At 44.1% G+C, this 117454-nt stretch overlaps 4 protein-coding genes across 6 annotated transcripts in view; 3 read left to right on the top strand and 1 right to left on the bottom strand.

Annotated features, from left to right (window-relative positions):
• Nucleotides 1-846: 846 nt before the first annotated feature.
• LOC111151944 (KIAA1147 ortholog) lies at nt 847-42982 on the bottom strand. Its single transcript, XM_022510182.1, has 9 exons — nt 42715-42982; nt 27276-27375; nt 26142-26300; nt 14473-14626; nt 7919-8057; nt 6836-6967; nt 6466-6616; nt 5802-5870; nt 847-3915 (listed from the first exon to the last, which is right to left on the bottom strand). The coding sequence occupies exons 1-9, from the start codon at nt 42980-42982 to the stop codon at nt 3720-3722; spliced, it is 1368 nt and encodes a 455-aa protein (XP_022365890.1). The 3' UTR covers nt 847-3719.
• An 8811-nt stretch (nt 42983-51793) lies between these two features.
• Nucleotides 51794-84601, top strand: LOC111152120 (WEE1 homolog 2). The gene is made up of 11 exons (XM_022510427.1): nt 51794-52138; nt 64967-65163; nt 67111-67162; nt 69133-69305; nt 70927-71048; nt 76471-76617; nt 77291-77398; nt 77733-77818; nt 78758-78928; nt 80581-80723; nt 84445-84601. The coding sequence occupies exons 1-11, from the start codon at nt 51794-51796 to the stop codon at nt 84599-84601; spliced, it is 1701 nt and encodes a 566-aa protein (XP_022366135.1).
• A 7172-nt stretch (nt 84602-91773) lies between these two features.
• Nucleotides 91774-107736, top strand: LOC111152041 (single stranded DNA binding protein 1). Of its 3 annotated transcripts, none has more exons than XM_022510325.1 (8): nt 91774-91863; nt 92540-92606; nt 94294-94354; nt 94934-95074; nt 95298-95385; nt 96834-96922; nt 101285-101357; nt 107024-107735. In XM_022510325.1, the coding sequence occupies exons 2-7, from the start codon at nt 92583-92585 to the stop codon at nt 101326-101328; spliced, it is 447 nt and encodes a 148-aa protein (XP_022366033.1). In that variant the 5' UTR covers nt 91774-91863; nt 92540-92582; the 3' UTR covers nt 101329-101357; nt 107024-107735. The 3 variants fall into 3 exon arrangements, with proteins under 3 accessions (XP_022366033.1, XP_022366032.1, XP_022366034.1); XM_022510324.1 differs by having other exon boundaries at nt 91793-91897; nt 107024-107736; XM_022510326.1 differs by lacking the exon at nt 107024-107735 and having other exon boundaries at nt 91794-91861; nt 101285-101436.
• Nucleotides 107737-116948: 9212 nt separating this feature from the next.
• Nucleotides 116949-117454, top strand: part of LOC111152040 (taste 2 receptor member 3) — a 952-nt gene continuing 446 nt past the window's right edge. Inside the window, 1 exon segment of the mRNA XM_022510323.1 lies at nt 116949-117454. This exon segment is cut by the window's right edge and continues 202 nt beyond it. Within this exon segment, the coding sequence (XP_022366031.1) occupies nt 116949-117454 (506 nt within the window).

Here is a 117454-nt window from a genome sequence, read left to right as displayed (position 1 = left end):
ACTGCCCTTTACAGAAGGTTCCCTAAGAGCCCTGAATAATGTCATCTTTTTATTGTATCGGAAGGGCTTTCAGTGTATCAAGACAAATAGCAAGTTCATCCTCCTAGCCACCAGAATGAAAAACAACCCAGCTACGACTTATCTTTATCTTCTCACTAAAATACCAGGTAGTTACACTGACAAATGAGTCTGCACAGGTCTGTGCTCTGTGCTACTCTGAAAATTCCCATCTTGATGTTCATGGGGAACAAAACAAGGTAAGTTTGAGATGCAGATTCTGGGCTCAATGATTTCGATCACCATCCATGAATTCAGCACCAGGAGCCAAACGGAAGAACTGCCATGCTGGGTGGCAGCTGTGGGGGGCAGGTGCCTTCTAGTTCACGGCTGTCCCGACGGAGGACTGGACAGATCCACACCAGGCCCCAGCAGTGCTTCCCGCCGATTAGAGCCATCACTGATGCTAAACTAATTGGCACACACTTTAGTTTCTCGTAAGAGAGAAATCCTACCATTTCTGACTCCTGAGGAGACTCCTAAGCCAGAGCACAACTGGACATGTTCTCCAAGGCTGAATATTACCATCTGCCTGCCAAGCCTGCAGAATTGGGAAAAAACCCACTTTAAGAGGCCTCTGTCACATTTTGCTAGACATCAGTAAACCCTAAGCCCAGATTCCTGGCCCCATAAGGCATCTTGCCACCCGGCTTTTGTCGGACTCGACTCAGGAATGACAGCAGCCCAGATGTCTCAGGTCAGCCGTGTCTCCAGGTGAGCACGTGGCTCACAGCATGGCATCGGATCAGGTTTCAAGGTCTCGGAAGGACCAAGCCCGAGGGGGTAGGGGTGGGGGAGGGGGCTGGGGTTCAACCGTTGGCAGAGTAGAAGGCGATCACGAGTCAAGCTCCTCCTCCCTAGGCTTCCAGCCCTGTTTCAGGAATCCCTGCCCCTCCAGAGTTTACGGACCTACGAGGCAGGAAAGAAGACTGCTGACCATGTCTTCCCAACAAAAGCAGAAGGGTTTTAAGGAAACTGTTCAACAACATTAGAAAAGCAGAAAAGCGGGTCCGTGTGGCTTCTAGCTCCTGCTTTCCCCACAGGGGGTCCCGCCGGGCACCTCCCCCCCAGCTCCCCGCTTAGCAGAGCGGTGGGCGGCAAAGGACGCTGGGCGGGCTGCTAACCGCACAAGCGGGGAGAAGGCGGGGGGAAGGGAGCAGAGTCAGGAACAATGCCAAAAGGTGACCTCAGAAACAAGAGGCTCCTATCACAGTCCAGGCAGGAGACACTCGGGGGATGGGAACAGTGACCACCGGCGCGCTGCTCGGGCGCGCTGCTCGGCCAGCCGGGTGCGGCGCCGGACTTCCGGCCCGGAGCAAGCTGCAAGGGAAGGGCGGATCCTTGCGTTCCCTCCCAGAAGGGATACAGGGTGGGTGGGGAGTTCTGTTTCGGGGTCAGCTAGGCCCAGGCTTGCTTGTGCACTCCCCTCGGCGCCCACCCTGCCCCCTGCGTGAGTGTGAGGGGACCGCACAGAGAGGCCCCACAGCCACCTGGAAGGGTGTGGAGCTGCAAGGAGCCCAGAGCCCCACCCAGCATTCAAAGGAAAATACCAGAACCTCATTTTCACCTTATGACCTTTACATGAACACCGGTGAGCATCAAGTCACAAAGCCACAGAAACACAGGTGTCTGCCTGCAGGAGGGCATGGGCGCAGACATGCTCAAAGACGGCTTCCAACAAAGCCCTCAGGTCCCTAGAAAGAGGGCCCACGTCCACTGAGAGAACCCGACCTTTCCTGTCACCCCTAGCCCTGCTTCTGACACACCACCCCCTAACTTTGAAAACCTTGAGCATTCAGACACCACGAAAAGTAACCGTTACTCAACGCAGGTCAGAAAGTCCGCTGCTTCCCAGAGACAAGAGAAGGCTGCTCTTGAAGGAGAGAGGTGGCAAAGCTGCTTTTGTAAACATGTACGTTACTGAAATGATGGCTAAACCCACACTGCAGAGGAGAGAAGAGTGTTAGCTGCACAGTTCACACTTCAACGCCCAAACTTATTGATATATTTACATAAAAGATGCTACTTTGATTAACCAGTACATATTTGCATTTGTACACGTGAATTTCTTTAGTCTTGAGTCCCGTATCAAGGAGCTACAGTGAAAATGTCTCTGAATAAAGCAATGAGCCCTAAAAAGCTAGTCTTGAGATGAGACGTGTGATCCATCCATTTGGAAGTTCTTTCTCTGCTGTGTGTATTAGCCTGGCTTGAACCCGGTCACAGACGTGGACACGTGGATGGCTAGGCCGACGACACAGCCAGGCAAGAAGGGCGAAAGGGAAGAAACTGTCACCAACAACCCAGAAGCCCAAGTCAAAATCCTATGGCTAAAAAGACCTAAATTCTACCCATGAGAGCTGGCTTCAAACAACCACTGTCTCCTCGAAGCTGGTATCCCTGGGTAGAGAAGAGGCAGGGACTGAGGGGAGTCACTTCAGACCAAAACATGTCAGGGGAATGCAGGTGAACTCACCACGGACACTCAGGGGTTCCAACCACTTCCCCAGGTGAAGGCACTGTCAAATTCATTCTTGACACATGTGTAGTCTCTGGCCCCAAATACTTAGCTCAAGGAATGTCATCTCCACGGAAGAGAAATTTGTGAGGGGCTCCAAACTGGTACAAAGTCTTGCTCCAAAGTTGGAGTGACCAGCTCAGATCCTTGTTTGATTACAGAATCCAGTCAATCTCTGTTTTGATCTAGAGGCTCTGCTATGATGTGTCCAGAGAACTCTCAGATGGAGAAACGTCTTCTCTATCCTGTTTGAACCCCAACTGCTCTGCCTTTCCTGGCAACAAACAGTACCCTTGAAAAATACCTAAATTACCCCAAAAGGATAGTTAGCCCTTCAGAGAAACTACATTGTATAATGAATTTGCTTGTAAGCTCCAGGGCCATCCCTAGAGGGGAGTTTAGGGATGTCCCTAGAGGGGGACTCGGGGAAAGGAGGAGTACCGCATGGAGTGGCCACCACCAATTTACTCTGCGGAAAGCTTCAGGCTTCATTCTACAACTTTACTTTCCAGCTGGCTGGTAGAAAACCTCTTCCTGTCATTCTGTCCTTAGAGAAGCTCCTCCTTAATGACAGAAACATCCTTTTGTTCCTCTTTGAGATCTCTACTCACATGAACAGACAAGACTCAGATCTGCCCCAGTGAACAGGGAAAGGGATTTGATCCTAACACTGGACTCCCGGAATGGAGAAAAACTGTGAAGGGTCATGAGGTCTAGCTTCCACCTCCAGGAGATGCACGTCCACAGCTGTCCGGGGACAGCGCTCTCATTCTCCAGTACCTCAAGGGATGAAAACCACAGAGACTTTCTGAATAGTCCTCCCCCCAGTGTTTCCAGAGCTCGGCCCACTCCTGGTGACAGACGGCCTTCACCACATCCCCTCAAAGTCACTCAACAAGGAGATGAGAGACTCTGCTCTGGGAGAAAGTGGTGGATCCCGGCATCTTACCAAAGCAGGACATAAAACCAAGATGGTCTCGTCTTACCACTAGGGAGGAAGCGAAGAAAGGAGACTGCAAAAATCACATTTGTTGGAAAGTAGAAACCATAATCCTTTGTGTCAACTTAATAAAAAATGAGGTCTTCTGGGGCCCGTTGTGAAATCCCCACATGAGGGAGGCTCACCAGCCTTGGCTCACTCTTCCTATGGGCAACAGGGGTTGTCGATGACCAACATGACGTCAATGCCGTAGGCCTCCAGCAGGTCCATCAGAAAGCTCCGGTCTCCCTGGGGGTCTAGACCCATGCCGCGGGCATGCTCAGCGGTCAGAGTTTTATCTTGACTGGCGGACACCTCCAGCAAAGTCTGAAATATCCGGTTGTTTTGCTCTAAGAAAAACCTGCATTCGCCAGAGAAGACACAGGGAAGGGAGGGCAGAAAAGCCAAAACAAAACAAGTCACCCAATAATCCCCACATGAGGAACTGGGACTACATGGCTTTAAGATCCTTTTAAATGGTTTCAAACTCAGAAATAGTCCTGAAAATAAGGAAATAGGATCAAAGTTCCAGGGTTGACACAAGGTTTAGCAAAGAAACCATGGACACTAACCACAGTATGATTGGCAAAGTCTTTGAACCAGTGATGGCCCGACTGCCAAAACCCAACTTTCCTGTGGAAGGTTCCTACAGATGCTGTATTGCGTTCCCGTACTCTGTTTCCTTTGCCTCCTAGTCATAAGGGGAGGAGAAAGAAAAAACAAAATCCCAAACCCACTGATGATGCAGCTCTGTGGTCTAGACAGAACGTGAGAAACTAAAATTCATCTTCAAAGCCTCGGGGACAGGCCACTGGAGCCAGCAGCAGGGGTGAGCCGCGGTGGTAACAGAGCAGGGCCCTGAACCGGTCCAGCCCCCAGCCTGAGCCACTGGGGGCCTGAGACCCCACAGAGCATGCCGGGCAGAGCTGGGGCTCAGGAGCCGGGGCAGGCCCAGGGAGGTCTCACAGCCAGCAAAGCTGGGAGACAGGGGTGACAGGGACACAGAAGGCACCAGGGACATTGACGGGGACATTGATAGGCACCAATACCACCATGGCTCCCTGTATTTGTTTTCGTTTGATTCGTTTTTTGTTTTTTTTTTTCCTGCTGCTGCCAGTGGTGGTGGGATTATACACAGAACACGATTTGAATGTCATGGGTTTGTGGTACTACATAAATATACAAGTCATATGCAGAAAAGGCATTCACTGTCCTGACTTTTTAGCTGTGTTTCACAGGGGTCTCAGGCTCGGCAAAGGCTCCTCAGGCCCAAAGCGACTTTCAACTCTCAGGAATTTCAGATGTAGCAGAACGTGTCACACCTTGACAACACTGTGGGCTCTTTGCTCAATTCCATACACTGTTACATGTCAACATCATGGGAGGATTGGGAAGTACACTTTATCAGAATTTTTCAAGCCATGGGGCTCCTGGGTGGCTCAGCCAGTTGAATGTCTGCCTTCGGCTCAGATCATGATCTCAGGGTCCTGGGATCGAGCCCCACAACAGGCTCCCTGCTCGGTGGGCAGCCTGCTTCTCCCTCTGCCTGCTGCTCCCCCTGCTTGTGCACTCTCTCACTCTTTCTCTCAAATAAATAAATAAAATTAAAAGAAAAAAAAGGTCTCCAAGCCAGGCACCGTTCTAGCTGCAAGGGCCCCTTCTTGCCCCCACCCCAGCACACAGGGAAGGAAGACCAACAGGGACCAGGGAGAATGGCTTCTGTTGCAAGCGCTGTTCTGTCCTCCTCCCTGATCCCTGCTTCCCACAGCTGCTCAGACAGGAGACAAATGCCGTGAGGTGTACGGACCATGGGTCCTGCCCCAACCACCATCACATACAGGGGAAAGAGCTTTCATTGGGTTCAAAAGTCACAATTTCTGATTCTCCCATAATACTGAATGTGAGGAATGGCTTTATTCAAACAAGCGATGGAGGAGAAGCCCTGAGTCCTGAAGGACAGATGCGTCTATGCAGTGGACATCCGCAGGGAATGCTCACGGGAAAGACACACTGGGACTCCCATTTTCTCTGAACTTCCCTGCTTCTCTCCTTAACTTCTCTGGGGGGTCCCCCTGATGGCATCTCAGGGCTCGCGGCGGACTCCATACGGAGCCCAGCACCCAGCGCACCTGGCAGCAACAAAGGACGTGCCTGGGCTGCGCAGGGTGACAGGGGAAGGGTCGAGGCCCAAAGCGGTGGGTGCTGCGGAATCCTCAGGAAAACCCCACACGCGTAGGGCTGACTTACAGCACAAAGAGGTCCTCCTCACAAGGGTTATAGTCTTCCTCCACCTCCTGGGAGTACAGCAGCATCTGCCTGTGGGGAGGGAAGGAGGCCACCATCACACTCCGATGCTGTTGCAGGACCCATGACATCAGGCAGGTCCCCGGTCAGGCCCCTGCATGGGCCACCCCCCCCCCGCCCCCCCAGGAAGGGCAGCCCCAGCCCCGGGCCCCAAAGCTGTGGAAGACGGACAGGAAAGGAATCAACGGGGCTTGGAGTCCAACCCCTGGGGTGCGGGGCCAGTTGCGGCCCCATGTGATCTCAGGTAAGCCACCATGTTCCTTAAACGCCCCCGAACAGGGATGATGGGGACGATATTACAGATCTCGCCACTGACACCGCACGAGGCCACTCACGGCACAGAACCAAAGTCTGAGAATTAGGCGAGAGGACGCATAAGCACGTTGGCAACACCGGGCTCCCTGGGGGCTCATTCCAGGCTGGTGCTGTCCCTGGGGTCCCCCGGGGTCCGAGGCCCACCGGAAAGAAGTCACCCCACGGGTACGTGCCACCCCGACGCAGCACGGGGGACCGGCGGGCAGCACGGGCCTCACAGACAGACCCCGGGGCCCCCTCTGGCAGGGCACGGGCCGGCCCCCCCCCCCCCCCCCCCCCCCCGCCCCCTCACCTCTGCTCGTTGAGCCGCCGGTACTTCTCGCGGTCGGCGCTGTTGATCTTCAGCAAGGGCTGCAGGTGGTCGTGGTGCGTCTTCACGTTCTGGTTGTCCACGTAGACGTCGTACAGCTCCCGCTTCTCCTCGAAAATCTTCTCCGTGGTGCCTGCGACATCCGAGTTCGGGGTCTGGGAACCTGGAGACTGTCCCCGAAACGCACCCGCCCGGCCCCACTGAGGAAAGGAGGGGTCCGGGAGCCCCGCTTCTGCGAGGAGGAGGCCCCCCCCGGGGAGCCGGAGGGCCGGAGCCCGGCTTCCAGCGGGGCTGCCGGAGGGATTCGGGCGGAGGACGTGTGGGCAGGACGCGGGGAGGGCCCCGTACTCACAGGCCACATAGGACACCTCTACCTCCAGGCTCTCGATGTCAGCCACGTTCACATAGAAGAAAGGCTTGGACTCGGGAATGGTGCCCCCGATGCCAGGCAGGGAGACGTTGGCCAGACAGCAGCAGCAGTACACTGTGGGACGGGGAGGGGAGAGAGGTGGGACGGGGAGGGGAGAGAGGAAGAGTGTGTCCCTCCTCCCTCGCAGCCCGCTGGCCGCCCCCTCCGAGCAGTCAGCCTGTCCTAGAACCGGAGTCACCGTGGAGCTCTGGCATTCTGAGGGGTTTGGGCAGGGGCGCCAGCCTTTCCGGTCCCACAGCGGAATGTGATCTCAAGGGACACCAAGGAGGCCTCACACAGCCAACAGATGGTTTCCAGTCTTCCATCACGAGGTCTTGCTTACGGTCTGGTGCCGTTGACCCTCCCCTTCCTCGTAACTCCTGGCTGTGGTAACCCCATCTCCTGGTTCCCTCCCTGACTGAGCCCCAGCTCAGTCACCTTTGTCGTCCGCGTGTGTTGCTTCACCTCCTGTGCCTACATCACCTCCCCTCATCTGGCTCTCCCCGAGGGACACCATCCATCCTGTGGTCACACCGGCACTGTGTGCCACTGTCAAATCTCTTTCTCCAGCCTAACTTTCCCCCCAGGTCCTGACCCGACCGCACCGGTGCCTGGTGTCCTCCTCGTGTACAAGGCCAAGGCTACCACCCCACCCCCTCTCCTCCTCCTGGGCCCCCATCTGGTGGCCCCACCATCCTTGTCATCCTGGACCCTTCCTCCATTACCTCACACACATCAGAACCGTATGACCCACATCACGCACCAACATCTGCCAGGTTTACCTCCTCAACGTATCAGAGTCCACCTTCTCTCACATCTATTCTCTCCCACCGGACTATGGATGCATCGCCCAACCCAACTTCTGCTCTGCCACCAGAGCCCATTCTAGAACACAAGGCCAACCCTGATATTCCCATGCTGGAAAACTGGGACCCCCTGGGACACCCCAAACTTCTGAACTTGGTCAACAATGCGAAGACTCAGGCGGTTTCTGCTCTAGAAAACCGAACGCTGGCTTCTAGTTACCTCTGTAGCACACGACACCCACAGGAGGGGGAGAAAATATCAAAATGCGTTTTCGAAGTAAGGCGAATTTCCAAAGGATGAGGATCTGTTCTCCAAAGAACTTGATAAACTGAGACATGCAGCCAGCTGGGTGCGTGATCTGAAAAAAAAAAAAAAATAGAGGAAGAGACAAGCCATTCAAGATGTGAAAAATGACTCAGTACAGCTGTGCGCTAAACACCTACCTCCCGCCCCCCACAAATTCCAGAGAACAACCAACAGAGGCATCGAGGGATGGCTACTTCCACACAAAATGGTATTATTCACTTTAGAGCCTCACTTTCAGACGAGATTTCGATCCTCCAACGGCTCCCTTGATACAATGAAATGAGGTCTGAGTTTCGGCATCATGAAGTACTTTACTCAGGAGAGGGGTCGCACAAGAAAAAAGATGAACGTAATTTTTGAAAGGTCAGGAAGAAAAGTTTCTGAATCAATGGTACAGCCTCAAAGAGAACATTCAACTCAAAACCATTACTGAGCCCTGGAAGGGGTGAGGTGATGAGCTCCCCATGTATACGGGCGTGCTACTGTGGGAAGTGAGTGTGCAGGTTACAGGTAGAGGACCTCAAGGGCCTCCGTGCTCAATAACGCTGCACGTGGGGTCCAGCCTCTTCCTTCCTGCCAAGTGCAAGGAGCCTGTCGCCGCCGAGGGCTGCTTCTAGGAGCCCTGGGCCAGGAAGTCCCCAGGAGCTCTGACCCCAGAAAAGCTGAATTCCAATCCCAGCTCTGCCATTTACTGATGGGAGGCCTGGGGGAAGTTAGCCAACATTTCCTGCTCACTCTCCTGATCTGTGAAATCCCGTCCCTCCCATGGCTGTCAGGACCATCTGAGAAAAAAACCACATGAAATGCTCAGCACGGAGGCGCTGATGAAACAGGAAATCCTCGGGCTCTGTCCCTCAGCAGGGCTTTTGGAAGGTCACTTCCACGCTTGTGTCAGAAGCAATAGCGCCCACCACCCACTGGGGGCGCTGGCGAGAGGACGTCTGAGGACGTCTGAGGAGCTGCGCCCACGCAGAGACCAGAGCTGGGCTTGCTGGCTGGTAGCCCTGGGGACCCACCGCATGAGCCACCCTCTCCTGGGACAGCATCGTCCCCACACCTGCGCCTTTCATTTGCCCCCCACTGGCAGAAAGGCTGCCCTCCGCTGAGGGTCCCTGTCCCGCCCCTGTGCTACGCCTCTCCCAGATCTCCAGCAGGAGAGGCCCCGAACCACCAGGTCTGGTCAGATTGCTCCAACCCCAATCTTTCACAAAATTACGCAGGCAACGGGACAGGAACAGGAGCCCACGCCCCTCCAGGCCCCTCCCAGCCTCCCCTCAGGTGATCCTCAAGCCCCGGCATGCTCCTCCTCTGTATGAAGGCCCAGCAGTGTTTTGCCTGAACATGTCCTGGGCCCTAGGATCCCAGAATAAATGATCAGTCCTTAATTCTGGTCTCACTTACTCATCCATTCACGGATGCACACACAGATGCACTCGGACAAGAAATGTTTCTCACATGCTAACTTTGCGCTAACTGTGCGAAGTAGGCTCAGTCGGACAATGAACCTTGGAAAGGCCCAGCCCTGGCCCCCCATGTAGTGTAGGAACTACAGGCAGAAGCAGGTGCACCTGCGATCCAATCTGAGTCTGAGAGCAGATGGAAGCGGGCAGGGGCTGCGGGAGCTCACAGGAGGCACCCGACCCGATTCTCAGAGAGACAGGTGTGTCTCAGCTTGAACATGGAGGAGGAGCTGGACCAACAGTGTTCTCAGTAGAGGGGCTAGTGCGTGCAAAGGCCCGGAGACGACAGACAACACGTTACTTCCTGGGAACTTCTAATAGCTGAGGTGCGGGGCCGGGGCTGGGCCCAGGCAATGAGGGAAAGGGTTACGTCAAGGGACGTTTCTCCTGCTTTCGCCTAAATCTGTTTCCCTGGTCTGGGCCTCATTTTGCTGTTGCTTTTATAGGAAACTCGTCTCCTGCCTCACACAGCTCCCGCCTTCACATTTTCCCTCCGGCCTGCCAAGGCCTGTACTCCAGGCTCTCTCCACTCCCGGCTGTGGCCGGTGACCCCGTGGGCTGTCTCCATCCCTCGCCTCCCCTCCACCCCGTACCCGCCGCCCAGGGACTCCATCTGGTTCTGGGGCGCAGTCCCTACGCTCTCCCCCACTTCCCCACCTCCCAAGGCGGGACGTCTACCAGGCACTGCCGGACCCATCAGAGAGGCCTCGAGCCTTCCTTCCTCCCTTGCCAGTGATTTTTGTCTCTGCAACCGTCCCAGATCTGACTCCAACTTTAAACGCTTACTGTAAACCTTTCTTCATAGGGGTGTTCACACTGTAAAAATTCACTGAACTACATATTTATGTTTTTTAACTTGTCACTACAAAATATGTTTCAAGAGAAAGCTTCTAGAGACATTTCTTTATATGTACATACATGCGATATTCCATAAAGGACCACTGGTCATATATATGTCATTGTTTCAAGTGCTGTCATTTTTCTCCTGGTCCTTTCCTTTTTTATACTTATCCACACCGTCCCTCCATATCTTATCTCACCCCCGGGTAATATATGTATTAGTAACCTAGTGCATACTGAAGCCCTGTCCCACGCCGATGTGTGTGTGTAATATGGATGCCCATACCTGAAGCTGTGATTACTGTACAAAAGCACGTGATTGTATCACATATAGCTTTCTGCACTTTGCTGTTCTCACCCAAAAACACTTCCTGGTAGACCCTCCACATCAACGATGTATGCCCTAATTCATTATTTATGCAGGCTGTCTAATATATGGGGCATTCTCACTTTCCACCACTCTCTACACTGCTGACTTCAACACGCTTAGAGGGACATCACTGTATTCTGGTGGTTTATAAATACAGGAAAAATCCTAAGGAGCGGGACTGCCAAAGCGAAGGGTACAGGTATTTTTAATAAGTACTTACAAATTGTTTTGTAAAAAGATCACTCACATTTCCATCTGCGACCTACCCCAGTACCCTTGCCCCTGCAGGAAGCAGCGTTTGACATGTGTGCTCATGAGCTGCCCTCAATGGAGCCAAAGCAGAAGGCGATTTTCCTTTCTCTTCCTGCTATCCCTCCTTCATGGCCTATGGGGAGGAGGAATCCGGGGACACCCATGTCAGATGCTGGTCACCTCCCTGTGGGTTTGAGATAGCCCAGCGGCAATTTGAGAAGGAAAAAGTGGGTCAGAGTTAGAAGCGGCGAGGACCAGATCAGGGTTCAGTCAATACAGACCCAGAATTGCCTAATGACCCTTAAGGAACATTTCTTAATTATTGCCTCTCAGGGCACACTGTGGTGCAGGGAACTCTTTAAGCGACATTCCCTGGACTCCCGTGGCAGCCGTCTTCCTGTTATATTCCTCCCCTGGGATGAAATGACTGGCTGGAAGGGAGAAGGAGCTCTCTTCAGTGTCTCACTCCTGCTAGTATTCCGCCAGCAGCAGAAGTCATCTCTGATTCTGGCCTCCAGCTTCTCCCAGCAGCTGCAGCCAAGCCACATCCCCCCTCAGCTCCCCCCACCCTCGAGGGTCCTGCATCAGCAGGTGCAGAGAGCCTAAGACACCTGAGCACAGGCTGTGTAGGGCCCTTCCTCAAGCCCCTGTAGTTTTGATAATGTCATCCTGGCCTCTGCTATCCCAGCCTTGGGAGGGTACACACAGCAGGCAGCCTCTAAGAGGGCCCTCAGTGATCCCCACCTCTTGGTATTTACAGCCTTATGTAATCCTCTCTCCCGAGCAACTTGCTTTAACCAACAGAAGATGGCGACTTTGAGGGCTTGTCACTTCCAGTTAGGTTACAAAGGATTTTGATTTCCCCCTTGCTAGGAGACTTTTGTGCTTGCTGACTTTGATGAACCAAGCCACCACGTTGGAGAGACCTACCTGCTATGGACTAAGGACAACACAGAGGCAGCCGTACTGAAGGCCTCAGTCCACTAGCCCTCAAGGAAACCAATCCTCCAACAACCGCGTAAGCTCGGAAGTGGATACTTCCCAGTCAAGCCTTCGGACAAGACCCTACCCCTGGCTGAAACCTTGACTATGGTCTCATGGGAGACCACAAAGCAGAGGACCCAGCCAAAACATGCCTGAATTCCTGGCTCACAGAAACCGTGAGATAGTAAATATGTATTAATTCAAACCATTAACATTGGGGTAGTTAACAGAAGGTGGGAGCTATCTATAAATACAAATATCTAGATTCCCTTGCCCCCTTTTTGCTCTTTCAGCCTTCCAGTGCCTATATTATGGATTCTCTGTATTAAAATATCTTGGAGGGTGCCTGGGTGGCTCAGTGGGTTAAGCCTCTGCCTTTGGCTCGGGTCATGATCTCAGGGTCCTGGGATTGAGCCCAGCTTTGGGCTCTCTGCTCAGTGGGGAGCCTGCTTCCCCCTCTCTCTCTGTCTGCCTCTCTGCCTACTAGGGATCTCTGTCAAATAAATAAATAAAATCTTTAAAAATAAATAAATAAACAAAAATTTTTTGAAAAGATGCTGCATCAGGTGTAGACAAATACTGGCAGAATGCCAACGTTCTGAGAGCGCCACAGACCATGGCTCCCAGGAGCCTCCCCTCGGTCTGGAATCTGCATCCCTTCCTTCTCACCCAGCCAAGTACTTCAGGGACCAACTCCTCTTCGAAGATGCTGGAGTTTTCCCTCAAACCCCGGCACAGAATCCCCACCAGGGAGCTCTGTTTCCCCTGACTTAGCTTGTGACCACCTGCAGGGGAGGGAGAAGGAGCTTCACGTTCCTACTCATCTCTGCAGCCTCCCAACACCTCAGGCTGTGAACTGTGAAGGAACACATTCCGGCACCCAGGCAAAGGACTTTGGAACAAAATGTGATAAGGCAGCAGCAGGAAGACGGTAACCACAGAACAGGACATCTGTTCACCATGTTCTTCTTCTTTCATCTTTTCAGTTCAAGGGTCTGGTTTTAAATGATCTCAGCCAATACCAGGATCAAAGGCCCCTTCCCCTCTTCCACACCCCCCCCCCCACCCCCAACCCAACCCCCCCCCCCCCCCCCCCCCCCCCAGGACTCGGCCACGACTGGCCTAGCCTCCCACGTGGCTTTGCTCCATGGTGACAGCCGTGTCTAAAGCGTACTGTTGCCTTGTGTTTTAAAAGAACCCAAATGCTTAGGTCAGAAACCCATCAAAACCAGACTTTGGGCATAGGTCCCAGACATAAATTCCTTATGAATTTAAAAAATAACAACAACAACAACCATGGTAGCAGACACAAGTCCAGGACCGTGTGAGCGCACGGCTAGCCCTACCTTCATCTCGGGGTACATGTATCGGTGGATGGAAGGCAGCCAGTAGACTGGGGGCAGGCTGCCGCCTCTCCCCGGCCCGGCGTGGAGCACCCCTTTCTTGTCCTCGTAGAACGCAGCCAGATGGGAGTAATGACCCGGCGTCTCCAGCTGGTGTCTGCAAACACACGCACAGTGAGAACAGCTCCGGCCCCAGTGTTTGCCACTCACTCCCCTCGTCCCACCAGCTAGAACGCTTAAGGACAAAGCGATAAACCGTAAAGACCCCCATTCTGAGGTTGCCTCGGATGCCTACTTTGGTTACAGAAGATCCTTACAGAAAGCTCGAATGTGGGGTCTGATTCTCCCTGACGCCTTCGATCACATTCTCCTCCTTGAGGGAAACTCACAGAAGGAACACACTGTGACTACCGTCCATGGTTCTAGGGCAAGGTGTGCTCACGGACGTGTGGCTCTTCCCGGAGAACACGGAGACAGGGACAGCTGGTAAGACCCGAAATCCCCAGCTTAAAGCCGCTCGCTGTCGAGAAACCATGCTTGTTTGCTTTGTTATAGAAGACTCAGAAGAAGCTGACCCCTCAGTGTCTCCAGGGAAAACGATCATTACTGGATGTCACCAGGCCTCATATTTTCTGCATCAAGTAATTAAATAATAAAAAATGCAGAATCTCGTATTTTCCCACCCCAACTGCTCGGGCCTGCAGAGACTGGGCTGAGGGGAGCCCTGTCAACTGTCCCCCAAACCAAGAAAGCCACATTGAATCCCTGGGGCATCTGGACAATGGTGAATCCTGCCTTCAAGTGACGCATAGGAGCATTGTGGGTACTCTGTGGCGTCATGTTGAATGGGGGTGCTCAGGGTCAAGCACAGGAGCATTGTGGGTACTCTGTGGCGCCATGTTGAATGGGGGTGCTCAGGGTCAAGCACAGGAGCATTGTGGGTACTCTGTGGCCCCCCCCCCCCCCCCCCCCCCAGGACTCGGCCACGACTGGCCTAGCCTCCCACGTGGCTTTGCTCCATGGTGACAGCCGTGTCTAAAGCGTACTGTTGCCTTGTGTTTTAAAAGAACCCAAATGCTTAGGTCAGAAACCCATCAAAACCAGACTTTGGGCATAGGTCCCAGACATAAATTCCTTATGAATTTAAAAAATAACAACAACAACAACCATGGTAGCAGACACAAGTCCAGGACCGTGTGAGCGCACGGCTAGCCCTACCTTCATCTCGGGGTACATGTATCGGTGGATGGAAGGCAGCCAGTAGACTGGGGGCAGGCTGCCGCCTCTCCCCGGCCCGGCGTGGAGCACCCCTTTCTTGTCCTCGTAGAACGCAGCCAGATGGGAGTAATGACCCGGCGTCTCCAGCTGGTGTCTGCAAACACACGCACAGTGAGAACAGCTCCGGCCCCAGTGTTTGCCACTCACTCCCCTCGTCCCACCAGCTAGAACGCTTAAGGACAAAGCGATAAACCGTAAAGACCCCCATTCTGAGGTTGCCTCGGATGCCTACTTTGGTTACAGAAGATCCTTACAGAAAGCTCGAATGTGGGGTCTGATTCTCCCTGACGCCTTCGATCACATTCTCCTCCTTGAGGGAAACTCACAGAAGGAACACACTGTGACTACCGTCCATGGTTCTAGGGCAAGGTGTGCTCACGGACGTGTGGCTCTTCCCGGAGAACACGGAGACAGGGACAGCTGGTAAGACCCGAAATCCCCAGCTTAAAGCCGCTCGCTGTCGAGAAACCATGCTTGTTTGCTTTGTTATAGAAGACTCAGAAGAAGCTGACCCCTCAGTGTCTCCAGGGAAAACGATCATTACTGGATGTCACCAGGCCTCATATTTTCTGCATCAAGTAATTAAATAATAAAAAATGCAGAATCTCGTATTTTCCCACCCCAACTGCTCGGGCCTGCAGAGACTGGGCTGAGGGGAGCCCTGTCAACTGTCCCCCAAACCAAGAAAGCCACATTGAATCCCTGGGGCATCTGGACAATGGTGAATCCTGCCTTCAAGTGACGCATAGGAGCATTGTGGGTACTCTGTGGCGTCATGTTGAATGGGGGTGCTCAGGGTCAAGCACAGGAGCATTGTGGGTACTCTGTGGCGCCATGTTGAATGGGGGTGCTCAGGGTCAAGCACAGGAGCATTGTGGGTACTCTGTGGTTGCCATGTTGAAAGGGGGTGCTCAGGGGTGATTTGTCCCTATCCACTCTCCTCCAGAAAAAAGATCTGCTGGATCCCTAACTCTCAGTACCAAAGAGCACCGTCTTTGGAGACAGAGTCTTTACAGAAATAATCAAGTTAAAGTGAAGTCACCGGAGTGGATCCTAGTCCAAAGGACCAATGACCTTATCAAAAGGGGGCAATCTGGACACACTGAGATACACATGAGACCACCACATGAAGACAGAGGCAGAGGTCAGGAGTGAGGACCACCAGAGATCACCAGCAGACCACCCGAAGCCAGGAGAGAGACAAGGAGCAGATTCTCCCTCACGGCCACAGAAGGAGCCAACCCTACCGACGCCCTGATTTCAGGCTTCCTGCCTCCAGAACATGAGAGGATTCCTGCCGCTTTAAAGCCCGCACTTTGGGGTACCTTGTTAGCCCAGCCTTAGGAAACAAACACAGGGAGGAATACAAGGCATTACAACCCTTTTAGTCCTATTTTCCTGGTGCCCTACAGCTCCCATCATGTTGCAACAATCAAGAGTCAAAACAGTCAGTCACGGTGGGATTGGAACGGTGGGACGACAATGACCATGACACACTAGGCAAGCGCCCCAATTCGTCGCTGTCGGTCGACCCCAAACTTGGGCATAAACTGCTCAGGATCAAGATTCTCACAGTGCAGCTGGGAGCCAGCTGCCCTCGAACGGCCTCCTCTCCAGAGGAGCCCCCGGCTCCCGACGCCAAGGCGATGCCGCCACCCCATACGGTGAGATCTCAGGCAAGTTACCACACTGTTCAAAACCCGCTGTTTCCCCACTCACCTTCGGACAGAGATACCAGTACCTCTTCAAGAGCCTTGGAGGGGAAAATGAAGCGGAAAGAACACCTCACGCAGTTCATGCCCCACTTTGGTCACTCACGACGCGCGGCTCCTTCCTCCCCAGCTACCCCGCAACATGTGGCCGGGCACATGATGAGGGCCCGACACACAGGGTAAAGGGTAAAGGGTAAAGAGGGGAGAGTCAGGCCAAGCCCCTGGAGGAGGTCTTGGGACAAATTCACGTTTAAAAAAGAAAAAAAAAAAATCAACATCAACTACATTTTAGAAACTTCCCGCTCAGGTAAGTTCCTCTGGGGTGTGTTGGGGGAAAGGCTCTCTAATTTGGGGGTTCCTATACATTCCATTCTAAGCTTTGCACAAGAAGTCAATCCCGTGACCTAACAATGCCTGCCGATGGGAGGTGGGGGCTTATAACCCTTTCTTTCACTCTTACTCATGTGCTCCCTGGGAAACCCACGGTGCCTCAGCTCTGTTTCATTCTGAGACAATGGCAGATTCCAGATACCCTTTAAGGATGTGTGTCCAAGTGAAAAAAATTTGCTTAACACAAAAGAACGCAAAGATGATTAAGTTCAAAGGTGTTTTCACTAGGATGTAATTTCCCTAAAGGAACAGGGAGAATCAGTTCACTGTATTTTCAATACACTGTTTTCTGCACTAAAGGGGGGCTGTATCCAGGGTAATTTCAGTGACACTCTATTTCCTAGGTTGTGGATTGGATGCCCGATTGATGGTCTTTTCTGTTTGACTACCTTAAAATGCTATACTTGGGGATGCCTGGGTGGCTCAGTGGGTTAAGCCTCTGCCTTCGGCTCAGGTCATGATCCCAGGTCCTGGGATGGAGCCCCCCATTGGGCTCTCTGCTCAGCAGGAAGCCTGCTTCCCTTCCTCCTCTCTCTGCCTGCCTCCCTGCCTACTTGTGATCTCTGTCAAATAAATAAATAAAATCTTTAAAAATAAAAACAATGCTATACTTGAACCGGCTTTCTAAAGAAAAGCTCACTACATTAGAGAACCTTAGAAAGCTAGTTTCCGGAGCCTGTCCTCGGACAGTCTCAGAGATCTCTGACGGGTGGAGCGGAACAAGGCACTGGTATGGACGACCGCATATGAGCATGGGCATAAACAGAACTGGCAGTTCCAGGTCAACGTTATAACTGTTGTACGAAAGCTGCGAAATGTAAACCCACTGGAGATTTTGCAACAGACAACACTGATGAGTGAGCCGCCATACCAAGATAACCCGAAAGGTACTGAAGCAAGGTTGAGAGCTGGGAGGTGTGTTGAGCTTCAGAGATGGGCAAAAGGGGACCTTCCGGGTGATCTTGTCTCTACGGATGCCTAGACAAGGAAGTACCACGCCAAAATGCAGGCTGAGCCATCTATGCAGAGAGTCCAAGAGATGGGACCTCGTACACTAGAGAACAAGGCGCATGGTATATGCTAACTGATCTGAAGCCTCAGGCAGGCATCCCGGCCAGATGGAGAGCTCCCTGCAGGGCCATAGACATGGGGCTCTCCTTAAGCCCAAGCCTCTTCACGGACAGAACATAAGCTCCTGTGACCACGCGGACGCCCACTGCGGCTAACCCTGCCTTCTCCTACACGCCCCGGTGATGATGCATCCAATGTCAGAGCCAGAGATGCCTCTGTGGGACGGCTACCCTGCATCGCTCTGTGCATTCGCTCCCGGTCTGAGCCCGTCTGTCTTCTGGATTCGCAAGTACAGAAAGACAGGCATCCCTTTTACTGCTGGGGTAGGTACAAAAGGTACCACCTCCCTGGAGGGGCACTTGCAATCTGGATCACATTGTACACTGCATGTACTGTCTGACCCCGTGACTCCATCTCTAGGAGTGTGGCTCAAACGACTGTATCTGGATATGAACAATCATTTACCTACAGTGGTGCTCATGTTTCCAGGGGCAAAATATAAGAAATAACTGAAAAGGGGCAGCTGGGTGGCTCAGTCGGTGAAGCAGCTGCCTTCAGCTCAGATCATGATCCCAGGGTTCTGGGACCGAGCCCCATGTTGGGCTCCCTGCTCCGTGGGGAGTCTGCTTCTCCCTCTCCTTCCCGCCCATGCTCTGTCTCGCTATCTCTGCTATTTCTCTCTCCCTCTCAAATAAAATCTTTTTTTTTTTTTTTTTTTTAAGAAACAACCTAAAAGCCCAATGGCAGTGATATAGTTAAATAAATCATGAGACATCTATACACGGAAATGCTTGGAACCACCATGATGCTGAGAACTATTATGCATGATATTCATGGAAAGGTTACCATATCAGCTCAGGCATTTTAGATATTGAATGACCTTGTATTTTTTTATTGTATACGTATTTATTTACATATGGGAAAAAAGACTAGAAGGATATAAATGTTAATAGCAGATATGTCTGGCTGGTGGGATCATGTTCTTTTTATTTTCTTGAGCTTTTCTCTTTTTTTCAGTCTTCTACAATAAGTACATGGTAATTTTATATTTGGCATTTTAAACTTCTCATTACAGAAAATTTTAAACTTATACAAAGAGTAGAAAAAAGAATATGAAGCCCCATTACCCATCACTTAGCTTCAAGAATGATTAATATTTAATCAACACGGTTATACCTACACCCTATCCCCCTACTGCCATTCTTCTTAGAATACTTTAAAAGCAAATCCCTTATCCTAACATTTTACCCAGAAATACTTTGGTATACATCTCTAACTGATAAAGTCTATTTAAAAAAGAACATAAACACCATGCCATTATCTCGCCTAACAAAAGTAATAATGAAGCCTGAATATAAATTAATACCAAGCCCATATTCAAATGATACCAACTGTCCCCAAAAGGTTTTACAGCTGGCTGTTTGAATCATGATCTAAGCACAGTCCAGAGATCTGGTAACGTGTTCTAAGTCCCTTTTATTCTGTAACACTCCGCCTTCTTTTTCTACTTTTTAAAAATTATAAGGTACTTCTCCAATGTCTTCTGATTAATAAGAGCTAGTCACAGAAAGGACTAACTAGAGAGATATTGAGGCCAGGAGTTGTGGAGGAAGTCTAGTAAATAAATTTGGGGTGTGAAAAATAAGAATGGATAGAAAACACAGACTCAGTGTTTCCAGAAATCAAGTCTAGCTAATTTAGACACAAGTCACTGCTGTAGTCCAATACAGCCCCTGCCTGGGCCTGGGCTTACCTCAAATACTCCCCTCCCCCCTCACACCCTCACGTAAGTCCCTCCTCTCATGTCACCTCAAGTCCTCTGTAATCACCAAGCTGGAAAACCTTCCTAGCTGTGACTGGAAATCTAGGAGCCATGAAAAGATAAATGAATTCAATGAAGAAAAACATGATAAAAGGTAATATGGAAAGATGAATGACGGGGCACCTGGGTGGCTCAGCTAGTCAGTTGGGTGTCAGACTCTTGATTTCAGCTCAGGTCATAATCTCAGGGTGATGGGATCGAGCCCCACATTGGGCTCCATGCTCAGCATGGAGTCTGCTTAGGATTATCTCTCTCCCTCTCCTTCTGGCCCTCCCCCTGTTCACACACACACACTCTCTCTCTTTCTCTCTAAAATAAATAAAATCTGGGGGACCTGGGTGGCTCAGTCATTAAGCATCTGCCTTCGGCTCAGGTCATGACCTCAGGGCCCTGGGATGGAGCCTTACATTGGGTTCCCTGATCAGCGGGAAGCCTGCTTCTTCCTATCCCACTCCCCCTGCTTGTGTTCCCTCTCTGTGTCTCTCTCTGTCAAATTAATAATAATAATAATAATAATAATAATAAAACAAATAAAATTTTTTAAAAAGATGAGTGACAAAGTGGAAAAATATTTTCAATTTATTCCACAAAGAACAAATCTCCCTACTACACAAAGAACTCCTAGAAATTAATAAAGCCAATAATCAGAAAAAAGGAAAAAAAAAAGAAAACTGGACCAAAGGTTAGACACGGTTCATAGAAGAGGAAAAACAAGTAACTCAAACAAATATAAAGGTGCTCAATCTCACTCACAGGGAAAATGCACATTAAAACTATACTCATGTACCTTGTTTTACCCATCAGAATGCCAAAACTCTAAACATTTTGTTTGTGTGTTGGCAATGTTGGGAGGAAACAGCACTGTCCTCCATTACTGGGGATATGCAAAATGGCACCATCTTTATGGAAAGCAATTTGACAATATCTATTACAATTATAAATGCCTCTTCCTTTTGAACCGCCAATTTCATTTCTGGAAATTTAAGGTATACATATGCTGTTCATACGTGAAATGATACTTGTGCATAGGTATTCATTATCCATAATAGCAAAAGACCGGAAATGACCAAATGTCCATCAATAAAAAGACTTGATAAAGAAAGTGTGGATCTTCTCTGTAGGGCACGTACAAAACTGTGAGACATGATACTCTCTGTACTGATAGGAGAGTATGATCTCCTAGATATATTATTGATCATTGAGAATGGCAAGGTACAAAACGACACGGTTAACTTGATGCTCTTTCCATGAAAAGGGGGGGGGGGATACAGAATATCCATTTGTGTTTGCATTTTATAAAGACAGAGGAGAAATTAACAGTAATTACTGGGATTACTGGACGGATATGGGAACTGGGTGAAGGCTGGGTGAAGAAAGTTCCTTTCTTTTTTTTTAAGATTTTATTTATTTGAAAGAGACAGCATGAGCAGGGAGAGGGGGAGGGGCAGAGGGAGAGGGAAAAGCAGGCTAACCAGTGAGCAGGGAGTCCATCTCGGGGCTCGACCCCATGACCCTGGGATCATGACCTGAGCTGAAGGCAGATGCTTAACTGAGCCACCCAGGTGCCCCTAGACATTTCATTTGATGCCAGTGGTAGAGCCTGCCACTCTCTTCTTCCCTGTGTAACAGACCTTTCTGATTGTAGCTTGTCACACAGTCACCTCATTAAGGACCACAACTGCCCGACTTCTTGCTACCAGGCATGGCTGGCTAGGAACGAAGAACTGGGCAATGGCATGTAAGGAGAAGGGATGTGTTTAACTTGGGGTATTCCTGTGGTTTTTCCTCTTCCTGCACGCCAGAAGTACATGACCCGATAACGGTGGGTCCACTTCTACCACGCGGACAAGGACAATGCTCTAGGAGACAGGAGCAGACAGGATGGAAAGCCTTGGGTCTCAGGATGACCAAGCAGAACAGAGCCACCTACCCCCCTGGATGGCTTGTCCCCCTCCAAGACGGTTGTGCTAGAAAAGCCGTACATCGGTCTCCTTCGGGTCACTATATGTGGGGTTTCTCTGCTGTAGCAGCTTGCCTGTACTCTAGCGAAAGCAGAAGACGGCACCTGGAAATGAGTTACCCCATATCAGAAAAGACGCTGTGGGCTTTGGCTCAGCAGCTGGCAAGGGAAGGTGGTGAGAAGAGGTGTTGCAGGCCGGAAAGCTGGGAGCTCTTGTTCCACTGTCACAAAAACTTGCTAGAACTTCAGTAATTTAGAAGACAGGCCCTGTGTCACCGGAACTTGTAACTTCCGGGGAAGTGGTAGAAATGAAACGCTGATTGCTCCTGATGGAGAAGACGCAAACAGGTAAGCACCGGCTGCTTCGCAAGCTGAAATGGAAGGAGATGCAGCCTAAGGGCAGTGTGTCCTGAAGAACTCAGGAACTCAGGACTCCAAATATTTTGGGATCTCAGGACTGGAAAAGTCAACTGCTTTTGTACCCCAAAAGCAGAAGAATTTCTCTCAAAGGGACACCTGGGTAACTCCGTCAGTTAAACAGCTGCCTTCGGCTCAGGTCATGATCCCAGGGTCCTGGGACGGAGCCCTGCATCGGGCTCCCTGCTCAGCAGGAAGTCTGCTTCTCTCTCCCTCTCCCTCGGCCTGCCGCTCCCCCTGCTTGTATGCTCTCTCTGACAAATAAATAGAATCTTTTTAAAAAAAAATTTTTTTTTTTAATCTCAAAGCTTCTATGAAAGTCTCTAGTTAGGAGTAGAGTCACAGGAGTCACGTCCATCTGCAAAGATCAGATTTCGGGTGCAGCCTCAAGGCGGTTGCCATTAACATGAGGAAAGGATGGAGACGCCAAGAACAGACACCAGTAACTAGTATGTCATCCAGTGACTTAAAAACTAAGACCCCCAAAGAAATCTTTGGCAGTGGATACTTTTATCTGGAACGGACTCGAAGCGAACGGACCAGAAGACTATTCAGTTTTTGAGGGATCTGTATTGTCACATGCCTGGTCTATAAAAGCCCGTGACTTCTCGATCTTTAAAGAAACCACTACACTCTCAGACACACTTCAGTGGGTAATGTGTTCTCCAGCTATGCAGCCTCGAGAAGATCACGTTGGAGAGCATGCCTGCTTCAGAAGTGGTTACAATGGAAAATGGACAAAGAACCTCCTAGAAGGCAAAGCCAGGAGCCACGGAGGAAAATGGGCAAGGGGGCTGTCAATAACAGAACCAGGGTTTCAGCAAGGAACACACTGCTCTGCCAGGACAAGAAGCCGTTGCAATCCCTGCCCAGCAGAATTTCATTATCATTATGGACTAACAGCGGCTTGGAGTTCTCATCTTTCCTTTCTCCAAATAGGAATCGGTACTGTCCACCTTTTTATCCCCTGCAAAGATTTATTTCTATATCTGAGAGCGAGAGAGAGTGCACGAGTATGTGCAAGTGTGAGCCAGGGAAAGGAGCAGAGGAAGAGAGAGTCTTAAGCAGATTCCAGCTGAGCAGAGAGCCAGATGTGGGGCTCGACCTCACGACCCTGAGATCATGACTGGAGCAGAAACCAAGTTGGACGCTTAACCAACTGTGCCACCTAGGCACCCCCCACATTCCACTTTTTATATTGCATTTGGGAGGTGGGGAGTAAATGGACTTGTCTACTCTTTTGTAGGTTTTCAGGGTACGAGGAACCATGTGCTGATCTAATGATTGGCCTTATACCACACAGAAATCCCGGATTTTAGACTAGAAGCATTAAATGGATGAGCCTCTATGAGGTCTCACTTGGGGTGTGGGGAATGTCCTCTACCTGTGGGAAGAAGAGTGCCAATGGATACTTGACTAGTGAAAAGGGCAAACTGAGGCAGGGGCTGCTAATTTTGCCCCAAAGTCCATCTGTCCCTTTTTCCTGTCTGCAACAGTATCACCAGATTTTTAACTGGTCACAAGGTCACCAACCTAGAGACTACCTCTTCCAGTCTCCTTTCCTGTTAGGTGTGTCTTTTGATGGAGAAGTTGACAATGGTGAGTGAGAAAAGATGATGCAATTTCCAGGGGCTTTCCCTCCTCCCTCCGGTATAGATGCAAACAGTAGTGCTGAACAGCTTTGAATACAAACGTCTTAGAATACAAACATTACTCTTAGGATATGATAGAACAATCTGAGCAAAGAAGTATGGGTCCCTAAACAACTGTAGGGAACAGGCTTCCCACCTTGAGCACCTGCCTACCACAGACTATCACATCAGAAAGAGTCTTCTACCTTATTTGAACCACTGTATTTTGAGGCCCCTGGTACTGCCATTTAGCTAGGACCCTAACTAATAATAATGCCATCTTCTAATTTTTAACAGTTGAGCTATGAGAAAATATTGTCTACTTGGGGAAGTTAATTTTTTCAAAAGGAATAATAATTTTTTAAAAAGTGTCAGGATCCCAATAAAATTTTTTTTTAACTCCATAATCTTACTTCTGAGACACAAAACTGAGGAAATATTTCAAAAACAGAAAAAGAGATCTAAATGAAGGTGTTCTCCGCAGTTCCGGAGTGCAGAGGAGCAATTAAAAAAAAAATTAGAAACATGCTAAGTGCTCAACCCATAGGGAACAATCGAGAAAATTTATGGAACAACTAGCATTACAGAGTTATTAAAATAATCATCAAAATGATAAATACAGAGAGTGAGGCAGAGAAAACATATGTCTAACCGGTGCATAAAAGAAGGAAAAAAAATGCAATGGGAAAGTTGAATATTTTCTTACAGATGGAAAGTTCCCGAAATTAAAAATAAAAGGCATATCTCTAGATCAGAAGGGACAAACCATCCCTGGAAAGAAAGTTCAGACACTTCATGAGTTAAGAATCTATATGGATCTAGAAATCAGAGACTTTTCCAGACAACGAGTATCAGAAGATAGAACAGCAATATTTACAGCATCCTGAGAGGAAGAAGGAAAGATTCCAGAACCTTCTACCCATCCAGAGGAAAGGTGACAGACACATGTGATTAAGGGCTCGAGACCTCAAGGAAGGTAGCACCCAGGATCCTCTCATGGGGGACAGAATAAAGCACTGATGGACTTGATGACAAAACCCAACCAGCCAAGAACAAATCCAGTCAGGAGCTGGGGAACAGGGCAAGCCACAGCCAAGCCGTGGCCATGGTGGTACACATGGAACCGAGATCGAAGAACAGTGGGAAGCAGGACTGTCGAACTAAATATAGAGTAAGTCTCACCATATGTAAGAATTGAGATGTGAACTAGGGCAGAGGAGCTGAGAGGCGGTAGATAAGATGGCCGACTACGTCCACAATCGAGACACTGAAAACCACCAGTGATGCTTATGCTGAGAATATATATGTTATTTCTCAACAAAAAAAGGAATGACACACTATTTTTGTGGTTTTCATAATCTTTTTCCTTAACTTTGAAGCAATCCTTCAAGAAATAATGTAAATCATGGCAAAAAACAAAAAAAGGAAATAACCAAACATCCACTGGATGTTTGAGAATTCCTTCAGTTCCACTATTCTTTTCCTTTGAACTCGGTAAGGAAGATTAAATTCAATGGATTTCAAACCAGCCCGCTATGTGATAAAATTAAATCCTCGTAAAGCATTAATCCTATTTTTGTAAAACTATTTCTCTTTTAGACTGGCATTCACTGAATATTCATAATGGATATCTTGGTGTTAAAATTTAGGAGAATTTTTTTTAAAAAAATCATGTGTACTTTTATATATATTTTAAAAAATAAGCTTTTCCCCATAAACAACAAATTTCATGTTCTTTCAAAGATGACCAAGAAAGATTGTTATATAAGAAAATTAAGAAGATAAATTTTAAAAAAATATGAGGTATAAAAACATATGTAGAGTCTGGTGTCAAGTATATGATTTTTATAAGTATACATACATATATACCAGAAAAGAGACAAATGTGCCAAAATTTTAATAATGCTTCAGGGATTAGGGATAGATTTCTCTGTTAAAATCTGAAATGAGGAGCGCCTGGGTGGCTCAGTGGGTTAAAGCCTCTGCCTTCGGTTCAGTTCATGATCCCAGAGTCCTGGGATCCAGCCCGGCATCGGGCTCTCTGCTCAGCAGGGAGCCTGCTTCCTCCTCTCTCTCTGCCTGCCTCTTTGCCTACTTGTGATCTCTGTCTGTCCAATAAATAAATAAAATCTTTAAAAAAAAATCTGAAATGAAATTAGAGTAATAAAAAATGTATAAAATCATGAATGGTTTCACTGCTTCTGTTAAAAATTCCCTTCTGTTTACCACAAGTGGTAATAATAACCCCAGATAATAAAGGATTAAGCTTAAGAAGAGTTTATAGAGTCTGTCTGCCCACCAGGGACAAGCAGGTATTTCCTGTGGTTTAGGGTAAACAAAGATCAGGTAACTGTCAACAGATTATGTCATTAAACAAAACACAAGCTGAAGGCAAACCCATCCGGCTTTCCCTGCAGCGTGAAGAATCTTTAGGACAGAAAGACCCCCCTCTGAGGCATGAAATGTGGCCATGGATGTCCATGGAAGGCCATCTGCTGCGTGGGCACACAGGCTTCCCCTCGGAGAGCTCCTCACACACGCCCCCCCCACCCCCGGCAGGTGGCACGTCCCTGTGGCCTCCCCACACACGCACGTAAGCCACGTACCGAACCTGGTTCTCCAGGAAGTGCATGTACCGGTAAAGCAGGGTGTAGGACGGAGACAGGATGCCCACGGACTTCATCCGGGCGCCGCGCTCCAGCTCACTCTCCACAGGCATGTTGGCGAAGCAGGCCAGGCCGAAGAAGGGCCCCTTTCGGAAATAGCTAGAACGGACCCAGTGTGTAGCGTGGATCACCATCAGAGAAATTTTGTTCAGCTTCGTGTTCTAATTTGAGATGCAGTCCCAAGGAAAACAAGTAATGGTGTCCAGGGCTCTACCTGATGAAGCTCGGCCTGAAGATGATGTTTTTAGAACCACAGGGGAACACTGGTCCAAGCCACTCAACCCCAGAGATGCGACAACCGAGGCACAAGGAGATTATGGAATGCTCCGACGGTCATCCAGCGGGAGCCAGGACTTGACCTCTGGCAAGCCTGCTGCTCAACACCCCAACCATGGACAGATCCCTCCTCCTCTCGGGCAACACAGCTCATGCCATGAGAAGGAACCAAAACAATGATCCCTCTTCAGGACCATCTGGAACGGAACTGTTTTATGAGCATAAACCACATTGATTTTTTTTTTTTCTCACTTCCTGAATCCTGAAACTTTTAACGGGGCACAGGACTAGAGCTGTCCTTTACTCCTTCCCCTTTCTCACACTTCTATCCAGGTTGCAGCCCAATGAGAAGATTCAAGCTACCTCGTTCTTCATTACCCTGATGTTCTAGCTGTCTGCTCCTTCTCACACCGATCTACATTACACAGGACTATCACCCGGCCTCAATTAAAGATGGAATTTCAAGTTTGGGGACATAAATGTCTTAAGGTAACCCACACTGAACTGAAAGTCCACTCTTTCAATAAAGCCAAACCTCAAGAGAAGTCTAGTGTTTTCCTAAAAGGGAGAGAACGTCTGATGGTTCTTAACTTTCGGGGGTCATGAAACCCACTGAGACTCTAATGAAAGCTGGGGACCTTCTTGATAGAAAACAGATATAAACACAAACTACAGGTATACTTTCAGGGCCTTTCCCCATACCTTTGGAAGCCTCTCTGATGAGAGCCCTTACTCTGAAGGGAAATGATGTGAGGAGAGGAAATGGTACACGGAAGACTGACATTCTGAAATACTTACATGAAGTCAGACTGAATTTTATGGGACCCACTGGCCATAGACTTGAACTCAACACCTTCAAGGTCAATATCTTGAGGTAAGCACCATTCCACCATGTTTCCTGTGGGGGAAGGAAGGATCCAAGTTAAAAGAAAGTCATTTGAAGAAGAGGGCCTTGTGCAGGAGCTGAGGGCGTACAGCTGCCCAGTAAATGCACTGCTGACTCGGCCACCAAGATGCTCAAGTGGGTCATCTCATCTGCCACCCACATGCTGGCAGAGTCCCCCAGTTACTCCAAAGTGCCAGGAGACCGGCCTTGAAGAAGCCTTCCATCTCCGCCTTGGGATGGGCACAGACTCCCTTCTAGCACGGATACGGTCTTTGGTGATGTCATTCTGCTTCATCACTTCCGAACCTCCTTCCTTTCACGGCCTCACTTCCAAGGGCGTGTTTTTACCCTCTCTCCCCCTTTCCTTTCCTTAACCCCCCGAGATCTGGCTCCATCTTGTCCTTCTACAGCTACTGAATGACAGACCTCAAACTCTGTATTTTGAGTCACATTTTCATTGACCTCTTTGTAGCATTTGAGAGTTCCTCAAAAATTTCTTCCTCGGGTGCCTGCGTGGCTCAGTGGGTTAAGCCTCTGCCTTTGGCTCGGGTCGTGATCTTGGGGTCTTGGGATTGAGCCCTGCATCAGGATCTCTGCTCAGCAGGGAGCATGGACCTCTTTGCCTACTTGTGATCTCTGTCAAATAAATGAATAAAATCTTTAAAAAAAATTTTCTTCCTCTTTTCCCTTGATTCCCATGATAGACTACTACTTTGGTTCTTTCCCCGCCTCTCTGATCTAGGTAGCTGTTTCCTTCCTGAACTCTTTCTCCTCTCTCCCCAGGTGAGGCCCACATCCTAGATTCAGCCACCGGTTCTTTGCTTCCAGAACCTTGGGGCTCATTCACTCTTCATTAATTACTGAGTTTCTACTGAGCTAGATGTTGGAGCTAAAAAGTCAAGTAAGACATAGCCCCTGACCTCAAAGAGATTAGAGTCCAGAGAGAAACAAGGAGCCCAAATGATTACACTTCCGGGGGATAAACGCCATGATAGAGGAGAACATGGGATTTAGACGAAGTGGTCATGAGCATTCATCCGACTGGGGCAATCAGAGACATGCACAGTTAACACTGTTACCTAGAACACTACGGAATATTTACTACTATTTTCTCGCATATTCAGAAATTTTCAAAATAGAATACTAAGCTACGTGTGAGATTTCACTTTTATTTTTTCCTAACAGCCTTACTGAGATACAATTCACATACAGTACAGTGCACTCACTCAAAGCCCACAATTTAAGGGAGAGTTGTGTAATCATCACATTTTCAACTTTCTCCCATTTTTACGTATGAGGAAATGAGACATTAAGGAAACGTGCTTAGTCACCCCTAACTAGCTGAGCGGGCACCCTGAAGGGGCTGTCAGTAGTTAAGGGGCCTGGCCTGGACCCCCTGCACGGGGCTAGACCAGCCCCCTGGTGGCGGACGGTGGTGTAGCAGGTAAACACACACCTGGGCCAGGTGAGACTTGGCTTCAAGGCTTGGTTTTGCTATAAGCTATTGACCCTTGGTAAAACCTCTTGGAGCCTTGGTTTCCTCATTGCAACGGGAGGGCAATTCAGGAATCGAGGAGGCCGACTCACCTGTAAGATCGCTCCCAGCTACTTAATTCCCAACTTAAATGAAGGGAAAAAAATAAAAATAAATTCCCGGGCATCCAGTACAAGAGGGATACGATTTCCCTGAAGACAGAGGTTTCCCTCTTGCTCTGAGCACCTGGCACAGGTCTTGATGTTCCTCATGGACCAGCCTTGGCCAGGTGCAAGAGAAAGTGTGAAATGAGCCCTCCAAAGGCAGAGAAGGGTGGGAAGAGGTAGGGGGGCAGGGGCGGGGGCAGCGGAAGCAGCAGGCCTTGGGATGGTCTGCCCAGGAGTGGGTGGTGGGCCTGTGAGGGTAAATGGGGTGGCGGGGATTTTATTTCAGCACAAACTTTCGTAGGCATTAGAACTGCCATCAGGAATGCAGCCAGCAGGCCTTACAGATCACTGCTCGGAGCATCAGAGAGGCTGCACGTCCCATCTCCCGACAGACGATCCAGTCTCCAAACATGGCAGACATCACAGAGGGTTACCCAATCCCATAGTCACAGCCTCGGAGCTTTCAAATAGTTTACTTTCAAGAGAGGAATCATGAATCTAACAGTGAGCTAAAACAAAAAGCCTGGAAAGGGGAATTAGTATTTCATAAAACAGGCTAGAATGATGTTGTGCGTGTCCAGGTTAAAGACAAGAAAAAGCACAGTGCACTCTGAAAGAGGGGTGAACTTGGGGGAATAAAGGTATCCCCATCTTTCCCCCTTACCATCCAGGTCTCCAGTCTCTGGAGTTCAGGGGCTCTTTGCCTGTGGAGTGCCTCAGGACCCCCCAGGGAACTTAAAAAGGGCTGGGGCTGACCCCAGAAATACCAGATCATGGTCCCTACCCTCGTGCCATGGAGGTGAGTCTGTTGGTGAGCTCCGGCTTTGGCCTCTGTGCCCACGGCCTTAACCCTTCACGATGGCAGCACATGGCTGGCCTAGGAAGGGACAGCCTGGGACAGAGTTGCGATGCCCCTCAGGTAGACTCTGTCCTCTTCCCTCACAGAACCTGCTTCTTCCCATACCTGCTGCCTTCTCTCCCTACACTAACTTCATCTCTTGCCTCCAACTCGAGGAGGAAATGGTCCGTGACTGCTCAGCAACTTGTTAAAACTTTAATTTGACCTATAAACTTTTTTACTTCAAGTACAGGAGCGCACACAAAGCAAAACCAGCTCAGTGAATTTTCCCAACAGGCACAGAGCTGTGGAACCAGCACCCAATCAAGCAGAAGACCATCACCTGCGCATTAGAAGCCCCTCTCCACGGGAACTATTATCTTGCCCTCTAACACGGTAAATTAGCTGGGCTGTCTTAAAATGTACATGGACACAATCACAGTTTGTATTCTTTTGTGTCTTCTTTTGCACAATACTTTTTTGCAAGATTCATTCACGCTGATACACAAAGCAATGGTCTGTTCATTCCTCCCTCCATTCTGGCAGGTAATACAGTAGCTATTTAACTGCTGGTGCACACTGAGCTTATTTCCAATCTGAAGCCGTTACAAAGAGAGCGCTATAAAAATTCCTACGCTTGTCACCTGGTGAATACATGGGCGGTGGCTTTGTAATGCGTCAGCCCCCCTGGGCTTAACCAGGTTGCTCAGAATTCCCTTCCTCGTTATGTTTCCCGGGGAGACAGGGGACACAGAAGGGGAGCAGTAGGCATCTTGTATTCACGCAGACGGCTGGTACAGAAACATCGGGCACCTCACGTGCACTGTTACTCATCTGCAGGCCGCCTCATTGGGGGCAGGGTCGAGGCGCAGCCAAGCCTGTGAGTGCTGGACCCACCCTCCCCTGGGTCCTCTCTCACCTTCTCTGACTCCTAAGCCAGGTGCATGTTTGGTTCCATAATGAAGGGCATCGGCTTCATCGGGACACCCACAGCATTAAAGCTGGAGGCCGACTGAAGTGGGTCTCAAGAGTTCCAGCTTCTCTCCATCTTCCCAACCATACACTCTCCTCTTCCGTAACTGCCTGCCCAGTAGAGTTCAAGCTCTGTCATTAGGCAGAAAGACCGCAGCCTCACACAGACTGTCCACCCAGCTCCCACGACTGGGTAAGATCAAATTCTTGCAATAAACCCCTTCAGACATCTCCTAGTGGTTCTGTTTCTTTGATTAGACTTTGGCTGACATAATATGCGCACATGTCTGTTGACAACACCCCTAGGAGTAGAACTACTGCAAAAATGTCTACATCACTGCAGACTAAGAAACCTTTAATCATCCCTGAAGCAGCATTTTCCAAAGCTTATGCTAATAGGGCTTCTGTGAAAAATAAAACAAATTTTTAAAAAAGGGATTTTGGCCAAGTTATCTTAGGTTAAACAAGGATAGACATATTTCTTTACTGCAAAACTTCTCAGAGGCTTTAATAGGTTACTCTGCATTGTGAATTTCTGAGACCTTAACGTTTCCAATTTTTTTTTTCCCAATAAACCTATTTTTGAGAAACATCTTAAGGGACTAATTATATAGAAGGCATTTTTTTTTTTTTAAAGAAAATATGCTAGTATTCAAGGAGGTGCAAGTTGGCCTCAGTACCCACTCTTCCTTTCTTACAGGGAATAGAATACCCTCTATTTAGCCAGGTATGTGGCCTTGCAAATGACAACTGTTTCTCAGTACCTTCTTGCATCTAGGTAAGGCTACATAGGTCGGTTGTAGCCGGTGGGATCTGGACAGAAGTGAGGGGTCTAGTAGCCAAGATCCTCACAGGGTACTTTCTGTCTGCTCCCCTTCCTCCATCCTGTGCCTGGGATGCAGATGTGGTGACAAGCCATCACGAGTCTAGGTCCCCGGATGAGCCCACGGATCAGAGCCAGCCTGCCAGCCCCAGACCAGCTACCTCCTGTTGCATGACAGAGGAATCAGCTCCTATCTTGATGAAGCTGCTGTTAATTTGGGTCCCCGGGATTCACGGCCAATTCCACATGTTACTCAATACCACTGACCTGTAGAATAAAGCCCCCATCCCTCAGCCTGGTTCTCAAAGCCACTGTCCTTGCTCCACTGTGCCTGTCCAATCCTCACTGCACAGAAACTCAAGAGACTCAGACGGAGGGAAGGACATCCTGGGAGAGACATTCTTAACTTCTAGATGGATGCAAGTCCCTCAGGGGAAAGTTCCATCAGGGGTGGCTGGTGGATCATGGAATGGGCACCAGCTCCACAACATGGCTCTGGGCACAGTTCTCTCTACCTCGCAGGGAGGACGCCTCTGCAGACACACTCCTTGAATGAGAGGAAAGTAGATGAAGCTACTATGGTCCTTAACCCCATCTAGAGAATCACTGTCTAAGATGTCTCTCCATGGGAGACGGGACTGCTTCAAGACAGGAACTTTGCTTATTTATCTTCAGATCCTAACACAGCACACTGCTTAGTGCAGGACAGGATGGGTTTTAATAATAACAATAATAATAATAATAAAAGAAAGAAAAAGAGCTTTATTGTGGACAAGCATTTTTTTTTTTTTAAAGCTCTTTGTTGAGCTAATGTTAATCACCTTAGGGGTAATGATACTGTGGTTATGTAAGAAAATGTTCTTCTTCCTAGAGAGTTTATACTCGAATTTAGGAGTAAAGTATCATTGTGTCTGCATTTATTTCCAAATGGCTCAGGAAAAAAAAAAAAGTTATCTCTGTATACAGTCTGTTCTGATATGATGCTTGCTGAATTAGAAATGGAGAACAATGCTGAATTAGAAGTGGATAACAATCTGACCATAGGAAGCCTCACATTTCCTTATGCTATAGATCCAATGCAATTTCAACCAAAAATCCCAACAAGTTATTTGTGGATATTAAAAAAAAATTAATCCTAAAGTTTATATGGAAAGGCAAAGGCCCCAACAGAATACTGAAGAAAAAGTCGGGAAGACTGACACTACCCAATTCTAAGACTTAGTATAAAAAACTATAGTAATCAAGATGGTAATTAGACAAGATAAACGGATCAAGGGAACAGAATACAGAGCCCGGAAATAGACCCATGCAAATACAGTCAGCTGGTCTTTGCCAAGGCAGCAGAGGCAATACAATGGAGAAAGGATAATCTTTTAACAATGGATGTTCACAGGCCAAAAAAAAAAAAAAAAAATCTAGACACAGAGACACAGACCTTATAACTTTCATAAAAATTAATTGAGTACAATAGTACACCTAATTGCAAAATACAAAATTATAAAACTTCTGGAAGGTAACACAGGAGATAATCTAAATGACCCTGGGTTCAGCAAGTTTTTAGATACAACACCAGGAGCTCAATCCATAAAGAAAAAATTGATAAGCTGTACTTCATTAAAATTAAAAACTTCTGATCTGTGGAAGACACTATTAAGAGAATAAGAACAAGCCATATACTGAGAGAAAATATTTGTAAAATATTTTTACAAATTTTTACAAAACTTTAAAAATTTTTAAAATTATAAAGATTTTTACAAATATAAGATATTTGTAAAATATTTGTAAAATATAAAATATTTGTTAAAATATTTTACCAATATGTTTGAAAAATATTTTACAAATACTTTATATTTACAAGTATTTAAAGCCTGATAAAGGCTTAAATCCAAAATAGCCAAAGATTTCCTAAAACATGGGGTAGCTGGGTGGCTCAGTGGGTTAAAGCCTCTGCCTTCGGCTCAGGTCATGATCCCAAGGTCCTGGGATCGAGCCCCACATCTGGCTCTCTGCTTAGCAGGGAGACTGCTTCCCCTTATCTCTCTCTGCCTGCCTCTTTGCCTACTTGTGATCTCTGTCAAATAAATAAAATCTTAAAAAAAAAAATCTCCTAAAACACACTGAGAAAATATAAACACCCTATTTAAAAAATGGACAAAAAAAATCTTTAACAACATGTGTGTATGTATATATACATACACCTATATATACATATATGCGCCTTCTGTCTCAGGGTCATGAGATTGGAACAGTGATCTCACCAAACAAGATATACAGATGGCAAATGAGTATAAGAAAAACATGCTCAAAATTACATGTCTTCAGGGAATTCCAAATCAAAACAAGATTCTACTACACACCTATTAGAATGGTCAAAATCCAAAACATGGAAAACACCAAATGCTAACAAGGACATACAGCAATGGGAAATCTCATTCGTTACCGGCGGGAATGCAGAATGATACAACCACTTCGGAGGACAGTGTGGCAGTTTCTTACAAATCTAAACATATTCTTACCATATTCTTTTTTTTTCTTTTTTTTTTATTTTTTTAGATTTTATTTATTTGACAGACAGATCACAAGTAGGCAGAGAGGCAGGCAGAGAGAGAGGAAGGGAAGCAGGCTCCCTGCTGAGCAGAGAGCCCAATGCGGGGCTCGATCCCAGGACCCTGGGATCATGACCTGAGCCGAATGCAGAGGCTTTAACCCACTGAGCCACCCAGGCACCCCTATTCTTACCATATTCTTTTTTTTTTTTTTTTTAAAGATTTTGTTTATTTATTTGTCAGAGAGAGAGAGAGAGAGAGCAAGCACAGGCAGACAGAGTGGCAGGCAGAGGGAGAAGCAGGCTCCCCGCCGAGCAAGGAGCCCGATGCGGGACTCGATCCCAGGACGCCGGGATCATGACCTGAGCCGAAGGCAGCTGCTTAACCAACTGAGCCACCCAGGCGTCCCTCTTACCATATTCTTGATCAAGCAAGCAATCACATTCCTTCAGTTATCAGATGAGTGAAAGCTTATATCCACATGGAAGCCAGCACGTGAATGTTTACCGCAGCTTTATTTATAACTGCCCGAAGAAGCAACCAAGGTGTCCCTCAACAGGTGAACGGATAAACAAACTGTGGGACATCCAGACAATAAAACACTATTCAGCAATGATGAGCCATCAAGCCACAAAGACATGAAGGCCACTCAAGTGCATATTGCTAAGTGAAAGCAGTCAGTCTGAAAAGGCTACGTACTACAGAACGCCAGCTCTGCGACATTCTGGAGACAGTAAAAGAGATCAGCGAAGAAGGAAGGAGGAACAGGTGGGGCACTAAGGATCTTCAGGGCAGTGAAACTATTTCTCTATGATACTGTTACAGTGGATACGTAACATTGAGCCTTTTTCAAACCCATAGAATGTACTACACAAAGAGTAAATCCTAATGTAGACTACAGGCTTCAGTTAACAATGTATCAATAGTGGGTCAGCAACTGTAACAAACATCCCACACGAATGCTAGATGTTAGTAAGGTAGGGAAACTAGATGGAAAGGTAGCATAGGAGCTCTCCCTACCTTCTGCTCAGTTTTCCTGTAAACCTGAAACTGGTCTAAAAAAAAAAGTTAAATTCATTAACTAAAAAAATAAACTAAGGGATGAATTAACCTAGGTTAATGACCCTAGGGTTGGTAATGATATTGTGGTTATTTAGGAATATGGCCTTATTCTCAGGAGATTTATCCTAAAGTATTCAGAAATGACATGTTACGATGCCTGGAACGTACTGTCAAATAGTTCGGCAGAAAAAGAGAAGCACCCCTATCTACACAGAGTCAGTTCTGCTAAAATGCTGGCTGAATTTGTTCCAAAGCATTTGATACAGTAGGGGACAATCTGATCACAGAGGATTTCCTGTTTGCTGATCCATGAGTTTGATCACAAGGGTCACGATGTGAATGCATCCAGCTGAAATGAGCCACACAGAAATACACAGAACTCAGCCCCCTCCACACCTCAAGCCCTCAGGCCTTATCAGAGCCCACCATGTTAGGATATGCACCTGTCATTTCCAGAGTCACGACTGTCCATCAAATGGCACACAGCCCTGCTTCCACGGCGCCATAAATCACAAGCTCGACCCTTCAGACATTCACCTTCATACGCAAAGACAGGTCTTAAGGTCAAGTGCCATACTTTGAGTATTTATGTATTTCTTAACTAGTTACCAAATATAAAACTGTCCTACCATTTGTATTCGGTTCCCATTTTCTTTGAAACTTGTCACTGACAGTTTTGAGTGCTATGCCCTGACCCCATCTTCTCCATAGACCCTGTGACTTTTGCAGCAAGTCTTTCCTAACACAGTGATTTTTAGGAATGCATGTTTCACATCAGAGCTGAGCAGCGTAAGGATAAAGCAAATGTGGCAAAGTGTCCACAAATGGGGGCAGACTCTAGGTTTGCACTGCATTACTCCTCCAGCTTTTCTGAGCTTTAAAAAATTTTGAACATACAAATTGGGGAGCATAATGTAAACACTAGGGATGGGAAGAAACAGAAGGTAAGCAGAAAGGACTTTGCAAAAGCAAAATTTAATGGAGGCAACGTGTCATAAATAGGGTAATAAAGAGACACCTTGGCTAAAGGTCATGCTTAACAGAAATGTTACACTATTTGCAAAAGCTGGAAACCAGTTTACACATTCAACTTACAGACGCTTAAAGGTAAGTGATTCTGCAAAACTAAAATCGTTGTGGCGAGGCATTTAATGCCAGAACCCACCCCCACCCCAACCTCCCCAAATCCTAGCCACCCCAGACTCGGTCTTCCCACTGCAAGCCCTCTGGTTTCCCAAACACTCTCAATGTACTTTAGGGACCCTGCCAGGAAGCGGAGGACCCGAAGGAGGTGACAGAAAGGGCTCATCTGGGGGGCCATCCATCGAAAAGAGAGGAGTCAACAATGCCAAGTGCCTCCCCCCCCCTTACTTTTCTCTCCTTCCTCCCTCCTCTTGGCCACCCGCGGACCCACCTCGAGGCCCTGCCTCACCTCTAGCTGCAGAGACAGCTCACAGGGAAGGGCCACGCGGGGCCAAGTGCATTATGTACATCCAGCCAGCCGCTCAATAACTATTGGCAGAGGAGAGCTCGGCAGCAAGTGCCAGGGGCTGGGCTCATGCAAAGGCAAATATGTCCCTGTTGAAAGGCACCAGGACTGCCCAGCTTACTGGGCAGGCAGCTCAGTCACCCTGGGGAAGGAAGCTAGAGAGCAAGGCTGAGGCTGGCTGTGGATGGACAGATGGTTGGAACTTGCCACTCCCAAGTGAGGAAGGTCAGCCCGCAGCCGTGTGCACACCGGCGCCTCCCAGGGCTGATGCTCGAGGAGCTCCTGGGCTCGCTAAGACATACTCGCTCCTATCCCCAACAGGGAGGGCCGCCTCTGTCTTCTTTCTGCTTCCATGCAAGGGGGCTTTGGCAACCAGTGCTCCTCGGGGAGAGCAGACCTCTGCTGCTGCTGCAGCTGCCTGCTAGAAAGTTCGGCTCAAAATATTTCAAGTAGAACAAGATCTTACCCAAAATGATCTCTAAGGGGAAACACGTGACTTTCCTTCCTCCTCCTCCCTCCTGTTGGGTGGTTCCCAATCAAGCATTTCCTCTTGAACACAGGGGAAGGGAAGGGAAAAGAAAGAAGAAAAGAGAAAGAGAGACAAACCCTAAGAGACTCTTAACTCAGAGCAAACTGAGGTCGCTGGCGGGTCGGGGGGTGGGGGGATGGGGTCACTGTGTGACGGGCAGTAAGGAGGGCACATGGTGTAATGAGCACTGGGTGTTATATGCAACTGATGAATCACTGAACTCTACCTCCAAAACTAATAATATACTATATGGCAATTAAATTGAATTTAAAAAAAAAAAAAAAAGGATTTCCTCGTGAGGTCCTCACATTATAAGCAGTGGCTGTGTCAGCTCACACTCCTGTCACGGCTCCTTCTGACCTCAGGAACTCAGTTTTGCAGCCCTCTTTCCTCCTCAACATATGCTTTGGGTTTTTTTTTTTTTTTTTTTTTTTAACCTGGTCCATCAGCTCCTGCTCATCAGCGTACAGACATCTACTAATTCCAGGCAGGAAGTAAAAAGGAATCTTGTCTCCAGAAGAAAGGCAAGAATCCAGGGATACTTGTAGTCCCTACAGCACATTCCCCTCCTTTCCTTAGGGGGCGGCCAAATGCCAGAGAAGGAAGAAACCTCAAAAGACTCCAAACACCAGAAAAGGAAACAGCCTCTATCGACTTTTGGTCTTAAATGCTTTTAAATAGTTTTAAAACCACCTGGGATGAGAGTAAGCGCCAAGCAAAGAAGAGTCAGTTTAAAGAAACCTAAGGCAGGAAGAAGTCAATCCTGGTGATTTCAAGTCATCCCTAGGCCGATTCATGGCTAAATTCCAATGCATTAATTTCAGGTGGTAAAACCATTCCATTTCATGGGCCCTGTACCATGTTACCCTGACAGCAGTGTGTGGAGCGCGGGCAAGGTCCCGGAGACCCGGCTCGCCGCTGGGCTCTGCCCTCTCTGCTCTATGACTTGAGATGACTGAACGGCTCAGTGCATCTGCTTTTCTCACCATGGCAGTGACGAGCAGTGTTGGAAGGACCAGAGGTCAGGTCGCTGAAACCTCCAGGCCAGCTCCTGGCCACAGTGGGCACCCCATAACTGGTGGGCACGATGGCTCCCATTCCTGCTTTACTCTATCTTTTGAGCAAAGAAACAGAATTCAAAGCAGATGGCCACAAACAGACTTCTCCCCGAAAACCACAAGCAGGTGAATCACCATTAGCCGGGAAGATTCTGCCAATGTGGGGTTAATGAAATGAACCACAACTGTATTCCACTGACATCTGAGGGAACTACTGAGAAAGGATGTGGCATGGTTACTCGTTCCAAGGACCTGGTTGGTTGGCAGAACAGGCCTTCTCTTTGCCCTCTGAGCTGGCTATTCTCAGGACTGCTCTTTGCATCTCAAAATTATGTTCCAAATCTTCCTTTCTCCTTCTACTTGGTCACTTCCCCAGCCACGGCTGGAGCCATTTACTATCTGCGCAAGTCAGGTGACCTGGGCAGTGCTCCAATCTTGTGTCTAGGACACCTACCTGGCTCGAATCTGCTGTGTCCCCTCATCTCCACTGTTGAAAAAGAAAATGTTTTGCATCGTGTGGACTTCATGGAGAATGTATGGAGATTAAAATTAGTGGGAGTGATCTTAAACACACTCACTTGACATAAACAGGAGCATTGAGATGAAATTAAACAGGTGTTGAGGTGTAATTTAGGCAGTGGCTAGCAGGTGAGGGAAGAACAGGTAGTAATTCATCCTTCGTCAGGAAGAACAAAGGGAAAAGAAGGATCTTAACCTCAGCTACCCCCCAAGACTTCCCCAGAGTCCTCCCGGGAGCCCTCCCCAGCAACCCAAGGCAAACACACAAGGCACAAGATTTCCCCCCCCCAGCCTCCCCATGAAATAACTCAGTGTTGGGGGGCGATGTAGCCTTTTAAAGCAGATCTCTTATCAAGAAACACTCCAATGAGTCACTGGTGTCAGACTTTGTGTCCAAAGACTTATCTGCCGCAGGCCCACACACAAGTGGGCAGAAGTACGAAAATTTTACTAGAAACTCAAAGAACGAAATACAAATGAAAAATCCAGGCTTGAATCATGGGTTGAACACAATGAAAAAACAAGATTCTGGCTGCCAAACCTCTCCCACCTGGCTTGCATAGTTCGCATCTGGGCCTGGCGTCAATAGCATCTTTGTAGCCCAGATGGCCAGCACCGCCATCCTAAGGGCTCCCGGCTCCAGGGGGAGGCTGAATGAGGGAGAGGGAAGGAGGGAGAGGGGGAGAGAGCGAATGTGTGCACCTCTACTCCACTCGAACCCAAAGTCCTTAGTCCTTTATAGATTGACCAGCATAATTTTCAAGCCATGAATCCAGAGAAAATCACATTCTTTATGCCTCTATCTTCTTCTCTGATTCTTCCTACAGATGCCTAACCAAAAATCTGTATTCAGAAGTACAAAAGAACTACTGTCTCACTGCCATAGTCTGCAAATCGCGTGGTGTATTCCTGCCAGACGCGTGCGCGCCCGTGTGCACACCCACCCACACCCTAACAAGGCTCCACTCCTCCCTCACACCCTGTCTTCCAACCACTCCCGCAGCACAGACCACGCCCACCCCACAGATGCACCACAGCTGTGCTTTCTCTCCTCCTGCACCTTCTCTCTCGCCCTCTTGTGTACACAGGTGCCAACAGGGACATATGCCAGGTGGGAAGCTGAATGAAATCGCCCCGGGCGGGGCAGTAAATGACTAGGTAGGTCTGGGGAGAAGGGAGGAGCTTCTCCGGAAGGAAACAGGACACAGGTGGAAGAAACACGGGGTGGGGGGAGTGGAGAGGTAAGGAGGAAAGAGAAAGTCTAGACAATTTCTCCCACATGAGAAGTTCTGTGATATGTTCTGGATATTTGTAAAGAAGCCAGTATTCACTTTATTATTTTTGGTGTCACAGGCTAAGGAAGGACAAACGTCTCAGTGGGCCCAGGTTACTAGCACTATGCTCTAACCCACTGAGCCACCGGGCCACTCTTGGTGGACCAAGATTCAATAGTAACACATGGCAGATCTGCCTCAGCAGAGTCAGGGGAACACCGAACTAAAACCAGGAGATATAGCCTGGTCCCATGACTGTCCCCAGCTCATTGGGCAACGGAGGACCGGCATCTCAGCTCTCTAGACCATGACTTCCTCACCCACCACGCAAGGGACTGTGCAGCTCTGAGTCCTGGTGGACCCCTGGGGGACCCGGAAACTTCCACTTGGGGAGATGTGCCCTGTAATTTTCACTTTACAGAGGACTATCAGAGTACTTCTACAAGATGCCAAGTGCCATCCTGGACTGGGAAAGATGACAAAAGAGAGGTAAGTTAAATGGCAGGGAATAACAATGCTTTCCAAAAAACCAAAAAACCACCAACCAAGGGGAAACACTCATTCTCTTCCCTGGCCTCTCCCACTGCTCCTTCCCTTCCTCTCCACTCCCCAGACACGGTAATGATAAAAAGTTGGGGGACAGAGCGTCAGGCAATGCAGTACACCAGAAAGAACACTGGACTTAGAGTCAAGGGTGGACTGGTTAGTAGCTCCGAATTACTTACTCATCCTTTCTCTGCTTGCTCCTGGATGACCTGGGCATCAACGATGCTCACAATTACATGAAACGCCACTAAGAGTAAATGCCTGCACAGTGTCCAAGTATCAGTTACAATCCTTTCTTTCCACACTAATCTTAATCTGAAAACCTTGCCATAGACCCACCCTTGTATGTACCTACATCACACCATCACACTTACAAATATTCCATATACCCAAACCTGGCCAAACCACAGTCACAGCTGGGACCGACAAAGCAGCGGAAGGGTCCCAGCTCTGCTGTGCTCCTTGATGTCATCAACTCCATCTGTGGTTAGTGTAGGATTTTTTTCTCCTTCCCCTCCCAACACTCTGCTGCCAGAGCTACCACTGCTGAATCAGACCCTTCAGTGTTCCCTTGCTGTTTCTTCTAGTGATCCTTCTGCGTTTCCCAGAATGAGTCCCAAGCCTGCATCTATTCACCTGTAGGTGATGGGGTAGGGCTTAGGGAATATTATTAGTTAATACAACGTATCTGTTTTTGTCTAGCAATAAGGATCACTTTGGTCAAAAGAGTACCTTTTCAAATTACTGGTATCTGGGAGTCCTAATCATACCAGTCGAACAGGAGGTGTTAAAAAAAAAAAAAAAATACCACTATGTACTACAGGTAGAAGAGGTTAGTACTATCTCATGGAATATCAGTCAGTAAAGCGTGTATGAGTGCACTGTGATGTGAAATTAACTTCTAAGAGTGGGTCACCCTCAAAGAAGTTTCAAAGCCCCACGGCCAAGGAACAAAAACGAGTCAGAAAGGCCTAGTCCCTCCACCTGCTGGCACTCTTTCTTTCTGAGTCTTGCTGGTTTAGAATCCCTGGCCCTAGTTAGGTGACCCGGCCAGGTTAACTGCGTCTTTCGGCACCTGAAGATCCCAACCCTTTCCCCATGGCAGCCCATCCGGGGATTCAGAGCCCATCCCTCGAGCACCAGGAGGAAGCAGATCTTGTCCCTCACTAACAGGCACTCTGCATTCCAGGACTCCAATGGGGAGTTAGGGTCAGAAAAATGCCTGGGTTTCCTAAAACCCCATAACAAGGATTAGCAGCCCTGCTTCCTTCAGTACTGAGAGCAGATGCGCTGGGGCTTGACGCCCCTCACCGCCGCCTGAGAATTTCCGAGGAAGCATATTCACTCACTTTTGACCCCCCATGAAGTTTCTTACCGTTCACTTGGACACTCTGGGTGGCTAAGTCCAAGATTATTTTAGATAACCCTTTAATTCTCCAAATCAACCAGGAAGAGTCTACTTGAGGAGGCTTCTCCTTTAATCCGTCTCCAGCTTAATCCCTCAATACCATCCCTTAATGCTCCCTGCACGGATTCCTCAAAATGTGTTGTCAGAGCGAGTGAACTTGGCTGCTTGGAAAGTTACCGTGCGGGGAGCGATGGGGAGCGAGGGCGGGGCAGCAGAGAACCTGGGAGCTCGGTACAACCCGTTACAGGAGTTCACCTGGGGGGCGTTTCTGCTCTTGATGGGGAAAAAACCTTTCAGCAAAGCAACAAAACAAAAGCCAGCGCGCCCGTGGCCGCACATAGGATCGGCCAGCATTGGAGAAGTGCAAACAAGGCTGTGGGGAGGGGGGCGCGGACCGCGGCTCTGCAGGAAGGCCGCGGGACGGGAGGAGAGGGGTCCGGAGGACGCAGGGAACAAAGCCCCGCGTCCCGCGCCCAGACCTCGCGGGGGCACTCTGTTCGCTCGGACGGAGCCAGGCGGCGGGGTGGGGGGGTGCAGGTGTGTGGGTGCGGGTGCGCGCGCAGCGAGCCCCTCCCCCCGCCGCCCCCAAAGCCCGGGGGTGGACGACTGTCTCCCGCCCCCCGCCCCCCTCCGGAGCGGCCCTCACCCGAGCGGGGATCGAAGGTGACCACGAACACGGCCACCACCTGGTCCTCCTCCACGTCGCCGAGCTCCAGGCGCCCGGGCTGCAGCAGCACCTCGGAGGCGCCCAGCTCCTCGGGCTCCCGCCTCCTGGGCGGCTCCGCCGCGGGCCGGCCGCCCCCGCCGCTGCCCCAGCCCCGGCCTCCAGCCTGCAGCTCCGGGGCCTGCGGCGGGGACACGGCGGGGCCCTCGGCCCAGCGCAGCAGCGGCGCCGCGTCTCCCCGCTCCACCATGGCGAAGCGAGGAGGAGCCGCGGGCGGCGAGGGGCGGGCGCAGGGGCGGGCTGCGGGACCTCCCCTCGCCGGGCCGGGCCCGGCCGCCGCACCGCCCGAGGCCGCACCTGCCCCGCGCCGCCCCGCCCCGCCCGCGCGAGTCCCGCGTCCGCCCCACCCGCTTCGCCGAACTGCGTGCGGAGTTTGGATTCACGCATGCATGTGTGTGCCCGCGTACAGGAAACGTCCCGTGGCACGGACGCGCGTCCACCTGGCTCCGTCCACCTGCGCTGGGCTGACGTGCCCTCTCACCTAGGATCCCGTCGATAACTGTACCACCGTGCATGTCTACACGCCATCATTATTTTTGTCATTCCCCTGGTCATATGGACCGTGACAAAAATGTGTTACATAATCCTGGAAGTGCGGCTAAAGCTAGCGCTGTGCTGGGAAGTGAAGCAGAAGAGGCAGCCCCGGCCGTTCTGATGGTATTTGGACTTGGGCCTGGCTTCCCGGAGCTGTGGGCTTTGGTATTTGGCCGGAAGTAGTTGTATCTCTAACCCAGTCTGCTGTGCCCTTGACTGAGCTGGATAGTGCCCAGCCCTGGCCTTCACCGGACCCTGCCCGGGGCTCATCCGTTTGGGTGACCAGGTCTCCAGAGAGAGTGGTGGATGGTCACTTACCTGGACTTGGGGTTGGGAGGGGGGAGGTGGAGGTAAAAAGATAAACGATGAAAGCAGTCCCCTTTCTTTAAGCTAAATGTTGCATAAATAGATTATTGTTATGTCATAGATTTTGGCCTGGAAGCGGCAGCCCTGGGCAGTCACTGACCATCTCCTTGGGCAGAGGGGTGCAATTGTGTCATCATTGTATCTCTGGCACATAGGGCACATAGGATGGTGAGTCTTCATCAACACCCCCCAGGGGACAGCCCCTGCATAAATCCCCTGGGCCCTTCTGAGAGCAAGCCAACTGATGGGCCTTCCTGAACCTTGGATGAATCTGGTGTCTGAACAAGTCTCCCTCCTCGCTTCATGCTTTCTTATTCTAATACCTGTTCCTATTATTCCCACCTCCTCTGATTACTTAGCACAGATACACTCAAGGGTTGAGGCATTCGAAATAGTATTTCTCAATATAAAAGTGGGGTTTCCTAGAAAATCCATAGTCAATTTCCAAAACCATTACTTTCAGTTCTGACTTGTCTTTCTCCCCTGAGGAACTTCTTTTTTCTGATCTTTTGTATGAACTCCATCCTGAACCCCCTTGTTTAATACATTCAAGTTGTGTATGTACCAAGAAATAAACTCATAGTCTCTATACTATATTCATCCTATATATATATGTCCTATATATAATTTGCTATGTAAACAGAAGCCTCAGACGTCCCAGCCTTAAACCTAGAGCCTTTCCCAGTCTTCGTTTATATGTGTATAATATAGCTCAACTGCCACCATGTCTACCATCAGATTCCTAAGGCCTTGCATAACAGGTGCACAACAGACATTTGTCAACTAAGCAGGTGAAGAGAAGTAGAGACTCACCCCTCTGTAGCACTGGCTCCTCCTTCCAGGCTTAACCCAGTATCTTGCACTTAACAGGTGCTCAAAAATGTTAATGAGGCTGATGACAGGCCTTTCCACACACATTCACAGTCTGAAAGAGGCTCTATACCTGACCATCAGATTTATCTTCTCAGGATATACTGAATTTCACAAAATGATAGGAAAGAAACTAATTAAAATTAGCTATTAGAGTAGCTCTGGTGGGCAAGGAGTGTGGAAGGCAAGAGGAAGTGCAGGGCAGTCACAGAGACCTTGGATGGTGTTAAATTTTAGAACAAGTTCCCCTAGGACCCCATATATTTAAATTTTGAAATAAAATAATTCTGTGTTCCCAAATAGTGAATATATCTGCATTCTACAAAATACATTATATAAAACATACCTAGGGGCCCCTGGGTGGCTCAGTTAAAGACCTGCCTTTGGCTTAGGTCATGATCCCAGGGTCCTGGGATTGAGCCCTGCATTGTGCTCCCTGCTCAGTGGAAAACCCGTTTCTCCCTCTGCCCTCCCCCCCAACCCCCTCCCCCGCAGCCACTCCCTCTCTCAAATAAATGAAATCTTTAAAAAACATATCTACAAGATGTAAATATATCTATAATACATAAAAATGTGTATAAAATACATCATTTACAAGTAATTTTGATCTATAAGCTCACCACTGAATTGGCCATTGTTAGGATTTGGCTTATTCTATTTCACCAATTCTAGGGTGAAGCTTTTCACTTGCTAACATCGCTATGGTGACTCAGAAGTGCTGCCAGCCCCATGGAGGAGGTCGAATTCTCACGGAGGAGATCTGGGTTTGCTCTTGTCAGCCATCGGGAGGCACCACCAACCCGAGACGACTTTGAGTTAAATTCTCTGCTTGAGGTTCTTTGGACCGCGCTGGTAGCGGGAATTCAAAATGCAAGCTAGCGCAAACACCAGTTTGCCGTTCACGTTCTTGGGCCAGATGTTTTCCTTCCCTCCAGCCAACGACAAAGTGGAGATGAGCACGTTTCTGTCCCCTCCCTCTCTGCGTGGGAGGGTTCTTTGCCACAGCTGCCTCGGGGCTACCTTGCTAGACCCCGCAGCTGGGACATTCTAAAATTCTTAGTGGCATGTAAAAAATAAGGGGATATCTTAAAATAAAAGATGCAATTAAAAGTTTTCTCCGTTTATGTTGAAATCATACCATATATCAGTTTTGTGTTCTTTTTTTCCATAACATCAGACTATGAACATTTTCCCATCCTGTTAGGAACTTCTTATATGCCTCATTTTAATGGTTCCCATTGTATGTGTGTTTGAAAATTTACTTAACCATTCTCTCCTTGTTGAATGAGCAAGCCCTTCCTCTTTTTGTTATGTTTAAAGTGTTGGCCAAATTTCACTCTGAACTAACACCGCCTGTTATATGTCAAGCCCTGCACGTAGTACTGGGGTAGCTATGAAGAAAGCCAACATCTCTCCTCATCAGGCTTAGAGCCTAGCAGGGAAGGCAGCTATCAGGCAAGGAATGAAATCTAGAAGGAGGGGTGACAGACAGGGCAGCTGTAATCAGTTATTCGGGATGTTGGTTTATGACAGAGTGCCAGATGGGGCAATGCTGGGTTGAAATATATTCGTATTTTTAAGGTTTTCGATAATCTTGCCAAATCGTTGATTCACTGGTATATAAGGTCATCAATTTCTTTTCACTCTTGTCCCAGTTAGATATTGCCATTTAAAGTTTTTTCTTGCCAATTTGTCGGATGAACGTGGCATTTTGTTTTTAAATTAATGTTTTATGACTGAATCTAATCATGGTTTCAAAATCTGTGTTGGTGATTTGTGGTCGCTCTTTCTGCTTGTGATGCCTCCTGCTTGTTTATCTGCTGGGGTCTTCGCACTCTTGCTATCAATTTACATGAGTTCTTATACAGTAAGAATATTATACATTTGTCTGGCATAATTTTTATTAATCTTATTTCCGATTTATTGTATGGTTTCAATGCTGCTTAATTGTTTTATGGAATCTAGAAGTTCTAAATCTTATTTTGTCAAACTTATCCATTCTTTTTGTGATTTCTTCTGTTGATTTGACATTTAGAGATTTGGTCCCCACCCAGAAATTGGATCAATATTCACTTTTATTCTTTTAGTTATTTATACATTGGTTTTCCACATACGATCTCTTAATCTAATCAATGTTCATATTGCAAAAGTGATAATGAAATGAGACTCAAATTTTTATTGAATTTGGTAACCAATAATTGCTATACCACGATTGAATAATTCTTCCAATTCCCATGATTTATAATTCCCCTTTAAATTACAATATTGAATTCCTGGTATTTACTAATTTGTGTACTCTTCCCCATGGATGTGTCTATTCTTACAAGTCTTGTAAGCTTTTTATTTCTAGGAGAGGTAGTCTTCTCTTTTTACTCTTTTAATAAGTAGATCTCCATGGCAAAATAATCAAATGACACTTAGGACATACAGTGAGCAGCAATTTCCTTCTCCTCTATCCATGTCCCAAGACCCCACTCAATCCTCAGGGACACACACTTTTGACAGTTTCTATCTTTAGAGTTTCTGGTGGTTACCCTCTGTGGAAGAGCTGTAACTCTTCCTTATCACACTTCCCCCCAGTCATTGAGCATTTGCTTTGCTTTGTTTTAGGAAGGTAAAACTTCAGTGTAGGGATCTTTTAACTGGATCAGAAGCATGAAGAAATGGCTGGCAACGTTTGACCAAGTTACTAGTGACTTCTTGAGCCCTAGCCCTCGGAGCAGAGCTCTCATCTCTGTGGCTGGGGACGGCCTTGGACCAGGTCACGTAGGCAACCCAGTCTGCTCTAATTTTGGAGAACCTGGGAATGGCCAAGTGCCACATAAGTTTTCCTGACCGTGGATAATAGAGATCAGATCAGCAGACTAATGAGTCTAGACCATAGTTTCAAACTATCTGCTCCTTAAAATATGGACAGTACATCAATGGTCTCTAAATTATTGGGATGTCACGTTAGCAATCTGTTCTTGTTCTAAGAAGAATACCACGTGTTTGTGAGTGGACAAGCAGTGTGTCTCTACTCTAACCGCTATTTTGACAGACATTCTCTAGTCTTAGCAAATGGGACATCTTGGCAAGAGAAGCAGTGTTTTAGAATCTGATTGCTTCATCAAGTGGGATGGATTTTTACTAAGGGCGCTAAAGCCTTTGTGAGTGAAAAGACATGTTATCAGTGATTTGCTTTAAAAAAAAAAAAAAAAAAACCCTCCAGTACCCACCCTCTCCAACAAAATTGCAGATATAAATGAAACATGATTTTACAGCTGCCCATAATTTTTGAAGCTACGTTACTGGTACATGGAGACTCATTATACTGTATTTTCTCTACGTTTGCTATGATTGAACATTTCCACAAGAAAAAGCAAAACAAGAAGAAAAGAATTAATGAGGCTTTAAAATGACCCCCAGGCTTTATCTTACTTAGCTCATAATCTTTCCTTGGAATTCTGTTCTGCTGTCAATGCTACTTAGAACATACAGCTGTGTAAGCACTTGAAAACGAGAAACCTGGTGGCCAGATACAAAGTATTGTTAATGATTTATATAATTATCACTGGATTCACTGCGAGTGACAGGTGTCTGCTTCTGTGTGCTCTCTCTTGGGGGGGTGGAGGAAGGGGGTCAAGAGTAGATCCCCTTCAAGGCTCCTGGCCTCACTGAGCACCCTGGACTGTTAGGGGAGTCAGGAGCACCTGAGACGCCGTGCTGCTGTGGGCCCAAGCCCAGGGCAGCCACGCCAGTCTACACCTGCTGTCACGGCTCCTGGTGGATTTTTCCAGGGAGCTGGTGAATGTCTGTTACTGATGAACATAGTCCGCTTTTCTCGAAGTGACTGCAAACTTCCCTCTGTGGGGATGAAGCAACACTTCCAGTTACGATGAGACACTGAACGAGATAAGGACAAGGAAGGATATGGGACGGGGGTGGGCAGGGACCTCAGAGATACTGTCTAGTCCTCTGCTTTCCTCCGTGAGCTGGAGAGAATTTCCCCCTGAGTCCACAAGGCCCACAGGCCCTAGTCTGAGAATGCTGATGGCCGCACTCCCCAGTGACACATTCTGGTGACGAAGGCCAGCGTTCCTCTCCACCACCTTAGAGTTCCCTCAGGTTTGTCTCTAGTCTTCAGAGTCCAGGCCCAACGGTCTGAGGCCCAGAACATTGCTTGCAGCCTCAGTTCTCTTCAAGTCTTTGCTTCCTGTCTTGGAGCCTGCCGGCCTCCCAGAAAGCCTCAGAGGAAAAATGTCCCTTTCTCGCTTGGGAAACCAGACCTTCCAATGTGTCCCAGTGGGCAGTCTCATCAAATATACCATAATCCAACACCAGTATTTTTCAGAGTCTGCAATGAGTCAGTCCTAATTCAGTCTTCAATAAATAATGTGTTAGATATTGCTTTGGCTTGTTCGTGCTTTTTTTTTTTTTCCTTACAATTCTCCCTCCTGAGGGAACATTGAGGCCAGCATGTCCTTCCATGGAGCCACAGACTCTCAAACGAAGAGCTCATTTTCTGTGGCGTTAGCTTTACTTTTACAAAGGAAGGGTCCATCCCAAAGTTGAATATGAGTTTCTACCTCTTCTAAATCGATTTGAATGGATAGACTCTCTTGCTTCCGTTCTTCCCACTGGTGTTATAAAGGCCTCAACACCAAGGTTGGGTCAGAGTTGGGATCTGAGTCTAGCTTTCTCTTCACTCAGCTTCCCCCGAGCTCAGGGCTTAGGGATCTCAACCCTGAGATGCAAAGCAGGCTTCCTCCTTCTACATCTTACTCCTTGGGAACATCGCTTTTCTCCACTGCAGCAACCCCTGAACCAATAAGAAAAATATTCAAACTTCTAAAATGCCAAACACTGAGTATTTAAAACAAAACTGAGATATATTAATTTTACTTTCCCAAGTCCATTAAAAAAAGGCCCTAGGGAACACCCACTACGTGTCAGATATTAAGGGAAAAAATCCCCTTTTCTCTCTTCTTGCCACAGAGTATCTGCATTCCTCTTTGACCTCTGGTCTCATGATGTGAAGCTGTTGGCCTGGGATGGCTGCCTACAGTATTAATCTTCATAATGTGCAGAAAACTGAGAACAAAGAACAAGAGTGAGGCGTGACACCCCAAATAGTGAGGCTGTGGGCCAGAGGCAAAATGCGTGCTTCCAGAGATCCCCTTGGGCCATCAAGGTCAGGAACTGGTCAGTTCCCATCATTCTACTTTCCAAATTGGGAGTATCTTCTTTGTACTTGTTATTCTGCCTTTCTTATTCTGAAGCCTTAGCACTATTGTCCTTTGAGTGACAATATGTAAAAGGTGAATGGTGCCAGTTTCTAACAGAATCAATGCTGGTGACAAGGGACCCGAACCATCACAAAGGCACAGCTGCCTCCCTAGGTAAACAGTGTGGTCATAAATGAGGGTGATTGAGAATTCTAGCAAGGCCAAGAGGAAGGCGGAAGGTGTGGGGGGGTGATGGTAAAGAACCACTTGGTCCAACTAGGTACCGCCCCATGAACCAGCCCCTGCAGGCAGGCCCATGATATGCTCAGAGTGTTTCAGGTGACTCTCACCCTGCTTGAGAGCAGAGTCAGCCCAGCCATGGCCTGAGACGGGGACACTGGTCAACACCCAGGCTGTAGCTACAGAATAATATCACATGGCCTGCCGTGATCATTGTGAACAAGGAACTCCCTCCCAACTCCAGAATCTTAGTTCCTACCAATTTCTATACTTGTAACCTGAATCCTCCTTTCCCTGGTGATGACATTCTTGTCTCTGGCCCCTGTGGGATGGGGAGACCCTGAAAGAGGTGGGCAGCGAGCTGCTGCCTGCTGTGGGCAACAGGATGTCCCCATGGAATGATTTGGGAAGGTCAGTGTGCGCGGGATGGGCAGAGAAGGGCGAGGGAAGGATCTGGTGGCGTGCACGCCTATACAAAGCTGGAATGCGCGAAGGCCTTTAGCTGAAAAAACGCTTTCACATCCTCCCAGTTACTTTTCATTTGGCTTAATGTCCTCAGGAGTACTGGTCAGAGATGGGAAAGGCTGAGAGGAGAAAGGCATGGAGGGATTAATGAAGAGAGAGGAAATGCAAGATGGGTGATGGGCAACAAGCAACCAAAGACTTAGAGAAATTAACTTCGTTTCAGCCAGGATCAAACTATCCTCTGTACCTCTCTCATCGGCCCACGTTTGTCATGTAAATAATTCCATGGGTCCAGTACCTCTAGGGTCTCCTCTGAAGGTACAGGAGGGGTCATGTGTATCATTTTCCTTTTCCATGGATGGACTTTCACGTGGTTTCTCCCATAAAGTGATATTGGTGGCTTTTTTTTTTTTAATTCGCAGAGTTTTTTTTTTATTCTTCTCAAGAGGCCCCTCCAAGAAAGAAATTAAATAATTTAAATACTGTAAATACTAAATATTGTATTTTAAACAGTAATTTTTAAATTTATTATTATTATTCTTTACAAAATAAGGCATTTCAGGGCAAAGTAATTGCCATTTTCAAGTGATGCAAACCTGTTTCTGTGTGTTGCTGAACTTCCCAGGCTTTCTTTCGTCAGTTTAGAAATTTGTCCTGTTCTCTAAAAGTTTTAACTGCTGATACCTGGGGGTGGGTGGAGGGCGTGAGGTGCCTGGTGGGAATCTAAGGCATCTCTCTGCTAGGGAGATGAATTCCAGCCAAGGTAAGTCAGGGGCCGTTTAAGAATGATTATGATGTCCCGGTGATGCTGAGTTTTAATTAACTGCTGTTAGCCGCCAGGTGGGTGGGAGAGACAGGCGAGTGTGATGTTTCTAAACGGTAGGTAGAAAGGGCGAAAATGATTTCTTTCCAATAATGAGCTTGTCCCCGAATTGGCTAATGGTATTTTTAAAGCCGTGCTAAATTAAAGGGCTCCATCTATCTCGCCAGTATCTCATAGCACATGGGTTCAGGAGACCGTGTGGGATATCCAGAAGAGTTCTACATGTAAATTGGACTTAATTGCTCTGAGAGTCGCTGGAGCTTTCTTTAATCAGACTGGAAATAAGGATAAGCTGAGGTTTCACAGACATGTGGTACTTAAGTGGGCAAACGAATGCCTCGCCTCCATGTAGCTGTGAGTGGGCAGAGGGAAAGGCAGGCTACGATTGGGGGCTCTGCCAATTCATTCAATTTGTCTTTTTTCCTCCTCACTTCTGCAGCTCCGGAGTGCTCCCTTCTGATAGGACCTGACTGTGTGGTGAAGCTCTCCGGCTCACATGGATGTCAGCGGTGTTAACAAAGAGCTAAAGCAGAGGCTGAACTTTTCCTACTGTGAGGAAGAAAGTGAGAGTGAAGGAGAGGAGGAGGCACAGGACAGCAGGGAGGCCCAGGGCCACACCCCAGACAGGGCTGAGGGGCCGCGCTCAGAGGCGAAGTTCACCCCTCCTGAGCCTCCACTTAGTGGCGTCTGTGAAGTTGGCACGTTTCAGGAAAAGGACAAGATGAGTCCAGGACAGGTTTTGAGGACTCCAGTGTCAGGCTTTAGCCAATGTCCAGAGATACCCGCCCAGCTGGACAGCGGGAGCAAGCTGCTGCATGGTGAGAGCCCCTTCACTCCCAAAGTAAGTAAGTTGTGGGGCAAGGGGACCTGGGTCGCCATGATCTGCGTCCCTTCAGCTCAGGGGATGGAGAAGCAGGTCATGGCTGCGTGTGCGTATCTGACCCATTTGCCGCACGGGCTATGGATCTCCTCAATTACGTATTTATCGGTGAAAATGAAGAAGAGTTTAAAGTTGCCAGAAAACAGAACTAAACGCCTTGCTATCTTCTCCAAATCATTGATGTCAGCCGCTATTTGGTGTAGACCACAAATAAATCTTGGTAGGGAAAAAATATTCCTAGTTAAAGAATATTGGAACTGGAAGGAATATTGAGATCTAGATCCTTATTATGCATTCTGCCTGTGAGAAAACCCAGTTTCACAGATAAATGGGCTTTTGGTTCAGCTGATGGCAGGGGCAGGACTAGAAACCTGATCTTTCTGGTCTTCGTCTACTGCGGTTCTTTCCATTACTCCAACTGGCTCTACGTGTGTATGATGATTTACTAGTATTTCCTCCTAAGAATGTTCACATTCACTGTTGGAACATATTCCCATATCTGCTGCTACTGCTCCCCGAAGGAAGTCCTCCCCAGTCTAGCGAGAGGCAGGCTCTTCTGCTATACGTGGGTGAAGCGTTGACTTGTCGAGGCTTCTTTATAAGCTGGGGATGACAAGTAGGCAAAGGTACCACGTAGTTTTCTTAGTCCTTTATTCTTGCTGTGGTTATTCTCCTACTATAGCTACACATTACAAAAGCCAGGGAAGGGCAGAGTTACTTCTCACAGCCTGGTGCCATGGTATGTGAGCCTCAGGGTTGGCATGAGCTTTGCTTTCTGCTGGCTCAGCTTGGTACTTAAGGCTGTCATAACAGCGTTTGTGCCTCTGACTGCAGGCACTGTCAACGGGCCTCTTTGGTTCCTGCTGTGCGTGCACACCACGCCCCCCAGGAAGAACGAAGCTTCTTGTCCGTATTGTAGACAAACTACTTCACTACCCTTATGTGTCCACCTGTGGGTTTTCCAATGGTCCCAACGCCAACCAGTCAATCACCCATTTATTTTTTTGAGAACCATTTATTTTTTGAGAACCCAGTGTGGACAAGGGGCAGAAGACATGGTCTCTCCCCTCAAAGCGCTTACTATCAGCAGAGAGAAGAGAGGAGATGCGTCTCCAGACACTGTGATGGGTGCTTCAAGAGTGGTTCTGAGGGAGAGTGGGCTGAAGGAATGAGGCTCTGAGCCAGAGTAGGCAGGCAAGGAAGCATGACGCGGTAGGTCTATTTCAGACTTTCATTTAAAACTGAGCCCCTTGAGATCAGACCTTCTGCTGGCAAATCCTTCACTGTGTCCAAAAGTGCCCATGAAATGAATGAAGATAAACAACTGAGACAATAAAGTTCAGATCAGCTGTGCCAGGGGAGTGTTGCAGCACTTAATTCCCAACAAAGAATTGGGAATTAAGTCTCAAGATCAGGAATGCCTTTTCCAAGAAAGTCAAGTCTGAGAGCTGTCTTCAAGGAAGATCTAGAGTGAGCCAGGTGAAGAAGAGAATGAGAACTTGAGGCCAAGGGAAAAGCAGCTACCAGGCTAGGAGGGGGAAGATCATGTCACACCTAGAAATCGCATGTTGCTAGTGATGGGGACCTGTAAGCGAGAGGATACAGGCGTGAGGTCCGAGTAGGTAGGCAGGAGCTAGATCAAGATTTTCTTCTGAAAGCTTTGAGACCTTCATTAAATGATTTTCATCAGAGGGCTTTTGGAAAATTGGCCTTCATGTGAGGGCTGCATGGAGTGGGAGAGACCTAGAGACAGCAGATCTGTTGACAAAGGAGAAAGGCCTGAACTATGTCAGTGGTGCACAGTGATAAACTGAGAGTTGTTTGGGATTTGCTAAGTGACTTTGATGTAGGATCCTCAAGCCCAATGGTCAAGAAAGAATTCTACAGATGTTTTACAGTGCAAAAAGGTATTTTTATTCTAATATGGGGACTGGCCTGTGGGCAGAAAAAGCTGCGTTGTGATTGTGAGGAGTGACTGTGTATATAGGGTATTCTTGCTTATGTAGCCAATATTGATTTTAGGGCTATGGGAAATAGGGTCTATAGGTTCCTGGAGGTCTATTATTAAGATTGTGTTTTTCCTATAAATCATTAAGACAGTTACAAAGTCTAGTGGAGTTTCGTGTCCTACATGACTGTGATCTTTATCAACTGACCATTTGTTCTTCCCCTGCCTTTGTTCTTAGGCAGTTTCTAGTGCCCAAGGAATGTTATGTATACATATCCTACCTTAAGGGGAGGGGGGGTTAGTGGGGTGTCAGGTCATGTTTTGCCCTCAACTTGCCTTTCTTTCCTCTCATCATTTCCGACCCTGAACAATCCTGATCCTTAAATCGTTGAGATTGTTGAAGGCAGAAGATCTCCTCTTCTGTAGTTTCTTCCTGCCAAATAGGAGCATAGAGATGTCCCTGCCTATGGGTCAACATTGTCCAGTTAGGGAACCTATAGGGGAGTTACAAAAGGCGGAAGCAGCTGAGTCCAATGTGGACAAAATAACTCTGTGGGTGGGCCCCCGGGGTGGCTCAGTCGGTTAAGCATCTGCCTTAGGCTCTGGTCTCCGTTCCAGGTCCTGGGATTGAGCCCCGGGTCTGGCTCCCTGCTCAGCAGGGAGCCTGCTTCTCTCTCTCCCTCTGCCTCCTGCTCCCTCTACTTGTGTCCTCGCTCGCTCCCTCTCTGTTGAATAAATAAATAAATAAAATCTAAAAAAAAAAAAAAAAGAAAGAAGTAACTCTGTGGGTGGTAAGACCCTTTCAATCCTCTTTTGAAGAAGAGTTTAAGATCTTCTACAGGTTCAAAGGAGTAAGAAAGCTCATTAGTTTGTTCATGGGTTTCCTGTAAAGGAGGTGCACGAGTCCAGGAAGAGTGTCCCTCTAATATTACTGCAGTGGGAATACATAATATAACCCAGTATGGACCTTTCTGTTTCGGATTGAGGTCCCCTGCTGTATTTGGCTTCCAGTCTTTTAAAACAAACCATGTTTCTGGGGCTTACATGGGATTGACTTTCAGTCATAGTTAAGTCAGGTTTTGGGAGCATGTGATCAGTATACCCATTAAGCAACATGAATTGAACCAGCCTTGAGTGAATAATTTAATAAGGTATTATAATCTTCATCTAATAACAGGTCCACGGTAAGAAATGGTTTTCCATATAGTAACTCAAAAGGGCTTTGTCCTAGAGGTTGTTTTGGAACAGTTCTCGTTCTAAGAAGTCCTCCTGGTAAGAGAGTAACCCAGTTTTTCTGGGGCTCTAGACTAAGTAAGGTGTCATTTTAAAGTATGATTAAGAGAAGGATGACTGTCATTTTGGAGGGATCACGGAGGCACAATCTAGGAATAATGTCTTCAACAAACCTTTGGTTACTTTGGTGGTTCTTTTGGTTTTATATGGAAAGGCCTCGATCTATCCAGTGAAAGTATAAACAGATACTAGTAGGAGCCTGCAGTCTTTGTAAGGAAGCACGTCTGTGAAATCAAGCTGCCAATCTCCCCCTGGCTATGTTCCATGGCTTGGGACTGGTTTCAAAAGTGGTACGGTGGGGGGTATGGACTGTGCCTTCTGGATTTACTTGTGCCCAAACAATACACTTTCGGCAAATCTGTTTTATTATAGCTATTAAATTTACTCCATCAAGTGTATCTTTAAGTGTTTCAAAGCATTTTTGCCCAAATGAGTAGCCTGGTGTAAACCTTGTATTGCCTTCCATGAGTTATTTTTGGGTATAAAGATTTCCCCCTCATTATTAATAAGCCAGTTCTGTGCATTTTTTGAATTTCCTTGTTCCTGGGCCATGTGAATTTCTTGGTCTGAATAGACTGAAGTTATGGACTTGATTGGAGTTAAGACTGATAAAAGACTTAATATTTGTTTATTTTGTGCTGCCTGCTTGGCTGCATGGTACGCCAAATTGTTTCCTTTAAATTCTTTTTTTTTTTAAGGTTTTATTTATTTATTTGACTGACAGAGATCACAAGTAGGCAGAGAGGCAGGCAGAGAGAGAGATGAGGGAAGCAGGCTCCCGGCTGAGCAGAGAGCCCGATGCGGGGCTTGATCCCAGGACCCTGGGATCATGACCTGAGCCGAAGGCAGAGGCTTAACCCACTGAGCCACCCAGGCGGCCCTCCTCTAAATTCTAAGATCCTATCCTTTTGATGTCCTCTGAGATGAATTATAGCTACCTCTTTAAGTAGGTGTCCAACCTCAAGAAGAGTAATTATTCAGGCTCACATCTGATTGGGGAGTTATGGCTTGATAATAATCATAATCCTCTTTCCTTCCAAATTTCCCCATGGTCATGTAGCACCAGGCAAGCATATTTGGAGTCAGTATTCATTTTTAGGCCTTTTGCCAATGAAGAACATGGGTAAATGCTATTCATTCAGTCTTTTGAGTGGGAGAATTTATTGGAATTGGAAGGGCTTTTGCCTCAATGGTCTTATCTAACTATGGCGTATCTGGCTTTTCTTTTTTTCCTTACCTATGAAGCTGCTGCCATCAGTAAAGCAATTGTCATCTGCATTTTCAATAGGGGAATCTTTTAAATCCAGATCTGCTAGAATAACCACGATCAGTAATCTCTGAGCAGTCATGTTCTAGCATAGACGTATGATGGTCAGGTCCAGGCATAAAGTATAACAGGCTTTTAGTGTTATTTCAGGTTCATCTGAAAGCCTAGTCTGGTATTTCTAAGTCAGCATCCCGTCCTCCATTGGTGGCCTTTGGTCCCTAGGACCCTTTGGACCTGATGTGGAGTCCTCACTGTCAAGAATCGTCCCAGGGGCGCCTGGGTGGCTCAGTGGGTTAGAGCCTCTGCCTTCGGCTCAGGTCATGATCTCAGGGTCCTGGGATCGAGCCCCATATTGGGCTCTCTACTCAGTGGGGAGCCTGCTTCCTCCTGTCTCTCTGTCTACTTGTGGTCTCTGTCTGTCAAATAAATAAATAAAAATCTTTAAAAAAAAAAAAAAAAAAAGAATTGTCCCAGAGTAAGTTAGGAAGCTGCTTCTACCTGGAGAGCAGCCTCTGCTTGAAGACAAGCCAGCCCCCCACATTATCAAGTGACTTTGAAAAATAGCCCGCCTACTTTGTTTCATTTCCTAGTTTCTGGGTAAGAACTCCCAGACTTGTCCCTGTTTTTCTGTTACACATAAAGTGAAAGGTTTTTCTAAATTTGGTAAAGCCAAAGCTGGGGTTGACGAAAGCTTAGCTTTAAATGTTTGAAATGCTGTCTGTTGGGTCGTCCACCCAGGGTACAGGTTCTTTATCAGGGCCTTTGACTGAATCACACAATGGTTTGGCTAAGAACCTAAATCCAGGAATCCACAGTGGGCAAAATCCTGCCATACCTAGGAAAGTACAGAGTTGGTTTTTTTTTGTAGCTGGGGGTCCAGGATCTAATGATGCCTTTTTTTTTTTTCTGTCAGTAGATGGGGTTCAGTGACTTGGTATTAGCTCATAGCCCAAATATTGTACTTTTTGTTTCGATATTTGTGCCTTTTTAGGGAAGACATGATACCTTCTATTTGCCAAGAAATTAAGCAAAGTTATGGAATTACTATCCGATGTTTCTTTTGTGGGACTACAGATTAAAATATTATCCACGTATTGAACTATATATAGTTCCTTGAAGCAGGGAGATACCAGGGAGGTCTTTGCTAAGTGCAGCCCCAAAGAGTGAGGAAGGTCTCTAAATCCCTGTGGCAAGACAATCCAAGTTCATTGAACAGACTGTGGGCTTAAGGGTGGGGCCCATTTAAAAGCAAATTAGTGGCTGTGTATCTTCACTTAGAGGGATGCAGAAGGTGTCCTTTAAGTCAAATACTGTAAACCAGTTGGCATCAACAGGGTCCTGATTGAGAATCGTATATGGACTTGTCACTATGGGCTAAATAGGCATCACGGCTTCATTGATAGCTCTTGTGTCTTGTACTGCCTGATATTCTCCATTCGGTTTCTTTGCTGGTAAAACTGGAGTGTTATAAGGAGATTGATGAGGTTTTAAAATACCATGTTTGAAAAAAAGAAAAATACCATGTTTGAGAGATGTATCAATAAGTGGTTGAAAACCAGCCTTTGCCTCAGGTTTTAAGGGATACTGTTTTTTAGGAGGTATAGTGAGTGGTTGGGTCCTTTAAGGTTGCTTTAATAAGCAATATCAATTAAAAATTTTAAGTCTCATACCAACTGCAGACCTGTGGATTTACTTCCTTCCAGATATCAGAAGGGATATCAGGGCAAGGTTTAAATTCTTCAGGTGTTGAAGAGAACAAGCTGTCCTCTTCAGTAAGAGCAAACTGGCTTCCTAGTTTATACATCAAATCTCCTCCAACTAATGGAGTGGGAACCAGATGGAAGGACTAGGAAAACATGAGTAACCAACTGATTTTTGTATGGACAGGATAAACTTTCCTCTCCTGTGCCAACAACTCTATGGTTAGAAAGACAAGTAGGGCTGGAGTGCTGAGGAATAAGAGTAAGTAGCTCCTGTATCAATAAGGAAATTGATAAACTTACCTTCCACATCCAGGGTAACCTGAGGCTCAGTCATCCCGACTTCAGAGGGAGCCAGGACACCCTCAGGGCCTGTCATGCCGGAGCCTCCGGTTCTTGCTCTCCAGTGGGGAGGTGCTTCCCTATCTTCCCCTCTTTGGAGATGAGGACAGTCTCTCTTCCAATGTCCTCCTTTCTTATAAACAGGACATGACTCTGGTGGAGAGACTGTGTTTGGACATTCTTTGCTCCACTGTCTGATTTGGCCACACCTGTAGCATGGGGTCTCACCTGCTCCTTTGTCTGATACTGGTTTTATTTTTGGCCCCTGGTTAGTCAGGTGTTATAGGGAATCTGTAATAGCCTCAGTCAATATTTTACCCTGCATTTTAGCTCTTCAGTCCTTTTCTTGCCTTAAGGCCATATTTCTATTATTAAAGACCCCAGTAGCTACACTCTAGTGGGGGCTTGAGGGCCAAAAACCATTTTAGTCAATTTATAATGGATGTCAGGTGCTGACTGACCTAAAAAAAAAAAATGCATTTTTAGTACAATTGTTCCTTCAGGGGAGGTTGGGTCCAGATTCGTATATTTAGGGATGGTGTCTATTAGACAGCCCTGAAGTAGAGCTGGATTTCATCAGATCCTTGGGTAACTTCCTGAATTTTATCAATCCTTTAGAGAATCCTTTTTTCATTTCTTCTATTAAACAAGTGATCATATGGTTTTGCCTTTCCTTTCCATATCATCTTGGTAATTCTAGTAAGGTTCAGTATTGGGAACAGTGGTTCCCTCTACTGGTTAATGATGTCTATCTCTGACTGTTACTTCATCAGCAAATTCTTGAGCACCTGCCCAAAGATGGTTCTTTTCTTCAGGGGTGCAACAATATGATGTATATATCTTGGCAGGTCAAATTAAACGTAATAGATTATTGTTGAAATTCCTCAATAAATTGGGAACAGGGTTTTTGGAATATTGTCCTAATTATTTATTAGACCCAGGTCTGCCATGGAGAATGGGACATGACTTTAACTGTGCCCGTTTCTTCAGTAGCAACCTCCCTAAGAGGATGCAATCCAGATTGAGGCAGAAGTCCTAGAAGATAGGAAGTCCTGCTCCTGGTGTGTCCATCTGGGCTGGGAGAAGAGGGGTCTTGAGGTTTATAAGGAGGAGAGATACTAACAGGATACTAACAGGATCATCCTTGTTTGGATTAGTCAGTGATCTCTACAGTAGCTGAGGTTTATTAGGAGAAATGGGCCTATTTACACAATTGTCATCAAGTATGTCCAGAGGGGGTTTATTGGTGGTTAGACACATTTTTCAAGAGGCCCTGGGATCAGGATCCTGATTTAGGGCCAGCAAGGCCTTGACATAGGGTACCTCAGTCCATTTGCCCTGTTTCCTGCAAAAGAGATTGGATAGATCGTATTCAAGTTTAATGTCCGTTAATGGGCCATTTTCCCTCAATCCCTGAGGAGTGCTGAGGCCATGCAATGTTACAGAAGATCATTTTTTTTTCTTTCTTAGATCTTGCAATCTGAATTGATTCCAGTGGGTTAAAAGGCATCCCAAGGAAGAATCCTTGGGAACTGAAGATATCCCATGCTCTTAGGAAAGGAGAGAATGTTTATTACCAAAAATCCCCCGTGCCTCCTAGGTGGCATCTATGCAGGATATGTCAGAGGTTCCTAGTGTCAAAGTGACCAGAGGCGGCCTTCTAAGAAGCTGCAATGAACGCTGCCTTACCTTGGAGGGATGCTAATGTCCCTCAGCTTCCCCATTGCATTCTAGATGACTAATGGGAGCCAGTGATTGGACCAAAATGCCATGGAGAACCTGTCATTCTTAACCCGTGGAAAACACCAGAAAAGTTTTACAAGGGGAAATTATATACTATTGTAACTTAAGTAGTCAGTAGGGGACATTGATGAAGAATAGTAAAGATAGAAATCCATCCTAGTCTAAGTGACATTCTAACACATGTAAGTCTTTTATAGCTTACTTCACTAGATGGTCCCTGGTTGGGTTTTAATTCAGTTTGGTACTGGTTTCTGCCAGTTCCGAGTGGAGGTCTCATGGTCAGAAGTGGCTCGGTCAGGGATTTGGAGGGGATTGCATTAGATGAATGAGGAAGAAACCTTACATGAGATTTTTAAGATCAGCAGCCATCCTAGTGACTTAGGTGGTGGTCCTGCACCCAAAAAAAGACAATTGTGTATAAGAATAGGAATGATGAGAGGGCATTGAGTTTCTGGGCCTTATAACCATAAGCTAGCCAACGTACTAGCTTCCAGTCAAAAGGCAGGCTCTCTCATCCCCATAGAGTAGCCATGGGCTAGAGGACTGCAGCCTGAGCTGTTGACATGAAATTATTCCAATAAGCCCATACTCCTTGATGAGCCTCTAAAATGAAAGTAAAAACAGAAGAAAGAGTAACTCACCAAGTTTGCTCTGACATTCAAAGTCCAGATGAAGGAGGATGCAGAATTCCTGTATGGGCCACCAAAATATGATGCAGGATCATTGAGCCCAATGGTCAAGAAAGAATTCTAGAATTCTTGAGATGTTTTGCAGTACAAAAAGGTGTTTTTATTCTAGCATGGGGACAGGACCTGAGGGCAGAAAGAGCTACATTGTGATTGTGAGGAGAGACTGATTATATAGGGTTTTTTTAGCATATGGTAGTGAAAGTGATGTTAGGGCTCCAGGAAATAGTCTATAGGTTCCTGGATGTCTATTATTAAGATCATGTTTTTCTTGTATATCATTAAGACAGTTACAAAGTCTAGTGGAGTTTCATGTCTTACAAGACTGTGATCTTTATCAATTGATCATTTGTTTTTCCCCTGCCTTTGTTCTTAGGCAGTTACTAGTACCTGAGGAATGTTTATATATATATATATATATATCCCATCTTAAGGGGAGGGGGCTTTGGTGGGGTGTCAGCTCATGTTTTGTGCTCAGCTTGCTTTTTGTTCTCTCATCAACTTGGTGGAGGGGCTGAGGGAAAAGGAGGGATCTAGGGTCCTGTGAGGCTTCTGTCTTGACTGAGTAGATGGTAACTTGAATCAAAAAAGATGATGCTAAAGACATTTACAGGTTTGGAGAAATCAGAGATGTCCTATAAATCACCAGATAAATGGGTCTGGAGTGCAGGAAAACAAACTAAATTGGAGATCTATATCTGGATATCATTAGCATTTTGGAAATTGCTGAAGTCTTGGTTGCGGATGAGCTCAAGTAGCCTGAGTGCCAGAGTAAGAAGAGAAGTGGTCCAAATTAGGAATCCTGGAAGTGCCAAGATTGGAGGGGCAGGAAAAGAACAGAGCTTGGGAGGGAAACTGGAAAGGCAACTGAAAAAGTGCATGCTTTGTGAGGAATACAGTTTGGATTAAAAGAGAGAGAGTGGGCAATGATCAGTGGTGACGTTATGCTAAACACAAGGATGCAGAGGAATGGAGGACTGACTTAGTTCAGCCTTACCCATGGGAGAGGACAAGAAATCCTGTGAAGTGACTTCAGGTCACCATAAAGACTTCCTAGCACAACGAGCTAGATTAGAAGAGTTTCCCAAGGAGGTAGCAGGTCCCCATGCTAAATGCATTGAGCACTAGTTGATGACCACTTGGTAGGAATGTTGTAAAAGGATTCAAGCATCAGGGGACTAATTGTACCAGCTGGGTCTTTAAAGTCTTTGCACATCCTGAGACACTATGATGTTGTGTCTTAAAGATGGGAGGTTGCCTACTCCTCTCGCCATCTTCACAACAAAGGAGCTATTCCTGAATTTTCCATTCCCTCGATCATCTGTAAGAGAGCTCTTTCTTACAGAATTAGCTACACTCCCTGGGACATATTTATACTCTCAACCTGGACATCTTTCCAGAACTTTTTAATCTGCTTTACTTTTAGGCAGAACTTCCTTTTCATAAGTTGTGTTCCAAACTAAGTTCTTTTGGATTTCCAAAAGGATCACTCACAGTTCCAGCATTCTAGCAATATAACCCATATTAAATATAATTAATATCTTTCCCCGTATCGTAAGTGGAACTCACAAAAGCTATCCGCCTTCATATTTCCAGACTAGGAATTCCGATCTTTCTGCCCTGATGTGAATACTTTTCCTACCTTCTATCTGAAAAATTTCCAGGCCTTTTTTGTGGCCCTTGAAGGGTGGCAACCTGTGTGTATATCACTCCAGGTGTGGATGCCCCACTGTTTCATATGTGATCGACACATTTTACTTTCCATATAATCAGCAGCACAAAAAACTATTTCTCAGGGAATGATTTATTGTAATTCTAAGTTCACTTCGAGTCACATAGACAACTGAGAAATATTATATAGTTGTACTTTGAACAAATATTCAGCCCTATAATACACTTACAGGAAAATTGTGAGTTTATCATTGATGGCTTTGTCTGACAATAGCCCAGGATTGTTCATCCTGTCAACTCTAAGACATGTAAAACCTTTGTAAAAACTTGGCTCCAGCAATGACCTTTTTCTTCACTTAAAAAAAGGTTAGGTTGGGGCGCTTGGGTGGCTCAGTGGGTTAAGCCTCTGCCTTCAGCTCAGGTTATGATCTCAGGGTCCTGGGATCGAGCCCCACATTGGGCTCTCTGCTCAGCGGGGAGCCTGCTTCGCTCCCCCCCCACCCCGCCTGCTTCTCTGCCTACCTGTGATCTCTCTCTGTCAAATAAATAAATAAAATCTTAAAAAAAAAAAAGGTTAGGTTGCTGGGTATACTCTATAGTTTCTTTCATTTCTGCTTTCATCATTTAGGATTTATAATTTCAATATTCATTCTTTTTATCGTCACATTCTTAAATTACATTTTTATATAGTGATTCATATTATAGTCTAGCTTCTGCTTCTACACTGAGAAGCCATGGCAGACACTATCAAATAGGGGCATTCTTTTAGAAGAGCCTCACAGTACAATGATTATACTATGAGGTTATATCATGGCCCCTGTGTCTACTGCTGGACTCTTGGAGACCCATAACACAGCTCTCTGGCCCCCAACTTAGGTCATAATGGCATTCTGATGTCTCAAAAGAATTCTTTGTCTTCTACCTGTCCCCTCTGTCCTTTGGTTTAGTTCTGGTTAGGTCATAGGTGTATGTTCTCCTATTGTACCCGCTTGGAGTGGTAAGTCCTGTACATTTCCCTCCTTATTGATATGCTGGTTATAGCCACTACAAGGCCCTGAATCTTAAGGGCTCAGAGGGTTATTTTTCAAATTCTTTACCCTACTTTATGGAACTCTTCTCATTTGGTGCTATATTTTAAGTGGAACTGGAAACTTCTTTTAATGTTTAGATAGTTTTTCCTGTACAATGTGATTATTTCTGAAAGATTGATGAGCTGTTGACTATTGGACTGTGCATCCCTTAAGAGTTGGAATTCACCTCTGTACACCTTAGCATCTAGCCCAGCATCTGCTACTTACTAGGCACCAAATAAATATCTGGATGAAAATTGAGGGGGAGTTAAAGTATACACTGAGAACATAAGGACCAGGTCTTCTAGAGTTGTTTTCATTTGTCTAAGCTGAAGTACAGACTTTTTTTTTTTTTTTTAAGGATTTTATTTATTTATTTGAGAGAGAGAGATCACAAGTAGGCAGAGAGGCAGGCAGAGAGAGAGGAAGGGAAGCAGGCTCCCTGCTGAGCAGAGAGCCCGATGTGGGACTCGATCCCACGACCCTGAGATCATGACCTGAGCCGAAGGCAGCGGCTTAACCCACTGAGCCACCCAGGCGCCCCTGAAGTACAGACTTTAAAAAGCTAAAGGTAGGGGTGCCTGGGTGGCTCAGTAGGTTAAAGCCTCTGCCTTCAGCTCAAGTCATGATCCCAGGGTCCTGGGATTGAGCCCTGCGTCAGGCTTTCTGCTCAGCAGAGTGCCTGCTCCCCTGCCTCTCTGCCTGCTTGTGATCTCTGTCTGTCAAATAAACAAAAATCCTTAAAAAACAACAACAAAAAAAGCTAAAGGTAGTAGAAGAGTTGGTGTTTTTCATAGCTGGCCATCAGAATTGCCCAGGGGGAGGCAGTGGAGCTTAACAAAAGTAGAGATTCCTGTGTTGATCCTCTCATCAGAATATCCAGAGGAAGACTAGGAATCTGTATTTTCATAAAAGGACCAGTTATAATGCAACTAGCTTGCATTGAACCAGGCAACCTCTAATTCCTTCGTAGCAGTAACATTCCTTGGTTCAAATATTAACTAGCTGATATGGAACTTTTTTTTGTACTAACCCTATTCTGTTTTCCCTTTTCGTCATCTTCATTCAGGGTCTGCTAAGCCAGTCGGTGATTTCTTCAACAGAGAAGCTCCCCTCCAGAGGCTCTAAACATTTGAGGCTCACACCTGTTCCCTTAGTGGATGAGATGACCTCATCGGCTCTGGTCAATATAAATCCCTTTACCCCAGAATCCTATAGAAAACAGTTCCTTCAATCCAATGGCAAGAGGAAAACCCGAGGAGACCTGTAAGTGTACTGTTGCATCTAACTTTTGAGAACTGATCTTAGTGTGGTCAAGTAGAAGGGAGAGTGGAAAGTAAGATTAGGAAAAAGAACTCTATTTGAATGCAACTGATACCCTGTTCTCACATTGCTCCTCCCCACATGTTAACGTTGGTCTGCTTTGTCATGGAGATTCTAGCATGACTCCATTCTTAAATGTACTGTATGTTGTCTTCTCTCTAAAAGAATAGGGCAGAGTAAGCAATAGACATCTGACTTCCATTAGCAAGTTGAACGAGCTACGGAATTGCATTCAAGTAGTCTCCCCTAAGTAACAGAAGGCTAGTCATTGGGGCAGGTATAGCTCACACTTCAGGGAGTATACTGCCATTTCCAGTGTAACTGTGTGTGACTGAGAGCTATAATGCAAGTATTTGAACCTCTCTGCAGGTGACAGGAAATTGGCTGAAGAGAAAAAGATAGTGTTGCTTTTGGAGGTACTAAGAATAGAAAGCCAAACTGTAAAACTCCACAAGGTCTCAATGGTAGAAATTGTCCAAATGAGAACTGTACATATTACTTAGGGACATTTCTTTACTATGTCTCTTCAATGCTTTTTTTACACAAAGGAAAATAAATAGCGAAATAAATGCACAGCTAACAATCTGAGGTATGCAGAGCATTTAATGTTTTAGTTTGAGTTGTTTCATTTGGAATCAATGACTCCGTATTAAGCAGCTTTTGTGGCCAGAATAGGTTTTCTCAATACTATCTCCTGGATCTTAAGTTAACAGAACTTCAGTCCAAGTATACAGGTCCACTCTTTTTTAAACCAAGAATTCTATTCATTTTAGCTCTTCATGAATCTTTGTAAACCATCAGAATTAATTGATTCGCCTCTCATGGAAGCTAGCCAGAAGAGACCATTAATTTGCATTTCCTGCAATGAAAGTGATGACACTTTAGTAACAGCTCTTCGTGCTTCTGAGTGGGCAATTTCCCCCCCTAACTTATGGTGCTGTTGTTTTTTTTGTGGGGTTGTTATTTTAGAAAGTATTGGAATGTCATATTAAACAAGTCACAAATGTCCAGCATCAGTTTGTCTCCATGAGTGTAACGTCTTCCTCTATTTGCACTTTCTATCCTATGCTTCTCCAGAAGAAGAATCTATAGCTGGCTGTTCTAGAGCTTGAAATCTGGCTTACACATCCAGAATGCTACTGCTCATGCCAAAGAGGATGTTTGTTGGAGCTTTTTCGAAAGTAACTGAAAATATCTTAGCCAGTGTTAGAGCGTATTCTGCTGTACTGATGGTCTTCCTCTGAACCTAGGGCAAAGCGGGGAGATGAGTTTTGAAGGGGAACGTGGCGATGGGACAGGAAAGAGCACTCAGTTTCCTGTGTCCTGTGTGATCTCCACTCCATGGTTCAGCGTTGCTCTGCTTGCCAAGAACCCCACTCCGGCTCCTTAGCTAATTCCTACTCATTCTGGAAACTTAACTTGCCTATCCTCTTTCCCGAAAGACTTTTACTCTTGAAATCATGATTTGGGTGCTGCCTATGGTGTCCCTTGATATCTTGTTCTTATTCTTTTTTATAAAGATTTTTTTAAAGATTTTTTTAAAGATTTTATTTATTCATCTGACAGAGAGAGATCACAAGCAGGCAGAGAGGCAGGCAGAGAGGGAAGCACAGCCCCGCTGAGCAGAGAGCCCAATGCGGGGCTCCATCCCAGAACCCTGGCATCATGACCCGAGCTGAAGGCAGAGGCTTTAACCCACTGAGCCACCCAGGCGCCCCCTTATTCTTGCTTCTTACATTGAAACTTTCTATGTATCCTTGTCCCCAAATACAGGCTGATGTGGGGAAGGAATTGTCTTATTTACTCTTACAACCTCAGAACCTAGTAGAGTATGAAGCTCAATAGCGTCAGTCACACATTGATATCACTTCTTTTTTTTTCCCCCCTAAGTGAGGAAGCTGGTCCAGGGGAAGGCAATGTAGAACAAGGGCTACCTGCCAAGGTGAGCACAGTTCTTTGTTCCAGCTGCCATAACTTAGTCACCTCATCCTGTTGCCAATCTCTCTCTCTCCTCTTCTTCTCTCTCTCCTTACCACCCCTGCCTCACTTTGTAGATTTGCAAATGTGCTTTGCAGCTAAATTGATCTGGACTCTGGGCAGAGTCTGTATTCTTAGCTAGTTATTACTTTACCCAACAGAGCCTGATCAATATATCACCGAATCATTACCTTGCAGTGTTTTTAAATTAATGGCTATTGCTTCTATCTTGGATTTAAGGGAAAATTCTCTATTCATGGGGTTAGAGAAGTGAAGGGAAAACTCAAGATATTTAAGGTCCAAAAATGGAAGAGCAGAAGAGAGAAAAATGTCATAAAGCCATAAGTTTAAATGTAAAATTTTTGCTCTTAAATATATCAGTTATCTATTGATTTTTATATAATGCTCACAGTCTTTGATGTAGCATCCCTCATTTGATAACCTAGCCTAAGAAAATAATGCTGTAAATATTATCACCAGAGATGTTTATTGCAGCCTTAGCTGTAATGGCCAAGAAGAAAAAAAAAAAAAAAGGAATACTAAATGTCCAATAACAAAAGAATGGCCAAAAAAATTGGAATTTACAGCAGAATATTAAATTGCCATTAAAAGCTTATAATACCATGAAAACATGTTTATGCTCAATATTCAGTTTACGAAAGTGGAGGGGAAGGGCTTAAGGGTGGGGAATAATGTAGATGGTAAGCTGGCTTATTCACTGTCTGAGATGAGGATGGGAAGTTAGTGGCTGAGCAACTGGTAAAAGACCTTTAGGTTTCTGAGCAGAAGTTTGGGTTCCTTGGGGGAGACAATTAGGTGTGTCTTATTCTATGGTAACATTTTGCAAAAATAATTTTCATTATTAGAGATGAAGAGAGGGCTTGTAGCTATGACAGCCCCAGACATGGGAGAAACAGAACTTGAGAGTGTCTAAGGGCAAAGAAAACTCTAGATCTTGCTAATGAAGACTGGTTGGTATTAGTTGTTGAAATGAGGAGCTAGTAAGAGTCAGGATTCTTTAAAATCCAGTTACATGAAAAAATTCTTGCTAACAGGGACATTGGGAAAGAATGACTTCATGGAGATAAAGTGGTTTGGATTGAGATTCATATAAATTCATGGAGATTTTTATCATCTTAGCTATGATTTTTCTGAGAATTTACTGTGTGCTTGGCATTGAGCTAAGTTACACACACACAAACACACACAAACACCTTTTCTCATGGAAATTTAAAAGTCCCCCAAGGAGTAGTTGCTAGGACGCTCACTTTACTTTAGAAGAGAAAACTAATAAAGGGGTTCAGTGATTTTTTTTTTTTTAATTATTTTTTTGCCTAGGGCTACCTACTAGCTGGAAAAAGAGAGATATTGCTAGTTAGCCAGTAGGTGGAAGGATTGCTGTACCTGAACACATAAGCTGAAATAATCAATTTGACAATTTTGTTCTCTGTACTAAAATTTTTGAGGAAGCAAATTGAACAATAAGTTCATTTAATTTGAGATGGAAACATCAGCAGCCAGAGTGTGAGGTAGGTAGACAAGAGTCAAAGGGAGTGTCTTTTTTTTTTTTCTCCTTAACATGTTCTACTTGGATCCTGGCCATTCCTTCAACTGAGGACAGTAGCTGTTGCTGTGAGCAGGTGTTTTCTCCCTAAAAACATATTGAGAATAAGCATATCCCAGAAAGAATAAATAACCTAGAAAAAGACTTAATATATGAAAAAATGCCAGTACAGAGTTGTATAGATGGTTATGAAGAGTACAAAAGGTAGTCAGCAACCGGGGAGGCTCTTGCTACCATGAATTACTGACATAGAATCCAACAGATTTGCCTCAAAAGTCTTTTTGAAAACTTTGAGAAATTTTGGAATATGCCTTAAATTTATTGCTCACAATATGTTAGAATTATTTTAACATTTTAATAAAATATTTCAGAGGTGTGTTCTACGAGAAACCAACATGGCTTCCCGCTATGAAAAAGAATTCTTGGAGGTAGAAAAAATTGGAGTTGGGGAATTTGGTACAGTCTACAAGTGTATTAAGAGGCTGGATGGATGTGTTTATGCAATAAAACGTTCCACAAAACCTTTTGCAGGATTATCAAATGAGTAAGTGCCTTTGAAATGTACTAGAAGTACAAACTTGGATTTGGAAGGTTGTTTCTCATCAAAACATTTTAAATAATAGTACTGATGTCATTAAAAACATACCCATTGCTATCCCTTCCATTGTATGTAGTCTTACATTCATAATCTTTCTGAGTTTTCCAAATTTTAAGGTAAGTTATTTCCTTAAACTAAACCATAATTATTTGGATACAATTCTGTTACAGTGTTTTTGTTTGTTTGTTTTCTTGCATGGTTCTTGAGGCTATTTCTACTGGTTTTCCTGCTTTTGCTTTAATGAATAGATATATGGAATGATCTGCCTGTTAGTTCATTAAAAATATTGCCAAGCAGGAAGTTACTGTTAACTCACTGGTTATCTCCACTTTGTATTAATAATGAATTCAATAATGAGTTCAATGTTTCAAAGACTACAAGTGAGGAAAAAGCAACAAAATTTAACTTTCATTCCCAGAGCTAATTGTTCAGAAGTCTTCCTTTTACAAAGAAAACAATTATTTTTAGACTCAGCCAAAGCTTTTCGTTAACTGTAGGAATGTAATAGTTTGCTGAATCCGAAGTTATGGACCTCAGAATTCTTCATTTTTATACCAAAATTCACTGAGTATTATATTTCACTTTTTTTATGTGTTGGATTTCCTGTTCCATAAATCTCTCCCCAAGACTGCCCCTATGACCATGTCATATTGGCTAAGTGTAATACTGACTCTAATGACTGTCCAGCCTTCACAGAGAAGATAGAGGTTCCATTACAAAATCCAACTATCAAGTCCATAGTGGCCTTATTAAGCCCATCAAAGTTTTTTTTTTTAAGATTTTATTTATTTATTTGACAGAGATAGATCACAAGTAGAGAGGCAGGCAGAGAGAGGGAGCAAAGCAGGCTCCCTGCTGAGCAGAGAGCCCGATGTGGGACTCGATCCCAGGACCCTGAGATCATGACCTGAGCCAAAGGCAGCGGCTTAAACCGCTGAGCCACCCAGGCGCCCCCAAAGTTTTTTTTTTTAATTGTGATACAGTGAAATTAAAACTCAAAGCATGTCTGCCACTGAGATACTAACAACCTAATACTCCTCTTTACATATGCCACATTCAATAAAAAATAACATGGATTTTGGTACCAGGATGATCAGTGTTCTTGTCTTAGGTCTACTATCACTGGCTTGACATTGGGCCAGTTACAGCTTTTCTAAAGCCTTCATCCTTGCCACTATATCTTACTGAGTAGTTATGAAAATTAAATGAACTAAAATACTAAGTAAGCAGTGAGTACTCAGTAAATGTTCTGCCACTGTTAATAATGCCTCATATATTGTCTTTTATTTTTTATCAATATTTTTATTATGTTCAATTAGCCAACATATAGTACATCATTAGTTTTTGATGAGTGTTCAACAATTCATTAGTTGCTTATAACACCCAGTGCTCATCACAACATATGTCCTCCTTAATACCTATCACCTGGTTACCCCATCCCCTCTCCTAAGCTTCTGTAACTCTCAGTTTGTTCCCCAGAGTCCAGAATCTTGTCTTTAAAAAAAAAAAAAAAATCTGTATGTATATTATCTTGACTCATTTTTCTTGATGCTTGTCTGTCTTCTAGGAATTTGGCTTTGCATGAAGTTTATGCTCATGCAGTCCTTGGGCACCACCCCCATGTGGTACGTTACTACTCTGCATGGGCAGAAGATGACCACATGATCATTCAGAATGAATACTGCAATGGTAAGTATGCAGATAGTAACTATGGAGAAGGGGATGAACATCTGTATCCAGGGAAAAAATCTTTGCCTCCTCCTTATAGTTTATGCTAGGCATAGCTGAGTCATACCTAAAAAGTTTGTACTATAGTTTTGCTTGGAAGCAGAGCGCTGGGGACACAAGTTGTGTTGAAAAGGAATTTCCATTTTATGCTATGTCGTATATCTTTCAGAGCTGATGTGTGGCTGACACATAGAAGCTATAAACCCCTTCACATTTTACTCAATATATAGAAAAATTTTGCTCTAGTGGTTTGAATGGTAAATCTTCCTCTTATATTTGCTAGGTATTCTAAAAGATGCAAACCACAGTCCCTATCATTTTCAAGGAGGGAGTGGTAAACTCACACAGCCAACTTTTGATTAATTTTCAAGTGGATTCCTAAATTGAGGCATAGTTCATGTATCTTGTTGCTTCTTACCTTTGAGGTTTGGTTTAGTTTAGTTTTTTTTTTTTTTTTTTTAAGATTTTATTTATTTATCTGAGACCGTGAGAGAGGGAACACAAACACAGGGAGTGTAAGAGGGAGAAGCAGGCTCTCTGCTAAGCAAGGTCCCATCCTGGGACCCTGGGATCATGACCTGAGCCAAAGGCAGACGCTTAATGACTGAGTCACCCAGGCACCCCAAGCTTCAGTGTTCTCACCAGAGTATGCGCATGGGGTGGGTGCTGGGAATGAAATGCAAGGACTTCAGGCATATTCCTTCAGGACTATACATACACAAACTGGCAGAACTTTTTCTGGGCTACTTAAATTAAAAAAAAAAAATAGTCTTTTGTTTTAACCTATTTTGAATTTGTGATTAAGGTGTTGACATAACAGTACAGTTACATGTAATTATTCGCAGAGATATTTCTCATCAAAATATTCCCTGGTAAAATAGGAAAGTGCTACCAAATTAAATAGAAGCTTGCTGGCATTTTAGGAGTAGCTATCCATATTCTGGTCACAATTAAGATCAGATAATAGCATCCCTCCCAAACTTCCTCCCCCTAAAAAAAAAAAACATGCACACCCACCCTCAGGTTTCTCTGATAGTACAGTTTTGGAGTAATTTTAGTTACCATCAGGTAGCTCTGAGAATGTATGTGCGGCTTCACTTTTGAGGAGAGCGGTCAGTGTTAAAGCTTCATCATTATATATACAAGTAAGTTAAGTAGATAATATTATGAAATGCTAGAAACATAGAAAATATCACACATATACTGCAAAATAATGACTTGGTGTTTCGTTAGGGTCTGATTTCCTTGCAGTATTAGCTGTGAACTTTGGATTTTTTTCCTCTAGCAAGTTCACCTAAATCCCTTTTTCTCTAATAGTCTCTTTAAGATTAAAAAATGGGCCCTTTCCTTGTGATAGAGAAGTTGATACTTTTCTTAATCTTCTCTTCCTAATTCCTTCTTATCACAACCTGAGATTCCCTATTCTTCTCCCTCCCCACCCCAACATTGGTTTTATTTTCATGATTTTTACTACTAACAAAGATAGTATCGGGGAACAAACTTAGCCAAGAAAGTCAAACAAAACAATTAATTTAATCTGATTTGGGGCATTGTAAAGATTTCAAATTTTAAAAAGAATAAGGAGGAGTGATTATTCCTATTACAAATCCTCTTCTAATTCTTTTCAACATTTGAATCCCTTCTACAGGTGTGACATTGTATTAAGTTCTAGGGTGAGATACACCATAGATTGAGCCAAGAAGTCCTTCCAGGAACTTCCCTCCACTTGCTCTGTTACAATGAATACACAAGAGATGATTTGCTTTAAAGCCAGGTAGTACAACTATGGATAAAAAGCATTCAGAGAAGATGCATATGAGTAAGGGGCAGCACAGTGTGGCAGAATGGGCCTGGGCTGAGGCACACCTAGGCAGACCTGGGTGTGGCACACTAGTTGTATGATATCTGGGATGTCAGTCCCACTGAGTAAAGAGATTGTAATATTTACTTAAGGGAGTAGTCTGAGAAATGTATGTCAAAGGCGAGCACAGTGCCAGTACCTGATACATCATAAGAACTCAATACTTGTTATTAGAGCAGCCCAAGAAAATCTCATCAAGGAGGTAAGACTTGAAAGAGGGTTTGCCAAAAGATTAGCAGAGTTTAAGGAAGTAGAGGGAAGAATTCATTACAGGAACAACATGCAGACAAAGGGCATGGTTTTGGGAATGGGTCTGACTCCACAAATAGGAGACTGACAGGACCGAGGTGATCCCTATAATAGGAAATAAGATGAGCAAGGTAAAGTGTGGGAAGACTACAGAGGACTTTTTGATGTTTCTGGGCAGTTGATTTTGGAGATTTATGAGGAATCATTGTCTGTTTGCCATGGTGGTCTGCTAACCTCACTGCATACTTGCCCATTAAAATGTAACTCTGATTTATCAAAATGTAATTCACATACATTGCTTTCAAATGTGAACTGATCATTGAAAATAAAGCGTGCCCTTATAGTTGTCTTATTTGTAGTTATGGATAATCCATAACTTTGAGATTTTGCCCTTCGGCTCTAAATCAAGGAGAGTTAAGTGCAAGTATTTGTAAGGTGGCAGAGTAACCAGTGCCCGATTCCTTCTAATGCTTCCTGCCTCCATCCTTTCCCTCGCCCTCTTTCTCCTCTCTTCCTCCTCCTGCTTGCCACCTTTACCCTTGTATCCCCAGCCTGTTCTAGCAGTCAGGCTAGAACATTTATAGTTATGGTTCTATTCAGATTATAGATGACATGACTTAGATAATGTACATCATAATTAGTAGAGACCAGCAGTTACCTGATTTTCCCAACTGTGCCTCGTGAGCCCTGAACCGATCAAATGTTCCTTCTTCCACTGTCAACCTTGCCAAGATCTCCTATGTGTCACCTTGGGGTCAGCCTCTGAAACCTGAATGTCTTCCAGCAAGCAGATCAATTATGCAGCCGCCAGGATTCCAAACGACTCAGGATGGGATGGTTAACCTCTCCCTAACAGTGGTATTTTCTTGTGATGACTTCTGTCACTGACGTTTTATAGAGCCTGCTCCTCTAGGATGGTGGTTCTTGGATTTGTTCTAGTGATGTGACATCCAGAAGCCTGCATTCTCTGTGGAACACCATGAATACTGGTTATGGTTTTTTTTTTTCCCCTACCAAACAAGGAATTACTTTACTTGCAGAAAAAGATGGTTGTGTTGTAGATAGCAACATAAAATCAAGATTTTGAGAATACACGTGTATGAACAAAATATCCTGTTGAATTATTGTTCTGCTGTTTACATTTCATTGTTGGTAGGTATTTGCTATTTTATTATCTGTCAGTCCTCATAAACAGATGGAAAAACATAGATTTGTCTTTAAATTTCTTTTTTTTCCCTTCCCTGCCAAGTAGGGAAAGCACTTTCATTTTATCTAAAGGAAAGAATTCAGCCAGCAATCTCATAAAGATAGTTTGAGAAGAGCTCTCTAGGAGCTGGTTGTTTCCTCCTAGGGCATAATGATGGCAATTATAGTACCATCTCCAGGTGGTACGTTGGGGTATGGAGTTAAGGCTCCAGTGTAGCTGAGATTAGTAGGGATGAAGCTTATAGTTCATTCAGCATTGCTCTATGAACACCTACTTCCTTAATACTCTTTAGCAAAGAACAGTTAATAATGCTCTCCAATAAGAGGAAGACAATCAGCTTTAGTTGTGGCAAAATAAAGACCTTCTAACATTTTTGCATAAATGCTTTTCAGTAACTTTTACTGTTGTTAATTATTACTTGGCTACCTTTAATATTACATACAGAGCTTCTAAGTAATTAAAAGTGCTGCTAGCACTGATCTAGTTACCTTAATACCTGTAGCTCTTCAGGGAACTGGCAATATATCTTTGCTTATTACCTAAAAGACCATCTTAAAGGGTTCCTACATACCCCCAGGATGTTTCTCTCTTTTCATACCTTTTATGGGGTCCCTGTCCCAGTCTTTCCTTTCCCTCTGTTGTGAGAATAGACATTCAGATCAGAATACATAGATTATGTGCAAGACCTTGAGAAAGTGAGAAGGAATAAGACAGGGCTCTGTCTTGAAGGAGCACCTAGCCTAGTAGGGAGAGGAGTTCCAGGAGACATGGGGGCCTTAGCTGCAGGTTTCCTTCTCCTCGCCATACTTCACAGCTTCATCTGCAAACTTAGATTCAAGGTAACTTTGTTTCAATTCACTCTTCCTTTCTATCTAATGTCCTCTTCCACACATACCTTGTAAGAAGATTTCCAGAAAAAAAGGCACACCCTTCACTTTAGGCCTCTTTGTGTTTCTGAAAAGGGCTAAAACTCTTCTCCTTTCTGAATTTAATTATTTTTAACATGACTGGTCAATCTGTATATTGAATTTTACAGAGGATACTTGAAAGAATGGATTTCCTAAAAAAAAAAAAATACCAATACCATCTCCAATCCTATTATTCTGGACACATACTTGAGGGCTGGAGCCCTAACTGCCAGGGAGACCCAGGGCTCTATAATTTGACTGAAGAGGCTGACAATGAATGCAAATTAAAGAAATAAAAAGTTCAGAAGCGTTCTAGTTCCTTAGGACAGGGGCAGACTAGATCAGGTGGTCAGATGAACCCAGGCCTTATTTTTCTCTGATAAAGATAAACCGAGAGTCTATCCATAGCTGATGTGCAAATACTGTGGCTCAGATAGGACTTAGATGTATATTGAAGGTTTATATTTTCCTTGGGTTAGCAGTCATTAAATATTCTTATTTTGTGACGTATTTTAATGGAATTAAGTTTAGAATCCATTGCATTAAAGTCACTAGTAGCTGTAATTACTAGCTTGACACTCAATTAATCATCAATGTCAATAGTAGCCATTTGCCCAGGCCTGATTGGGCTTCTGGTAAATGATGAGATGACACTTTTAAAATGTTAGTTGGGGCATACTCAAGGCAATAGAACCACATTGGATACCTGAGGTATGACATTTTATTTTTATTAATAAGTCCTGTAACTCTTCTCCAATGTGTCTGTGGTATAGGCAGTGGCAGATATTCTGTTTTACACTGAAACTGAATAGTCTAGACTTGTTGGACTGAACTCATTCACAAGAAATTTCTTTCTTTTTTTTTTTTTTTTAAAGATTTTTTATTTATTTATTTGACAGATAGAGATCACAAGTAGGCAGAGAGGCAGGCAGAGAGAGAGAGAGAGGAGGAGGCAGGCTCCCTGCTGAGCAGAGAGCCCGATGTGGGGCTCGATCCCAGGACACTGGGACCATGACCTGAGCCGAAGGCAGAGGCTTTAACCCACTGAGCCACCCAGGCGCCCCACAAGAAATTTCTTGACTGTTTATTATACTTTTACCTTTGAGATTCATAGTTTTTCTCCATTCTGTGGGGCTGCTGTCTGTTGTTCCTTCCTAGGTGGGAGCTTGCAGACTGTTATATCTGAAAACACAAAGTCTGGCAATCATTTCCAGGAGCCGAAACTCAAGGACATCCTTCTGCAGATTTCCCTTGGGCTTAAGTACATCCACAACTCTGGCGTGGTGCACCTGGACATCAAACCCAGTCAGTATGGCTCCGCTCTGCTCCTCTGGCCAGACTTCCCTGTGTCAGAATTGGTGCCTGTGTGTCTACCAAGTGTTGAAGATGCTGTTAGCTGGCAAAATCTCTTTCATTTGTTTCCCTAAAAAATTTAAACAGCTTTGTCCATTATCCCCTCTGGAACTAGGGGACAGAGAGAAAAGACTCTTTCACAGATAACGAAGCCAAAGTATGAAAATAGGTCTCTAACTCACTGCATAGTTAAGCGATCACATTTTGGCTACCTCCTGAATGTACTGACAACTAGTGCTGTATACACTCTTTCTAATTCAGCACTGACTAAAGTGAACAGAAATGGTTCTGGCACTCAATAATGTGAAACTCAAGGAAACACCTTTACCATGTTTTTCGGGCTTATTTCTTTGTTTTGAGGCTACTAGCCTCTTCAGAGGAGGAGTGTCTGAGATCAGTTTCCCTTCAAATAGGTATTCTCAATTACTGAGCTGTTCAGAAGTAGTGTGAGAGATTCCATGGAAGAAAAGAAACGTAGAGAGTGCTGTTATGTGTATACAGAAGAGGAAGAGAGGAGGGTGGCTGAAATGACAGACACAGAAAAGAATCTTTGGCGTGAAAAAGCTAAGGAGTCGTGACTTTGTCAATTCAGTATTTTTTGATTGTTGGTTTGTTTTTGTTTCAGGTAACATCTTCATTTGTCATAAGATGCAAAGTGACTCTCCTGTAGTCCCAGAAGAGATTGAAAATGAAGCTGATTGGTTTCTCTCTGCCAATGTGATGTATAAAATCGGTGAGTTTGGGGCACCTGGGTGGCTCACTTGGTTGAACGACAGCCTTCAACTCAGGTCATGATCCTGGAGTCTCGGGATGGAGTCCCGAATCGGGCTCCCTGCTCAGCAGTGGGTGGGCTTCTCCCTCTGACCTTCCCCCTCTTATGCTCAATCTCTCTCATTCTTGCCTCTCTCTCAAATAAATAAATAAAATAAAAAAAAATAAAATTGGTGAGTGTGCCTTAAGCTCTGACCTGTATATTATCTTATAAAATTTATAGTAATGACCCCATTTATTCTAGTTTTAAAGACATGCTTTTAAAGGGCTCTATTTTTTTTTCTTTCTTTTTTCAGGTGACTTGGGTCATGTGACATCAATAAGCAAACCAAAAGTGGAGGAGGGAGATAGTCGCTTCCTGGCTAATGAGATTTTACAAGAGGTAAAGATTAGGGAAACAGAGGGTATTTTATAACCCATTGAACTTTTTGACTCTCAAATGAAGGTTCACAGTGCAAGAGATGTTTATAGTTTTTTTAAAAGACTGTATTTTATTTTATTTATTTTTTTTTTAGCGCTCTACCACTTCTTTTTTTTTTCTTCATATGGTATTTATTTTAGAGAGAGAGCCCTAGTGCATGAGTAGGGGGAAGGACAGAGGGTGGGGAGGGAGAATCTCAAGCAGATGCTGTGCTGAGTGCAGAGCCCAGTGCAGGGCTTGATCTCATGACCCTGAGATCATGACCTGAGCTGAAATCAAGAGTCAGATGGTTAACTAGCCACCCATGTGCCCCAAAAGTTCATATTTATAATTTAAATTGATATTATCCACTTTCCTATTCAGAATTGAGACCAAAGATAAGAAACTTAAAAAACAAAACAAAACAAAACAGCATGAGGAAAGCTGGCTCTGTCATGGATTAATCAATATTTTTGCTGTTTTTTTTATAAAGGTCCTTTACTGTTTCTAGTATTTCTTAGAATTCCTAAACTCATGGATTCCCTAGCAGAAAGGAATCCTTTATTGGTTCAGTCCATCTTTATCATGCTATCATCCTTCTGGTAGTACCATTAGCTCTGATGAAATGACCTTCATTTATTGCCTACCTTTTAGGATGTCTGTGGAGTCAGGGTAGGAAGGATTTAACTCCCTCTAGGATGATGATATCTGTGCCCAGCTAGTCTGTGCTTGAAGCCTCTTTGAGCCTGATAGACTAAAACAGTACTAAGACTCTGCCTTAAAAGCTTCTACCAGCCATGGCAGATGTGACCTTGCCCACTGTCCAAGCTCATATGTACTCAAAACAACCTCTCTTACCAGTTGTCTTTACTGTCATCTCACTAGGCAAACTAACTGACCTTCCTCTCTTCTGTTTTGAAGGATTATCAGCACCTTCCCAAAGCAGACATATTTGCCTTGGGATTAACAATTGCAGTGGCTGCGGGAGCAGAGTCCTTACCCACCAATGGCGCCGCATGGCATCATATTCGTGAGGGGAACATTCCCAACATTCCTCAGAAGCTCTCAGAAGAATTTTACAATCTACTCAAGGTGGTATCTCTTATGAGATGAAGAGAAGATAGAAAATGTCTTTTTTTTAAAGAAATACAATGGCAAGGAGGTGGGGAAGGGGAAAAGGAGATGCTGGTGGTGTCAATGACAGAAGAAAAAGGAATCATGACCTCGAAGCCCAGAAAAGCTACAGGACAGACTGAAAGCTTCTCAAGGAAACTTAGAGAACATTATAGAACCTTTTATGTTCCAGTTTAAAATCCTGTTACATTTTTTCCTTTTCCCTTCCCAACAGGTGGGCAGTTCAGGAAACCAAGGCTCAGAGCAGTTCCTGGACTTGTGTCCTCACCTTTGACAACTGATTAACTCTAAAATCAAACCTGGTCTTTTGCTCTTGTTTCAGGATTTTAACTATTGTCATTGGTAATGGTGATATTATGAAAGATATTTGAATTCTGAGTGTATAGAAGAAAGTATAAGCTATTTTACAGATGGGTAACTGGCAATACCACCAATCAGCTGCACTATTGGAAAAAGGCATAATGTTAGTTTAGGAATTTGTGTGTTACTTGTATTCTGCGATATCTGAGTATGTGTAGGGACAAGGAAAGGAGGTGCTTCTGTTGAAACAGAGGTGCAAGAAAATGACACTGTTGAGAAGCTTAGAATTATATTAAGAATTCAAAATATCTACGTAAGACTTCATGGTTTAAGGAACAAGACTGGTTAGGACACCTACAAATGCTTTAGAAACATCTACTCTTAGGGATTAAATTTGAGTTTCATAGTTCACCTGAAAACTTCAAATTTAGTTGCAAACTTGTCCTTCTGTGCTTCTGCTTTCCTGAAAGAATAAAGTAAACCCTTGCTCCCAGCAGACTTTCATGCATGGCCTAATCACTTATTTCTATGTGTAAATTACTGTTAGATTTAGTTAATACATACTGAGTACTTCAGTGCTGGTCCAGTGGACTAGTTACACATATATGTCAGTTCATTTAAATCTTACGATGCTCCAGAAGGTGAATATTGTTATCCCAAGTATCAGGAAAGGGAAACCGAGTTTCAGCACAGTTAAGTCACTTCCTCAAGCTACTTAGTGAATGGTGGAGCCAGTTCTGAACATTGGTCTTCAAATGGAAGGTCCCGTGTTTTCTCTGTTTTATGACATTGCTAATTGCTGTAAGTAATTAGCTACTTTTTACTGTATTTACATTGTTAAATTAAGGCACTTTCTACCTAAAGATGAGTGTTGTAGGAATGCTGTCATGGCGGGGGGTACCCTTAGTTTTAAGTGGAAAGGAGCATGTTGGAGTAGAAAGCAAATGGAACTAGGAGTTGGTTGACTTGGGTTTTAGTCTTGGTCCTGTTAATAAGATGGGCAAGTCAATTTTGATTTCAGGACCTCAGTTTCTCCCCATTTAAAATTAAGGCATTAGACTAGGTAATCACACAGCTAGCTCTAAAATATGATAAAGACAAGTCAAAGTTATAGATGACGGATGTCACTGCATAGAGATAACAATCCTGTCCCTGGTGGAGCTAAGTTTTCATTTATTTCTTCCCCTGCAAAGTTAAAAGCAGAGTTTGACAAAACTCACCAGCAGTAGCTGAGTTGGAGTTGGCTTGGGTGGGGAGATTTTCCCAGCAGTGAAATTTCTGTATCTTTTGCTTTGGTCAAACATCAACAGAGCATGATCCACCCTGACCCAAGGGAGAGACCTTCTGCAGCAGCTCTGGCCAGAAGTCGAGTTCTCCGACCCTCCCTTGGGAAAGCAGAAGAGCTCCAGCAGCAACTTAACTTGGAAAAGTTCAAGACCGCCACACTGCAAAGGTAGTTTTTTTTGTTTGTTTTGTTTTCTTTTTTTAAAGTAAGCCCTAGGCCCAATGTGGGGCTTGAACTCACAACCCCAAGATCAAGTCACTTATTTAACACATCCCCCTACCCACCTCCCTTCTGGTAATCCACCAGGTTGTTCTTTATAGTTAAGAGTCTGTTTCTTGATTTGTCTTCTTATTTTTTTCCTTTGCGTTTTTTGTTTCTTAAATTCCACATTATAAGTGAAATCATATGGTATTTGTCTTTCTCTGACTCTCTAGTTTCATCAATATCCTTCCAAATGGCAAGATTTCATTCTTTTTTATGGCCGAATAACATTCCATTAAATATATACACCACATCTTTCTTTATTTTTATTTTTGTTTTTATTTTTTAAAAGATTTTATTTATTTATTTGACAGACAGAGATCACAAGTAGGTAGAGAGGCAGGCAGGGGGGGGGGGGCGCACGCTCCCTGCTGAGCAGAGAGCCCGATGTGGGGCTCGATCCCAGGACCCTGAGATCATGACCTGAGCAGAAGGCAGAGGCTTAACCGACTGAGCCACCCAGGTGCCCCTAAAGTAACATATAATGTATTATTTGTTTCAGGGGTACAGGACTGTGATTCATCAGTCTTACACAGTTCACAGTACTCACCGTAGCACATACCCTCTTCAGTGTCCATCACCCAGCCATCCCATCCCTCCCACCTCCCTCCCCTTCAGCAACCTCAGTTTGTTTCCTGAGATCAAGAGTCTCCTGTGGTTTGTCTCCCTCTCTGGTTTAATCTTGTTTCATTTTCCTTCCCTTCCCCTATGATTCTGTCTTGTTTCTCGAATTCTTCATATCCATGAGATCATATGATAATTGTCTTTCTCTGATTGACTTATTTCGCTTAGCATAATATCCTCTAGTTCCAACCATGTTGTTGCAAATACCAAGAGTTTTTTTTCTTGATGGCTGCACAATATTCCATTATATGTATAATGGAATATTGTATTATATATAATTGTATTGTATTATATATAATTATATGTAATATATAATTATATTAAATATATAAATATATATTTAATTATATTAATATTTATTATTATTATTTATTAATTATTATTATTATTTATTATTTATTATTATTATTTATTAATATTTATTATTATTACATTATATTTAAATATATATTTAAATATATATTTAATATAATTAAATATATAAAATAATATAATTTTATATTGTATTATATATAATTGGATATATATATATCACATTTTCTTTACCCATTCATCTGTTGATGAGTATCTAGGCTCTTTCCATAGTTTGGCTATTGTGGACATTGCTGCTATAAACATTGGGGTGCATGTACCCCTTCAGATGACTTCATTTGTATCTTTAGTATATAACCTCTTCTTTACCTATTCACGTATTGATGAACACTTGGGCTGCTTCCGTAATTTAGTCACTGCAGATAATGCTGCTATAAACATTAGGGTGCATGTATCCCTTTGAATTAGTGTTCTTGTGTTCTTTGGGTAAATACCCAATTGCTGGATTATAAGGTAGTTCTCTCTTTAACTTTTTGAGGAACCTCCACAACTGTTTCCCACAGTGGCTGTACTAATTTGCATTCCCACCAAAAGTGCAAGAAGGTTCCTTTTTCTCCTCATCCTCTTCAACACTTGTTGTGCCTTGTGTTGTTGATTTTCCCATTCTTTCCCACTCAGGGGTGAGGTGAGTCTCATTGTAGTTTTCATTTCCCCGATAAGTGATGATGACCAAGTTTTCACGCATCTATTTGCCATCTGGATGTCATCTTTGGAGAAATGTTTGTACATGTCTTCTGCAAATTTTCAATTGGGTTATTTTTGGGGGGTTGTGTTGTATTAGTTCTTTATATATTTTGAAAACTAACCCTTTATAAGATATCTGTCCAATATCTTCTCCATTCCTTAGGTTGCCTTTCAGTTTCACTGATGATTTCCTTCACTGTGCAGAGGCTTTTCATCCTGAGGTCCCAAAAGTTCATTTTGCTTTTGTTTCCCTTGCCCCAGGAGACATATTTAGTAAGAAGTTGCTATGGCCAATGTTGAAGAAGTTACTACCTGTGTTATCTTCTAGGATTTTTATGGTTTTAGGTCTCAAATTTAGGTTTTTAATCCATTTTGAGTTTATTTTTGTGTATGGTGTAAGAAAGTGGTCCAGTTTCATTCTTTTGCAGGTAGCTGTCCACTTTTCCCAGAACCATTTGTTGAAGAGACTGTCTTTTCCCCCATTGGATATTCTTCCTGCTTTGTTGAAGAATAATACACTGTAAAACTGTGGGTTTATTTCTGGATTTTCCATTCTGTTCCACTGATCTCTGTGTCTATTTTTGCGTCAGTACCATACTGTTTTAATTACTACAACTTTGTAGTATAACTTGAAGTATGGAATTGTGATGCCTCCACCTTTTCTTTTCTTTTTCAAGATTGCTGTGGCTATTCAGGCTCTTTTGTGGTTCCTTACAAGTCTTAGGATTCTTTGTTCTACTTCTGTGAAAAATGCTATTTGTATTTTGATAGGGATTGCATTAAATGTAGATTTCTTTGGGTAGTAGAGACATTTTAACAATATTTGTTCTTCCAATCCATGAGTGTGGAATGTCTTTCCATTTCTTTGTAATGTCTTCAATTTCTTTCATCAGTGTTTTACAGTTTTCAGAGTACAGATCTTTCACCTCTTTGGTGAGGTTTATTCCCAAGTATCTTATAGTTTTTGGTGTAATTATAAATGGGATCAATTCCTTTATTTCTCTTTCTGCTGCTTCATTATAGGTACATAGAAATGAAACAGATTTCTACAGATTGATTTCGTACCCTGCAACTTTACTGAATTCGTTGATCAGTTTTACCAGTTTTTTGTGGAGTGTTTAGGGTTTTCTATATACGGTATCATGTCATCTGCAAATAGTGAAAGTTTGACCTCTCCTTACTGATTTGGATTCCTTTTATTTTTTTCTTGTCTGCTTGCTGTGGGCTAGGACTTCCACTACTATGTTAAGTAAAAGTGGTGAGAGTGGACATCCTTGTTTTGTTCCTGATCTTAGGGGAAAAGCTCTATTTTTCCCCATTAAGGATGACGTTAGCTATGGATTTTCATAGATGGCCTTTATTATGTGGAGGTATGTTTCCTCTAAACTTAAAGGGTTTTGTTTTTTTTTTTTAAATCATGAACAGATAATGTACTTTGTCAAAAGCTTTTTCCGCATCTATTGAAATGATTATATGGTTTTTATCCTTTCTCTTATTGATGTGGTATATAACATTGGTTTATGAATACTGAACCACCCTTGCAACCCAGGAATAAATCCCACTTGTGGGAATGATTGTGGTGAATGATTTTTAAATGTATTGTTGAATTCAGTTTGCTAGCATTGAGAATTTCTGCATCTATATTCATTCGATGTATTGGCTTGTAGTCCTTTAGTGATATCTTTATCAGGCTTTTATTTTTAAAAATTTTAAACATCCCTTATGCCCCAATCAGTAGGATTTAGGAAACCTAATCTGCCATGTGTTATGGCATGTATATGCCAGCCATTTTTAAAGAAAATCATGGAGTTAATTTTCTATTCTGTATATAGCTCAGGCTTATTTCTATAAATGCTGAAATAAAAAGAAAAATCTATGTTAGTTTAGATCAAAAATACCCTCTTTAATTTAGGATCAAGTAATATATTTCTTCCCCTTTAATTGCCAGGGAACTGAGAGAAGCTCAGCAGGCCTGGTCTTCCCAGGAAGAGCATGGTGATGCTGGGGTCTCTGGGACCCCCACAGGATCAAGAAGCACCAAACGCCTGGTGGGAGGAAAAAGTGCAAAATCTTCATGCTTCAGCTGGGGGAAGTCTTCCCCATAAGAACTCAGTTCACACCAACCCCCCTTTTGCCTTATAGCTTTCAGAAAGAGATATTGACTGTGTCAGCCTTCCTCTTGTAAAGGGGAAGATTAAGCAACGAGTGCCCAAAGAATTCAAAAACTACTCCTAATTTAGCATTGACAACCAGGATAGTCAAGCTATTAAGGCCTCGTATTAGCAACGGTCCCAGGTACAATCACTGGCAGCCATTTCTCTTCTTTTGTTATATTCTTAAGGCTACCTATCAACAGTTTGTTTACTTCTCACACTCACTGATGTACAATGGGAAAGCAGGTATCTCTGAACTCAAAGAAGAGAAAGCAGCACCCTAGGCACAGTCCATGGACTAGGAGGCTGCTGTAGCTGATTGCCTACCAAGGAATAGGGACTCTCCCTGCACATAGAAAGGAATATAATTTTGTTTTGAGTTGAGGTAACTGTGCATGTATTTCAATAATGTTTCTTGGGGTGAATGATGGTATTCCTAAAAGAATTCTCAGCCACTCTAAGCAAGTGGTTTTCCTACTATATTCTTTAAGTGAAGACAATCCCTTTATCAGATATTATATTTATTAAATGAGTTTACCATTATGTCAAGTGGGTAGAAATAGCCTATATATAACTTATAATTTCTGGACTGGCTATTAACTTATGGAACAAAACACTGGGTAATGGAGTTCAAGGAAAATTTAATGTGGTTGTTCTTCAGAATATTTGCGCTGACCCTCCTGTAATTGTTATGACTGGTTTTGATTTTGTGGGTGTCACCAATTTCTCCTTGATTTTTATCAGAATTTGGGTTTGTTTCCTGTGATTTTATGATATTTTAATCCAAATTATTTTTTCTGTATATATTTTAAGGGAATAGAACATTTGTAAATAAAGGTTTTTATCTTGTCCAAAGCCAAATATGGGTAAAGTACTCTTCTTTGTAATATGTAACAAAGAGTGAGAAATTTCTGTTAGAAACCATTTCATGAGTAGATACGTGAGAAAATTTAGTAGGTTGGTAGTACCAGGTCTTGGCTGTAAGGCTCAGCTTTGTGGGCCTAAAAGCTAATAATGGTCAGGCTCTAATACATAAAATAATATTGGTCATAACAGCATTTGATAACTTAGATGTGCCATGTTAATGAAGGTAGCCCGTTAATGGCTTGTAGGCTTATTCGCTCCCTCATATTCTTCTTTACCCTCCATTTTAAAAAGCAAATTAAGAAGTGTTTTTAAATTGAATAAACCATCATACCATTCTTTGTTCTGTCTTGGAGTAGCAATTCTTCCCATGCAGGTAAGTGGGGTAAAGTGCTCTGTGTTGTCCCTCGCCATTTTTAAAGAGCTAGTCTTTATTCAAGGTTTTAAAATGGAGTTGATTTACCTCTTGCCTCCCCAACCCCAGCCATATCTTTTGAAGTAGCATATGAGGTCAACCACAATCTGTGATTTAGAAACATGTTATTAAGCATTTGCAATGTATAGGCCAGAATTCTTGGATTATATTTGTCTTCTCAGGCACTGACAACTAATACTATTAAGGTCTATGACCTCTTCTCTACCCTGCTTCTCAGAGACCATGTTGGCACCTGAGTGCCAGACTACTGCTTTCTCTCCCTTTCTTTCTGGTGGCGGGACTCCACAGTAGCACAGTTACTAAACCAGCAGGTAGCTGCATAGACACTATAGAGTGTGAGAGGGACTGGGTCTTTGCTGGGCTGGGGACTTCATTCCTTCCAGTTCAGTTGGAAGTTGAAGTTGACCCCTTGCCTCCATCCTCAGTCTGAAGTTTTATTTCTGCCCAGAGATCACAAGATAACCCAGGAACTAGTTATCCAATGTCAAACTGTCAAATATTAACATCACTGGACTGACAATATTAAACAAGTTGAACTTAAATATTTTAGGATATAAATATGCTGCTTTTTCTATAGATGTATCTTAAACACAGACATTAAGTTGCCAACAGATAATCTTGAGGCTTAAAGGAATGCTATTGAGCTTTACTAAGCTCTAACATATGTATTGGTTTATAGATGCCATTACCTAAAGCTGTATAAAGATGAACATTAAAAGATAAAGGTCACCATTTTAGCCTGAATGGTTAAGATTTTTTTCTTAATCTCTGTATGAACCATAATTTTAGTCCTGAATTACATAAAAATTGTCAGGTTGATTTAAAAAAGAAACTTAACAAAAAGTAGCCATAATAACTAATAACTATGAAGTGCTGCTAAAATTGCTTTTGAGCCACTTTAAAATAGATGCTGTAATCCATTTAAATAGTAAGTGCTATAATTTTCCAACTGTTATTATGAGGCTTGAGAAAAACTGATTTAGAACCAAAGTGAAAATCTGATTGAAATTTCTTTCTTTCTTTTTTTTTTTTTTAAAGAGAGAGAGAGAGAGAGAGCGAGCGCACAGGCAGACAGAGTGGCAGGCAGAGGCAGAGGGAGAAGCAGGCTCCCCACAGAACAAGGAGCCCGATGTGGGACTCGATCCCAGGACGCTGGGATCATGACCTGAGCCGAAGGCAGCTGCTTAACCAACTGAGCCACCCAGGCGTCCCCTGATTGAAATTTCTAACAAATGTTTTTCTACCACAACAAAATTGTCCAAAGCTTCCTATCTGTGACAAAGCACCGCCATCCCTGGTCTCTACCACTTGATGCCTATAAGTGAGATTTTTTCTAATTTAGAAGGGAAAAAAGGCAAGGCCAAAGATAACTTTGTGTCTCTTGGCATCTATTTTTTTATTATGTTAGTCACCATACAGTACATCATTAGTTTTTGATGTAGTGTTCCATGATTCATTGTTTGTGTATAACACTCAGTATTCCATGCAATACATGTCTTCCTTAATACCCATCACAGGGTTCACCCATCCCCCCACCACACATCCCTCTACAACTCTTCCTTAATACCCATCACAGGGTTCACCCATCCCCCCACCACACATCCCTCTAGAGCCCGATGTGGGACTCGATCCCAGGACGCTGGGATCATGACCTGAGCCGAAGGCAGCTGCTTAACCAACTGAGCCACCCAGGCGTCCCCTGATTGAAATTTCTAACAAATGTTTTTCTACCACAACAAAATTGTCCAAAGCTTCCTATCTGTGACAAAGCACCGCCATCCCTGGTCTCTACCACTTGATGCCTATAAGTGAGATTTTTTCTAATTTAGAAGGGAAAAAAGGCAAGGCCAAAGATAACTTTGTGTCTCTTGGCATCTATTTTTTTATTATGTTAGTCACCATACAGTACATCATTAGTTTTTGATGTAGTGTTCCATGATTCATTGTTTGTGTATAACACTCAGTATTCCATGCAATACATGTCTTCCTTAATACCCATCACAGGGTTCACCCATCCCCCCACCACACATCCCTCTACAACTCTTCCTTAATACCCATCACAGGGTTCACCCATCCCCCCACCACACATCCCTCTATTAACTCTCTTATGGTTCATCTCCCCCTCTGATTGCCTTCCCTTCATTTTTCCCTTCCTTCTCCTAATGTCCTCCATGCTCTTCCTTACGTTCCACAAGTAAGTGAAACCCTATGATAATTGACTTTCTCTGCTTGACTTATTTCACTCAGTATAATCTCTTCCAGTTCCATCCATGTTGATGCAAAAGTTGGGTATTCATCCTTTCTGATGGCTCAGTAATATTCCATTATATATATGGACCATGCTCATGGATTGGAAGAATAAACACTGTTAAAATGTCTATGCCACTTGGAGCAATCTATACTTTCAATGCCATTCCGATCAAAATTCCACCGGCATTGTTCAAAGAACTGGAACAAACAATCCTAAAATTTGTATGGAACCAGAAGAGACCCCGGATTGCTAAGGAAATGTTGAAAAAGAAAAAAAACAAAACTGGGGGCATCACATTGCCTGATTTCAAGCTTTACTACAAAGCTGTGATCACCAAGACAGCATGGTACTGGCACAAAAAACGGGCTCTGGGTGTCTATGATAGACACTTCGCTTTCTCAGCTAGCTTTGCAAAGGATGAAAGCCCTGAATGATTCCACTACTGCCAGGGGAAATGGTAGCTGATTAAAGTCACATTGCTATCTGTCACTACTTCTCAGCATCAAGAAGGCCCTTTCTGGGTCCATGGATGAACTACAGAGCCTACAGTTATGCAAATTGGAGATTCTTGAAAGAGAGAGGCAGCTCTATTACAGAAATACATTTCAGCCACTCTTCCAGGTCCTTGATTCTTTGTTGTTTTTAGTCTTCTAATTTCAGGCTTATTTGAGTATCCTTCTGGGTTCTTCCTTTTTTTTTTTTTTGTTTTTTTGTTTTTGTTCTAGCCTATGACCTGAACCCTTCTAAAGCCTCTCCTTGCTTTAGAGCATAATTTTTGATTCACAAATTCACAAGGTCCCTGTCCTCTAGAGCTCACAGACAATGGGGAAGATGAGGCATCTTCATGGTCATCTACATTATAATACAAGATAAACTGAGTGTGTAAAGAAAGTGAAATTGGAGAAAAAAGTAAGGACTTTTGAGTAGAGAATTCTGAAAGTATGGAAAAGGGCATTTCAGATGCTGAGAACAGTGAGCAAAGCGATGCTGGAGCATTTGTTGTGGGGAAGGAGGATCTAGGTGATAAGAAAATGCTTCAACTCCGTTTTTCCATGACATTATACATTTACGTATTTTGTATATTTTAATTTTTTTTTGGTCAAGAAAAAGTAAGGTAGCACTTGTGATTTGTTTCAACAGTCTAAGGAGCATGTGTATTAGTAATTCTTGTCTGAGAATTGAGGTTAGTTCAAGATGCTGTTTATTTAGATTAAGGTGTTATTAAGTTATGAGTCTGTCCAAGGATGGTTTCAACTGGCGTACTTTCTGCTTATTTATTTATTTTTAAAGATTTTATTTATTTAACAGAGACACAGTGAGAGAGGGAACACAAGTAGAGGGAGAGGGAGAAGCAGGCTTCTGCCAACCCGGGAGCCAGATGTGGGGCTCGATCCCAGGACCCTGGGATCATGACCTGAGCTGAAGGCAGACACTCAATGACTGAGCCACCCTAGCACCCCTGCTTTTTTATTTTAAACAATCCTTTCCACACTCCTCACTCAGAAGTATGTGTAAATAGAAAGAGGGAGAGGTCAGTGGCATAATGAAATAACTTTGAGGACCGAGTGCATATGGACAAATAGATGTAGGTGATGAGGGAGAAGTTTTAAAGATGATTCCAAAGTTCAAGTCTGGGATAATATTGGTACCATTAAACAAATAGCTTAGGGGCGCCTGGGTGGCTCAGTGGGTTAAGCCACTGCCTTCGGCTCAGGTCATGATCTCAGAGTCCTGGGATCGAGCCCCGCATCATCATCATCATCGCATCATCGGGCTCTCTGCTCAGCAGGGAGCCTGCTTCCTCCTCTCTCTCTGCCTGCCTCTCTGCCTGCTTGTGATCTCTCTCTGTCAAATAAATAAATAAAATCTTTAAAAAAAATAGCTTAAAAGGGGGAAATTGGTTTTGGAGGACAGGATGAATTTTGCTTTTCATCTGAGTCAACAGCTCAAGTAGAAGGAAGATTTTTTTTAAACATAATTTTTGAAAAAGATTTTGTTTATTTTAGAGGGAGGGAGCCAAGGAGGAGGGAGGGAGAAATGGAGAGAGTCTCCAGCAGACTCTGGGCTGAGCGTGGAGCTTGAGGTGGGGCTGGATCTCAGGATACTGAGCTTACGACCTGAAACTAAACCAACTGAAACTAAACCAAGAGTCAGATGCTTAACGGAGTGAGCCCCTAGAAGTGCGATTTTTAAACAGGAAATCACTGGAGGGCACTGACAGTAGTAACAGCTGGTGGGGTGTGGGATGATTGATACCTGTGCAAGGGCTGAAGGCAGTATAACACGCTGTTTCAGGAGCTAAACATGGTGAAGGCAGGGGTAAAACGGGAGATAAGCGTCTAGAATGTACCAAGTAGAAAGCCAGGCTTTTAGGAGCAGGTTAAAGTGTGCACCGGAGACCACGTTAAGTAGTTTGTATTTTTCTCTTTTAACGGCAAAAATGGGCCAATGAAGCCCTGTAAGTAGGGTTTGGAGAAGGCGATGTGCTTGTTAGAATGTGCTGGAGGGTACCCTCCTTTTCTAGACGTTGGACAGGACAAAGACCAGCAGAGGAGGGGCCTGGCGAGGCCGACTCTGGCCTGTATCCTGCAACCTGTGGGACCCCAATACCCTCTTGCTAAGCAGGGCCAAGATTAGGGTGAATGAGGCAAAATTTAAGGGGTGCCCAGAAACACGGCAATCAAGATCAAGGCCACTTTAATGCAATACTTAAAAAATATTAAAATTAAAGATCCACAAGGAAGAACATATCAGAATTTTAAATAAAACAAGATCAACAAGCTGAGGTTAGTTAAAACTATGTAAGAGCGCAACTTGGTCAAGAAAAATGGTCAGAAATGGCAATTCCTGCAACTGGAAATAAGCAAAGGTGTTGATTTTTGCAATTATTGATCAATTTACTTCTATTAAAGCCAGGAAAGTAAAACTACAGTGACTTGTTTTTGGTATAAATAAAATATTTAAATTTAATGTGGGGAGTTTTAATATACCCTCTCTTCGAATTTTTGATATTCAAGTATTTCAGTGTTCTGGATTTTTTTTTCTTTTTCTGTGTAAAGTTCATTTTTTCCTCGTGCCTCAGGATTCACTACGACTCAGAACTTACACTTAGTTAAATTTCTTATTTTTTCGTTCCTCACAGATTTTTTTGAATGAATATATTCTTAAAATATTATCCTGATTCTTCCTAAAATATTATTTTGATTGCCAAATGTTTTGGCACCCCCTGAATTTTTCGCTCTCAGCCCTACTTTTTCTGGGAACCCTACTACGTAGGCAGGCCTGGACCTTTCCAGTCTTTCCCCGAGGCCCCTCTATCCTTTGTTTCGTCTACCTCGCCCCCTCCTGGTCCAGGCTGGGAAGCTTGTCAAATAATTTCATTTCATGAGAAACTTGAAACTGGCAGCACTCACCACTCGGCGGCGTTGCCTTCTCCGCTCCCTCCGGAAAAAAAAGCTCCCGGAACTATCCCATCACGGATGCTTGCTTTCCCCCGGCGCTAGCCGGAGCATTTCTACGGCGCACGCTGCGGACTTTCCGTTTTCTTATTCCTCTCGCGAGGCTTGCGTCCGATCTCTATCCGGAAGTGCTCGCCTAGCTCGAACCTGAACCGGCTCGAGCGTTCGGCGAGGGAGGGAGTGAGCCGAGAGTTCCTCGCTGCGTGTGCGTGCGGCTCTAAGTGGCTCGGGACGTGGTGGTGTGTTTGTCTTGGTCCTTCTCTTCTCACCTGTGCGGAGGACTTCAGGGGTTTCTGCCACTTCCCAATCCCTTTACGTTCTGGTTAGGACCGCCACCTTTGAGAAAGGGCGCCCGCCCATCCCGGCGGTGAGGCCGGGGAGTCCTGGGATCTCCATGTTCTTTGCTAACGGGATTGGAAGCAGTAATTTTTGCAGCAGCAAGTTTCAAATTTAAGTCCCTTGATGATATTGTAATACTTAATCGAATCGTCACCATGTATTAGGAACTAACTTAGGAGTATTGAATGTGGCTGTGAATAAATCAGACGAAAGCCCCAGCTCTAAGGGGGCTTGCATTTTAATAACATTTGAGAAGACTGGAATGCAAATGGGCATAATTCAGAAAGAGTATTTTTTGCATGTGGCAGAGGAAGAGGAAGCCAAGGGGAATAAAAAAGATAAACTTTTTTTTTTTTTTTTTTGAGGGGGAAGTCCTTGTAAAATGTGCAGGAATGTTGGTGTTTATGGTCGTAAGGTGGACTGCGTAAAAATTATGAATGGAGTTAGGAATTTAGGGTCAGTGAATTTGTGCTTTTGCTCTAAGAAACACTATTTATCGTGCTTTCTCCCCCTGTCTCTCTCTCTCTTTTTTTTCCCCCCAGGGGAAGACCAAAGACTAGATTGTAGGAAAAGCAAATAGAAGCCATGTTTCGAAGACCTGTATTACAGGTAACCACTTTGACATATTAGTGTTGAGATGTGTTATGATCAACTGTAGTGATCAGATCTCGTCAGTCCTTTGACTGCAGAGGCAAAAGGCGTTTGGGCCCACCTACTTTATGTGTAATCATTTGACAGGATTTGGGACAGATTTTACTTGTGTAAGTGATGTTCACTAAAACAGAAAATAATTTCCTAGCTTACATGTATAAGAGGAGTCATAGTTTTTAAAAACATGCTACTTGCATTTAGATCAGTTAGCATTTAATATCTTTAGTGATCTAAAGACTATAGAAATCATCTCCAGTTGTTTTTCTAGGAGGCATGTGGTCAGACTGTCCTCTGTGGTCAGACTTCCACCCCACTTCTCCCTGTCCTGAAGAGTGCATCTGAAGTCATCATGTCACCACAAACGTACGATGTCCTCAATTCCTTCTCACTTCCACCAGTCTGACTCCTTATTTCTCCGGACACTCTAGCCTGCCTTCACCCAGACTAGACCATCCATTTTCCTCACTTACATTTGGTCACCAAGTTTGTAGTTTTTTCTTTATAACCCCTCTCTCACTCACCAGCCTGTTAAGACTGATGAAGAATCAGTTCCTCTCAGAAACCTGTTCTCCTAGGGTTTTTGTTGTATCAGAAATACAGAGACATTTTTATTCTCAGTTAGTTGACTAGAGATGAGCTACTTTTAGAAAGACCCATTATTCTGCGACTTGGGAGCTGTGGCTCATCTGAGTATTTCAAGTAGGACCTTTTGAGAAGCATGATAGCAGTACTAGTTTGTTTGAGTCTTTTTACCACGTGACAACTCCATCTTTATTTCTTAACCACCTCGTGTCCCAAAACGTAGGGATAGGATTCCGTAGTTTGCACTGCCCCAGGAACGGGTGTTCATTTGGTTGGTGGACAAGTGCTTTTTATATGAACAGTGCTACCTACTTGACACATGCTTCTCTGATGTACCGAGTAGTTCTCTGAACGCTGGAGGCAGCAGAGGGCAGTGGGAAAGTGGCAGCCTTGGTGTCAGATGGCCCTGGGTTCTAGGCACAACTTGCCTGTTATTTCTTGTAGGATTTTGGGCTGTTAATCTGTCTAAACCCTTTTTTTTTTGGTCTCCAAAGTAGGGATAATTTTACATAGTTGATTGGTTTCTTCCAAGGAATAATCTGTAAGAGGTAAAGCACTTAGCTGGTGTTCAGTAATGATAGCTGTTGTATCATTGCTGCTGTTTTGTGTCACTTACTACTTTCCACTGACAGACGGACTTGAATGGTCCTATTTTTGTACTTTATCAGAGAACCCGATTTATCTGAGTCTTTTCCCTTTGGTTTATCTAAAGCATGAATTTTTCCAAAATACATTTGATTTTACCCTTTGTGTGCAGCCACAGAAGCACCATAACCAGGAGGGCTGCCAGAAAAGAAACAAGGATTCTAAATTAACCTTCCTGGGCGTGCCGTCTAGGACATGGTACCCTTGGGCTTCTGGAGTAGTTGGCCCTCAGGGCCCTCAAGCGTTTGTGTGGTCCTCGTGGTGCTCTGAGGGGGAACATGTGACATGCACTGCTACCCTCTGGGGGTGTGTGCTGTATGAGTCGCTGACTTGATGGTGACCGAGTGTGAGCAGGTCTTCTGTTGGGTTTACCTTTCCTCCCAAATTAAAGCCATTTTACTCATTTGTTCTACTTTAGGTATTTCATCAGTTTGTAAGACGTGAGTCTGAAGTAGCCACCAGCTTGGTTCTTGAAAGATGTAAGTAGTAGCTAATTTCCTAGTTTAAAGTATGTTATTTGTAGCAACGTACAAATATTCTTAAGTGTGTTGTAGAAGAGGTGCACTAGTTGGGTTGTAATCTGTTAATCTTCAAGCCCTTGGCCCGTGTTTGCCTGTCTGCTCTTGGCCTCATCCCATCAGGCTGAGGGGCCTTGTAAGAATTTCCTTGAGTCCTGTTTGGTTATCTTGGTCTTCCAAGGTCATCTGCTATTTGGCTGGGGGAGTGAAAGTTTGTGCAAGCTGTTCTTTCACAGAAATATTCACTCATATTTGTAAAGATTTTCAAATCTCAGATTTGTCCTTTCAACCATTTTTTTTTTCAAAAGTATTTTAAAGATTTTAAGGTAAAATAAAGAGCTTAATGTTTGTTTTTTGGGTACTTTCTTTAAGAATATTTTCTCCCTTCTTTAACCTCCTAGCCTCCCCTTATTTGCCTCAACTTAGCTCTGATCTTCTAGAACCTGTTTAAGGCTGAGCTCGAGGTTGAAGTAGTATTCGTAGCTATTCCCCTTCTGGACCTTTCTCTAAATCTCATTTTATTTACGCATTGCATTTCAGCTCTGAACCGTGTGCAGCTGCTGGGGCGAGTGGGTCAGGACCCTGTCATGAGACAGGTGGAAGGGAAAAATCCAGTCACAATATTTTCTCTAGCAACAAATGAGATGTGGCGGTCCGGGGAGAGTGAAGCGTACCAGATGGGTGAGTATGAAAGCCTAGGGTTTTTGTTGTATCAGAAATACAGAGACATTTTTATTCTCAGTTAGTTGACTAGAGATGAGCTACTTTTAGAAAGAATCTTTCTTCTCTAGATCTGTTCCTGTCTCTCAGAAATTGTGACGTTGGTTTTGCTGGGTATGTTGTCTTTTGGCGTTTGCTTTGTGTGCTGGCATTTGTAACCATGTTTCCTATTCTTGCGATGTAGGTGATGTCAGTCAAAAGACAACATGGCACAGAATATCCGTATTCCGCCCAGGCCTCAGAGATGTGGCATACCAGTATGTGAAAAAGGGGTAAGTTGAGGAAGAAAGGATTTTATAGATTGAGTGGTTTAAAAAACTGGTCAGAAGTGTTCCCTGGGAATGCCTGTCTCCTTTATCCTACTAATTACTCCGTTAACTCGAGATACTTATTCACAGCTTAGTACTATATGCATGGGGTGTTGCCATGTATGACTAATGCAGAGATCTGTAAAACATGGTTTAGCTTTCTAAGAATTTACAGTTTGGGACAGATAAGGAGTGTACATAAATAGAAGCAGATGAGGCAAGAGAGAAGGCAGAGTGTACTGAGTGCCTCAGTAACACATGCAAGTGTAACACATGCTTTTAGGAATTCCCATGTCGCCTCTTGGCATGTACATGGGGCCCTTAGCACAGGACCTGGAGTCTGAAGTCTGACTCAGTGAGGTATGGCAGTGTTCACAGCACTTCTGCTATGTTTGATAATTTTATGTCGGCTTAATAGTTCCCTTTTGGGATGCTTGGATTAATTATAAATAAAAATTGTCTTTTCCAAACCTACAGAAGGACGAAAGGGTGTGTTGAACAACAATTATATTCATAGTTAATATATTTAGAAATGTACTTGTTTTATAAAAATGACGTATATTTCCTGAAAAACAATTTCAGGAAAAACTAAAATTTGTTTCTTTTTAATAACTGCATGCCTTTTTTTTATATGTATTTCCATTGTCCAATATGTATGTATGTTTGTATGAATTTGCATTAACGCACACATAAATACAGGAAATTTCAAGAAAAGTATCTGTATGCAATTTCAACCATGAATTGATGAATTTGTGTGTATTCCCTTTGGCCTACAATCATTTCATTAGCTTTGTCCACTTTCTGTTTTTTTGGTGATGGTAGACTCTGAAAATGATGCCAGCGTGCATTTTCTACCCTTTAAAATCAGCTATGGTTGTCTTGTAGTTCGGCCTTCTAAACAGTGCAGAAATAGTCTTAATAATTAACGCTAAGTGAAATACTGAGCCGAATACCTGTTTTGAATTTTAATAATCTAAGTCCCTTGAGAATAAGTTCATGAACCTGACTATGGGAAGGAATTGGACAATAAGTGAAAATCAGCAAGTCTTTTAGGGAGTCCAGAATCAAAGTTGGGGGAAATGTTGGAAATCAGTCCTAGGGATTGAAAGGATCCCACGACATTGCTCTTCCAATTCGTGGTCTTAAAGTCACTTTTTTTTTTTTTTTTAATTTATGAGGACTGCTGGCAGCTCAAGCCTGAGAGCTGTATGTGTCAAGTCTGTGTGGACGTTCTGTTTCAGTACCCTTAGTACTCCTAATGTTGAACTTTGAGATGTGGTAGCAAAAATGAGATTATGCCCGATTCTCTGTTTCATCCTTCGTGTGTGCTTGTTACTGCCTCTCACCGGACTCTGTCTCCTAAAACAGATGACAATCTCCAGGCTGAAAACTGTAAATTTTATTTTTATCAGGTCCCGAATCTATGTAGAAGGGAAAGTAGACTATGGTGAATACACAGATAAAAATAACGTGAGGCGGCAAGCAACAACGATCATAGCCGGTAAGAAGCTTGTGATAATAGCTATTCCCTGCTCCCCCTTCCCTTTTTTAAAAGCTTGGCTTGTCAGTAACTTGAATGGAGGCTTTGAGTACTGATGCTGTGATTGTCAAGCAGCTCGCCGTGAGCGCTGGGAGTGTGGTTTGTGGGTTTGCTCTGAGTGTCTGTGTTCTGGTCGTGCAGAACGTTGTCTCTGTACTCAGTTTCATTTCACAGGTAACTTTTGAGTAGAGTGTCTGTGTCAGTACTTAGCTGTTTGAAGTGAGAAGAACTTTAACGTCTTTAAGGACCTGGCCTAAACAGGCAGAAGCCTGTGCCAAGATAGAGTTACTCTGCTGTGAGTGGCATTAGACATTTGTGCAGGTTTAGTCACCGCCCGCTTGGTCCTTACAGGATGATTTTAAGTTCCTGTTCTCGTTAGACAAAATGGGAAACACTGTAGAAAACATAGACACACAAAGTTTAAGGAAGGTCAGGAAGATACCTCCAGGAGATAGCTCCCAGAGGTGAGTTTTCAAACTTCTGTGAAAATTCTACAAGAATTTTGAAACAAATGTAGCCCTTTGGACATATTTAAGTTGACATGAAAATTTTTTTCAATAGGGGATTGTTACTCTGAAATGTATTAATGGATGTAAATACCATAGCAATTTGATACCCATCATCCTTGAAAAAAATACATGAACAAGCTCTTCAACATTTGGAAGTTTTATGTTGTTTCTTTTTCTTGTTTTTCCATTTTCTCCTAAGAAATGTAACTTAATACATATTGTATAAATAAGAATATTTTATTATTCATCCTATTATATTTATAACACAAATACATACATAAATTAAAAGTTATTTTTATTTAAATTTTATTTGAAATTTTATTTTGAATAAAATTTTATTTAAAAATAAAATTATTTTTAAATTTAAAAATATTTTTAAAAATTCTGTGATATTAAGGCTATAAATGTTACATTTTCTTTTCATTATTATTATAGTTGTTTTTAAAACATAAAATACCAAAGCAATTTTAATATATAAATTTGAAAACTGAAATTGTATTGGAAATGCATCTTTTATGAGAGAAGTGCTCCTTCTTAAACTCTTCAATAAATTGTTAAAATAAGACAACTGTTGGGACACCTTCGGCTCAGGTCATGATCCCAGGGTCCTGGGATCAAGTCCTGCATTGGGCTCCTTGCTCAGCAGGGAGCCTGCTTCTCCCCCTGCCTCTGCCTGCCACTCTGTCTGCCTATGCTCACTCTCTCTGACAAATAAATAAATAACATCTTAAAAAAAAAAATAAGACAACTGTTAAAAATTTTATTTGAGAGAGAGAGAGAGAGAGAGAGAGAGAGAGCACGCATGAGCAAGCAAGGGAACACAAGCAGGGCAAGTGGGAAAGGGAGAAGCAGCCTTCCTGCTGAACAGGGAGCCCGATGTTGGGCCTTGATCCCAGGACCCTAGGATCACGACCTGAGCTGAAGGCAGATGCTTAACGCGTTGAGCCACCGAGGTGCCTCAAAATAAAATAGTGGTTAAACATTGATTCTATTATTAGTTTTTATGGATGTAAACACTGAGAAACCTTTTGTATGAGTAAGTACATAGAAATGAAAGAAAGTAATGTCTCAAGTGTTTATGTACTTCTGAGATATGCCAAAATTAGGTATCTTTTAAAAATTAATTTTTTTAATTATTGAAAATGTCAAACATTCACAAACATAGAAAAGTGGAAAAAAATCTTCTGTCATTTAGCTTCAACAATTATCAGCTGATGGCCAATATTATTTCTTCTGTTTCCCCAGCCTACTTTTCCTCCATTTGGATTATTTTCTAGTGAATTCCCAGACATTATATTATTTCATTCATAAATATTTTCAGTAGGTATTTCTGAAAGATAAGGATTCCTATTTAAAGTGTAACTACAGTGCTATTACCACACTTAATATTAGGAGATTATTAATTGTTTTTTCACCAGACATCACAATGTTTAAATTTCTTTGATTGCTTCATAAATACAAGTCCATAGGTTATCTTACATGGTTAATATGTATCTTAAGTCTCTTAACCTTTTTTTTTTAAGTTTTTATTTATTTATTTGACGGAGAGCTCACAAGTAGGCAGAGAGGCAGGCAGAGAGAGGGAGAAGCAGACTCCCTGCTGAGCAGAGAGCCCAGTGTGGGGTTCGATCCCAGGACCCCAGGATCATGACCTGAGCTGAAGACAGAGGCTTAACCCACTGAGCCACCCAGGTGCCCCTAAGTCTCTTATTCTTTTTTTTTTTTTTTTTAAAGATTCCATTTATTTATTTGACAGACAGAGACCACAAGTAGGCAGAGAGGCAGGCAGAGAGAGACAGAGGAGGAAGCAGGTTCCCCGCTGAGCAGAGAGCCTGATGTGGGGCTCGATCCCAGGACCTGGGACCATGACCTGAGCCGAAGGCAGAGGCTTAACCCACTGAGCCACCCAGGTGCCCCCCAAGTCTCTTATTCTTATGAGAAAATTATTTCCTCACAATTCTGGAGGCCAGACCTCTGAGAACTTAAGTCTCTTAATTGACAGATTTTCCTTTTACCTTTCTTTTTTACCTTGCTCCAGAGTTCGTGTCTTAACCACTCTACCCTATTGATAAACTATAATTTGTTATAAATAATAAAAAATATATTTCTTGTGGTTTCTCTGAGGTATATTGATCTTGAAAACCAACATAGTTATCTTTCTACCCTCATTATCAGATCTTAGATGAGGTCCTATCTGACCATTTTGATTTCATAATTCTTGGGTGTCTTGACAGTATTTCATTTCTGCATGCTCTTCTTCCTTGGGCCATGTCTCCAGAGATCTCTGCCTATTCAAAATTTTTTTTGTAGACCTCTGTGGGGGATAGGACTACACCTATGAGTTCAGCAGTGGAAAGTCAAACTTTCTAATTAAAAAGTTGGCATTTCTGGGGTGCCTGGGTGGCTCAGTGGGTTAAAGCCTCTGCCTTCGGCTCAGGTCATGGTCCCGGGATTGGTCCTGGGATCAGGCCCTGCATTGGGCTCTCTGCTCAGCAGGGAGCCTCCTTCTTCCTCTCTGCCTGCTTCTCTGCCTCCTTGTGATCTCTGTCTGTCGAATAAACAAATAAAATCTTTAAAAAAAAAAAAGGTGGCATTTCTAAATCTATCAATTAGGTATTTCTGAAGCATTTAACACTTTCATATTCCACTGTAAACCAAAAGTATGGGCAAACTTTGGATTGTATGAATTGTTCTGAACCAAGCCAACACTAAATAGTAGTAGTTCAGTTTATCTGTCATTTTGTTTTCTTCTTGTCACTAGTATTCACAGCATGGGTGAGTTAATTGAGTAATTAACAGATTTATGGTCAGTCGTAAAAATGAAGAGATCTTTAGTGACATTTGAATTGAAAGATAGATTTTATTGTTTTTTTCTTCAATCAACCAACATATAGTACATCATTAGTTTTTGATGTAGTGTTCAATGATTCATTAGTTACATGTAACACCCAGTGCTCAGAAATAGAGTTTAAATTCGGTTGCTTGGTCATTTTTTTCCTCCTAGGGATCCATGTCTTTAATGTAAAAGTAACCACCAGTGGATGGCACTCTTGCCAATACTATGTTTTTAGAAGACTGTATTTGTAAATACTGTAATAACCACTTTTAAAAATAATTCTAAAGTTACAAGAATCTGGATTTTTTTCAAGTTATACAGAAAGTACTTCTTTTCCTTTGCTTCTCCTAAATTAACTCCATCTGGGACAACATTTTAAGTGCAGTGTCTGATCTTGTTTGAAAATGCTTTCTCTATAATATTGATTAGTAAAAAATTTCCCAAGAATGAGTATAAAAAGTCAATCTATTTTAAAATTTAAAAATAGAGTGTCCTCTCTGTGAGTGTTACAGCCTACTTAAAGACATCGGTCGGTTTGTCTTTGCTGACTGGGCCATATGTTGGACCCCATCCTTTCTCCGTACCTCCAGTGCGGGGAGTTTTAGGCCTGGTCCCTCTTCTGTGCGAGGACGTGCTGCCTGCTTTCATGGCATCTGTCTGAGCACCGCAGGCACTGAAATTTGTGACTCGTTCTTTTGTAGGAAGTTACTGCTGAGCAGTTGTAATTGTTTTCAGGGAAGACAAGAAATACCACACTTTTTCTGCAAGGTCTCAGTTGTCACGTCGCTGAAGCCCAACTTTTAGCTCCTTTGGTGCCTCTTGTATATATGCCTCTCATGAACATAGCAGGACTTAGTTCACATTTTGGGAATTTTTCTAAAATCCTGTTAGATAACAGCACTAAAGTATGTGTCATAGGGGAACGATTAAATGAGAAAGAGTTCTGGAAATAATACTTATGATTTGGTTTCTTTACAGATAACATTATATTTCTGAGTGACCAGACCAAAGAGAAGGCATAGAGTGGACGAGTCTCCTTTGGCCGTTGTTGGTACAGTCTCATTTCCACATCATGTAGTCTTTATAGGTCCTAAGGACAAGAATTAAAATATTATTTTATATAAAATGAATGATAAGACTTCTCATGACTCTTACTCCCCCTCCCCTTTTTGTCTCATAGGCCTTTGTAGCTAATTGTTTATTCTTTTAAGGATGGTTTCGGTGTATAAGTGTACAAAGCAGTGAGCTGTCAGGTTCATCTGTGTTAGAGCAAAGGGCTAAGTGTCCTTTGGGATGCCCCTTTGTTTTTTGCGTACACTTTTATAGTGTTGATTCAGCCACTGAGTATTTGTTGAGCTTCACTGTGTGGCAGGCATTTATCCCATGGTTGTGAACAACGATTTTCTTACTGTTTGCTCTATAAACTAGGTGGCAGGGACTGTATCTTTTCTGTTTACTTGCCCCTTAACCAGGACTTGGCACAGAATACTCGATAAATGGTGACAGATGAATGATCCCAGTGGGATATTAAGCTTTAGCCCAAACTGGAAGGGGTTGCTGAACAGTGGTTGGTATCTAACCTAGATAGCTTCAAGACTAACCTACCTTTTTCTCCTCTTTTGTTTTTGGACAAATTTCACTAGTAGCATTCATGAAATAGATTTTATCAGCAGTAAAAACCTAAAATAATAGGGAGGGGTGAAATAGTTCATCTCCAGGTGATGCCTCAGGGGCTCTGGTTCCACTATTTTCTATCTTTCTAAGCCCCATTGCTATCCTTTAGTCTCATCCAGAACTTGGGGGGGTCCCCAAACAACCTTTCACATTGCTTCCCTAGGTTAGAGCCCCAGGAATAACATTTTCCTTTTATTTTTCCACATGGGCCCGTGGTGTACATACACATCATGTACACACAGTTGCTTTCATGATAAGATTCTGGAAATTACAGAGTAAGAGTGATTTTCTAATAAATACTACATAAAATGAACTTGAGTTTTTCAGCGTGTCTTGTACTGTTCAGGTCTACACCAGATCTGCGTGGGTCTGCCTGCTGGTTGGCCGCAGTTAAGACTCCGCTGCCGCTGAGCCTGGTGTCCGGGTCCGATGACAGAAGTCCCTTGCTCTGTCTAGGCCACCTGGCCTCCGGCTTTGCCTCCTGTCCAGCCTGTGTACGTGTGTCTCAGACGGTGTGTCTTGTCTGCTCCGCCTAAGTTCTGGACTGTCTGGGGTTTCCTAGTTCACATGCTGCTCTACGGGCCCGCACTGAGCAGTGTTTTGTACTTACAGCGCAGTTGGGTCAAGGAAAGGTGGAGTTCCTTAGCTTTACCTTGTTCCTACCCAGGAACAGTAGAACAGTGGTTGCAATTCCCTCCTCTCGGTTGTCCTTTTTTTCCTGCCGCTGGGACCATTAATCATTACATTAACTCTGCTCCCTGACGTTCTCCGTTCAAACTGGTGACATGGTCCTCACTCTTTTGTGCCACATTTCTCAAGCAAAATGTAACATAGATAAAATTGATCTTTGGGCCACTCTTTCTTGGAAAATCTACTTTTCTACTCCTTAAAGGTTGTGAGAAGTGATGCAGATTAGTATTCCTGTTAAGTAGTGTGCTTTGGGCAGGTAATATGGTGAACAAGACAGTTTAATGACCAGCCCAAAGCAACTCTGCGTCTAAGGTGCAGGGGCAGAAAGGTGCGGCCTGCAGGACCCCCGTGAGCCGCAGGCTTCTGCTCACTCCGCTGGAGCTTACCTGACGGGCTCTGAGGTTGGGCAGCGGGGCTTTCAGAGTTGTCTACTCAGTGCGGAGCCTCCGCATGCGCGTGGTGCTGCGGACCTGAGGAGCACAGCTGTGCTCTTCCCATCTGGGCAGCCCCCTGTGCTGAGAAACTGCACCCCTCCCAAGCTGGTCTTGGAGGATGTGTGGGAGGCTGGTGGTAGGAAGAGTTGGTGGGGGTCTCCTAGGCCACGTTTTGTGCCTCGCATTCCCTTTTCACGTTGTTATGGTTTTAGGGAATATACCCGTGGGAAACTGTCCTTCGACTTTGATGCTGGGATTCTATGTTGGGTGGAAAGTTGAGTATGATACGTAGAAGCGTGGGAGAAGAAGTATCAAACAGCATGTGGTGTTACCCCACTTTTGAAAAAGAAGTAATTGATAAAAGTATATGTTTAGAAATGTCTGGGAGGAGAAACCTCAAACGGTTGTGATGATCTCTCGGTGGGGGGATTATGTGTGGTTTTCCTTTTTTTTTTTTTTTGCACTTTTATATATTTTATTTCTTTTAAAGCATTGAACATACATTATTTTTATATTAAGAGAAAACAAAAGTTTTCACTTGGGGGGAAAAATCTTTCCATTATTTCCAGGCCAGGCTTGCACTTCTGATCGACCTTCAGCCAGTACTGCCACTGGTCCTGGAGGTGAGCAGGAGAGCAGGAGAGCAGGAGAGCAGGAGAGCAGGAGAGCAGGAGAGCCTCTCGTGTGTCGACGCCCATCTTCTGCATCTTAGTATTACATGCTTAGATACTTCATTCACCTTTTTCCTCCTTTTTCTTTTGTGTTTCTCTTAATGCACATATGTAACCCAGAATAATGGGCTTTAAAGACCAGTCCGTATGATATCCACCGTTTGATGCCAACACAATTCTCAAAGAGTCCTTCAGTTCTTAAAAATTACTGGACAACGAATCCAGAGACATCCCAAGACACCAAAGATGTGTTTTTGTGGCTGTTTTGGGGATTACTTGTCATTGTCAACTGGGTTACAGCCTAACCTCTGCAATTCAGGAGAAATTACTGGTGGTTTCTCTGTATTCCCGGAAGAGACCAGGCAGTTTTTGAAGGCACGGTTGTCTTTTACTCACAACCACCCGTTCATCCCCGTCCCGCTCAGCCTCACACAGTGCCGTTGCAGGGCTTTCTACACGTCAGCTCGTTGGATTGCACTGAAACACTGGCATGAAAGTGAGGGCAGTCACTTACTTTTTTGTCAGGGTTTGGATTATATGCTACGAAGCTTGGTGGGAGCAGCAGTGAGCAAATCATTGTAGAAAAGTTAGTGAGTTATAGAGACATCTCTTGCAAGGTGTAATTACCATATTAATGCCTGACATTTATTCTGTACTCAACAGATGCCAGCCTGAGCTCAGGGCTTCTTATCGTTGTCTCATTTAACTTATCCCTGAGAAGGTGGTATTATCCTGATTTTACACGTGAGGAAACGTGAAACTGAGAGGTTAAGTAACATGTCAGAGTCACGCAGCTTATCAGGCACGCTGGGAGTGGGAGTTTAGGTATGTGAAGCTCGCGTTTTGCTTTCTGCCTACTGTCTGCTTCCCCTTGTCTCCCTCTTTCATTGGCCGTGCTGTTCAGAACCCCACAGATAGCTTTTGACCATTCGGGGTGCATCGAAGTCATACCGGGAGTTGCAGTACATAAACGGTTTTGGTTGGGATAGAATTGGGAATGAGGGAGGAATACCTCCAGCTCTTCATTCTTTCTCAATTTTCAGTCTGATGATCCTGCAGGAAAGTTGCAGTTAATCTCTTTGCTAAGTTATCTTCACATATTCTTCTTGCTTCCTTGTTATCCAGCAGTTTTCTTTACTGGTTAAAATAGGTTCACGGTGTCTGCTCCTCCCGTTGTTTCCTTCCTGCTGAGGGTTGAAATTGTCAGCAAGATTGCTCAGGAATTTGACAGGCTCACTTCTTAGAGAACGAGACTTTCGGCAGGTGTCAGCAGCACTGCAGTCCTTTCTCATGACTAAATTTGCTTTTGTGCTGTCCCACAGCCTGCGCTGGGATGGCGTGTAGCTGTTTAGGCTGTCCAAATCATGCAGCCACAATAATGACATTTCTCCTTTTGTCTCTTTATTCTTCATCCATATGCTCTCTGCCATGCTTTGGGACCTTGGGGTGTTGTTTGTCTGTACAGGTGGACACTGTAATTTTGTAGCTTTCTTGCTTCACCTGCTGTTTGGATAAAAGGTGGCTTCTCGTGGTAGTTCAGTTAAGGCTGTGTAGTCAGACAGCCTGGATCTGCTGCACTTACCAGCTGAGGGGCCTCTGCTCAGTTTCTTAACTTTTCCCTGTGTTGGATTTTTTTGTCGTTTTGTTTTTCTGTGAATAAAACAGGGAAAATAGTGTCCCTACTTCATAGGCCTGCTGTGAGCAACGAATAATGCATATAACTTTCATAGTGCATATTAACTGAATCAAGTGCTGGGTACTACTGGCCATTATTATTCTAGCTGTAGTTATTTTAAACAAGGTGTTATCTCTTTTGATCCCCATGCCCATCTCCCCAAGTCTCGTAGGATATTACTAACTTTAGGTTATCGTACTTGGCCTTTGTTGTTGTTGTTGTTAATGTCCGTGGGTTACTAAGAACATAGTTTGCATTAATGTTTTTTGGTTTGCTTTTAATCTTCCATGGCTATTTACAGATAATCTGGGTATGTTTTTAAATTCAATTTCAGTTGGGCACCTACTTTGTTCCAAGCATGTGTATAGGCCTAGATACAGGGATAAATAAAACAGGGCTAGAAGGGAGAAAGCCTGCCGGCAATTAGGAAGCCACTGAAGGAGCCTAGAAATGTCGGCAGAGTGGGGACTATAGGTGACACGAGGGGAATGTGGTCTTCACAGTCATTCACTGTGCAACTGTTACGCGCTAGATCCCGTTATGGACTCTGGGTAAGGAATACTGAGTAGGAGAAGAACACGTAGCTCTGCCCAGGATGTGCTAGGGACCGAGTAGGTGCTGGCGGTAAGAGAAAAGGCCGTGAAGAGAGAATTCTGAAGCTGCTTGGGCAGGTGTGTGGATATTTTGTTTCTGAGACTAAGGAACGTGAATGTGGGAGCCAATTTGAGAAGATGAAAGATCAGGAGTAGTTTTGAACATAGTTTAATCATAAAGTCCTCAGCTTATATTTAATATCAATGAGTGGAGCTCAGAAGAGCAGTCAAGACAAGAGTGACTATTTTTTTCTTCTGCCAAACACTTTTGAAGCACATTTTGTGAGACAACATAACAAATGTTGCCAGGATTACGGCTTTCTGTTGTGGAAAACCATATTATGGGAAAGATTTCCAGTTGCTTACCAGTTTTACAGTGTACTAGGGACTTGTGTTAATCTGGTGTGGCAAGATGATGGACATGAAGACAGTTGTCTTGAAAGAAGAGTTTGTTATAGTTCTCAAGAGGAGGTCTCATGCCACACCATTTGAACCACATGGGGATGCACCAGTGTAGGCCAGAAGGCAGGAGGAATGAGGGGAAAGTGTGCACCAGACCTTTTATTGTGGTTTTTGTGGGATAGAATAATTTTCACCAGGCTTTGGGAAATAGGGGTGGTCCCTTGTTGTCAGGTACTTGGTGATTTTGGGCAGAGGAATAGTGTTCTGGACTGCAGGATAAAAGGAGGCTAACGGTGGGTATGAAATTGGGATTGGTTGGTTTGTGTATTAAAGATTTGCTCATGGGCAAGTGTTTACTATTTCTAGGAATTAGCTAATGTTGGGAGGGGTTAGTTACACCCAGGGTCTGGGAAGCTCAAAGATGTCAAACATCAAAATACGGAAAATAAGAAACATGATTAATTCACTACCCAGTAGCCATTATCCTTTCTATTGAACCCATTAATTTACAGAGCCCACATTTTATTGGAGGTGACAGTGTGCACAGCTGAAGTACTGCATTCTATTCTCCTTTGCAGTTAACAGTTGCTAAGGGGCTGTAAGCAGAAGTCATTTGGTGGTGCTTCCAGGAAAGCTTCTTAAATGATTAACTCTGTTGGGAGGCTTATCCTTTGTGCTTCTCCGGATCCTCACCTGGCTTTTTCTGGTCTGAAATGTGGACATGATGGCCGAATCTCCAGCAGCCATCTTGGACTATGAGACGATCTTCAGGATGGAAGACAGAAGAAGCTGGGATCTGCGATGACCATGGAACCACCATACCAGTCCTGGACGGTCTATCTCGGGACTTCTTTGGGAGACACAAATAAATCTCTGCCTTGTTTAAGCCACTTCTTTGTGCTTTGCAGTTAAACCTCATTCTTACTAATTCACACATTCTTTATCTTCATGTTCACAATGAATTCATTATCTAATTCTCTCCTAAGACCTTCCCCTGCTAGCAGAAGTAAAAACCTCTACTGCCACCGTCCTTCAGACTTTATCCTATGTCTCATTCTAAATTTGGAGAGGGACTGGGAATACTATGTACACAAAACCTTAGCAATTATTCTTTAAAAGAGTAAATATAAGCATAATTTTTCAGCAAGTAAGTATTACCTAATTTGGCTTGAAGCCTCTAACGAGGATCCTTAACAGTCCCTTATTAAATAAAGTAGTGCTTAAGTTAAGAACACAAGTACCACCCTTATGCTTCTCCTGGCAGTATAGCAGACAACGTAATCCGGAGTGAGGAGGTGTCCCACCAGATGCTAACTATGATGTAGTTTCTGTCGTATCCTTGGGAATCTTCATTTGGGCTTAACAAAGTACCAGAGACTGGGTGATTTAAACAGCAGATGTTTTGTTGCAATCCAAGATCATTAGGGTGCCAGCATGGTTGGTTTCTTGTAAGGCTTGTGAGGCCTGTGTTCCTGGCTTGTAAGTGGCCACCATCTCGCTGTGTGCTCATGTGATGACCTATTTTTGCTGGCAGAGAGTGAGTGAGCTCTCTGGTGTCTCTCTTAAAAACACTAATCCTGTTGTGTCAGGGCCCCACCCTAATGACCTCATTTCACTTTATCGTCTTAAAGGTCCTATCTCAAAATGTGGTCACATTGGGGAATAGGGTTTCTATATGTGCATTTTGAGTGGACACAGTTCGGTCTGTAGCATCAGCCTTATAAGACAAAAGGGAATTCCTCAAGTGACAAGTTCTAAACTAAGCTGAAACTAGAGCAGTAAGTGGGCAACGCACTAAAGAAAGGGCATTCCCTGATGACATATTAATCTTGACTGTGGTTTGGATATAACAAAGGGTATGTGTCAAAGGTGTGGCTCAAGCAGCCTTGGAATTAGAAGAGCATTTCTCTTAAAATGAGCAGGCAGTGATGTCTTATCACTACCTCTCTTTGACACTTACTCGTGCTGAGGTTTTAGCAAGCATAGTTGGGAAGGAAAAAAAAAGTATTAAGATGGAAATGAAGAAAGTTACACATGCTGTGATTATATAGAAACCAGAAAAGAATCTGTAGATGAATAATTAGAAGTTGCTGGAGATAAGATCAGTATATAAAAGTCAATTGCAAACAACAGCAAAGATGCCCTTATACAAGAGGATCAGAAAATGAAAGGAGTCTTCCAAGTGTGTGGTCTCTATGGAGAACATAAAACCTTATTGAAATACATTCAAAGACTAAATGTATCGGTAAACCATGTTTATTGTAAGCATCAATAATGTAAAGATACCAACTGTCCCCAAATTGATGTTACAGATCAAATAAAAATTCCCAGAAGTTTTGGGCAACTGGACAAGTTGATTCTAAAAATGCATTGATAATCAAAGGTCCAAGATCAGACAACATACTCCTGAAGAGGAAGAATGAGATAGGGGACTTGCTTTGTCCGTTGGCAAGACTTTTCTTTCGATTAAAGTTGTGCTGATAAAAGAACTGTACTGTGGATGCAGGAATAAACAGAACAGTGGTATAGAATAGAGAACCCAGAAGCAGACCATGTATAGGTGGACATGATAAATGATAAAAGTGGCATAGATCAGTGGGTAAAATAGAGATTTTTATTCAATAAAGTGTGCTAGGGAGATTTGTTATTCATATAGGAAAAAAAATGAAATCAGATCTCTACCTTACACCTTAAGCAAAGATCAATTCTTGGTTATTTAAAGACTTGTGAAAGCAAAACATTAAAAATTTTGGAAGAAATTATGAGACAGTGTCTTTATGCTCTGGTGGCGTGGAAGTCTCTTTTTAAAACAAATGTAGGGGTGCCTGGGCGGCTCAGTGGGTTAAAGTCTCTGCCTTCAGCTCAGGTCATGATCCTAGGGTCCTGTGATCGAGCCGCATTGGGCTGTCTGCTCAGTGGGGAGCCTGCTTTCCCCCTCTCTCTGCCTGCCTCTGCCTACTTGTCATCTCTGTCAAATAAAATGTAAAAAAGAGGGATACATTTAACTATTAAAAGTAACCCTTTTAAAATCAGAAGTCACCATAAAAAAGCAAAATGACAAGTCACAAGCTGGGAGAGAAGATATTTGCAATAGTATAACTGAAATACAGGCTAGAGTAAATAAAGGATTACAAAGCAATAAAAATACAATCTAGAATATATGAAGGCCTACAAAGCAAAGAGGAAATAACAAGCTTAGTAGAAAAATGGGGAAAGACATAGACACTGAAATATAAATGATCTGTGGAAAAGTAGTTGACTTCATTAATAATCAAGGAAATGCAAACCAAAAACTGCAATGAGATTTCATTTTAAGCCCTCCACACTAGCAAATTCCGACACATTTGATAGAATGAAGTGTGAAGGAGGATTCTTTACACCAGTGGAAATTACGCACAGGTGGGAGGGTGTAAACGGGCACCTCCTTTTGAGAAACATGTCAGCATGAACTGGTGTTGAAATTTCATCTAGTTATTCCATCTTGAAGGTACACCCTTATAGGAAGTTTTGCCCATGTGGCCCAAGAAACATGTACAAGAGTGTTCTTAGCAATAATGTACATAATAGCACAACCAACAACCCAAGGAAACTACCTAAAGGTTCATCAGCAGAGAATGGGTAAATAAATGTTCACACCATGGCATACAGCTGTGTAAATGTATTACAACCATTCCAGAAACAGTAATTTTTAGAAACATAATACTGAGTCAATATCAGTTAAAAAATGAATCTGAAACTTGGGTTAAAAACAAAAATCAAGCTTCCTTTAGAAAATTTTTTATTCAGGGTATCTGGGTAGCTCAGTCCACTAAATGTCTGACTCTTGATTTTGGCTCCGGTCTTGATCCCCGGGTTGTGAGATGGAGCCCCACCTGGCCTTGGGCTTCATGCTCAGCATGGAGTCTGCTTGAGATTCTCTCCCTCTCCCCCCGCTGTCCCCCCACCTCCATGCGTATACTCTCTCAAATAAATCTTTTTTAAAAAAAGACAACTTGTTTATTCAGTATATATTTATTGTGGTTCTGCTGTGTGCTAAAGACTGAGCCTAGGACCTGAGTGTTTAATGAGTAAAACATCCAAAAGGGGCATTATTAATTAGTTGGCATGACAGGCTGAGCAGGGAGCCTGATGTGGGGCTCGATTCCAGGACCCTGGGATCATGACCTGAGCCGAAGACAGATGCTTAACTGACTAAGCCACTCAGGTGCCCCGATCCTTCTTTTTGTAGGAAATTTGTATTGCAATGAGAAAAGTTGTCTGAAAATAACCCTCCTTCAAACTCAGTTGTCTGGAGAAAACACTAGCTGGGAAAAGAGGGCTTCTTTAACTTCCCCCACCAGGAAGTGCTTACATAAGTTCAGTTACCATAGAACTGTTGACTCTAATACCAGTGGGAACTATAACATCCTGTGGGTTCCAAGGTCCCCACGTATTGGTCATCTGGTCTTCTCAAACAACTCCTGTAATAGCTGGCTTCCCAAATTCGTGTTTTCTGGCACCTAAGACTCTTGTACTACTGATGAAGTTGCTTTCATGCTTTTATTAAAGGAAGTGAGAACAATAGGAAGGGTGAGGCTCTTCCATTGGCATACAGAACTGCACTGCTCGCCGAACAGTGCTCTGGTCCCCCGTGTGGAGAGTCATGCTTTTATTCCTGTTGTTGATACGAGTTTTCTCTTACTCCAATAAAGCCTGTTCTTAACTCAGACTATATGATATGGTAAAATTTATCTTGAATCCTGGTGCATGCAAGAGGACATGCAGAAGAGATTCTTAGTATATAGTATAAGGAGTTTACATTTTGTAGCTGCACTACAACGCTGTCGAAGTGTTTTAAGTAGTGGAGTTAAGTGATCATTCTTGTGATTGTATGGCAAATGTATTACAGAAAAGAAGATTAGAAGTAGAGAATGAGTTTGGGGGCTGTTGAGAAGTTCAGATGAGAGACCATGGTAACTTGGACCAGTATGAAGATAATGAAAATGGAAAGTTCAGGATATGTTTTGAGACAAAAATGGAGAAGTCATTGATAAGTTGATGTGGGATTATAGGAAAGACAGAATCAAGTTAATTCTTAGGTGGTGCTTGATTTGAGCACCTGCATAGATGATGTTGCCATTTGCTGAAATAAGGAAGATTGGGGGAAAGAGTTCTTTTAAAGTGAGATTAGGGGTGCTTGGGTGGTCAGTCATTAAACGTCTGCCTTCGGCTCAGACCATGATCCCAGGGTGCTGGGATCAAACCCCGCATCAGGCTCTCTGCTTGGCAGGGAGTCTGCTTCTCCCTCTTCCACTCCCCCTGCTTGTGTTCCCTCTCTCACTGTATCTTTCTCTGTCAAATAAATACAATCTTTTAAAAAAATAAAATGAGAATAAATGGAGAGTTTTGTTTTGAACATGTTAAATTTGAGATGTCCATGATAGAGCCAAGTAAAGAAGTTAGATAGGTAGGTGGATATGGGAGCTCTGAAAAGTAGTATGACATGAAAGTGTGCATTTTGGGCTTACCAACATAGGATGATTTAAAATAATGAAAATAATATGTATTAAAAACTTACTGGCGGGAGTTGCAGTATGAAAATGGTATTATAGGTTAAATGAGTTTCTTTTTCCTTTTGGAAATAACCCCAGAACCCCAAGGAGAATGCGAAACAGAGATGTGTGTTATATCTTTTTTGAAATGTAACAACTAAAACTTCAAAAATAGGTGGAAGGACTGTGCATTGTTCAGAGTCCAGTCAGGAAAGAGGAAGCCAGTACAGGTATATAAATCCCCTCAGATAGAGGGGATTTAATGGAGGGAATTATTTACAAAAATGTGGGAAGAGGGAAAGAGAGAAGGAAGGGTAGTGTCAGAGTCAGAAACTGATACCATCTCTGGGCTGGCACCGTTGAGCGTGCACCTGTTGCTGCATTGCTGGGGGTGTGGTTACAGTTGTTTCTGGTGTGCTGAAGGGGCTTTGCCTTGGCCAGGCTGGCTAACACTGTATAGATGATTTTATCCTGGTTCATGGGGTCTACAGTCCTCATTCTTAACCTAGTCAAAGGAACTTCCACCAAGGGATACCCTGTTGGAGTGAGAGGCCGGATTTTTCTTTTTCCTTCCTGCTCGTCTGCCAGTTTTCATACTGACAGATTACCAACAGCAAAGCATCTGGAAAGGGTGTCTGGGAAATGATTTTTAGAATCCCAGACCCCACTGTATGGGGCAGAGTACAGGTGGGGGTTGTGGGTTTAAGGGGGAAAATAACTAGAATAGGCTATGGAAAGCAGTGGTGGTCAAATTGAGGTTGGCTGTGGATTGGGGATTTGATTTTACCCTGTTGACAGCTAGCCCGTCACTGTTTCGTGGAAGCTGGCAAAAGATACGAAACCTCTGGATCGGAGAAAAGTGTCGGATTATCAACAGCACTGGAAGCAGCGTGAACACCAGCATGTTTCTGTCAGTTCCCTTTGTCCCAAGAGTCCCCAAGGGCAACGCACAGGGCCCAGGTGGAGTTCATTATAGAGAGAGACACTGAGCCTGGAGAACGTGCAGCTTTTATAGCAAGCAGGAAACAAGCCTGCTCCTTGTCCGGGAGGGGCTCATTACCTCCTCCTTTCTGGTTGCTCACTGCACAAAATGGCCCCAGTCAAGGGTGGCCAGGGCCTCGTATACTTAGCACATCCAGCAAGGTGTGTGTAGGAGCTGAGAAATCCTGGAGGAATGTCCCTGTCCCCAGTGTCTGTAGGAAAAGACAGGATGAACATTTTTGGGTAACATTACGGCAGGATGGGGCGTCAAGCTGGTGTGTTAGCGTGGTAGCTTGTTATTGAAAGCATCTGGATAATAGACTCTTGTTCTGTTTTTGTAAAACAAAGTTTTATCAGTTTGGGGGATGGAACTGAAGGTGTAAATGAGGCCTGTGTTCATTTGGGGTGGGCCATACGCTGCAGTGTTCCGTAGCGGGGTTGTATGCAGTGTAAGACCAAGGTTGGTAAGGTGCGCTCTCCCAGATGAGGCGCGTAGAGAACGTCCACGTGCACACATGGTGTGAGGGAGGCCTTCAGACCAGTCCTGTTTACTCAGAATTTGCCTTTGCCTTACCTCCAGGTGAGGATTTTAAGGGACCCAGAAGCCTGCACTCCACTTATCGTTGTAGGTGGTCTCTGCTATATACACCCAGCTGTGCTGGTTTCCTTCTATATTCTGCAAATTAGTGAGCCTCAGTTGATGGAAAGGGCTATTATTTGTGACTTGGCTTGCTGTCAGTCTGAGTGTCCTGCTGGTGCTTATCAACTCAGTAGTCATGCTAGTGTCAGAGCAGGAATGAGGCGAAGACCTGGACCGTGATACCTCAGTCCCTGCAGAGACAGTGCCAGAATAATGAAGGGTAGGAAGATGATAGTGCACTGTCTTGTTAGTCTGCTGGCCTGTGTTTTGAGGCTTATTCTCTCAGCGCACTCTCTTTGGGGTCTCCCAACTGAAAAATCTCAGCGACTGTCAGGAGGTCCCCTCTACATAGCCCTCTGTTTCTGGGTGGTATGGCGATGTGGTGCCCCACTGGTCCGAGCCCTGGGGCACTGCACTAGCTGTTTATGGTTTCCCCATCCTCTGCTCACACCTTTGTAAATAATTCCACTTTAACACCTTTCTGGAATTACCCAGTTTGTACCAGTTGCTTCCTGTGGATGCCCTGACTGATACGCTTCCTTTGGTCTTTTACTCAGAAGGATGGTTGAGAGCAAGAACGTGATCTCTCAGTAGTCGTTCTAGATGTCTGCAGCCTGGGATGAAAGATGCAAGGATCCAGCACCTTGGCTCTGGCATTGATCCCTAACAAACCGTGTTTAAAGATGCACATTTTGTAGAGTTGGACTTGAGTATATGTGGCTGTTTCAGTGGAGGATGGTGAACGTACATTTTGGAAGCAGACATTACTAATGCTATGATATTAGTTATCGTATGATAGTTGTAGTGTTTATGTTAAAAAGTGGGAATGGGGGCGCCTGGGTGGCTCAGTGGGTTAAGCCTCTGCCTTCGGCTCCGGCCATGATCTCAGGGTCCTGGGATCGAGCCCCACATCGGGCTCTCTGCTCAGCAGGGAGCCTGTTTCCCCCTGTCTCTCTGCCTGCCTCTCTGCCTACTTGTGATCTCTCTCTCTCTGTCAAATAAATAAATAAAATCTTTAAAAAATTTTTAAAAAAGTGGGAATGGTATAACTATGGGCTCATAATTCTTATCAGTGGTACCTGATGGAGTAGTAGCAATGATAATGCTGATAACCAACAATGTCTTTTTTCCCCCAATGATCTCTTATTTTTTATTTTTTCTCATTTAACAAATATTTATTTATTTATTTGTTAAAATTTTAAAAATGATGTTATGTTAGTCACCGTACAGTACATCATTAGTTTTTGGTGTAGTGTTCTGTGATTCCAACAATGTCTTTTAAACTCTGAAATTGAACTCTCACCACCCGCTACTACATTGTTCATGGAAACACTGTCCTGGGAAAGAATCAAAACTGAGAAAGAAAAATTATAGTTAACCCTAGACTGCTCAGTAATGACTTCTAAAAAGGTAAACGTTGTAATTTTGGAAGGGGTAAAAATAATAAGACTTGTAAAGCAGGATGATGAGCCATACATGGTACAAGAAATGAATTCTGATATGTTACATATTCTAAAGTTTCTTCTCACTGGATAATTCTAATCCCTGGGTAGAGGAATCTTATTAGCTTATTGCTTCTTATGAGAGGATGTAGAAGGTGTTACGAGAACAGAAATGTGCATCTATAGAACTGAAGCCATGAGAAAAAACTGAACAGCGTCAGGGGTGGGTTGTGGGACGAGCGCTACAACTGGGCTAAGGTCCTGTTAAAGGACTGCCAGGGACAGCTGGGAACTGCCTTACTGTAATTCTGGAGCACAGAGCTCAGGAGCATTTGGCCAGGTTGCAAAGTTAGCCCGAGAAGGCTGAGGGTGATGAAGGAGGGCCGTGCTCATGGCCGAGTATTCTCGGAAATGCTCTGTAACCATATCGTACGCTGCAGAATGCCAAGCCTGATGAGGGTCACTTGGCCGTGTGGCGGGCGTCCAGAAGAGACTCTGTGTTGTTTGTGTCTGCTACCGTGGGATTTGTCATCTGCTACCGTGGGAGGTCCTTTTGAGGGGATCTGAAAGTCTGTCCTTCTGTTATTTGGATGGTGTTGCTAAACTCTCTGCTTTGTGTGTTGGTGACCTTGATTTCTCTCTCCATCCTTCAGATCAGTGTTTTCAAACCGTATTTATCACAACTCATGCGTAGATTGTAAAATCAAGTTTGTGGTAGGCAAGCAGCAATGAAGGAAATAGAAAGGATAGAAAATATCAGACTGCCACACATCTAGAAAGGGGAAATAATTGTTTTGTGTCCCAGAATAATATGTATATATGGTGATATACATATAAAACGCTATAAAGATTATTACTGTTGGCCATGGTCAAAATTTGTTAAGGCACTGTTTTACATAAATCAGGTTTCTTTGGTTGAAGAGACTGTGTATGATTTCTGTCAGCTTGAACTACTGTTGACATATTGATACAGTGGTCATGCACTCTGAAAATCTACATTTTATTTATTTATTTTTAAATATTTTATTTATTTATTTGACACAGAGAGAGATCACAAGTAGGCAAAGAGGCAGGCAGAGAGAGAGGGGGAAGCAGGCTCCCTGCTGAGCGGAGAGCTGGATGCAGGGCTCAAGCCCAGGACCCTGGGATCATGACCTGAGCCAAAGGCAGAGGCTTAACCCACTGAGCCACCCAGGTGCCCCTGAAAATCTACATTTTAAGTAGCTTATATGCTATAATTCATTATTGCTATTTAAGTAGTCAGATAGTTAAGACTTCTGGTGATATGGCTCTCTAGGGAAGAACTTGGAGTCCCCTCATGTAAGGTAAACACTAAGAGGCACACCTTTTAATTCTAACCCAGGACCTCTGGCATTGAACTTTCTTTGTTTCATGCACTTAAACCTCCCTCCAGGTGACTTTGATAGTGCCTTCTGGTGGAATTCTGATCTCCCTCCTTCTGTGTGTGTCCCTGAGTCCTCCTTCCAGGAAGAAGACTTCTCACTCTTCAGAGTGATTCTGTATGACTCTGGTCATGCACCTTTCTGTCCTGGCTGGCTTGGAACCTCCCTCCCTTTGGAATCGTGTGCAAATCCTCACCTTTGTGAGTGAGATCTCTTACTTCTTCGTGTGACATTGAATACTACTCCATTTGCATTTTGGCAAAGAGCTGCTGAGTTTAGATCATAGATGGAATGTGACAGTCCCTGTCATCTGTGAAGAGGACAGACTAATCGGAAAGATCCAGAGAGGGTTCACTAAATTGTGCTCTACAACAGACTAAATTGGGCAGAGACAAGAGACACGTACAGTGAAGCAACAGGTAGAAGTGACAGGTTCACAGAGCGGGGTTTCAAGTCAGCAAGGAGATTGTACATCAAGAGAAAGAACAAGGTCAGGTCTAGCTGACATGTCAGGGCTGGAGAAATGGATGTTCCTGGTTCTGTCTGCCACCGAGTTCATTCTGGGGATGCTGGGGAATGGGTTCATAGTGTTGGCCAATGGCAGCAGCTGGTTCAAAAACAAGACAGTCTCTCTGTCTGACTTCATCATCACTAACCTTGCTCTCTCTAGGATCGTTCTCCTATGGATTCTCTTGGTTGACGGTGTTTTAATGGTGTTCTCTTCCAAAGTACGTGATGAAGGGATAGTGATGCAAATTATTGATATTTTCTGGACATTTAAAAACCACCTGAGCATTTGGCTCACCACCTGTCTCAGTGTCCTCTACTGCCTGAAAATTGCCAGTTTCTCCCATCCTGCATTCCTCTGGCTCAAGTGGAGAGTTTCCAGGGTGGTCGTATGCATGATTTTGGGTGCCCTGTTCTTATCGTGTGTCAGTGCCCTATCTCTGATCCAGGAATTTAAGATCTATTCTGTTCTCAGGGGGATCGGTTTCACAGGGAATGTGACCGA

Source organism: Enhydra lutris, unplaced genomic scaffold (assembly GCF_002288905.1).
Source record: "Enhydra lutris kenyoni isolate GAN:26980312 unplaced genomic scaffold, ASM228890v2 scaffoldscaffold27, whole genome shotgun sequence".
In the NCBI taxonomy this organism is placed as follows: Eukaryota; Metazoa; Chordata; class Mammalia; order Carnivora; family Mustelidae; genus Enhydra; species Enhydra lutris.
Note: the sequence above shows the minus strand (reverse complement) of the source record. Positions and strands in the feature narration are given on the sequence as shown.

Bases quoted from the DNA above. Each gene is read 5' to 3' on its own strand.
- LOC111152120 (XM_022510427.1), top strand. From the start codon at position 51,794: ATGGATGTCAGCGGTGTTAACAAAGAGCTAAAGCAGAGGCTGAACTTT. The intron at 67,163-69,132 runs GTGAGCACAGTT...AAAATATTTCAG, and splicing joins AACAAGGGCTACCTGCCAAG to AGGTGTGTTCTACGAGAAAC. The intron at 76,618-77,290 runs GTCAGTATGGCT...TTTTTGTTTCAG, and splicing joins GCACCTGGACATCAAACCCA to GTAACATCTTCATTTGTCAT.
- LOC111151944 (XM_022510182.1), bottom strand. From the start codon at position 42,982: ATGGTGGAGCGGGGAGACGCGGCGCCGCTGCTGCGCTGGGCCGAGGGC. The intron at 26,301-27,275 runs GTAAGTATTTCA...GGTCCGTTCTAG, and splicing joins AAAATTCAGTCTGACTTCAT to CTATTTCCGAAAGGGGCCCT. The intron at 6,617-6,835 runs GTGAGTACGGGG...CGGATGTCGCAG, and splicing joins AGAGGTGTCCTATGTGGCCT to GCACCACGGAGAAGATTTTC.
- LOC111152041 (XM_022510324.1), top strand. From the start codon at position 92,583: ATGTTTCGAAGACCTGTATTACAG. The intron at 92,607-94,293 runs GTAACCACTTTG...GTTCTACTTTAG, and splicing joins TTCGAAGACCTGTATTACAG to GTATTTCATCAGTTTGTAAG. The intron at 95,386-96,833 runs GTAAGTTGAGGA...TATTTTTATCAG, and splicing joins TACCAGTATGTGAAAAAGGG to GTCCCGAATCTATGTAGAAG.